At 34.3% G+C, this 109217-nt stretch overlaps 1 protein-coding gene and 2 long non-coding RNA genes across 4 annotated transcripts; 1 reads left to right on the forward strand and 2 right to left on the reverse strand.

Annotated features, from left to right (window-relative positions):
* Positions 1-4410: 4410 nt before the first annotated feature.
* LOC137398840 (uncharacterized) lies at positions 4411-82645 on the forward strand. Of its 2 annotated transcripts, XR_010979022.1 has the most exons (4): positions 4411-4567; positions 4724-4861; positions 5422-6165; positions 78599-79760. It is a non-coding gene; the product is annotated as an uncharacterized lncRNA (long non-coding RNA). The 2 variants fall into 2 exon arrangements; XR_010979023.1 differs by lacking the exons at positions 5422-6165; positions 78599-79760 and adding an exon at positions 82067-82645.
* On the reverse strand, positions 52308-58129 carry LOC137398778 (tetratricopeptide repeat protein 28-like). Its single transcript, XM_068084958.1, has 3 exons — positions 58043-58129; positions 55554-57320; positions 52308-53919 (listed from the first exon to the last, which is right to left on the reverse strand). The coding sequence occupies exons 1-3, from the start codon at positions 58127-58129 to the stop codon at positions 52645-52647; spliced, it is 3129 nt and encodes a 1042-aa protein (XP_067941059.1). The 3' UTR covers positions 52308-52644.
* On the reverse strand, positions 67832-72280 carry LOC137398884 (uncharacterized). Its single transcript, XR_010979038.1, has 3 exons — positions 72031-72280; positions 71749-71893; positions 67832-67912 (listed from the first exon to the last, which is right to left on the reverse strand). It is a non-coding gene; the product is annotated as an uncharacterized lncRNA (long non-coding RNA).
* Positions 82646-109217: the final 26572 nt, after the last annotated feature.

Consider the following 109217-nt stretch of genomic DNA (forward strand, 5'->3'; position numbering starts at 1 on the left):
ACTATTTTTGCATCTTCTGCAAACTTTGCAATTGAGAAATAGTAATCGTGAAACGAAATTTCAGTACGAAGTTACTATTAATGAATGTTGAAGATAAAACTATGCTTGAGTTACTCAAGTTTGATGACCTTTGTGTACCTGTTGAGAAGGTTAATACCGCTGAGACAGTCACGGTTTAAGTAGCTCAAAGTGAAGTGCTTAGTGTTGAAATTGTTGTTTTTAAAAAACTGTCAATACTGAAGCCCTTCTAACCAACACGCTTGAGGTGGCCAAACCACTTCATGTAGTTTCAAGCCATGAGAGCAACATAGAGCTTGAGGAGACATTGGAATTTGATATATTTCATAGTGAGAAGTTGACAATTGTGTGCATACATTAACAGATGAGTATGTTGCTATACCAATGTGCACTGAGGATTCATTTTCCCTTTATCCTCTGAGCAATTAATTATTCATCATAAATCATTCACACGTATCAAGCTAGTTCAGTGAAAAACCCTTTGCTAGCTCACTTAACTGGCACACTTTGCTGTATAGATTTTGCCAGTGCACAAGCACCGATGGTCTGCAAAACAGGCCATACGTTTCCATTGCCATCATTGCCACCATGCATACTACCTGATACCACTGCAGTGCAGAAGCCATATGGTCTCACAATTTCACTTTAAAAACTCCAATTGGTACCGTATAGAGTATAGCATACCACTGTCGGATCTTTCTAACAAAAATCACCAAACATCCTGGTTTTTTGGGTGAAAGTCAGACAAGAAAAGCCAACTGCATTGATCAAATCAGGGCTAAAAATATATGCTACGGTATAATGAAATAACGCTCAAGGAAAGTTCACTTCTGTTAATTCATTGTTTTAAGCAGATAACATAGCTGACCTTGTGTATCATATCAATTTCAAACATTGCACTGATTACGAATTCATTGTTTACAATTCGTGCTTATATGAGACTACGGTATTTAAGAGGCCTGGTGATACTGATCAAATAGAAAGTACAATTGGTGTAATGAGTCATTGTACTTACCTTTTGGGCTTCTGCACCCTGAGAGACAGTTCTGATCTATTATATGAGCTTGATGCAAAAGAGGAGTGCAAGTACCTGCTACACCAGACTTTCAATAAGAATTTCCAAAACAGATGTTAGATGGCTGACCGCTGTGAGTTAGCTCTAAGTTTTGATAGATAAAAAGTAGTTAAAAAAAATAGTGAGTGGGAAGTGTAGAGTGGTCAGGTTAGAGTTGCTAACAATTCGAGAGGTACCCGTAGTACATATTGAATGCTAGAGAGAATGGTAACCAATTCAGAAGTGAATGCAAAAAAATTGCAATCGCTTGAGTTGAGAATTAACGAAAAATTACAGTCATTTGTTCAGAATTTCAGTTCACAGTAGCTGTTAATCAGTGCAATCTCTAACACAGCTAACTAAAACCTTGTTAGAATGAAAACCTACGCTGGTAGTACGACACTTATTGAATGACGATTTTGTTTGCCTACATGCCAAAATTGACTCATAACTTATTGTTGGTACACCCTTGCACAACTATTAAAAACTATTCAGTGATAGCTACAGATCAATGATCAGTGGAGTGCCTTCAATTGAAAATATCACAGGAAACCAATCCATCAGTTTTAAATCAAAGGCATGTTTTTGAACATCTAGATGTTTCTTCAGGTTTCTCTACTAACACATGCAGCTGAGCTGACTAATTGACTAAAAATATAGTGCATGAACTAAATGACGTTTAGCCTAGATACAGAATTTTTAGCTTTAAACAAATTTGGATATTTCTTTGTTGCATAATAGTTATTTGCGCAGTGTTCTGGAAGTGTTTGCTGATGTGCACTAGGGTTCGCAACGTTTTAAACGACATGCAACATGGAATAAAAATATATTTTCTTAGTAATGGTAAAAAAAGTCAATATGAAATAAGGATGAAAACACAAACATTTCTAGTGCTCCAAATCAGGTCTCTAACGTGACTAAAGCCTGGTTTCCATATGACAGCACAATGATTGCACGCGGCCCAGTGATGGTGCGCAATGCATTTCTTGAGCCACGAGGCAGTGTTTCCATATCGCTCGTAAGCTCTATGCTTTAGACAGGGTGGATATTTTTCTTACTTTTTCGTAGGAGAGACATATTTATTCGGAAAAACAGACCTCCATTGCGAAATTACGCTGTCATATAAAAATCAGGCTAATAAGGCTCGTTACTCTTTCGTACAGGGACCGATTTCTTCGGAACAAAGCCTTTCGCTGGAATTGTGGGATAGGTTGAAAAGGTCTAGCGGTGTATTGTGGGATACATAATCGCACGCACCCATCGCAAAGATCCATTCTGTTGAATACTTGCGATCAGCGTACGCACGTCGCGCGACTGTCGTGCGTTGACGTTTCCATATCACAACTGGCCTACGCACAACGTCGTGTGCCTTGTCACGCGCCTTGCACTGTCATATGGAAACCAGGCTTTATACTACTCACCCTGAACCAATGATTGAGAACATGTATGAAAAGCATGTAGAGAAGCAAACTGGTAAACCTCAGTTATCTGATCCATTTCTAATTCATTCCACTGAAATCGAAAAAGCCCAGAGCTTTGCAATCAGCATCACAAAGTCATGCAGGTAGACAACGCAGGCAAAGAGCAATAAGCCAAACAAACCCTATATTTCTAAATAATACACACAGGCCATTGGGCTCACTTGTAGGAATGGTTGCAGGAAGTAGTCGCCAGAGTTGTTCTGCTTAACCTTCTCAATCAAAACAGCTAACATTGCGTGATGTGTGTATATGAATCAACGGTGAGCGCCATGGTAGCTTGTGTGAAACAATATGTTTTTACTGCTTGTCACGCTCAAATTACCGCTAGTCAAGCTCAAATTCGCAGCTGTTGTAAAATTCATTTGCGATGTTTTTGGGTTAGTGTGTAAAATAAAAAGAACAGTTTGAGCTATTATGTCAGTAAGTGGAGATCTGGTCAATATTATAGGAGAAGTTTACACACCAGTGCAGTTCTATCAAAAAAATTAGAGCCAAGCTATTGGTTATGCCGGAATGCCACTACCCTTTGATACTATAAATGGACAATTTGAGACGCATGGAAACACTTTGCTTAGACTACTCAACTGATAAATTGCATTTATTACTTTTGTCAAAAATGAATGCCAGCACACCTACAATAGCTGAAGAGGAGCCGACTTCCTACTTGTTTTACCTGTCCTAACAGACATACTTGTTTTGACCCGCCTACGCCGGTCATGAAGAAAAAGCTATCCTAAAAAAATTTCTGTTGTCTAATTCTGAACAAATGACTGTAATTTTTCGTTAATTCTCAACTCAAGCGATTGCAATTTGGCATTCACTTCTGAATTGGTTACCGTTCCCTCTAGCATTTAATATGTACTATGGATAACTCTCGAATTGTTAGCAACTCTAACCTGACAACTCTACACTTTCCAATCACTATTCTGTTTAACTACTTTATATCTATCAAAACTCAGAGCTAACGCACAGCGGTCAGCCATCTAACATCTGTTTTGGAATTTCTTATTGAAAGTCTGGTGTGGCAGGTACTTGCACTCCTCTTTTGCATCAAGCTTTATAATAGATCAGAACTGTTTCTCAGGGTGCAGAAGCCCAAAAAGTAAGTACAATGACCCATTACACCAATTGTACTTTCTATTTGATCAGTATCACCAGGCTCCTTGAGTACCGTAGTCTCATATAAGTACGAATTGTAAACAATGAATTCGTAATCAGTGCAATGTTTGAAATTGGTATGATACACAGGGTCAGCTATGTTATCTGCTTAAAACAATGAATTAACAGAAGGGAAATTTCCTAGCGTTATTTCATTATACCGTAGCATATTTTTTAGCCCCGATTTGATCAATGCAGTTGGCTTTTCTTGTCTGACTTTCACCCAAAAACCAGGATGTTTGGTGATTTTTGTTAGAAAGATCCGACAGTGGTATGCTATACTCTATACTGTATTAATTGGAGTTTCTAAAGTGAAATTGTGAGACCATATGGCTTCTGCACTGCAGTGGTATTAGGTAGTATGCATGGTGGCAATGATGGCAATGGAAACTTCTGGCCTGTTTTGCAGACCATCGGTGCTTATGCACTGACAAATTCTATCCTGCAAAGTGTGCCAGTTAAGTGAGCGAGCAAAGGGTTTTTCACTGAACTAGCTTGATACGTGTGAATGATTTATGATGAATAATTAATTGCTCAGAGGATAAAGGAAAAATGAATCCTCAGTGCACATTGGTATAGCAACATACTCATCAGTTAAAGTATGCACCCGGTTGTCAACTTCTCATTATGAAATATATCAAATTCCAATGTCTCCTCAAGCTCTATGTTGCTCTCATGGCTTGAAACTACATGAAGTGGTTTGGCCACCTCAAGCGTGTTGGTTAGAAGGGCTTCAGTATTGACAGTTGTTTTAAGAACAACAATCTCAACACTAAGAACTTCACTTTAAGCTACTTTAACCATGACTGTCTTAGCTGTATTAACCTTCTCAACAGTTTTACAAAGGTCATCAAAGGTGGGTAACTCAAGCATAGTTTTATCTTTAGCATTCAATAATAGTAACTTTGTACTGAAATTCTGATTCATCATTACTATTTCTCAAATGCAAAGTTTGCAGAAGATGCAAAAATAGTACAATTATCAACTGGTTTGGTTTTACATGTATTTGTAGCAGAAACCTCATCCTGATTATTACTGCTTAAAGCAACAGAAAATACTTAGTTAGTGGCTGGAAATGTGCCAGGTGCCCTTACCACCACGAAAATGTCATCTATTGGTATCTGTTGCTTCTGTGGCTCTCGAGATTGAGGTAAGTAGTTATTAGATTTGAAAACGTATCATTGTAGGCTTTTTCTCATTTCAAAAACTTCTAGTTCCATTCAAACAATTTTTTGTATTTAGTTCTCAAATAAGGCATTAAAAAGAAATTTGGTTTTCATGTTAAAATTCAAAACATCGTTTCTTTGTTTTCCAATGCTTCTCCTAGCAATTGTTCTGGGGTGGGAAGTTGTTTAATCCTCTGTAGCTACCAAAACTTGAATTGTAGTTGACAACAACATCAGTTTTGTTAATGTCACTCATAAGCCCAGTTTCTACTCTAGTAGTGGCTTGCAAAAGCTTGAACAGAAATTTTTCGAAATAGCTACACTGAATGAAGACTTTTAACCACCAACATACGACTCAGGTAAGTGACAGTGATACGAAAACATGTTCTGCCTCTGAATCTCGCAAACGTACTCACATATACAACATTCAAACCAAATGATAGTTTTACTCTTAACAAAACTAACTATTTTAACTGCATTTTTGAGCATTGAAAATAGTAATTCGAGCCTATTTCTCGTTTTTGATTTGTGTAGCATTTTGTAGTGGCAGCTAGCTAGGGACCAACACCGAATGGTTTGCTGGCCGGTCACAAGTAGTGGCATTGTGAAACAGCCAGCTGGCTAACAGAATCAAGTTATCATAAACAGAATTAGTCAGCTCAGCTAGCCTGGCTGTGTACATTATCATTTGGATACGAGACCGAGTCATGTACACAAGTTGCATCACAACGGAAGATGGAGGAAACGATGAGCAGGAGGCAGACGCTATCATTAAAAGAAGCATAGAATAGGAGCCAGTCTAGATCATACCAGCAGAGTCATAGTGCACACGCTCTCTGCATGCATGCTTATTTTTATGGCATTGAAATTCATGACATTCCTATATCTATATAGATTGTACAAATGCATATAAATATTGGTGGCTAACTCTTGGTGTGTTCGCCACTTGACTGCCTTGTGGAGAGTAAAGAAAACTGAGTAAAGGGAGTAAATACTGTTTCTTTACAATATCTTTTTTTGCTTCATTAAAAAAAAGAATTAAACAATTAAAATCAACAAATTTTATTCAGTTGGTAAATGTTCAAAATGGGTATTTAAAACAGAAACCCGTAAAAATGTAAGCTTTGGTGTCTTCCTTCACCTTTTCTTGTGGCGTTGATAACAAGCTTGATGTTGTGTGTGTATAGAGTAGTTTTTATGTATCCGTAGTAGTCCTTGGATAGTGGCAAATGTTGACAGCGGAAACAAATGCACACGTCACTATTTTAAAGAATGTGACTAACTGTAAGTCGTCAGTACTGTACATCACTTCAATTAAGTTGTAATGTGTCATCAGCAATGTGTCATCGACAACATATTTAGTATATGGACGCATCAACATGTTGTGATATTCGTTAGACACGCGGACACTAAACCGGATGTTAATACACAAAATGGATCAGACATCACATGAGCTAGAAAGACATTACAGAAGTGAGCACATACACTATCAATATTTCTTTTTTCCTTTTCTCTTCATCTTGAAACAGCATTCTCGGCGTTTAACCACATTTGACCATTTCCCTGTGACTCATGCTCCATAAACCTTCTCAAAGAGGGAAGGTGTAATTTATTAACATATTTCAAGAGAGAAGAGGGATTTATTCCACATGATTCATCAGTGATGACCTGAATATGTCAGTCCTAGCGATTGTCACAACTCCACCTTTATTTAGACTATTTTTTTCTTTTGTTTTCCTTTTTACTTCAACTCCATGGGTCTAGCGATTCAAAGATTTACTAACTCAAATAGAAGGTTATTGACCTTCCAAAATGGCTAAATCATGTAATTTATGTACCATACTAGCTAAGTGTCTGGCATTTCTTGTGTAATAAAAAAGGGTTTTGCATAGAAAAGTTTCTAAAGGTTGGGGTAAAACTTTTATACCCAATGAATTTGAGTAACTAGTAAATGCTAGTATATTTACTATCATAAGGGCTCTACTATGTCTTAACTATATATATTTACCTAATCTTTACTATAATAAGAGTTGTTATTATAAACTAGGCCAGCATTTGGTAAAAAACTGCTATGAGCTCTTATGAATTCGCTATCTCTCATTGTGAAATGGTGATAGCAAGGCGTGAAGCTATCAAACATTGGCAGGTGTATAAGTATCTGTATAATTATTTATTGTTCATTAAACGTCTGTCTGCAGACTTGGAGAATCCGAAGTCAAGTCCAGTGTTAGGTGAATTTTTTGTTCCAAAAACTTTGTCACTCAGACACATGTCAGGCAGACCAACAGACAAACAACAATCCCTGAGATTTAATAATAGCCGACACATGTGGATATACACGGTGCCACTACACATGTGGATATACACGGTGCCACTACACATGTGGATATACACGGTGCCACTACACATGTGGATATACACGGTGCCACTACTCATGTGGGTATACACGGTGCCACTATTCATGTGGGTATACACGGTGCCACTACACATGTGGATAGATGTGGCACCACTACACATGTGGATATACACGGTGCCACTGCACATGTGGATATACACGGTGCCACTACACATGTGGATATACACGGTGCCACTACACATGTGGGTATACACGGTGCCACATACACATGTGGATATATGTGGTGCCACTACACATGTGGATATACACGGTTCCACTACACATGTGGACATACACGGTGCCACTACACATGTGGATATACACTGTGCCACTACTCATGTGGGTATACACGGTGCCACTACTCATGTGAGTATACACGGTGCCACTACACATGTGGATATATGTGGTGCCACTACACATGTGGATATACACGGTGCCACTACACATGTGGATATACACGGTGCCACTACACATGTGGATATACACGGTGCCACTACTCATGTGGGTATACACGGTGCCACTACTCATGTGGGTATACACGGTGCCACTGCGCATGTGGATATACACGGTTCCACTACACATGTGGATATACACGGTGCCACTACGCATGTGGATATACACGGTGCCACTACACATGTGGACATACACGGTGCCACTACACATGTGGATATACACGGTGCCACTACTCATGTGGGTATACACGGTGCCACTACTCATGTGGGTATACACGGTGCCACTACACATGTGGATAGATGTGGCACCACTACACATGTGGATATACACGGTGCCACTGCACATGTAGATATACACGGTGCCACTACACATGTGGATATACTCGGTGCCACTACACATGTGGATATACACGGTGCCACTACACATGTGGGTATACACGGTGCCACATACACATGTGGATATATGTGGTGCCACTACACATGTGGATATACACGGTTCCACTACACATGTGGACATACACGGTGCCACTACACATGTGGATATACACGGTGCCACTACTCATGTGGGTATACACGGTGCCACTACTCATGTGAGTATACACGGTGCCACTACACATGTGGATATATGTGGTGCCACTACACATGTGGATATACACGGTGCCACTACACATGTGGATATACACGGTGCCACTACACATGTGGATATACACGGTGCCACTACTCATGTGGGTATACACGGTGCCACTACTCATGTGGGTATACACGGTGCCACTACGCATGTGGATATACACGGTTCCACTACACATGTGGATATACACGGTGCCACTACGCATGTGGATATACACGGTGCCACTACACATGTGGACATACACGGTGCCACTACACATGTGGATATACACGGTGCCACTACTCATGTGGGTATACACGGTGCCACTACTCATGTGGGTATACACGGTGCCACTACACATGTGGATAGATGTGGCACCACTACACATGTGGATATACACGGTGCCACTGCACATGTAGATATACACGGTGCCACTACACATGTGGATATACACGGTGCCACTACACATGTGGGTATACACGGTGCCACATACACATGTGGATATATGTGGTGCCACTACACATGTGGATATACATGGTTCCACTACACATGTGGACATACACGGTTCCACTACTCATGTGGGTATACACGGTGCCACTACTCATGTGGGTATACACGGTGCCACTACACATGTGGATATATGTGGTGCCACTACACATGTGGATATACACGGTGCCACTACACATGTGGATATACACGGTGCCACTGCACATGTGGATATACACGGTGCCACTACACATGTGGATATACACGGTGCCAATTCTTGATGACTGACAGTACTGCCGGTCTTGGTTACCTTTTGTTTAGATCAGTCGTTCCCAACTACCTTTGAGCCATGGACCCCCTGAGCTCCTTATTTAAAAGTCACGAACCCTTTTATAAACATCATAATATATGGTGTTTATAACAATGCATTGTAAGTCGAAATGTTTTATTTTCCATGGATCTTAGTATATCGTTGAAATTGAAGAGGGAGAGAATTACGTGTATGCTGGTTACAGGTTTTGTTGTTTTGTACTACTAGCTGGAAATCAGGTACTATCCAGCAATTGATGCACATAAGGTGATAAAAGTCTAGACCCAAAAACCCAACAAGACAGCATGACCACCCCGCGGGAATTGCAGAAGCCCCGAAACCCAGGCTAGCACAATTCCAACAGAGCTCGATCATTAAACCCTGCCCATATGACAGACATGGCCTATCATTTTAGGGTTTTATATCATTGATCCAACCACTATAAGACAGAAATAGCTGTAAATAACTAGCTAGAAAAATCAATACCGGCACCAGCCTGTGGACCCCCTCAAAACTTCTTGTGGACCCCCTAGGGGTGGACCCCTTAGGGGTCCATGAACCATCAGTTGGGAACCACTGGTCTAGATGTCTATAGCTGACTTAGTGATATATGATTCCTCCTGCTGTAAACATTGAAGGGTTCAGAACTTCAGTAATCAATCAGTGACTCTTTTTAAGCACCTGCGCATAGTGTCAAGACAAATAGTTGGGATGTAGGCAAAGGTTTATAACATAGTAAAATGTTATAATCTTTGCTATTTACACGTTTCATATGTTAGAGTAATAGACTTATTTTCGAATCTTTACTAATACAAAAAGAAAACCTCAACCTACTCTCTACGTGATAAGTATTTCCATTTGCTTCACTGTTTTGGAGTTATAGCCTCGCTAAATATGAATATATAGCTATTTTGTTACTATCTTACAGCTATTTAATAAAAAGCTATAATAAACAAAAGGTAGTACATGAATTATAAAAAAAATATTATTGTATCGTTATCACTACCAGTACCCCAACAATCTAGTATGTTATGAGTGATTGTCAAGTGTAACAATAAAGTACAGAGGATAACTATTTGCATAATTATTAAATACAGTTATGTACTTTAAGGTGGTTGATTTGGGAAGATGTTAGAATGGAAGGCCACCAAGCATATTGTCACATGTTAAAAACCATACAAAGCAACATTTTATTCTAAGCTCTAACCTTGACTTTAGGCATACGCATATTTTATTATAGTAACGATTTGTGGCAGATAATTAGTGACAAATGTTATTATTTTAGCTTTTAAAGACATGGCTTTAAAGTACAAAAAACTTACATCTCACAATAAAAACACATTTCACAATTTTCCAGTCGATACTACTGTCTTCCCAAAATAAACCAGTACGGTCTAGCTGGTAGAAATCATTCGAAGAATCTACTCTGACATATTTTACAAAAGCCATGAAGAACATACAGTAGGTTGAGTACTATCAGTACAGATGGCTCTGGTTATGAGCTTGAGTCATAACATGGTGACAAGTAAGAACTATTTAATACTCTCCAGTCTCTCCTTGTATACAAAAAAGCTGTTGATGAGTTGCTGGAAATAGACTGAGTGTCTAATGAATACATTTTTAGGAATTACGAAGAAGTTGTTGGTGTTGTTGTTGTTGTTGTTGTTGTTGTTGTTGTTGTTGTTGTTGTCCTATAAAATACATTCAGGAAATTTACATTGAAATTGCTGTTCTCAGTAAACAACCATGAGTAGTGATTGGAGAACCATGAAAGACAATATACTTAAATGTCTGCACTTCCAGAAGTAACCAAGTCAAAATATCCAATTTTCACCAAATAAAGAAAATGATAAACCATAATAAACTCAATATAAATAATAAATTTCTATCAAGATATTCCATGGAGTGATTCAGTGAGCTACTACTGAGACCTACAAAATGAAATCAGCAGAACATTGTTGACATTACCATACTCAACCAACCTTGCATGTGTTTTTAACATATTTGTTATGGGGAGTTAGAGACAATCAGAATGGGCACCTGAGAAGCACTTGTGAGATTTTCTATAAACATAGATATATAAACTCTGAATCATCAAGTGTCGACACAAACAAATTCTCTTTCCCACTTCAACTGAGATTTTTGATATCAAGTCGTAACCTACACAAGAAAAATTTGTAATGACTCATGAGTCTGTAACAATCTTTCTGATGGTTCTCTATGCAAACAGTGTGTAACACTATTGACCTGGTAATAATTGAAATATGATAATCAGTCCAGCGTCATGTGCACCAACTAGTTTGCTGTTGCTGCAAAATGTCAGCAAGAGGTACTCGATGACATCAATTGATGTACTTAAAACTAATCTGATCAAATCAAGTATTTCTCTTTTAGTTTCATCACATTCTGTTTACAATCATTCTACTGAGAATATAAACATAGATATTTGCTGTTTATTTAACAGTTGATGTTGACATTGTACTTCATAAGTCTGTGTTTGCTCATATCACAACTTGAAGCTTGCATCGCGAGTTTTTTGTCGCCAAACTGGTTCTGTGTTCTTCTAGTATCAAAATAACTGCTGAAAAGTAAAATATGAACAAATTTATTTAAACATATGAAACTTTGAAATGCTAAACATTAAGAAGGTTCAAGATAATAAATCAAATAAGATAAATTAAGAGAAATGCTAAAAGAAACACACAACCCTGAGTTCCTCTGTCAGACATGACCATTATAACATGAGTTAGCCAGTACCTCTGATCAGTAGATCTTTATGGTGTATTTAAAACAATGTTTACTCAAAAATTTCAAAATCCCAAATTCACTCCAAATCCCTACATTTAGACTATAGCTTGAGCACCTAAACATTTTCAATATGGACCAGAAAAGACATATATATATAAAACATCAGTTCTAATAACTCTCACGCTTTCTTTTGACTGTCAAGACTTTCAGGTGTATGAAACTGGGCATGGACCGCTGTTGTGTGTAAGGGTGTAAGTTTCATTTGCTATTTTAATCCTTTGTCACTACCGTCATTGTTTTATAAGTTTGTTAGTTTGTATATTCAATTGTTAGTTTGCATATATATATTTTTTATATATATATATATATATATATATATATGCTGGACTTTTAAAAATAAAGGTGAGTTTTTACACAAAAATTGGTATTATTTTAATTTAGTCCTAACACTTTTAGTAATGTTTGAATCAATACTAATCAAATGGTTCACACCACCTAAAAAAACATATAAGCCAAAAATAAATGAAAATATAATAAATTGACAAGGCTGATTTAACATTGAAATATTCTTGGATGCAAAAGAACTGTGCATAGTATCATTCTTTCTCAAAACATCCATGCTGGTAAGTGTATACAGGCAATGTGCCAATATCGCGGCAGGCCGGCACCTTCTGGATCCGCCGGCTTTTTACTTAGCAAAACCATTTATTTGTGTTTACTACTGTCAACACTTCACAAGCATGACGTATCAATCAACATATTTGGTTAATCCTGTCCTTGTATTTGTGAGCAATCGTGTGTTGCCATCTAATAAAATGTTATATATGCGAGCTACAATAGTGCTTCCATACATAGCGTAATATTCTCGCAGCTGAGCAGGCTGGCAAATCTACATATGCTTACTTTCAACATAAACATGAGTCATGCCCGTCAAAGCACTTCAGGCTATGAGCCTTCAACATACAGTTCTTAAGCTTGTATCAGGCTGCATACCGTCACTGTACGCATAGAGAAGCCTCAGGCTAAAGTCATGGCAAATAGGTAGTTTCATTGGAGCTTAACACGATTGTTATGAATGTGTGGACCAGGGTGGCGGCAGAGCTAACCCCATACGGCATGTTGATTGATATGCCAAGCATGCAAACAGTTGAGTATTCACACTAACAAACACGGGTGAATGTTTTTTTTAAATGAAAGGCTAGCAGATCCAAAAGATTCAGACCTGCTGTACAACTGCCTCTCTACTGTTATATGTGCAATTTTGCAAGATTGATCTTATTCACATTTTGGGACTCTTTTTAGCTTTTTTCACAATCTTCTTAGTACTGGAAGATTGAAGCATACATTGCACATTGTAACATATGAACTAAGTAATACAGAGTAATTTAAAAGTTATAGTGTACACAATTTTAGTTGAAGTATGCACAATGTATACATATTGTATACATAAGTAATGTACATGAGTGTTGAATTTGCCATATCAATTTCTTCCATTTTTTATTATGTTTAGTTTGTGTGTTTTTTATATTGTGTGAACTAATTGATTAGTATTGGTTCAGGCACCAATTAATGTGTCAGATCTAAGTTATATGTATTACTGAAGTAAAATCAGGGTGACCCCCAAACTGGGCCAAACAGGAACTTATGCTTGGTTATAGTAGCCAAGGCACCTCTTATAATTAATAACACATTGACACTACCAATGTAAGAACCATTAAAAAAACTTGCCATATTACAGCTGATAGCAGACTGGATATACCAGCAGAATCTCATCAAGAGCTGATAATACAGACTCTATATATCGCAGCCAATAGCCGACTGCATATGCTGGTGCAACTCCAGCAAAAGCGACAAGTCAGACTCTACATCACAGCTGATACCAGACTATATATACGCAACCTTTTGATCCAAGCTGTCGAATTACAGAAGAAGATGTGTTATACTTGAATAAATATATTATAGTATCATCGTGTGTCTCACCAAGCTAACTAAATCCTGACAACCTCTCCAATGCAGAAACAACTGTTTATATAAGTGAACAGAAACAAACAACATATAATTGGTGGTTATGAGTAGTGGAATTTGTAGGCCAAAACGGCAGTTATTTTTTAAAAGAACAAAAGCTATGTACAAATAAATATAAAATGTAAAACATGGGCTACACTTTTTAATACGCTAATCAGGACAAGAAGAAAGTTAATAAAAAAACTAAAAACCACAAATACTCCTTCTCTGTTTTAGAGGATTTTCTGCTCGTAAGTAAAAGGTGGCGGGTGTCTTATAACTTTTTAACGGGTGCATTTTAGTATTTATTGATTTCAGCAAGCGCCTTAATTTCTGTTAGCTATTAAAACATGTCATAATCTGAATCTTATAGTTCAGTAAATGAGCCCTAATTGATCTGCTAGTATAGTTTTAGCCTTTGATCCTATCTTCTCTTAGGCCCTTCTCAAGGCCACCAACATCCAATAAGGAGTGGGTTTTTTTGCTTTAGTAGTGAAAAGCCTATTTCTATATAATTTTTTATGCAAATTTACTACAATAATACTAGCTACATAATTCACATTAATCTTCATATTCATATTTTAATCTGGCGTCGCACTATTTAAATTATTCAATAATTAATTATATAATTCATATTAAGTTAATTATATAATTATTGCATAATTTAAATAGTGCGACGCCAGATTAAAATATTTCCTTGGCTCAGATTCAAACTGCCGTTAGTAAATAATTATTGTATATTAAAAAATAAAATATGCAATATTTATTTTACACAAAATATTTATTTTATATAAAACACTTAAATTTGTAAAATAAAACTATAAAATATTTACTATTAGTGTTTCAAATGTTAGTTATCAACAATTTAACTCACAAAAAAGCTACAAATTTTTACTTGGTAGAATTGTTAAAAAACAAAATTTAAATATAATTCATTAAATATAGATGGCTTTATTAACTGCAGCATCTGTATATTGATGCAATTTTATTTGAACTCTATTTTCATTTAACAACGTATATGGTGTTAAATTCTATGCATCAACTAAACAATAGTGTTGTATATAGATTGATTCAGGAATAAGGTACGATAATAGCTATGTAGGCTACCTGGTATAATACACTACTGATGCTACTAACATTTTCCATTTAAAATAGGCTTTTAAAAAAATGCCTTCTAAATTGAATGAGGGCAAAAATTACAAAAAACCTGGCAAAAACGTTGAGAATAAGCCAAAAACAACAGTGATTGATGTCATAATTATTATTACAATATTAATTAATAATAATATTATGTAATTAATTTTAATTATTATTATTACAAAATTAAAGGAAAAAAGAAAAACTGAGAGACGAAGTGAACAAAACATAAAAACAATGTACCATATTCCTGCAATCCAGTAAACAAAGGTTGTCACACCATCTTGTGCTAACAAGTTCATCAGTATCTAATAACTATTATGTTGCCCTTTTGTCACATGCATCCTGATGAGATGTCACAAAATTGTGTAACAAATCAATAAGCCGATTTTCAAAACTTACAAAATTTTAGAAATAAGGGTGTAAAATGGACATACTAAATTTGAGAATGTGTACATTATTTAGAAAAAATCTACCAAATTTCAAACATATTACATACATGCTAACAAAATGAGACATAACTATTGTTTTAATCCAATGTTTAGATTGACTTTTAAAAGATACATAAGTTGAAAGTAAGATTTGTTTCAACTTTAGTTGGAGAGGGCAACTCCAAATGTTTAATATTTGCACCATTTTGTCATGCAAGCAATTCCAATTTTGATTAGGCTTATTAAAAGGTATAATCATGATCAAGGTTTTGCCAAATACAGTCAGCCTGTCACCAACCTAAAAAGAGTTTCAAGGCACCGGTTTATTTTTCTCTATATAAACAATTTTTAAATATTTACTATACAGTAGATACTTCTACAGGATAACTTATGAATCTTAAAATCTAAATTCCAGACCACATAAAAATTTAATTCAAAGTTTTACTTCATACTACATAAAAAAATTCATATTTCGTAAAATGTCGAGTAGGGCCAACTTCCAAAATTCGACTTAAATGGTAACATACCTTGCTGCACTTGTGAGAGTGGACAAAGAGCATACGTATAATGTTGCAAGTACATATATTATATACATGTATATATTACACATATATATACAACTTTCGTGACATTTTAGGTCATTTTGATAGATCGTCAGGTGTGTCGACAAAACGGGGAATCTCCAAAAGTTATCTTTTATCCTAACCTTGACCTTTGGATATAGGTAGACGATAAACAGGTAGATACTGGTCTTTTTATAATAAAAATGTTTTTTTTTATTGTAGACAAAGAAAAAAAATTTTTGTTATTAGTTTTGCTACTCAGAATTATAGACTGTGCTGTCTAGCAAAAAAACTAACAGATATATGTCAAATATGTGCGTTCCCATCAACCTATTGTAAAATTACCACAATCACAGCCTGTAAAACCAGAGAAATTGATCAAAGAAAGCCACAAGTTGTCAATGCAAACTAATAATATTACAGTTGTGATACAGCCAATCAAGTTAATTCTAGTTTTTTTTAGTATGGCCAAAGTGGTAAGTGTGGAAAGATCTTGGAATGGATTAGGCACTTTATATGTATTGTACTGTTCATATAACGTAACATCTCTATAACGTAAACGCTTCTGGAACACATTATTTGCGTTGTAGGAGCTTACTACGGTACTTAAACATATTTCATACTAATGTTCTTGCATGATCCACTGTCTCCATTCTACAGCTTTATTTTACCATGTCTCTAATTTTTTTTTAACTCGTACATGTCGAGTAGCTAAGAAAAAGTGACAGAGACTGTTCAAGGATATGTGGTGCATTCCCACAATTCCTAAAACATAGCCTCAGCTCTAGCCACTTAAATACTCAAGTGATCATTAATCATCATACTATACAGTTGAAATATGTCATTATTCTATAAAATCATTTGAACATTGTTAATCAATAAACGCTATCATGATTATGATTACCTTTACTATTATTTTAAATAGTGAAAAATATTAATCACCTTTACTATAATAAAAGCCATGTCCGTCTGAAGCATCACTTGGAGTTTGTGAAAAAAGATTGCAACAAATGGGGATCGAACCCATGACATTCAGCTTCAGCACCTAGAACTATAGGAGCTGTGTCCATCCGTATGTTTGTCTGTCTAAAGTGACTGTTACAGTGTAAGGGAAAAGAGGATAAACCAAGTGGGAATTAAACAACGATATTAAAATTTCATCCAAGCACGCTACAATCTGCTCCACATTTACAGTGTAAAAATAGTTGCGCGCATAGTTATTACATATGACAGTCTGTCACTACCCCTGGGACGAACAGTCTTTAGTATAATAGGGTTTGTCTGTCCTAAATTATGGTTAAAGGTTGAGGAAAAAGTTTCCATCATACAGGATGTCAACCTACGTTATCCAAGCTACCACCTGTACCAAACATGCGCTTTCCAGAATTTTAGAATTATTGCGCGTATACTTATTATTTGTACTTCATTAACACTCCTGATGATCTCTCACTACACTGAAGACTGTCAGGGTCCTAGTTAGGATAATGAGTGGTAAAATAATTACCTGTGTTATTCACCCCACAAATTATTGAACTACAACAAAGTTCCAGCTACCAAACTTTGTTGAAAGTGTATTTATTACATCATTCATTTTATCCGCTGCTAAAAATGACTCGATAGCAGTTGTCTTTTGCAGCTAATTTTATTATTTTTATTTCCAACTTTATTCGTTTTTCAGTATGCTATATGGTTTGCTAACTCACTGTGTCAGGTTACATTATTTCTTTTTGCCCTGACACTAAAATAGGGCTAGCTCTAAATGCAATATGTTAAAGGGAGTTTTCCCTGAACACCCCTTCCTTGAAGAACTAAAATCAATTAATTATTTTTCTTTAGAACTATGTACCTACTAACTTTCATTAACCATGGCAAAATACACTGACTGAACATGAACAGATTCTAGTATAAAAACATTTACTTGAATATGCTACATCTTATCTGAAACCATTTACAGCCATGCAGCTTTTGAGTCATAATGTTAACCATAATGCATTGCAACTCGTGAAGAACATGAAACAATATATTACATAGTATGTGTCTCTTTTGTTAGATTTTATTTATCTTTCATCTTGTATCGTGGTATTATAATAAAATTAATAGTGTAAAACTTTTAAATCCAGGTAAGCGGTTAAATCAACATGATGCTTTCTTTTTCATAAATAGTGGACACGGTTCATTTTCCTTTGAAGTTGTACTTGTACAACAATTATGCCTTTTGCATGTGAGATGATCATTAGTGAACATAAATAGAGAGTATATATATGGTAACTTACGCTTGGTAAGAAATTCAACAATAGTTAGTTCAAGAGAAATGAATGAGCAGACAACTTCCAAGTTTTACTCTGTCTCAATAAGTGTGGTCAACACAATCCTGTCTGTCACCATGTAGGGATCAAAGTTACTTGAAATGTGCCTGTCTTCTAAGTAACCCTTGCCTCCACCAGCTACCTGCCAAGTAGAATAGGATTCCATTCAAGATCTGCAACTGAAAATGTTGCAGCTCTGCCGCCTCACCAAACACCTACTTGTGTGTTGACTATAAATATATTCCCACGACCAAACACGAGTGAAGCGATTGATTGGGAGATTTATGATAAATGCACATGTGCACACAACTCCCAAGAATTATTCATCAACAATGAGACGAACCCTTGTCTCTAAATTTCATCAACAAATTTAACCATCGTTTTGTAGAGTCATTAAAGTTTAATAATGATACAAAACACATACAAACCTATTTAAATATGTTACCAAGTCTTTGTAAACCATCGGCATTATCTTAAAACTTACCCATCTGATCGGATTATACATAAATAGACAGATTTATTTAGACGAAACTCGTTATTAAAACTTGCTAAGCCTCACTTTTATCAAAGTTAAGACTCGAAATTGAAACACTGAGCGACAGAGAATAGAACGATTAAGTCATGCGCATTTCACGAAAAAATAACGTGCACATTTCACCAGTCTATAGCATTGTCGAATTGCCGAAAGTTTCTGTAATTAACGTAGGAGTACAGAAATCGTTTCATTTTTTCTGATTTCAAAGTAACTGACATTTTAGACACATTTGAGTACTTTGGTATTCTAACTGATGTCCAACGCAGTGTAAGTAAAGGAAATGACGATGATTTTTTTTAACGATTCGTATGAGATTATTACGAAATTTAATTATAAGTTTGGATATTCTTCTTGATACTTCTTGATATTGTTAGCTATGACATTTTGAAATGTAAACAAAATTGTGCATTGGTTTTCTATTATTACTGTAATACTATATTAATAATATTGGTTATTCTAATAATATCAGTACATTTTACTTTTAATATTGCATTTCTCCTATTGCAGTGGGAGAGATATAAACATATAATCTTTTCCTTTCATTATTGCTGTTTGTCATGACCAAACACTTTTTTACATAGATTTTCTAAAAATCTATATAAATATCACTTCTTGATATTGTTAGCTATGACGTTTTGAAATGTAAACAAAATTGTAAATTGGTTGTATATTATTACTATATTAATAATATTGGTTCTTCCAATATCAGTGCATTTTACTTCTAATATTGGCCAATATTGCATTTCTCCTATTGCAGGGAGAGAAATATAAACATATAATCTTTTCCTTTCATTATTGCTGTTTGTTGTATATAATAACACCCACACCCAGTACATTACAGCTACCATTGCAGTTATCCTATTGCACTGCAGTGCCATTTGACCGCTAATATTGCATTTCTCAACCATCAGTACCCTTTTTTTCAATATCACTTTGGTCGTGGGCTGTATGACAGGGGAATTTCTAATATAATAATATGATGACCAGTATAACCTGGTCAAAAGAAACTAAAACTACAGAATGATGCAATACAAAATGCTGATGCAATGTATTGTCAGCCTAAAGTATTTGGCAGTTGTCCAAATCAGTTCTCATCAAGAACCATAAATGGTTTAGTAAATTAAGTGCAGCCAGAATACGGCACAATAGAACTGAGGACTTTTGAAATAGCTCAAGCGCTGTTTGAAATGAAATGACAAATCAGCGTATTAAAGAGTGATAAAAAACCAGTTGAAAACCGCTGCATTAGATAAAATAATATCATTAAAGGCACCCTTTGTTTGACTACATGCTGTCAATGGGTGGGGTGTAGTGCAAATGGTAGAGCGCATGCTCAGCATGAGAGACGTACCATGCAGGGTCAATACCCAGCACCTCCATAGATTTTCTGTTTTAGTAGCCCAAATATTGATCATGTCAGAATGTGGATGTTTTTATGTAGTTGTGAAGGCTAACAAAAGTGGCAATGTTTCAGCAACAGGAAAGAGCTGACCACACAAACATATAGAATATTACTTATTAGTATTATCACTCATTTAAAGGGATAATTTCCTGTTTAATAATTCACTTACATGACAGGTATTACTATTATTGCTGCTATTATTTCTAATAGAGTTAGCCAGTAACAATAATAATGCAATAATAATTTTATTAACACGATTATTATTATCAACTATAAACGGTTAAAAGAATTTAATGTAACATATTTACAAACAATTATTGTGAGAAAAATAAACTAAACTGTATCAGACTGTTGATAAAGCTAAGAAAAGAATGTTTTCTAGTAGGAGTTGTCTATCCATGTTCTTCTATTCCCGCTTCCTTTATATTCGTGTGCTATTTATTCTTTTTGTTTTATCAGCATACCTGATGATCTTTTACTGCAGACTAAACTGTGAAGGGCTAGTTTATATAATAGAGGGACCCTCCAGGCCATTTTTACTCACAAAGGTAGCAAGGGAGAACACAAAATTTTCAAGGTTGACTAGTCCATTCTTATAATTCAAAATCAAATTTGATGTGTGACGCTTTAAGCTATAAGAACATTTATACATCATATAAAGCAAAAACTTTATATGAATTGTTTAACTTGAGTAGAATTTATGTTATAGACAGTTTACACTATAGATATATGCTGTAGTTACATTCCTACACATTTGTAGTTACATTCGGCACAGTTTACACATTTGGCAAAATATTTTAATCTAAAACCTCTGATGAATGGCATGAATGTAAAACAAGCAAACATGGTGAATCATACCTCTAAAAGGAATCTTTTGAAAACCTTAATAATACCTCCAACATTGAACATAGATTTTCAAAAAACAGCCCAAAGCTGCCAAAAACCAGCTGGGTTTTTCAAAAACACTTTGGAATAACCAAAGTGCAAACTACAACTTTTAGTATGTATTTATAATTCCGAGTTGTCCGTAAAATATTTACATTGGCTTTGGACAGGTGGCAGCTTTTGCACGCATATCTGTTTAAAGATCTGTTTAAAGATCTACGACAAGTTGGAGGTAAGTTAACAAATATCTTGCATCCAAAAGGATTAATGTCACACCTCCCGAAGGAAGGCACAAAAATATGGACAACAATGGATTTGCCCATGAAAGGGTTAAATTTATCTTGTAAACATTCTGACGAGGCATTTGAAAATCACAACGTTACTCTTTATTTGAGCGTCACTTTTAAAATAACGCCACTCTAAGGAAAGGGTTTAAAAGTTGACTTGCAACAAAATTCACATTACAGCTATTTGGTATCAAAAGATTCACCATATCTTACTCTGTTGTGTTGTAGGTGCCAAATATGTGGAAATGTGATTACAAGCTCTTAAACCTTAAAATTGAACAGTTAATCGCAGCCACCAAAACCGCCGTAGTTTGGATTATCTTTTCAAAACGGCTCAAATGTGATGTAGTTGTGGTAGATGGTTTCTGTTTACACTTTCATGCAAACTTGTTCATCGAAATATTTTCACAAACATACTTCCCGCTTTCAATAAAACCATATCTATTGTTCTTATGCGTCTATTTTATCATCATTGTAATGCTAACTTTTAGCAGTGACTTTTAGCAGTGATATCCTATAACTTACCGTAAAAATTAATTTAATTTTTAAACCTTACCTCGAATAAGTACATATCATTGTCTTGTACAAGTCATTGTACAAACTCTTAAAAGCTCAAAAACGAAAAGCGGCCGTAATTGGAATCCGCTCATTTCTCTGACGTATTCATTACAGGTTGGTTATTGTTTTGTCACAAGATGTTCTCACTTTTTATAACGGTTTTTTTTCACATTCTCAGCTTTTACGAGCTTGTAATCTCATTTCCACATATTTGGCACCTACAACACAACAGATTAAGACATGGTAAATCTTTTGATACCAAATAACTGTAATGTGAATTTTGTTGAAAGTCAACCTTTAACATTTTGATGTTTAATCGCCATGGCGTTCAGATGAAGGTTTTACGGTACCTTACTTGAAAACGCAATAGAACAAACAAATTCTTTCAAAAGCTCGATTGCTTTATCGCGCATGGCTAGTCTACGTACACCAATTTACATTCCGAAAAATGGATAATCCAATGCAAACGATATACCTTCCCAATAGCAGATATATATGTTCACTTTCCAGTGAGTCTTATAGGCTATACAATAAATTACCGGCTATTTGTTACTTTGAAATATCTTATAACTCACGACTCATAGCGAGCAATTTGATTGACTCACCGCATATGTGGACTGACATGAGATGAGATGAAACAACTTCTTTCAATTCCAATTGCCGACTGGACATCTAGTCATGAAAGCGTATCTCAGTATCTGCAAAGAGAAAAATGTGAAAATCAATTTGAAAAACAAATTTTAAATTGATGTGGTTGTGATCCGCAAAATGTTATTATAATCGCTTACCTCTAAAAGGTCATAAAATATACACCCGCAATTGCTTCCAAATGGCTCCTTTTGATGACTAGCCACTCACGGGTGAGAGCATTCCATCCTTTCTTCCCTATAAATCGAGCAGACAGGTTTGAGATTAGAAGACGTTGTGAAAGGTCTTGAACTGCTGAAAAAATATAAAATAGTTCCGAATTGAACTAACAATCAGAACGCAACTAGCCGAGCAAACGATGCTCCTTTTTTGTTTTGAGAATGTTAATACTTGTTTCAAAATGATAATTTTTGATGCCCATTATATTAAAAATATGGTTTATATCACTCGATCTTGAATATATATTTATTTGTTTAATTTGTTAAACTATTATTATTATATAACTATATCATAAACATTACTATATTACCAACTCACAGGTCTATACCATATTATTTCATAGCATCATTGTAGGTATATAAACTGATCTATACTATGTATCGATGCTAATAATAACTCCTTTTGATTGTGCATAAAAAGCCAGTTTTTGCTGGAAACTGTGGTGAATATATAAGAGAGAGCAAGAAGTTTCAATGCAACACTGTTAAACATGGTTCTATACTTAAAATAGGCTTCCTAATCTAGAATGAAATATAAAATGAATGGTTTCAGCAAATTTCAACTCAGGCTGTAAGATCATCGTACATAGGTTAATTGCAATAGTAAGCGACTGTTAGAGATATTTCTCAACTTTTAAAATCGTTTAGTTTGTATTTGGTTTCTACGTGTACAGTCTTATGACCATTGTTTGTTAAAGTCTCTAGTTTTTAAAATATCTTCTTTCAACAGACTATTGTTACTATTATACAACTTGTATGTTTTCAAAATTGCAGCATAACATTTGACAATGCCTTGGCCATTACGTTTGGTTTCACTATAAACAGTGTTTAGGCTCTCATATCGACTAGTGAGTGACGTGAGAAAAGACTTTAGATCAGAAGACGATGCACTCTGTATTGAAAAGCCAAAAAAGCAGTATTAAAGCAAAAGATGTAAGGCAAAAGTCAGATCGCAACTGAGAGTTGTGGAAGGGTTTGGATTGATAGCTGACCAATAAGCCCACAGAAATAATAATTATGGAATCATGTAATAATGCCGAAAGACATTGCAGGAAGCATCGCGATACCTCAACAAGCAAATATTAAAATTTAGGGCAATTTCTATGCGACTAGAAATATCAAGTGTGCGAGTTTCCAAACCATCAGAGCTGGTGTGAATATATCAGACATCAGTCGGATTGGGAGCTGTCTGACCTATATAATGAAAAACTTATGAATGATAAACCGCATGAAATTGTTACTAAATCATGTTTATTATTTTTCAACACTACTTAATATGAAAGAGACTAACTGGTTACAACAATTACCAACATATACTCAGCAATGCTAACAACTCTACAGAATGCCAGGCACGAGCAGCGGTATATCGCCAATATTACAGGAGCCAGCCAAATTTAGGACTCGTTGCAGCATTGTAGCAGTCAGCATACACCAGATCAGCAACTAGTCATCAGTGAGACAAACATTTACAACACTTTATTTAGTATACTAAAATATAGCTGATGACATAATTTTGTTTTGGATAATGTTGTATTGTTAGCATTAGAAAAAATATAGCATAATTGTTCATGAGCTCAAATATTATATTTTATGTAAAAAGATTGACGAAATGGCTGTGAAAAGAATGGCATAAAATGATAATATTTTTTGTGTCATATACGTTAGCGAGAAGGGGTGACCACACACAGCAGGCAAGACCAACAGAAGGCCATGATAGCCAAAAATCCTACAACCAACTGCTTGCTGAAAATTGACACATATAATATGAAATACACAGCACACACGATTCACCCAAAGGTGTCAAGCCAGGAAGCCATAAAGCCCTGAGAGAAGAGAATTTATACTGCTAATAGAAAGAGCTATCACTACATGCTCTAGACACGCACTCATTAAACCTAGCAAGGTCGTAGCAAATAGGGCTAAGTATACAAGCATATTGTTTTTTTTGCTTGGCCAAATGAATATTAACAAAACAATTTTGATTTTGATTTTTTAAAGAAAATAGAGTTTACAGACACTTGGAATAAAACCACTTGTGTGTTTTTGTCGATTAGACAATAGTTACCTTTAGACAGTTGCAAACCTCACAATCCTAACACTACTTGTGTGAGCAGTAATACTTGGCCTCATTATTGGCAACAGTGCAATACTGTAAAAAAAATTTCAAGGAAAGTTGTAGTAGTGCCCATTTCATTGAGTGATTTGTTGACTGAATTTTGCTTTATAGCAACTGTTGGATTTTTGTGAGGCAGAAGTTCCACTGTGTTTTCAATCAGTCAAAATTTTTTTTGGGAGAAAGTGAATTCAAGGTTCAGAGGCTAATCAATACACATAGATCAATTTAGTATTTTCACCAAAAAAAGAAAACACAAAAACAATACATTCCATATAAATGTGACAAACATCAAAAAATAAGGTTAATGTTCTCCCTTGACAGAAGGCTTCACATGATTGTTCATGAATGCATAAACCAGGATAATGGTAGGGCTAATGACAGATGTGCATTGATGCTCCATACTTTAAATCGGTGTGTGTTGACACCAGTTGACACAGATGACTGGTATTGCTAAATGAAAAATTAGGAGGTTCAGACCTGTTGTGAAATTGTCCCTATACTTTGATGTGTGCTTTTAGAAGAAGAATATGTTGAAAATGATAATACTGATGTAACATTCAATGATGCATCAGGGTGGAATCTTTCTATTTATTTTAGTTTCAATTATGTTCAGTTTATATGTTTTTCTGTCATGTACTTTAGTCTCATGCAGCTAGGAGCTTTAACAGTTAAAAGAAAGAGTCAGCTGACCTGTTGGTTTTATAGATGTCTCTGTTAAACTGTGTGATGATGTTGATAGTGAGCAATGAGTGCTCAAGCTATATTCTCAAGGCTGTTGGGGTTAGTGTCTGAAGTTTAATTAGCAGCATTTCAAAGTTTCATGTATTTATACCAATGTATTCATATCTAATTTTTCAGCAATGATTTTGATATCAAAACAACAAAAACCAGTTTTGGCGACAGAAATTCTTGGGATGCAAGCTGCACGCTGTGACATGAACCAACACAGACTTATGAATTACGGATGTTAATACCAATTGCTCAACCAACAGCAATTATCAATATCTATGTGTTTAGTTTGCTGATAGTAAATAGCACATGATAAGACCCCAAAAATATATACCTACATGCAATTTGATCAGGTGAGTTTTTAGTACACCAGTTGAAGCTAATGAGTACATCTTTCTGATATTTTGTAGGAAGGTTGTTAAAAACTCAGGAGTTGTCATACATAGTTCTTTTGTTGGTAAAGACTCAATGTCAAAGATGCTCAGTTGAAGTGGGGAGGGGAACTTGTTCTTGTCGACACTTGATGATTCAGAGTTTATATATTTCAGTTTATGGATGTGCTCACAGGTGCTTCTCAGGTGCCCATTCTGCTTGTCTCTATACTCCCAATAGCAAATACGTCACAAACAAGGTTGGTTGAATGTGGTAGATGTCTGTTATTTTCTGCTGATTGTATTATGTAGATGTCAGTATTGCTAGTAATACTAACTCTTTAACTCACTCTATGAAATATCTTGATAGAAACTTAATACATTTATATCAAATTTAACATGGTTTATCATATTCTTTATTTGTTGAAAGTTGGATATCATTACTTGGCTACCTCTGGAAGTTTAGAAATCTTAATAGATTATCTTTTGTGACTATCCAGTCACTATTCATGGGAGTTTATTGACAACAAAAAACTTCCGTGTAATTCCTAAAAATGTATTATTTAAGCACTCAGTTTATTTTAGCTAGCCAGAAACATCATGTTTGTACGCAAAGAAAACTGGAGGGTACTAAAGAGTTCATACTAGTCATCATGTGCTGCCTCAGGCACATAGTCATAGCCAAACTTCCTGATAGAACTCAACCGATGTTCTCCATGGCTTTTATAAAGTGGGTCAGGGTAGATTAATTTGATGATGTCTACAAGCTAGACCTGTCTGTGATGTATTTTGGTGAACAAGCAGTCTGAACTGGAAAATACTAAAATGTGTTTTATTTACACTAGTAGCTTTGCAGTCTAGGAGGCTGTGAGAGTTTGTCAGGCGTGCAAATAAAGCAACAAAACGAGTGTGTCCACAAGAATTCTACAATGCTGGAAGGAGGTTGGTTAGGGCAGTCGTTAGAATGTGTGGTTGCTAAGCTGAATGTCATAAGTGTGAATGCAGCCTGAAGCAATCTTTTAACCAGACCTCTAACCCTAACATATACACTCCTATTATAGCAAAGGTTAGTCCCTTAGCCGTCTAATGTGATGTGAAAAGCTGATAAGAGTTCCAAATAAAAGGGCAGAGAGTAAGGGCATGCACAATAATTTCAACGTGTTTAGGTGAAATGGTGTATGCAGGAATTGGCCGCATGGTCTGACAAGATGACAGTCATGGGTTCAAATTTCTTATAATGCATTCTTTTTTCTCAATGTCCAACCATGGTTTTAGACAAACGAACACTGCTTTAATTAGTAAAAATATATAGTAAAAATTATTACTAATATGTTCAGGGCAATCCCCAACATTTGAGTGTTTCTTTTGTTTTTGACAGGCCCTGCAGGTCATCCGCAAGGATATACTGTTTGTAATTTAGTAGCCTTGTCACCACCAACCACTGCTTGTCTAATAACTGATCATCTCATGAGCATGCTTCCAAGCACCTGCCAACATCTGTCTTCATTATTTAAACAACATGAAATTTGGGCATTTGCTAGTAAACCATCAGAGAGGTTTACTAGCAAGGTGAGTAGTTTATCTCCATTCCTTTTGCATCACTCTTATTCACGCCCATCACATTTTTTTGTGAGTTTTACGAGTATTTTCAAGTCAAGACATGTCTTCTTAATGGAGAAAATATTTAACAGGGAAGGTAGTTTGTGTACTTTCATGCCATGACTTGACAGCTGGTATAATATAATTTATCACCAATGATTTGCTGCAAGTTACTACTATAATAAGAGATGTATCTATTTGTATGTCAGTGCGTCTAAAGCCAAGATTAGAACTTGGAAAAAAAGATTGTTTTGTACAGGTTTGAACACTAGACATTAAGCTTGGCAGCTCGACATTTCAACATGTGCCCAAATCAAACCGCCTTAAAGAATATTGGAATAATTGCGCAAATAGCTATCCTATGTGCTTTATTGTCCCACTTGACAATCACTCACAATATACTAGACTGTCAGGGTACTGGTAGTGATAAATATATAATAATATTTTCTTTATTCATGCACTGGCTTTTATTTATTGGGGTGGTTTATTGAAGGCTTTCAAGATAGTAACTAAACAGCTACATTTTCATATTTACTGAGGCTACAAATCCAAAATATTGATACAAATAGAAATAATCGTTCATGTACAAAGTGGGTTGAGCTTTTGTATTGGTAATGGTCAGAGGTTGAATTTTTTACTCTATCAGGTGAAACAGAAAAATAGCAAAACTTATAGCCTTCTACTCAAGCATAAACACATGCCTACACTTTAATGGCTAGTTTAGACACTCTGTGCAGGTGCTTGAGAAGGATTGACAGCCAAATTCTTGAGCCTTCCCATTTTCACAGCAGGATATATCATTTATTGCTAAGTCAACTATAGACCTTTAGATAAAAGTGCAGAGAAATAATAACTTTTAGGAACTTCTAAGAAATAAACAGATTTTAATTCATAACCGACAATCTGCCATAGAAGCCAGCACCTGTTAATACTTGTCAACACTTAGTTATAGCTTGAGAGACACCAGAGATGGTGAGTTGCAAGTTTAAATTTCTTCATGCGTTTCTTAGGGTACTTTCCAAATCGATACACCTACCCCAGGTCTCGCAATCAGTAGAAGTATGTTGACCCCTACCTTCAGTGAGATTTTAGTATCCTGTAGGTGTGCCTGCTACCCAATGCTCATTGTATAGGAATTATTTCAAAGCAAGTAGATTTTTTAAGCAAAAATAAACAGCAAACAATAACAAAGCAAATACTTATCAACCAAAGTATATAATAGAGGTGAGTGCTTACAATATGGGCTGTGCTTGCTACTGAACAAGGGTTTCTAAATTAATGAAGTACCATAAAAATTTTCAACCGCAAGTTGGCTGATGAGTACTACTAGTAATATTTACTTTATTTACTTTACTAGTAGTACTTGCAACTATGCTTTATACTGTGGACCCAAAAGAGATAAACAGCCTAAATTGGTGGAAGCTGTTGTTATCAAAGTATTTGGCAACAGAACAGTCAATGTTAGAATACTACCCAGAGGACCAATCTGGAAGAGACATCTGGAACAGCTTTGTCCTAGATGTGCTTCACCAGAAGGCGCCGAACCACCTGCGAAAATACCAACCACTCCAAGCAGTCTTCCAAAATCACACCATTTTCAAGGTATTGATTAATTTTGGAAACCTTGTCAACAAATGTTGCGTATGAGGTTCATAATTAGTCACTTAGACTCAGGAAGATACAACACCAACAAGCTGGTTACCTTAATAATAACTAGTGCTCTGACAGTCTAGAAAGCTATGAAAGATCATAATGTGTGTCAATAAAGCACAGATAATTACTGTACCATCTGCACAATAATTTTAAACTAGTGGAAGGTGAACAAGTACGACGAAGAAGTGTGACAAAGAAGTGTGACGAATAAGTGTGATGAAGAAGTGTGACGAAGAAGTGTGACGAAGAAGTGTATTGTGACAAAGAAGGGTATTGGAAGTTCAAATCCTGAGTCGTGAAATCTTTTTTCAAACCTAAATCCATGCTTTCATAAAAAAGGACATAGCTCTTATTATAGTAAATATTACTAGTAATAAGAGCTATGTCCTTTTTTATGAAAGCATGGATTTAGGTTTGAAAAAAGATTTCACGACTCAAGATTTGAGCTTCCAATACCCTTCTTTGTCACAATACACTTCTTCGTCACACTTCTTCGTCACACTTCTTCATCACACTTATTCGTCACACTTCTTTGTCACACTTCTTCGTCGTACTTGTTCACCTTCCACTAGTTTAAAATTATTGTGCAGATGGTACAGTAATTATCTGTGCTTTATTGACACACATTATGATCTTTCATAGCTTTCTAGACTGTCAGAGCACTAGTTCTTATTAAGGTAACCAGCTTGTTGGTGTTGTCTCTTCCTGAGTCTAAGTGACTAATTATGAACCTCATACGCAACATTTGTTGACAAGGTTTCCAAAATTAATCAATACCTTGAAAATGGTGTGATTTTGGAAGACTGCTTGGAGTGGTTGGTATTTTCGCAGGTGGTTCGGCGCCTTCTGGTGAAGCACATCTAGGACAAAGCTGTTCCAGATGTCTCTTCCAGATTGGTCCTCTGGGTAGTATTCTAACATTGACTGTTCTGTTGCCAAATACTTTGATAACAACAGCTTCCACCAATTTAGGCTGTTTATCTCTTTTGGGTTTACAGTATAAAGCATAGCATGGTGTTCTCACTGTGCAATTATGAACTGTTTTAGTTGATCGGTTATCCTGCATCTGTTTGCTTTGAGCTAAATGAGCTGGTAATGACAGTAATGTATCAATATTTATTCTGAGTTGTCTCCCATTCAGCGGTTTACTGAATGAGTAACCATAAAACAGTGGCGTTCTCCTATACATTATCAAGAATTCTTGCAAAGCAGATTGGAGGAGAGATCTAACTTTTGAGTACTTGTTTGAAGGATTGAACTAGTCTTTTTGCAGCTCCATTGGTGGCTGGTTGGTATGGTGCTCATGTCAGGTGAATGACTCTCTGGTTTTTGCGCCATTCTCGAAATTTTTTGGAAGTAAATGTAGTTCCATTATCAGACACTATGGTGTATGGATATCCAAAGTGAACAAAGTCCTTTGCGAGTAAATCTGGAGTAGCTTTGGTTGATACTGAAGTGGTAGCATGTATACATGGATACTTTATGTAGGCATCCACTAACACCAACCAGTTGGTTCTCATGAAGTTAATTGCATGATCATTATGTACTCTGCTTCATGGTTTTTTTGGCATCATCTAAGGGTGATTTGGTAGAAGAACCCGCTTGTTTTGATGCTCATTGCATGAAGTACATTGGTGTGCAGTATCTGTGATGTCTTGATCCATCCTGGGCCAGTAAAAAGCAGTTCTAGCAAGTTGATTCATTCTCTGCGTGCCAAAGTGTCCAAGATGCAAAAGTTGAAGAACTTGTCTTTGTAGAGATAGGGGAATGACAACTTTGGTTCTATACATCAAGCATCCGCTGTCAGCTGACAATGACATCTCCAGTTTCCTAAAGTCTTTTACAGAACAGCCTCCAGTCATGGTTCCGGCTTGGTTGCCGTCATGCTCTTTAGAGCATCCATCCTTCAAATATCTCATCACTGTGCTGAGTAAAGGATCCTTAGCAGTCTCTTTTTTCAGAATACCAGGATCTGTTGGATTCAGCTGACTTCCAATGTGTTTGATTGTGCAGACTGTTTCAATATCTTTGCTTTCTTTCTCCCCATCAAACTTGTCATCATGTCCAAAGGGTAAGCAACTGAGTGCATCTGCGTTTCCATGTTCAGACGTTTACTTATATTCAATGGTATAGTCATATAGGTTGAGAGTAAAAGCCCATCTTGCCAGTCTGTTTGCTGCCATAGCCGGTGTTGCTTTAGTTGGTCCAAACAGCAGTAGTAAAGATTCGTGATCTGTAACCAAGATGAACTCCCTAATTAGATTAACTGGTGAAACTTGTTTAGTGCATAGATGATAGATAGAGCTTCCTTTTGAACTTGATTGCATCTTCTCTGAGTATCGGTCAGTGTCTTGCTAAGATGAGAAATTTGACTTTCACTGCCATCTTTGTATTGATGAAAGAGTACCGCTTCTAGCCCAACATATTATGCTTCACAAGAACTTCCGATGTCCAGAGAAAGGTCAAGTATTCCAACACCGTGTTGTTGCCTAGCATATCCTTCAGCTTCAAATATGCAGTCTACGGCTCCGCATTCTACTGCCATTGTTCTCCTTTCCTGAGTAACTTCTGGAGAGGTACTGTAATTGTAGATATATCTGGTAGAAATTTGTCGTGAAACTGAATCGATCCCAGGAAAGATTTGAGAGTAGCGACATTGGTAGGTGCTGGCATCTTTTTTACAGCTTCTACTCCAGCTCCCTTTGCTATTTTCTGGTTAGAAAGTTGATTGCCCAGGTATTCCACAGTTTCTTTTGCAAATGTGCATTTATCCAGTCTACATAGTAGTCCACTGTCTTGATGTCTTTGTAGAATTCTACGAAGGTTCCTCGGGTGATCTGCAGCTGTGTCTCCGCTTACTAGAGTGTCATCAAGATAAAAAGCAACTTTTGGAAGATCCTGAGTTAGTTGTTCCATGATTTGTTGAAAGTATCTTGGAGCAAAGCTAATCCAAAATGGTAATCTCTCCTGTAGTAGAACTCCTCTGTGCATGCTAAGAGTTAATCTCCTTTGACTTTCAGGTGTCAGAGTAATCTAATTATACGCATCAGCCCAGTCAAGTTTAGTGAAACCATGTCCTCCTCCAAGTTTTGTCATCAGATTTTGTGGTAGTGGAATAGGTTGTCTGTGTATCTCCAACTGATGATTCACTGTTACAGATTAGTCTCTACATAATTAGAGTTTTCTTTTAGTTTGTCCAGGCAGCAATGCTTTTCTAATTGGTACCACTGGTGTCCCATAAGAGTTGAATTGAAATGGTTCCCATAATCCTTTTGCAATTTCTAGGCTTGAGCTAGATTTTCTTGAATGGCAAAAAGTATTGTCTGGCTTTGCAGAATATGGGTTGTGCATCTTCTTTGAAGCATATATCCAATTCAAAATCCTTCAGGTATCCCAATTTTTTCTTGAAAAGATCAGGAAACTCCGAAGTAAGTGTTTCACATGCCGCTCATAGAATTCCATCAGATTTGATTTCCTTAATCTCCTGCAATTGACATTGGTTGATCAATCCATTAACATAGATTCGAATATTGTCGAATATCATTTTTTCCTAGAAGGTTGACATTTGTTATTTTGCTTACGACAAATTGTAATTGCTTCTCATGTTGATGTGAATCTAGGTTTGTTTTGACGAGAGAGACTCCTAGTATGTCGATCTTGTCATTTAATGCGGACTCATAATGAACTTCTGAAGTTTTGAGTGTAGGGCTTCCCATTTTCCTCTAGTTGTCCAGGGATGTAAAGCTGTTTCCCACTTTAGTGTCCACTTCCAAGGTCATTGTGTGCCCTTGTAAATCAAGGTTGACATGTAGCTGTGGATTAGTGTGGACAGTTTTGATGGCCTTCACCAAGTTCAGAGGCTTAGCACCTTTCTGCTTTTTACGGCAGACCACTTCTAGATGGCCTGTATGTTTACAGTAATTGAAGGTAAATTTCTTATATCTGCATTTGGTAGATTTGTGGTTAGATTTTTCACACTGGTACCATATCTGTTGATCTGCAGATGATGACAGTTTTAAAATTGTCGTTTTCTTGTTTACTACCTTGACATGATTTGCTGCACCATAGACTGTCTCCTTTGCCACTTTTGCTTCTTCCTCCATTTCCATAGCAATTTTGATAGCTTGGACATAAGTAAGGTCTTCATCTTTCAATTTTAATAGTGCTTTAAGTATTGCTTCATTCTCGACTGAGCAGATGAATCTTTTACGCAAAGCTTTGTCTTGTGCATTGGTAATTCTTGCAAAGTCACAAGTTGTAGCATCATATCTTGTTCTTGCTGCTAACTCTTGAATTGTGTCTCATGGATTTTTTTTCATTTTGCTTCAGCAACAATGTATTTCTCTAATGATGAAAGTTCTAGGGTTATATTGTGTCATCATGTAGTCCTCAAGATCTTCCATTATCAGTTTGTTGACTTGTTTCTTAGGAGTTTGTTTACCTGACCAATCAGTTTATTGCTTGTAAATAACTTTTGATTGTGTGGCTAGAAATATCTGTGGAACTCTGTCTTCAGTAATAGAATTGGCTCTTATGAATGTCCTGAAGCGCTGTAAATAGTTGTTCATAGCTCTGTATTTGTGTCATAAAGCAGTAAAATCAGTGGAGTAGTTCTTCCTGCTTTTATTTTGGTCTTCTGTTAAAAGTTCGATCAGTCATCTATTTTCTTCTTTCTGTTGCTCCGACTGCTCTCTCTGCTGTTTTCTCTGCTCCTTCCGCTGCTCCTTCCGCTGCTCCTTCCGCTGCTCCTTCCGCTGTTCCTTCTGCCGCTCCATTTGTTCTCTTTGAATAGTCATCTGTTGAGTCAGCAGTTGAATCAGTTGATCAGTTTGAGTAGACATTGTAGGGAAAGTCTAGAGTAGAGTTGAAGTGTAGAATGTCCAGCTGAATAGTGTCCTTGTCTCCAATTATATGTTGTGTTCTCACTGTAATGTTCTTTATTCCAGTACCTACTTAGTTTATAATGAATTGGTAAAAGACATCTCAAGTATATATGTATAGAGAGCTGTTATAGCAAATGTATTATCCTTGAATTATACATTAAGCAAGTAAATTTAATATGGAAATAATCCATAAATAACCAGCTATGTACAATACTATAATGACATAGTCAATTTCATTCACAATGTAATGCATTGATTGTCCATCGTACTGTTTGTGATCATCTACGAACCCACTAATTGTGATATTTTTTGCTGCCAGAGTTTTTTACTTAGTAACTAAATATTATACCATCTCAAGTTATATTTTGTTTTGTTATACTTTCTGCATATTTTACATTGCTTTATAACATAATTTATATATACACGTATATATAAATGTTTTATTATTTTCTTGAACAAAAATGTAAGTTATTTTACTTATATTTTATTGCATATTTATTACAAATGTGTATGGCATGTAAAATTATATTTGTTTATTAAGTGTATGTGTGTATGTGTACTATGGTATAAATGTATTTGTATGGTATATTCTAATTTCTGAGTCAATAACATTGAATATTTTACAAAAAATATTTCCATATTCATTATTTATACCTTTGACTATCTAGTTATGTGTGTATATATATAAAGGTCACTACTATGAAATAATTCATGTTGTATTAATAGGTACATTACTGAGTATTAGACTTGAGGCTGGTTCACTATGGTGAAAGTAGGAGACAATTACAATTATATGTTGTTGGGAGTTATGCTCACTTTGCTTGTTTTCTCTTAACGGGTTTGTTTAAGCACTAACCTTGACCTATAACAGTATCAATGTTGCCTATGAAATGTTTCAGAATTTAATACATTTCCTTTGCAGCCAGAACTTTTATCTACCCAAGGCAGATTGAGAGTGCTACTTTTCTGACAGCGCCCACAGCTGGACAGGCAGCGCAATTTAAGTACCCAACTGTAAAACTCAATAAAATAGGTAAACTCAGGATATTTGTATTTATATCAATTTGTTGTTCAGAATGAACAATATCCAAATGCAGGACATATGACAGACATAGGCCTATTATGATATTGTTTACACTCAAGAGCTATCAGTTTCCTGTTGGTATTGTGTTTAAAAAGTGTTTATTGTCAACCCTGTTTTGTAAAAAAGTCAGCGGGCACAAGTTACTTAGCCAGATGTCTGATTTTGGCAGTTGTCTAGTTCAAACTTTGATCACAATCAATAGCGTTGTGTAAATCAAGCCTTTAATAGTATTCTAAGAAACCAGTTATAAGTGAATAACAGTGACACTTATCCCACAACTAAACACGAGCAAAGTGATTGTTTGGGAGATTTATGATAAATGCATATGTGTACACAACTCAAGAAAATTATTCATCAACACCATTGTAAACCCTTGTACCAAAATTTCATCAACAAATTCAACCATTTTTCAATGAAGTCATTCAAGTATAATAACAATACAAAACACATATAAACCTATTTAAATATGTTACCAAGTCTTTATTATTTGTAGACAATATCCAAAACCTTACCAATCTGATTGAATTATACACAAATAGACAGATTAATTCGGCCTAAAATTGCAATAAAACACTTGAAAAGCTTTTTTAAACCATAATTAAAACCAACCAACGATACGCCAATAAAGTCATGCGACAGATAGTAGAACTATTTGGCAGCGTGCATTTTACGAGAAAAACGTCCTCATTTCACCAGTCTATGGCATTGTTTAATTGCCGAAGGTTTCTAATATTTTTCTGTTTTTAATATCTTGCAAAATTATTTAATTATAAGAATAATTATTCGATTTTTTAAAATTATTTTAAGATTTGATTACAAAAATAATTATTCCAATTTATCTGAAGGTTTCTGTAGTAAACATAGACCGTTTGAGGCGTAGATCGATTTACAGGTACGAATATGTGGTACACCGTTTATCAGCCTAGGTTTTAACTTTGTCCAATTACCGAAGGTTTCATTAAATTATTTAAAACGTTAGCCAAAATTCTTTACATCTTATGTACAAGCTAAGGCTAAACTACAATGCCTTTTTATGACGAGAACATTTTTTTGCTCCAGTTTGCAGAAAACTTCCAGGCATGTGAACGCTAATACTTGCTTTCTGTTATAGATCGCTATCAAAACAATTCTAAATTCAACACAACCAACTTTCAAACTGTGTATATTCACTGCAGCTTGCCATTTTACTTCTAATGTTGCATTTCAGAGTTATAATAAACATATTTCGTTATTGCTGTTGTTAAATTATATACATTACAATAGGTTAGGCCTACAGCTTTAATTAATATTTATTTTGTTGTTCTAAAACATAGGTTTGAGATAGTAGTAGAATAGGTGTGATTTTTTTACAACCCTTTGGTTTTGCATAATTGAATTTTTGAATTTAATTTCAAAACGACTTGACAACTACCATGGACATACAACTTCCCAGACTGCGTCGTGGCCGACGCAGTGGCCGTCCACGCATTTTTCAATTATTACAGTTCAATAGGATGATAAATAGAAGGTCCTCAAAGCAACCATCAACATCAAATGCTAATGTTCAACAACACGCTACTCAAATTAATAACAACAACTCATCTGATTCAGAGAATTCTTTAGTAGATGTTAAAGGCGATGTAAATGACATGGACTTGGCAGCCCTTTTGTTTCCAGATGATGATCATGTTTTTATGGACATCATTGACCATGAAAATATTGCACAAAACAATATTGCTCCTCCTAGTGCTGCCTTCCTTCATCACATTCCTCATTTTCAATCTTTAGATTGTCCTGATTTTCAAGAACTGCGAACAACTTTGTAGGCAAACTTGACAACAACATATCACAGCTCACATGTACTGGATGAGAAACATTTCATTACAGACAATGCTCAAATACAACTATGTCATAAGTGCCAACAAGTTAGACCTGACACTGTTAATAAATTCAGTGCAGCCAACAATATGGACCCAGGTCCTTCTGTTGAATTGTTATCTTTTCTTACACTTATAGAGCAGTTACTCATTGGTCAGGTTAATCCTACAATGTCAATTTTCGGTCTTCTGCGTCGTGGCCAATTTGGATTCAGAGGTCATTTCAAGGCGTGGGCTGTATGACAGGAGAATTTCTAGTTAAGTTTATGCTTTATAATTACACACTTTATGTTAATTTGTGTGTGTGTGTGTGTGGGTGCGTGCGAACTTGTAAATGCATGCAATTGGGGACTCACACCAGAATTTAACAGACAAATTGGGGATGTTCGGAAATTGGGGACGTCCCCAATCTTTTAAACCCTTTTTTCTTATAAAAAACTAAAAAATATATAGTTTAATCCAACTCTCGACAAAATCTGAGCACTGTCCCCAATTGCCTGCATTTGTACGAGAACATCTGTGAGTGTGGGTGTGTGAAAAAATATGTAAGTCCCCATAAAGTTTGTTAAATTCTCACACACATTTGACCTGTTTCCATTTGTTAGTAGGCAAATATTTTCGGAGTTTTCTTCTCATAGAAACTTTTTACCTAACAATTGGGGACATTATATCTTATTGGGGAGCTAATTTCTACCTTGTAAAAACTCACAATATTTGCGAGTTTCTACAAGAATGAAATTACAAGAGATGAAAACTCACAATATTTGTGAGTGAAAAGTCACAATATTTGTGAGTTTTTTTTAAATGTAGCTTCGGAAGCAAATTGAGCGTTTACACTATTTTTGACCTTATGTTTAGCTAAAGGCTATATTTGCTCCTCTGCATTACAAATGTATTTCGTAGTTTAGCATTTGCAAAGTTTTTTTTTACAATATAATGTATTTGGTCAGCAGTTATACACGCTCAGCAGACATTTGAAAGTGTGTCTCGTTTGCTTCCTTCAATTATTATAGTTCAGGCCTTTTAATAATCCTTGAGAGCTCTTGTACTTTTTCAAATATTCTCACATATGCATCCTTCTTTACTTACTAGCTTTTATTTTTAGTATGGTTGTAGTTTATACGCAATTAAAATTGTGCTTTATTATTCAAAAGATTTGTTTGAATTCATTACGTACATTTCTTACATAAGTTATAGTCACATAAAATCTCAGGTTAATTTCACATAGTCTTAAGCATAAGATCTCTGTACATGTACTTTATTGACTTCAAATCTTGATCCATTGTATGTCTTTGCAAGAACTTTACTACATCATCCTTCCTTGATATTTTTAGACTGAATAAAATATTAAAATAAAACATGTAGCCTCCAATGCTTTCTCTAACTCGTTTACATTTTTCCTATATCTATGAAAAATAATGGTCAAAATTCTGATTTAAAATATATTTTGAAAGTTAACTTGAATGTCTGATAATTTTGGTTCAAAACATTTAAAACAAACATTATTAAACCAATTTCAAGTGTCTCTGCAAATTTGTAATCTGAGATCTGTATATTGTTAGAATTCAATCAAATCTTCTATTTTTTCTTTCTCAGACCAATGGTCCATCATTGAACTTTTTTACTATGTAGTATTCTTTCATCAGCTCCACTAAAAAACTTTCGTTGCTACTAAAAGATCAGAGTCAATTACAAAGATTGACAAGGTAGTATATCTTTAGAGAATGAAATAGCTAGATGGAAAATTCTGCCATACATTTATCGCTCTTCATTGAAAATACTTATAGTTGTTTTAGAAAATATATATATTTCATCAAGTTTATATTGAGTACGTTGACAATACCAATCTTTTTATCTAAAGCTTGATTGTAATTTAACTCCTATGTCCCTATGCTTGCTTTTCATGTATGGCTTGAAAATAATGGAATTATACAAGTTTCAAGTTTAATCAATTGCGGTTATCAATGTGTAAAACTAAGCAGCAGTGTCAACATTTAATGAATATATTTAATTCTTTTTGGCTTTTGGATTTTTGAAAAAGTGCTTGTCATCACCTCACTTGTTCTTTTTACTTTTGTTTATAATAGTTAACTCATGCTGACGCAATGTAAATATGTTGATGACTGGCATTGCTAGCAGTATAAAACGAGATACGGCAACAAAATTAATTCAGTAACGTAATTAAATTTGTTGTCTGTTTATGCCAATCGCTAATGGCCTAACGCTGAGTGATCCTTTGTACATCATACATGTGTAGAATTAATAGTTCCTAAAAGTAAATTTAAAAAGTATCATAATATGTATATTTATTACTCAACAAAGATTTCATAGACAACTATAGAACTTTTGAACTGAGTTTGAAGTAGAAATGAAGTCATGCATAACTTTTAATAGCATAATTATGAAAGTGTGCACATGAGATTGCACATGAAATTGTCCACCGAGCACATGAAATTGGCAAAAAATTAAGTATACAAAAAAGCAAAGTGTTTTTGCATACTCGCAAACAATAAAAAGATTTTTTGATGTGTTAAATGGGTGTGAAATACTGAACGCAAATAATCGTCAACATGAATGATTTTTTTAATGTTTATTACTACTTTGTTCATGGGAATGCAAAAGATTAAATTTTTTTAATTTTATTGTAGTATTCATCATATAGAATTTTAGCTGGATTTCAGTAATGTATATATGTAACAGCCTAATACGGTTCAGTGAATGCATGAAACTTTGTTTGTTATACGATACAAAGCCAAATGCGCTTAGCTAACGTCTCAGCAAATAAGCAATGCATACTGAAAATCTATATATAAATATCAGTGTCTTTTTGTCTTTTATTGTATGTTCATTTATAACAAGTATGCATTGTTTTAACATAACAATGCATAACTTACATGACTCTCGCATAAGCTTGATTGATATGCTAAGCAAGAATATTGCAATCAGTAGAGAGCTGTAGTAGGACTGAAACAGGCGCAGTATGAATTACACAAATATATAAACAGTACACAGAAATAAATGCAGTACGCAGAAATAAAAAAAAACCTTCATTTAAAACTGTCATTTTTATTACCCGTGCAAAATTGGGCAATCTGCTTGTTTTATATAAAGCAAGAGAGGCTGCTACCTATTTGTAAAAATTCACAACAATAAAAAATTTAAAGAAGTTAGACCAGTATAAAGAAAAACATTTTTTATAATTAAAACACAAAATGAAACCAAAACTTCTGTTGATCACCAGAAAATACCAAATAGTAGATCCCTGGTCAAAGATTTTCAAAATCCAACTGGCAAAACTGCTAGCAATTTCTTGTTAACTGTTTTTTTAATTATTCTTGACAAAGTTATTACTTGCGCTGTTTTAATTAAAAAAGTTCACAGGTAAACGTTTATTTTATTGCTATTTTTAATTTTGTTCCAAAAACTTTGCAATTATTTTTTATAGATTGCATTGTAACTAACTAATTTTAGATATCAATAGCGATAGAGCAATAATTTAATTATGGTGCTATTGTTATTGTGATTCTTAATTTGAAGTAAACAGTTTTATGAGAATTATTCTATAGCTGGCCATTGACTACTTCTGTTGGAAAGCTTACCTACATTTTAATGTTTGAAAAACCGACTTTTTAACTTTTTGTTGGTCATAGTTGCTTGTTTTTTTAATAGTTACTTTAAAAAACTCTCACAGCATTGGTAAAATTTTCGTGCTATCTGAGATTTGTTTGAGCCAACGTGGTATCGCTTCTCAACCTTTGCCTGTCATACATTTTCGCCTGTAGCGTCTCGCTTATGATTATGTAACATCGCAGAACCACAAGTTAAATATAGAGAACAAAGAAACTTATTCAGTACTGCTGGTCATCTGTAATAACAAGATTATAACATTGGATGCTTTACACACCAAATCAAAGACAAATAAGATGTTTACTTCCATAAAATTTGTGCTCAATAGCATATACAATTTACAAATATTCAATGGGTTTATTATTTTCCATTTACTCCATTCTATAATATTCTATTGGCACAAGGCTTTATTGTTAATTAAAAACCAAGCAGATGCAGTGAGTGAGACATGTTTTTAATAAAATAGTAGCTTGTAAATTTCACAGACACTGCAAATAATTTGTCAATAATTTACCTAGGCGCGAGATTTTGAACTTCATTTGCAATATCACCCAGTTAGCCTCAAACAGAACAAATTGTATTTGTTTTGTATTAATGATACTCATGTTCACGTTCACTTTAAATCATATTGTTTTTACTATGCCAATCTTTTTAAGAAAATGCGTACTTATTTGCCAATATAAATAGCTTTCAAAATGCATCAAATTACTGCTCAGGAGCCAAAGAGTAATGTTATATGTTTTAAATAGAGAAAATAAAGTGAACCACCTGTAATAATCAAGCCGGATCATATTTTCAAAATATTACATCTGAATTGATGTTGCACACAAAGATCACTGTTATCATAAACTATACAGACATAGATCAATGTTGTCAAATATTTCACATGGAAACATCCCATTTGACATTCGCAAGAATTTTTTATAGATTGCAGTGTAGCAAACTAATTTTAGATATCAATAGTGCAATAATTTACTTATTGTTCTATTGTTATTGTGATTGCTAATTTGAACTAATCAGTTTTATGAGAATTATTTTATAACTGGTCCATTGACAACTTCGGTTGTAAATTTTATCTACAGTTTCAATGTTTGGAAAACCCATCTAATTGTACTTTGTGTTACTGATAGTTGCTCTTTTTTCCATAATTACTTTGAAAAAGTCTCACGGCATTAGTGAAATTTTGATGCTGTTTGCGATTTGTCTGACCCAACATGTTATCGCTTCTCAATCTTTGCTTGTCATACCTTGAGCCTGTAGTGTCTTGCTTATGATTATGTAATATCGAAGAAGCAGGAGTTAAATCTGGAGAACAAAGAAACTTATTCAGTACTGCTGGTCATATACAATAACAAGATTATAACATTTGATGCTTTATACACCAATCAAAGACAAATCAAATGTTTACTCTCATAAAGTTTGCTCTTGCTAGCATATACAATTTACAAATATTCGATGAATTTAGTATTTTCTGTCTACTTTGCTCTACAGTATTCTATTCTGCGCAAAGCTTTATGGTTAGCTAAAATGCAAGCAGACTTAGCAAGTGAGACATGTTGTAAACGTTATGGTGGCTTCAATATCCCCAGACACTGCAAATAGTTTTTAAGAATCTACCCAGGTGCCAGGTTTTAAACTTTATTTGCAACATCACCTAGCTAGCCTCAAACAGGAAATATTACATTTGTTTTGGATTAATGATAGTCATGCTCACGTTCATTTCAGATCACATGATTTTCACTAAGCCCATTTTTTAAGGAAATGCGTACATATTTGCCTATCTAAACAGCTTTCGCAGTGCATCAAACCACTGCATAGTTTCCAAAGAGTTATCACATGCATCTTAAATAGAAAAAATAAAATGACCAAAAGCTAACAATCAAGACAAATCATATTTTTAAAATGTTTCATCTAAATTGATGTTTTTCCCATAGACTACTATTATCATACGCTATACTGACATAGGGCAATATTGTCAAATGATTTATTTGATAACATTATGAAAAACAAAACGTAATATGGAACACAAATTAATTCTTTAATTGGACTATCGAATTTACAAAGAGTTGAACAGTTATATTTTAAAACAAATATGAAGGGTATTTCTTATGAAACCTTTTTTAATTTCTCAAGAGAAATTTAGTATTTTGACAACTTATATGCAATTTAACCATGAGTAACTTATACCAGAAGAAAATTATGATAGACAATAGAATTATATCACCCCAACTATAGAAGGTTTGAAGTCATGTATTTACTGATTTGCTTTAGTTTTTGATTTAAATTGCAATTGGAAAAATCTTTTAAACCCAAAATGCATGATTCTCAAAGTTGATTGTTTGAATATCACACTCACAAAATTTTTTTTCTTTTGTATCACATTAGATAGTTCGGTTGATGTACCGGCTTGCACAGCAAGAACTCTAATAGTGAGTGATTATTGCAAAGTTGTTTTCTAGTGCCGTTGTTTTTGTAATAATTTTTGTTTAATATTCGTCGTTTTGGTATACTTTCAGTGTTGGTAGAGAATCTCCTGAACAAAGTAAATATTATTACTTTCTACTTATTTTCTGATAAACATTAAGCAGCAAGGGTCCAGGTAATCATGATGCAACATCAAACAGCAACAAGATCTATTAATAGAACAAAGGAAATTATGCAATACGGTTACTTGCAGGCAATAATAAGATCATATGGTTTGCGACTTTTACACAGTCTGTCATCTAAAGAAGAAATTTTTTCTTTAAAGATAAGTTCTCCATAACATACTACACTTAAAAATATTTAACGGTTTTAATTACAATGCTAATTTTATATGAAGCAAGAAAGGCTGATAATTGCTTATAAAATTCACAATAATAAAAAGTCTGCAAAAATGATACCAATTTGCAAAAATATTTCTGATAATTTAGACACGAAGTTAAACAAAAACTTGTGTTGAGCACCAATAATTACCAACTGGTAGATCCCTTGTTGAAAATTCGCAACAGCACACTTGCAAAATTGCCTGAAGATCCTTGTCAACTGTTTTTTATTACTGCTGACAAAGTTATTACTTTTGGTCTTTTACTCAAGAAAGGTCACGAGCCAAAACTCCTCTGTTTTGTCAATTTGTAATTTTGTTTGAAAAACTACACAAGTCTTTTTAGAAATTGCATTGTAACAAAATAATTTTAGATATCAATAGCAATAGTGCAATAACCTACTTATTGTTCTATTGTGATTGCTAATTTAAACTAAACATTTTTTTTTAGAATTATTCTATAGCTGGCCATTGACTACCTTTGTTGGAAAGCTTACCTATAGTTTTAAAGATTGGAAAACTCATCTCACTTTACTTTGCGTAGCTCATACATGTATATAGCCACCCCTTTTTATTAATAATTGCTTTGAAAAAGTCTCACAGCATTGATAAACTTTCTGCTCTGTTTGAGAGTTTTCTGAGCCAACATGTTTATCACTGTTGAAATTTTGCCTGTCATACATTGAACATGTCTTGTTCTGCTTATGATTATGTAATATTGAAGAAGGATCAATTAAACTTAGGGAACAAAGAGACTTATTCAATACTGCAATCAGTAAAATTCAGCGCTGCTCATGCACAATGACAAAATTATAACATTTTCTGCTTGTACACTAAATCAAAGACAAATAAGATCCTAAACTCTTATAAAGTTTGTGCTCAATAGCATATACGCTATACAAATATTAAATGAACTTAACATTTTCTGTCTACGCAGTTCTATAATATTCTATTCTGTGCGCGGCTTTATGGTTAGCTAAAAACCAAGCAGATTCAGTGAGTGAGACATGTTGTTAATGAAATGGTAGCTTGTAAATCTCACAGACACTGCAAATAATTTGTCGAAAATCTACCTAGGCACAAGATTTTAAACTTTATTTGCAACATCAGATAGTCATGCTCACTTTTATTTTATATCACATGGTTTCCACTATGCCCATTTTTTTAAAGACATGCGTACATATTTGCCAATCTAAACAGCTTTCACAATCCATCAACTTACTGCACAGTTGCCAAAGAGTTATGCCATGCGTTTTGAATCGAAAAAGTAAAGTGAACAACAGTTAACGGTAAAGACAAATCACCTTTTCAAAATATTTCATATTATTGGATCTTGCTCACATAGATGATTATTATCATAAACGATACTGACTTAGTAAAATATTGCCGAAGGTTTCACGTTGAAATGCTATACTTAAAATTTTATTAAATACTTAAAGAATTTAATAGTTACTGTCTATTTTTATTTTTAAAAACTTCAATATGAATTAAAAGCCAAACAGGCATAGCAAGTGAAATGTGTTTGAAAGGTCGTATTCTGTTTCACAGATTCTGAAGATAATCTGGCAAATACCTACTTAGCGGACAGCAAATCACCTTTAGTTGCAATATTGTCTTTTAGCTGTACACAAATTATATTATATTTGTATTGCATTAGTGTTGTTGTCTTGTGTATGTGTGCCAATTATAGGCTCAATAGTTTCTATCATGCAAATATTTGAAAGAAAATAAATATATTTTAATACACCTAATAATTTTTGTACAAGAATTGGTAAAAATCCCAAACTAATAGGTTAAATGTCATACACACCAATGATAATAATTCCAAAACCGAAATGAGGATAGATTATCGCAATGCTATTTCTATTATTTGATTAAACTAATGTTTGCAAAATTAATCGTTGAAACAACAAACACACCTCCGATTTCTCAATGTTCCATGAATTTTTTTATGGATGAAAGTATACTTAATTAATTCATTAATATTCTAAAAGTAATGGTTGTATTTCAATTAACGGTTTTGATAATATTCGTAGTTATTGAAACAGCATTGAGAAATTTTATGACTGTATGTACAGTTGTGATATTTGCTTTATGTTTTCAAACCAATGGCCATACAAGCAAATGTTCATGCACTGATATTTTTACCATCAATTTGGGAACATCTTAATACAAATGTTTTGAGATTGGTGGCGACTAATTGTGCTCTTATAATCATTGTGTAATGTTCCAAACTAATGGTAGTAATATAATAAGTATTTGTTGTGGTATTCATCTTTCCAAATTAGATATATTTTATTCTTTGTCATCAAATGTAACAACAAACTGAAGGAAACTTTTTGTAACATCCTTGATATGAATTAATACTATGTATGCACCAGTAAATTTTGACAATTATTTCAAACCAATGGTTAAAAGATCATGCAAACTCGTGGTTATATTTGAAGCCTCAAATTAGCAACAACATAGCACAATGGCGTTGAGATGCTATATCACTCAAACTGCTTTTGTAATAATTGCTCAATATCCCCGAGCAAATGGTTAAAAAATCATACAAGCTTTGTGGAGCTAATGAAGCGAGCATTAGGGACATTTTATTACAGATACTTTGAGCTGTTGTACAACTGTGAGCGGAGTTGCATATTGGCCAACTTCCCAGAATAGTTACATAATTATAAACACTGGTGATGGTATTTTAGCATCTATTTGGGGACATCTTGTCACAATAGTTATGAGATGCTTGATCACTGCGTGTAGATTGGTAATAATTGATCAATGTTTCAAACTAATGGAAGCAATATCATTCACAGTTGCAATAGTAGTTTTACCACAAAATTGGTGAAGTCTTCTCACACATTCGCTTTAAGATGGTTAGCGAATAAGTGTGCACTTACAATTATAGATCAATTTTTTCAAGCTAATGGTTTAACTATAACTAAAACTTGCTGTGATATTTGTGCCATTAAATTAGAGAGATTTTCCCACAGCCCAGATGCTTTGAAATGATTAGTGACTGTAAGTGAACTTACAAAAATGTGTAAAGTCATATGCATATGTGATAATAGTTCTGCGATCAAATTGAGACATCTTGGCATGATGAATTTACATGGCTTAAAACTGCACATTATTTTATCATAATTGGTTAATGCGACCATACAAATGTTTAAAATAGCGTAAACATGTCTGAGATATTTGGCTGTCAAATAACGACCATCTTACAGCAACGGTTTTTAGATTGTTCATGACTGTGAGTTCAGACATAATAATTGTTCTATGTCCCCAAATCAATGGTTAAAATATCATACACACCTGTGAGAATAATTTTACCATCAAATTGGGGACATATTGTTGCAATGGTGTTGACATTGTCTATGACTGACTGTGTTCTTTTGTTCTAATTGGTCAATGTGCTCAGAAAACTGCTTAAAAAGCATATTCATTGGAGTTGGTATTTTGGCATTAAATTTGGAACATATTGCAGCAATGGTATTAAGAATGATCATAACTGTTATCTCAAATAAAATAATCAGTCAATGTCCCCAAATCAATGGTTAAAATATCATACACACCTGTGAGAATAATTTTACCATCAAATTGGGGACATATGGTTGCAATGGTGTTGACATATTCTATGACTGACTGTGTTCTTTTGTTATAATTGATCAATGTGCTCAGGAAACTGCTTAAAAAGCATAATTATTGGGATTGATGTTTTGGCATTAGATTTGGAACATCGAGCAGCAATGGTATAAGTAATGATGATGACTGTGATTTCAAATAAAACAATCAGTCAATGTCCCCAAATCAATGGTTAAAATATCATACACACCTGTGAGAATAATTTTACCATCAAATTGGGGACATATTGTTGCAATGGTGTTGACATATTCTATGACTGACTGAGTTATTTTGTTGTAATTGGTCAATGTGCTCAGGAAACTGTTTAAGAAGCATATTTATTGGGATTGATATTTTGGCATTAAATTTGGAACATCTAGCAGCAATGGTATTAGGAATATTCATGACTGTGATATCAAATAAGATAATCAGTCAATGTCCCCAAATCAATGGTAAAAATATCATACACACCTGTGAGAATAATTTTACCATCAAATTGGGGACATATTGTTGCAATGGTGTTGACATTGTCTATGACTGACTGTGTTCTTTTGTTCTAATTGGTCAATGTGCTCAGAAAACTGCTTAAAAAGCATATTCATTGGAGTTGGTATTTTGGCATTAAATTTGGAACATATTGCAGCAATGGTATTAGGAATGATCATGACTGTTATCTCAAATAAAATAATCAGTCAATGTCCCCAAATCAATGGTTAAAATATCATACACACCTGTGAGAATAATTTTACAATCAAGTTGGCGACATATTGTTGCAATGGTGTTGACATATTCTATGAATGACTTTGCTCTTTTGTTATAATTGGTCAATGTGCTCAGGAAACTGCTTAAGAAGTATATTCATTAGGGTTAATATTTTGGCATTAAATTTGGAACATCGAGCAGCAATGGTATTAGGAATGATGATGACTGTGATATCAAATAAAATAATCAGTCAGTGTCCCCAAGTCAATGGTAAAAATATCATACACACCTGCGATAACTTTTCTACAACCAATATGGGGATATCTTTTCTTGATAATATTTCTACTAATTTGTTAAACTAATGGTTACAAACTTGCTGATTAAAATACTAAACATTCCCTGTGTTCATATTGCCCTCTAAATAGTTGATGGTGAAAAGTACAGACTCCCTATTAGACTAGCATTGAGCGAATTTATGATGTCGTGTGCACTTGTAATAGTTTGTCAATTGTACCTAAACAACGAATATACTTGTATACTAATACAAACACACTTTTCTTTTATGTTTACATCATACATCAGAAAAATTGTATGACAACATATTTGAGACTATTTTTGACGGTTTGCAGTTACAATAACTGGTCAATTACTTCAAAAAACATTGACTGTAGTATCATACATAATTTGGATGACGTACACGCCTTCAAATGGAACAAAGTTTATTTCAATAGTACCGAGATAGCTCAAATCAGTGTGTGCAGTGATAGTATTTATTTAACACTCCCAAGCTAATGGTTAAAATATTTTGCATACTTTTGGTCATATCTGCACTAAAAATTGAGTCAATCTTGTTATTAAACATTTGAATAGATTACAATTAAATGTATGGTTTTTGCAAAGATGGGCAACTCAATATATTTTTAAGAAAATGTAATAGAAGGCAAATTTTTGGTACGGATAACACGTTTTATTAAACATAATGATATTTTTATAAGGTAAAAGTTAATGGGCTTACATTAGGTATATTGGAGATACCAATGCTTCATTTCCAAAGCTTGATTCTAATAAGTCTCCGCCTATGCTTGGCTTTTCATGCATGGCTTACAAACAAAGGAATTGCGCAAAAGTTTAATTTAAAAGTGGTAATCACCGTGTGCAACCAAACAGAAAAGTACAACTAAAATTAATTGTATCCAAATTTATTTGGTTTCCTGATTTAAAAAAAATTACTCACATTTGCTTGCCTGGTTATTTTTACTTTTGTTTAAAAAAGTTAACTCATGATCGCGCAATGTAAATTTTCTGATGGCTGCTCTTGGTAGTGATAAAATGAGATGTAGCAAAATACTTTACCGATTATAGTAATTAAATTTATTGCCTATTCAGGGCTTAAGAGTTCTATGAAAACTATGTTAAAATGTTTACCTTGAACATACTCGCGTTAAATGTTGAATAGTCTTAAATCTAGATAGACATCAGCCTGCAACCCAGGCCTGGCTGTTTGCAATTCAAAACCTTAACTGGAACAGATCACCGTAAATTCTGTGAAGCAATTGATTACACTGAATTTATTACTAAACATAAAAGTCTAAGGTCGATTCAACCTTTGCGCACCATACATGTGTAGAATTAGTACTTTAAATAGGTTTAATAAAGAACTATTAAACTTCTAAGTTGACATTTGGGGAAAAATTAAGTGATGGATAACTTTTACAAGCACATTTACGAAAGTGTGGGAAAAGTATCACATACCGACAACTCCAAAATGGTTGAAAAAAACAAAAATAAGCCAGAGTTATCTTCTCTACGCAAAAATCCCCGTTTATTAGATAAAAAAATCATACATGTGTGTAATGTGATGTCCCCAAAGTTAGTGTTAAATTCTTATGAGCTATAACTGAAAAACGGATAAGATGACAGCTCCAAAAATCAGTGCATTTGTAAACCCAACAAAAAATGTTTTAATATGTTATTTTTTAAAGCTCTTAATGATAGAGGAAAATTGTCCTCAAAGTGATGGTAAAAATATCGCGTCCCCAATTGCATGTGTTTACAAGACTGCGTGTATTTGCGTGTGTGCGTGTGTGCGTGCGCGTGCGTGTGTGTGTGTGTGTGCGTGCGTGTGTGTGTGTATTTCATTTCATCAAGTAGTAGAAATGTAACATTAAGCAAAAATAAAGATATGGTTATAATATTGATTAAGCTAAACAAAATAAATGAAATCTTAGTTCCTACTCGTTAAGGCATGATGAGGCCCACATGTGCAGTAACACTGCAGCTAGTTAAGGTGCTGGGCCCACAAGAATTGGCTAACTCAAACAGAAGGTCTGAAATAATCTAGGCGTAACACATGGCTTTTAACATAAGCTCAAAAATTAGTAAATGCAGAGGTTTTGGGTAATTCTATTGGAAGACTGTTCCATTGTGATGGTATTCTGTATTCAATTGCTTTCTGACATGAAGCAGTCTAAAATAATGGTAAAAGTAGATTGGTTTCTAAAAATCTCGTGTTATAGCGTGAATGGCTTTGTTTCGTTCCCTTGGTTTCATTATCACTTGAATACAAGTTTGAAAAGCTATCAAGAGAACTCTATACTGATAAATTTTATCAACAGGCAACACAGACAACTAAAATTAGTGGTGGTTTTCAAATATTATGCGTATTAGACGTTTTGTGATATTAGTATTTTTTTAAATAACAAAATGGAGCATTTTCCCATGACTCCAGACAGTAACTAATTTTTGAGTTAATAAACGCAATATATATTAGTTTCATAATATTTTTGGGTAAAAATTTAGCATATCTACTACTCAGGTGTGATATAGATTCTATCGCTTTATTCAGCTTATTGTTGTATGCATCACATATCAGGTGACTGTCCAAATGAATTCCTAAGAATTTGATTAAAGATGTCTCTTTTAACTCTGAATCAAATAATTTTAATGTTTTATTAATTTAATTTTCTCTTGATGATTTTTTATTACAATGCACATTGTTTTGTTCTTTTTTACAGTTAATTTATTTGTATTACACCATTGTTCAATTATTTCAAGTTTATTATTGACTATATCAATGTCATTATTCAAATTGTTAAACTCGAAAAATAAATTTGTTTCATCAGCATGTAGAATAGGTTTTAAATGATTAGCAGAAAACACAAGATAATTAATATATGTTAAGAATAAGGTTAGACCCAGGATAGAACTTCAAAGAACTTATACTTAAAACTAGGAATTTATACTTAAAAAGCTAGATTTATAATTTTCTATAAAAGTTACCTGTTTTCTATTTTCTAAATAGTTTTTTATCCAGTGAGTGGAAGACGATGAAAAGTGCATAGATTTTATATTGTGAATAAGTATATTGTGGTCAATAGTTTCAAAAGCCTTACTATAATCAAGAAATATCCCTAATACTGCTTTGACACGGTTCATTGTTGATAAAACTTTATTTGTGATCTCAAATAATGCTTGGCTAGTGTTTCGGCTTTTTCTGAAACCGAATTGTTGTGTCGTAAGAATGCAAGAATGTAAGTATGTGTGTAGTAAGCTAAATTTATTTGAAATCAAAGTTTATGTTATACATCGGTCTTGAAGATAAAAACTCCCTATGGTTTGTACTGCTGCTACTTCACATATACATAGTACATTGTAAAGTTTCATTTTATGGCATATCATACTCACTAAATACCCAAAGTTACTGTCGGAAACTTAGCTACTAGGCTAACATATACTACAAGGCTAACATACTGTTTTATTGCTAATTTTTAATATGTTCAGCACTTATATAAAGCTTTGTGGATTATACTAGGGCATGTTGGCATTATATGATCACTATGGTTTCTATACCCCTACATACAACTCTTCACCATATGATGCCAAAACTGAAACAAATCAAATGTGCACCCTCAGTGTATCCTGAGGGTGCACTGTAATAAAATCTGCATGCTCTAACGTTTATTTTTATAACCAGGAAGTATTTGCCTTTGTTACTGAACTACATACAAAAGACTGTGTAGGTTATAGATGCTGCTAGTTTGTGACCTCTACCACTTGTTATCTGTCTATATTTAGCTCTGGACTCTTAAGCTGAGGTCACACATCAACTGAACCAGACGTTCCAAAGCGTGCATAGCTCAATCATGACAATCAAGATTTTGGACAGTGCAGGCAGATCGATCACAACTGAGCCAACAAGTTCTGATTTGGTGTGCTAATATTTTCTGAATGGTTAAGCTCCTTTTTATATGCATACTCTGCATGCATTTTGAATCCAGTGTAAGAACTATCAGGGAGTTATCAGGAAGATATTTCTACCAAACATTTGATATCAAACAAATTGTACAGAAACGATGAGAGAGTTCAAAGTTCAACACTGATTTATTAATATATCACTTAATACTGAAATTTATGATGAATATAAAGCAGTGAGTAGTACTATCATTATTTAAAAAATGTAAACAACAAAATTTTACGTTTATTCTAGTTTTATCTAATTATAACCCAACAGGCTGGTGCCAGTGTTATCTAAAAGCATATTAATTATGAGTGCTATATAAACTGTTATCCTTAGTTTTTATCATTAAATTCTGGTTTCAGAATATGATTAATAAAAAATTCAATGTCTGAATTTAACAGACAATTAAAAATACCATAAAATAGATATATCTTGCTATAGGTGTTGCATGTTACAACTTTTACAACTGTCTATATATAGTTATATGAATGTACTCGATCTGTAATGTCGATCTGACCTAGATATTTTGTGGCAAGCTTTCGATATCTCTCTTGACTTGTTGTATGTAACAATGAGCGGAATTCTCTCTATACACAACTTTCATCATATCCAAAGACTTGGTATAAAAATCTAATGCTGAACTATATTCCCCAAGTGAGTGATATGCTTTACCGACAATATGGTAGCTGTGAGCAATATCAGGATGAAATGCAGTTTCTCCATACACGGCCTTCATCATCTCTAAAGATTGGGTGTGATATTCTAATGCTGCTCTATAGTCACCCAGTGAGTGATTTACTTTACCAATGCAATTGTAGCTGTCAGCAATATCAGCATGAGTTGCAGTTTCTCCATAGACAGCTTTCCTCATATCCAAAGATTTAGTGTAATATTCTAATGCTGTTGTATAGTCACTCAGATAGAAATATGCATTACCAGTATTGTAGTAGCTGCCAGCAATATCAGAATGACTAGCAGTTTCTCCATGCACAGCTTTCATCATATTCAAAGACTTGGTGTGATATTCTAATGCTGCTCTATAGACCCCCAGTGAGTGATATACAGTACCAATGGAATTGTAGCTGTAAGCAATATTAGAGTGAGTAGCAGTTTCTCCATGCACAGCTATCCACATATCCAAAGACTTGGTAAAATACAATAATGCCTCTTCATAGTTGCCCAGGGAGTGATTTGCAGTACCAATGCCTAGGTAGCTGCTAGCAATATGAGAATGAGTAGCAGTTTCTCCATACACTGCTTTCCACATATCCAAAGACTTGGTGTAATATTCTAATGCTTTTTTATAGTTACCCAGATATTGATTTACATTGCCAATGCCTGTGTAGCTGCAAGCAATATCAGAATGAAGAGCAGTTTCTCCATACACAGCTTCCTTCATATCTAATGACTTTGTGAAGTATTTTAATGCTTCTCTATAGTTGCCAAGCGATTGGTATGCAATACCAACATTATGGTAGCTGGTAGCAATACCAGAATGAGTAGCAGTTTCTCCATACACAGCTTTCCACATATCCAAAGACTTGGTGTAATACTCCAATTCTGTTTTATAGTCACCCAGAAAGTGATGTGCATTACCAATGCCTAGGTAGCTGCGAGCAATATCAGAATGAATAGCAGTTTCTCCGTGCACAGATCTCTGCTTATTCAAGGCCATACTCAGAAATTCTAAGGCTGAGCTATGCTCACCTAATGATAAATACGTCTGTCCAATGTTGAAGTATGCTGTAGATATATCTCTGTGATCAGCTAATGCAGTGATATCCTTTTTGTCCTAAAATATTACTCAATCATATTAAGGTTTAAATAAGTTATCATCTATACTGTTGTCTACCAGCTTTTACCACCCACATAGTTAGTATGTAACGGTCTATTATGTTCAGCTTATCGCATGCATTTGACATTATATACCGTAATAACATAAGTCTGAAACTTGACCAGAGAAAATTGCTTTTTCAGCTGTAAATTGTATTAGTAGTTTGGTAGTATGATCCATGTGCAGCTTCAATAGCAGTGGTTTAGAATGGTAGGAATTCAAGCTATATGTTAGGAAATCCTTTTACAATACTTTAGTATAACTTGATGAAATAATAAAACTAAACTTAAATATTGTGCAAGCAATGAGCACAAATTTATTTTAACAATTATAAAGTAATAAAGTGAAAACAATTGAGTGACAGCAAGTAATATTAATTCCTTTTATCACACTTATTTATAATATGTAATATCAGTTCTAGTTTAATATCCTCGTTGGACACACAGATAATTTGTTCACTGTAAATTAGTATGCACATTCTTAGCGAGTTGATCCATTCAGTACCAATTTTTAAATAAATCTAACTAACTTCAGCGTAATTCTGTGTAATAAATTTTCCACCTAGCTGAAATTACTGTTAATTTACCTTTTACTCTTGTTTTTCATCAGATTGTCTTAACTTTAAGATTATAGAGTGATTAGATTAACAGCAATAATTAAACTTGTTAATTAAAAATGAATTAAAAATAGTTTCATCTATAAATTTAACTAACTTTTGTTTTGTTTTGTGTTGTTTTGTACAAGTTGTTACTATTAATATACCTTTTGCTGTTGTTTTGCAACATTGAAAAGCATCTCAACTTTAATATTGTAAAGTGATTAGATCAAAGTGCCAGTAATAACTTGAAGATGAAATTGCGCAAACGTTTTTAGTTAATTTTTTCAAAAAGTGTTGGTATTTCTTTATCATTTGTGATTGCTTTTAATGTTTGAAGTCATCTGATTGCTGACATGTTTGAAGATTAAAATCAATATAACCTGATAACATTTATAATACAAAGAGGTCAACAGACTCGGGACACGTAATACTTCAACTTGAATTCAATGTCCAATAGTAACTGTAGCAACAATGACATCTAGTGAAGCCATGTTACATTGTTGTTTCTTTTGAGCATTTTAATTGTGATCAAGTTTTGTCGATTTTAATCTTGAAACATACAAGCAATCAGATCAGCTCAAACATCAAAAACAACTGCAAATTATCCAAAGTACCTGATAACTAGTACTTACTGATAAAATTTACTACATTTTTGCACAAGTTGATCTTTAGTTGAAAATTTATTTCAGAAAACATTATAACACTGAATTGGGTTTACCTATTCGGAGTGTCAATAGCGTAATTAAGTGTTCAACAGTAAGTGTCAGCGTACAACGGAGTCCCAAGTTTTGATAGCCTAGACAACGAATCATTTGACACAACCTGTAGTCTAGTAAACATTTTGAGGTATCTGATACCAATTACATTCTATTTAAATTTGTTGTTATTGTACAGTAATTTTCTCTAGCAAATTTTCAAGGCATCAATGTAAGATCCACCATGATATAGAAACCAAAAACATAATTCACTTTTAGCAGAAACAGTTGATACTCACCTTTGGCAGCATCTTTTTAGCATCTTTCCAGTTACCAATCTCTTTGTAGCAGTGCGCCGCTAGAAATCTGAATAACTCAGTAGATGCTTGATTGCTGTCAATGAGGTGCATGAAATACTGTAGAGCACGGCAGTAATTCCCAGTATAGTACAGTACGTATGCGCAAAGCTCAGTATTCTTGCGCACAAAGGATTTGCCATCAGGCATACTCGCTGCGTGTTCCTTTACTTTATTGAAGAAGAAGTCAAGCCCAGAAGATTCTAGAGATTTACTGATAGCATTTCCTAGCTCCTCTTTAGCCTCAGAGTATTTGCCCATAAAGTATAAAACCTCAGATTTTACCCAATGGTCATTTTTTGTTACAGAAACTTCTGCGCATATCGACGAGATGGCAGTGTTGCCAAGGCATTCAAATGAGTCAGCGGCTTCCGATACGCTCGCTTTTACAGACTGTTTGATTGGAGCGAGCAAGCATCCCATGGTTAGGATTAACTGTGGGGGAGCAATGTAGGTCTCATTCTGTGCTACAGTTTGTTCATCAGCAACATGAATAAACTCGGCCTGAGCTTTCAGTTTGAGGTAAGCAGATGTACGTATGTAGATAGATGAAGCTAACAGAATGTTTAAGTAGTCATGATTGTCATGTGACAACAGGCCCTTTTCTCTCATAGTTGAGAAAACTTTCCAGCAATGCACGGCATCAAACTGCAAACACATTTTCAAATTGTTTGCTAGCAAAGTTGGATATCGGAATAACTTCTCCTTAACTTTTACACTCCGGTTTTCTGGCGGTTGAAATTTTGTGAACTCAGGAAGAAATGAGTACTTGTTCATGTCCTGTTGAAATGATTGCAAACGTTTTTGCAAAACATTCTTTTTTTCTGGCACTGAATTCTCATAAACTCTTTTAGCTGACTGAAACAATCGATATGGTTCACAAGGGTCAGATATTGACTCGTTTGCTAAAATAACAGCAGTTGATGAGAGCATGTCAGACTTGTCTGCAGCGTAACTATCAAATGGTTTTTCAGCTTCCTTTTGGTAGAGCGTCATGAGTTCGTCGACAGTGAATGTCAACTTATAACCTCCTTTTCCATTTCCTGTTGGTATGTTACCTGATCTTTGTGTAATTCCATCAATTCTGTAGCCAACAAACATATTATCAGTAGAGATCTGATGGTCCAAGTAGTCATTCTCAATCAGTTCCTGGATATCAAAAGCTTTCAGTGGTGTCTCTTTGAGATTCCCTATACGGAAGTAGCTGTCTACGGCTAATCTTTCAAAGTAGTTAGAATTATTTTCAACTATAATTCCATATTCTAGGTCAGAATACGGAGTCGCCTCCCCCTTTGCAATTGACCCAAGAGCTATGACCACAAACTTATCATCACATTCTTCATTTAATCTTTTTAGAACTGTGACACTTGTTTCTAAAATTCTTCTAGAAACTTTGATTAGACCCTCTGTGCATTTCTCACTTGTTTCAAACACGTTTTTACAAAATATTCTAGATTTTTGTTTGCTGTTTTCACTAAAGATGTTATCAGTTTCTAATTCTTTAACTGAGCCAATTAAAAGTTCAAAATCTTCATTTGTCTTCTCTCGGTACTCATGTAGAAGTTTTTCATGGCTTCTAATCAGTTCCTGATGCTCATCATAACTGAGTGGATGGTTACCTTTGTACCAACTCTCTTCTATCTCATAGACTAACTTATGTCTCTCAGGTAGTGGATCCTCTGCTACACAGAAGTTAGCTAAACCATGAGCCTGTAAATTGTATAGAAAGGTAGTAGATAAAGTAGAGTTTATATGAAGAATTATCAGATAGTACAAATAAGTAGCATTCATTAGTCAAAGAAAACTAAGATGACTCAAGAGAAGCCTGATTTCCAAGGTTCCTTATTGTTACTATTTCTCAGTTTTGATAAATAAGTTAAGCTAGTTAATAATATGCTCAGTTTTTCAACAGGTACACAGGCTGCAGTAGTTTCATAGCTAAAGTTATAGTTGTCATTGATATGCAGAAAAGACAATTACTAAACTTAAATGTATTTACACAGTTTGTCACCATAGGGTTACATGGCCTGTTACTAATGTAGCGGATACAATCATTTCAAAAATATAGCAGCATATTTTTGTTTGATATAAAGTTTAAGTGAATACTACATTATTACCTATCAAGTTAGAGTTATCATATCACTATGGAATGTATGTTTTCAGTTTTTGTTTGTTTCTGAACATGCGTTTATTGCATGTGTACCATGGTTGTAACTTTATATTAATGTTCATTAATATATTTATTAACTCCAGTAAGGTATAGCTTAGCTACAAGAAAGCCACAACATAATTATTCCACAACGCATACAAGCTATTACGATAATAATACCTATAATATATTATATATAATATATGTCAGCTTAAACTCATCGATAGTGCCACTACATAAAACTAAACTGTACTATGTTCATCTGTTAATCAAGTTGAGTTACCTGAACATAGTCTCTCCAGGAGCCAGACTCTTCACCTTTAGATTTATAGTTTCTTGCTAGCCATTCTACATATGGAAACTCTGACATTATGTAGTCCACATGTTGATGAGTCTACCCTGCAACATATATTGAATAACCATCTACTAAGCTACTTACTCCTGCAGACAGGAATAATAGTACAATAAGGTGTTAATATGATATAGATAGACACTAACTATACTTAACCCTTGGAACAGCAGAACCTACATCAAAATAATACACATTAATGTCAAATACTTTCTCTATGTCTTGAAAGGTATTATGTTATTATTTCCAAATAGGTTTTAGCTAACATTTTGCTGCTAGTATGTTGAGGAACAATAAGTCGGCATACTTACTAATGCCGAAGCAATAAATATTTTAAAGTTTATGAAAAACTTTCGTCTAACAAAAACAGGCCCAGCTAGACACTTGATAAAAATCTGAATGCCTGTCAGCATGTCAAGTTTCACTTTCTTGTTTGGTCAGTTTTAATACCAAAAATACATTAGCTAATAGCCACCTAGCAAGCAATAATTATACATGTATACTTTTGATTTTCTGCATTTTCATGTGTGAAATAGTCACAGTAATTTTTATATCCAAGATAATATAAAACTTTTGATGGTTCTACCAAGGTGATGTTGATCTTCTTGCAAACTTAGAGTTGTCCTAACAAACTTTCACAAAAGCAGACAAGTTCTAAAAGAGCAAATAGTGTAACAACCAAATCAGACTATTAAAAACGATTAGTTACTATTAATATTATTAATTATATAGCCCGTTAAGGTCCTGTTTTAGTGTGTCATAAATTTTCTGGCATCTTCCCGTTTTATTAGTGCCCTGTGATGACGTTTGACAGCACCTTCCTTACTATACTCTTACTTGTGGGTAATACTGTTTTCAGTATTTTTCCCTGTGTCATATGTACAGTATGTACTATTTTCTCACATACTGTACATTAATACCTTACCAAAGAAATGATGCCTGATGTTGTCAAGGTTTACATTAACCAAGTTTGATATGAAAATTAATGAAGCTAAATATTCCAACACCATCTAATGGTTGATGTACAGCTGTCGGCCCATTGTTTACATTCGTGTTTTTTCTGTTTTATATTTTATTTACATTCAAACAACTATCTCTATGAACCAGACTTTGTTACTTTTTTAGCTGGTCCATCATATGCTGGACACTTTTTACACTTTCTCATATACATTTTACTTGCCTTTTATACGCTTGGGTTGTGCTTTCACATCTTCTGTTAGAGTAGGGTTGAGGATTCAGTGTATAGCTGAGTGAAGTCAAAAGATGCTGAGTTGTAGTTGAAAAACTAATAATATCACAAATGACGAAATTGTAGCAGGCAGGCTGACACTTACTATTCCTACAGCAGTTGTTTTTTCCTTGATGAGTGAGTATAACTCCAATAGCTGTAAGAATAAAACTAGTTTATTTTATTTTACAAAGGAAGAGTAGATGACCTTTGTGATAATGCCAAGCAACATCACCTGTAAAAGTAAAGTGCACCACAAAACCATTACTGTATTAAATACATGAAAATATTTGATAGCTCATGCAAAACCAGCTAAATGAGGGGAATCGAGTCTTGACAATAATAACCTATGCACTAATAATCAAGGTGCAGGCCAGTATAATAAAGTAGAATGGGAAAGCCATCACAAATGGACATGACAACTCCCAAGCTGCTGATCAGGTATAAAGCACTCTGGCTGAAGTCTGATACTGATGGGTTATATTTTAGTCAAAGAAATAAAGACAGAGGCTCAAAGGTGTGTGAGTGATGATGAAAGAAGAACAGAGCACACAAGCCAATGCAGTCTTAATGGTCACCTTCGAGAAGCTACTTAATGAATTCCATTCGTTTGCTGAGACAATATAACTACAAAATAGTGATGAGGAACCTGACTGGCACACCAAACCTCTATATGAAGCTTTCCACTCGCAAATATCTGAAGTTGGTGATCTCTATTTGGCATACCATAAAACCTTCATTTAAACATCATGATACTCTATTTTACAGCTTTTGTAGTAGCGTTTTATTACGGGCACCAGTCAAATAGAGAGTGGTGCTGTATTTTTTTACTAACTCGCCAGAATGTTGAGAAGATAATTTTAACTGTTTTACAAATGAAGTGAAGCTAATATCACCTATATTTCGCACTCTCCTTTAGAAAGACCAACATAAATGCCATCAGCCTCAACATTTTGTGAAACTTTCCTCATACATGGCAAAGAATCAGATTGACTTAAGCAAAGAACTGGCGTTAAATGTGCAGCATCGCATAACGCAGTTGTTCATTCAAACACTTTTCTACATGGTATTTCAACTTGCGCACAACTCCTAATGTGCATCACGTGAGTCGTGGAAACATAGTTATAGCGTATAGATGTCTATAAAATGGGCACTGCTTCTAAAACTACAACATCGGTAGGAAGATCAAAAGAAAGTCAGTGAGAATGAGGTGCTAAGCTCCTCTGGCACTTTTACATACAGAATACAAAAGCATGTTCAGGAGAACAGTCCAGTATCATGGTGGTGGACAAAGTGGACAAGAGGGATACCATGACAGATATGGCAGTACATATTGACTGCAACATACTCAGGAAGAAAAATAGAATAGGAAGAAATATCTCCCGCTCATTAAAGATGTGATTGCGTCAAATTTTAGTTGATTTTAAAAGAAAGTACATTTTTGTCTATCAGTTGATAGGTTGTTTGTTGTGGTAGGCGACCTCATTGTCAAGATATTTTAAGATTAAAATCAACATAAAATGTTCGCGGTAAAAGCGCTAAAAAAGACATGTCAAGACTTGCCCAAAATGATGTATCGAGTGATACACCCTGTTTCTATCTTTTGTATTTACGTCGGCTATTGCGATAAAAGTCTAGTCTTATGCGGCTTTATTGGCATATATTTTATTTGGTGTTTGCTAATGCTGGCTCGAATAAATTTTTAATCCAGCTACAGATGCATTATTATAAATGTCTCAAACGCTTCATATAAAAGAAAATAGAAATGTTTCATATTAGCTTCCTCTAAATGCTGTGTAAAAATCTGAGTGCCGACTACCAATTCTATTGGTCTACGGTAATTAAGTCAAGCAATAAGGTCTTTGTATAGGCGCAGTTCTATCGCTACCTACGCCGGAAACTAGTTACTAAGTAAAATAAGCCAGCTACAGGTTTGAAAAGAATATGTTCGATTATACGGCGAAACAAACTGTATTCTAAAAAGTCATATATAGTCAAAGTTATCGAGTCATTATTGGTATAAATTTTTAGAAAGAAAATTAGTGGTCACACTCGATTAGTTGATTGAAGTACTAAACAAATGGTTTAATAAGTTGAACAAAATAGTGAACACAGAGCGTCCATTTCTTTGAAATGAATCAACTCACGGATTTTGGCTAAGGGTTAATAAAGCCACTTTTGCATCTGATTGGCAGTTTGTGGACTCACCTGTTTTTGCTTAGAAGTGTAAAGCATAACAATTTTTGTGCTTTTTTATTTGGTCCATTAAAATCGAGTTGAGTTATGCAAAAGTACTTGTCAATACAGCTCTGATTATACTTCATAAATTCATCTATTAAACAAGATTTTAGCAGAGGTGGCAACAGAGCTACAATGTATTCAATGTTCTGCAAATCATGTTTTACATTATCTTCAACAATATTGTTTTATTATATAATTATTACAAGCCAAAAATATTTCATCTTGGCATAAAGCTTTTATTAAAAACATGCATCGAAGTCATGGCCACCCACATAGTTTCAGCTCATATAATAGGACCAATTGATCTACTGCAGCACACTCAAACAAAGCATACCATGGTTTATGCAGCACACATTCATGTCTCTCTTTCCATTTATGGCAGTTTCCATGCTGACAAAGCTGCTTGGAATACATAAACATCCCGTAATTAATAAAGTAAATGCAATAAGTATATGTCATTCATAGATATATTGTTCTAACGCATATCTACTAAAAGCTTTCAAATTGGGAGTTAGATTGCGAGTGTAATTTTAAAAATGAATTAATGTCTAAAAAGCATAAGTACGCCAAGCCAACATTTTGAAGTTTTGTTTCTGGGAGTTAAAAAAATCATTGATCAATCAATTTTCCTCACTTTTCTCAAGTAAAAAGTAAACATAAAGTCTAATCATTAATTTAATTTACTGGCTAAAACTGCAATAGAAAAATTGAAGCAAATATTTTAGCTAGGTGAAACAATAAAAAAATTTATGAAACAATGATTGGTGATACCAAAGTTATAATTCTATTAAATAGTAAATGTTTTCATGAGTACTATAATAATTGCTTTTAGTATATTCAACACTTGTTCATAAATCTAAGCCATCGTATTGCTAGATGCTATAGATTAAAAAGAAGCTGTCAAGAAATCACTGTGCATCAGTATCAAGCGCACTTGCTCAGGCAATTACATTATAGTTTCAAACAGGGAAATATTATCTGAAGTGAAACACAACAGTATATCTATAGAAAACTCAAAATAAAAGATAAGTGTACCTCCATTCCCCTATCTTCCTCTGCGGCATAACGTCTGTCAGCTCTAGCTATAAGCTGTCTGTCTCAGACTTGGTAACGGTGCATCTTAGGTCGGTAAAACATGCATACAACGCACGCACAAGGCACTAACAACGCTCATACAAAACAAGTGGATACAACGCCAATACAAGTAATTAATAACGCATTAACAACAAAATGGTTATAATTATAGTCTGTTAGTAAAATAGGTCTAAAACATTACATAAAGTATTCTATTTATCATCTGTTTTAAAACGGGTCTAAAAAATTAAAACTCTTTTGTTTATGGCAACCCTGAGCTCTTTAGTGCGTTTTTTGTTGTTGCAATGCTTGTGTACGCGTGTTGTATCCGCAATGTTTGTGCGTTGCTAGAGCCTTGTATATGTGCTTTTCTAATGCCATGTATGTGCATTGCGGCATGAGTTGTTTGCATGTTGTGTGCATGTTTTACCGACCTAAGATGCACCGTTACCCCAGACTTTAATAACCTGATGCTCAAAAAAATTACTGAGTCGCTATCGCAGTAACTACAAGCACCATTACACTTTTGTTGTTCGTCAATAAAATGTGTCGAGCGAGTTATTAAATAAATTACCTATGTTTATTAATTTAGTAAATATTGATGCCAATGCGTTTTAATAATAGAGTAAAACTCCTAAATTTGAGATCACAGACACCGTGTTGTACGAGTGATAACATTTATTTTGACCTACATAAAAAATTTGTGCGGATGATTGGCTAAAGAAGAAATCTTATATTTTTTGCTGATATATATATAACCGTCCTTTCGCGTGAACCACTTGTTGCGTCAGGAATGAAGCACCCATCCGAATTTGAGCATTTTAAAAGATGGCCGCATTCAAACGATTCTATCGCTGGACAAGGTTAGTCTACAAAGACAAAAATGACATCAACTTGTAGCTGATGTTTTAGCCTTTTATTGACCTTAATTTCGATTGATCGTCCTTTTTCACACATTCACATCTTCAAAGAGATTGAAAAAAGCATGTTAGAGCAACTGTAATTCAGGTTGTCATTGGAGCATTAAAAGTAATTTCAATCATATTACATTGAAGTATGCAACATGTTTCCATCAATGTGATAAGTTCTAGTGAAAAAAAAACTCATCACAAAAAAATATTTTTATTACTAAACTATTTTTTCTCAGGAAGTTCAAAGCTTACAAGATTTTCCAAACAACCAGCTTTCTCTCAACTATTTTAAATTTTAGACATACTAATGTTAGTCATAAAGAGAAGACATGCCTCTCTCGTCTATAGCTCTACAGTAAGAAGTTTGAACTAAAAAATAACTTAATAATTCAACTGTGCTAACAACATACATATGGCAGTTTATCATGACAGCTCAAAGTGCCTTTGAAATCAGCTATATCATATATAGGTTATTTCATACAAACAGAACCACATGTATAAGTGAAACAATCATGACGGTCATAGTAGTAGCTTGTATCTCAAATATAAAACCATTAAGGTTTATTGGATGAATATTGTTTATATCCAGTACATACCTTGAGACACGATGTTGCTGATGCAGATATGGTGCAGATGAATTTGAGTTCTGGCTTATGATGTCAGCACTAAATACAGACTGTTCAGCACCTGCAAGAAAAATAAGGTTAAATGAACATTGTTTAGGACTTAACGTATTCCCAATCTGCTATAATTATAATATACAGAGCACCTTCAAGAAAAGACAACTCTCATGTAAAAGTGGTTGTAATATAAAATACAGTGCACCCTCAGAATACGATTACTCTGGTATACAATTTTTTCATCTTACAAAGTTGATTATTGTGAGATTTTTACCTCAGCATACAAATTACATTTCACCATACAAATTCAAGAATATTTTTGCCTGAGTTCCAATTTGGGAGTCGGTGTGCTTGTTACAAAAAGTCGAAACAACAAAGACACCGAAATGTGGTTTGCCGAAAATATTTTCACAACGCTTAGAAAAGACATGATGACTGATATCCCTCAGATCAGCATTCCGCGTGGAAAATGTGATTAAAAGACACAAGCGAAAACAAATATTCATCCTGAGCGTAATATTTCTTTTTACTATAACCCTTTATTTTGCATACGCAAATAACTACAAGTATCTATATGTAATTTGTTAGCTATGGAATCTGAGACCGATACAAATGTTAGAAGACGAAGGAAAAATGATTTCCAAGACAACCTATTTGGAGAGCATAAACAAATGGGTAGAAGGCACCTGTATTCTTAATATTGCCAAGGAATATGGTCGTAACCAATTGATATTATTATTGAAACAAGAAATCCATTAAATAATCGCAATCTTGAAACAATCTTGAAAGTAAAAACCTTTTACCGTACATACTGAATTCGGTACACAAATTATAATGTTGCATTTTATTGCAGATCTTAACCAGTACAAAACACTAAATACACTACAGTAACTGTTACTGTGGGTAAATATAGTTACTAAAGTTAAAATACTATTTTGTTACTAATTTTTAATATGTACACATTTTTATAAAAGTTTGACGGTTTTTACCTGGAGATGTTTGCATTGTATATCTACAATGGTCTCTATACCCTGATATGAATTGTTTACTATACAATGCCCTGCACCGGATCAACAAGTAAGACACTTGTAGAAGAACATGTGTTTAGATACATGAAAGAATATATTTTGAAAGTAGTTAAAGTTTTTTGAATCATTAAAATTGTTGCTCATACTCACCCCTATTGCAGGTAGGTTTTTGAGCCAATTCAGCTTCCTTTCTGATAAAAAAAATTTATTAAAATTTGCAGTTTCAAATCTGATTATTCATGTTGATTAAGTTTTCAATTTATATAGACATGTTTTAATGCAGATACATATATTTTTAGAAATAAAGACATGCAAGTGCCAATTTTAGTAATTAGTAATAATTCTTTCAGAAGCATTCTCTCCTGCAGAGTTTTATACCACCATGAGAACACCAGGTTGAGATTCTGCTTTTCTTTTATCCTATTTACTACTAACTGCACACATTTTTCTTTCTCAGTTGGGTATATTTTAGCACTGAAAATAATTGTATTAAAACTTGATGCCAGATGGCCGATCTGTTTGAAAGATGTAAAAGTTAGTCAGATGTACACAAAGGTAAGCAGATAAATCGAGCATTTAACGCAATGATACACTTCAATATATTATTTTTTCAAATGCTATGATATTGAAATTTTCATTTGGATAAAAGTGCAAACTAACACATGCTGTAACGCAATAGTATTTATCATTCCCAAAAAGATGTCCTTACTAACAACTAAATGGTTGCTATGCCCACTGTGTGTAGTTGCATAAAGTGACTATAACATTTTTCTGTCTGTAAAATGGTTACAAAGAGATAATTGAGAAAATAAAATGTTTCTATAATACAACCTAATAAATTAGGAAGGAGTACTGTAGTTCCATACTTTAATATCATACTTCTGTTGTTCAATAACCATTTTGAAAATAAAACTGGTTGATTTAAATTAGTTAAATATGCCAACATTGTTATATACACAGAGTTTTTTTGAATATTGTGGACTAGTAAGAAAAATACTGAAGGTCTAGAGAATGTGAAAAACACCAGAATACTAACACATCAAGACTTGCCACTGTTACTGTGTACTTAGTAACTAGCTAACTAGTTATCAATAGAGGTTCAAGCGTTATAGCCTTTATCTCAACTGGTATGGCATAAGCATTTGAGCCTCTACATAAATGTGCTGACTTATCTTTGACCCGAAGTCAAACTAGTTTCGAGAGCTCATCAAATTACTACTACCATCTTGACTTGTTTGATAAAGCCTACAACTATTCAGCTACTAAAGCAATTAGACAGCCTCTAAGATAACTAATAAAAGTATGATTAACATTCATTGTTTTTGCTACCCAGGCAGTTTCATGTGCCATGAAGGATCGGCAGGAGCCCCATAGTACATGAAGAGTAAGAAGGAGCCAAACTGTTCTAATTTTACAAAAGGTGTATGATTAGCCCAGCTGTCGGAGCCACATGCTAGAATGTTTAATGTCATGAGTTCAGGCTTTGTTTATTGCAACCATGTTAACCTCTACCCTCTAACCACACTCCTGACCTCTAACTGCGAATTTAGGCAGATTGATGTAGTTTTTAACATAGTTAAGATTTCTGTAGATTTTACTTTGAACCAACAAATGAAGCTGTTGAATGTCTTCATTCAGGGTTTTAGTTTGACTTTCTGATAATCAGAATAAAAAGTACATGGTAGTCTGTCACAATAGAAGGATTTACTTGGTATATTAAAAAATCCTAAATTTTTCAGTTTTAATAAGAAATAGTTTATGGCATGAAACAATTTCTGACTAAAAGTAATTTACAAATAGATTTTACTAGCGGTTCAACACTGGCTCTTAGTTGTTTTAGCTGTTTTTAGTTGTTTAGTACCTTGAATTAAGAAGTATGGAAGAATCAGAAGTTAGCATTGCTGACTCATGACTCATTAACAGATGACTGCAAAAAAGAACAGTAAATGTCAAAAAAATAGTTAAAGTAATCTTTATGGTCTATACTTTTATCAGCCAAGCAGTAAAGAAGAAAAACATGTAGACTCGAACATAGAAGTAGAATTCATCTAGTCAGACAGCAGCGTTATTTCACAGACAGCAATAAAACAAGTAACTCATGAATGGCTAATTAGAAGAAAACACTTGAAGCTGTCAGTGAAAGCTTCTCCTACATTGCGTGACACGAGTTCTTCATATCCATGTATAAATTCATATATCTTGAAGAAAAGTAGGTGCATCTATTGGTAGATACCTGCTGTAACTAATATTAGTAGTTATTCATTGAAACTCCAAACAGAATTGTCAGAACAACTTGATGTACAACAGAAGATAGTTAAAGTATTTCTAAAGCCAGGTGAATACCTTGAAATGAGTCCTATTTCATACAAAAGCAGAGCGGTTAAGATAGAAAGAAAACGTTGTGCTGTAAATCTATGAATGATCTATGAATGTAAAAATGATCTATGAAAAGGTGGCAATTAAAGTTAGTACGATCAAGAACTTGTCAATTAAGGCATATATAATTCCGCTAGGCTAAGAGCTTTGCCTTTCTGATTGACTGTCATGCTTGACTGTGTTTAATTGTCATTGGTAATTATGAATTGTTATTGGTAATTGTCATTGGCAATTACGTGTAATTGCTTATTCCTTAGCATCAAGCCGACAACCACCGTAGAATTTGGATTATAGTAGCAATTACATCTGAAGAAAATCTCTGCATTCTAAAAATATCCAAGACTGATGAAGACTGGTGAAAACAGATAAATTACTGTCAGGTCCATTTTAAGAGCATCAGATGATAATATTTTTACATGGTTAGTGACTGTGGCATCAACACCAATCCAAGCTAACTTCATTCTTGATTCACCTCCGACATTGTTCTCGTTTTGGCTTATCACCAGTAGTTATTAAGAGTTATAGAAAGCATATAAAGGTCTCTGTAACACTAACTTTGAGTGAAACCCAGTCAGCTGCTGTATTTGAACAGAGAAGCATACTAGTGTTTACATGTTTAGTAAAGCTGTGTAGAAAAGATCTGTTTTATCAAAGCCAGAAACAGATATGATAGTTTTAAAACAAAGTCTGTATTTGTTTAATTGAATGCCTATACGTTTTTCTCAATATCTCACTTATTTATGGAAAAAAAGTAACTTAGACCTACATAATCCTACTCAAATAAACAAATAATTTAACTTTCTAGTGTATTTGTTTTCCGATAACTATTATTGAGATTAAAATCAGTCTAACCAAGAAAAAGCGCTAACATATTTCTAATGATAGTTGTATCACTTGTTTAGTGAATGAGATTGTGGTATGAATGTAAAAATGATTAACTTCTGGGAGTTGAGGGAGCAAACCAATCTAAAGAAGTTTCAGTTTTTAGGTTTCTTCAAAATTACTCCTTAAAAAGAACACGGGTTCATGATGTCAACAAGCTGGACACTAGCAGCAAATCAATAGCTCCTAAACTTTTAGAGCCAGGCAATAAGTTCTACTCTACGAGGTGAATTATATTTCATAAAAATAATAGTTCTGCTCATGTTTTGCTACTTAAAATACTGATGACAGTTAATTAATTGTCTAGGCTAGAGGACAAATTAATGAAAGAAACAATTTAATCGTGAAAAATTTAATCGTGAACTTAATCAGACTTGGGAGAACAGTTACAGTAGATTAGAAACACAGAGTCTTAACCACCCCCATGCCCATGCCATGACTCATCTTAATATATGTTTAAGAAAAAAGAATCTATAGGCCTACATATATTTTTGTAGCTCAAAAAGGTAAATTGGAATTCATACCTGCATCCGTATAATAAATATTTAACAGAAACATTTTGTAGAGCCATAGGTTACTTCGACTAAGACTGAGAAAAAAATGACTAAAAACTGGTTTCGTCTCTACTGTATTTAGTTAAAAGAGACCATCTACTCAGACAGAGACCAAAAGAATCAAGAGACACAAGGCCATGGAAGACAGACAGCGGACCTTTACTAGCAATCATACATCTCATGCACTTGCTCCACCTTCAACTAACTGCTTTCCTTGCTTGTCTTGCTTTCCTTCAGCTAACAGTGTTTGTAGTTTATTAGTTTGGTGAGTCTTGGTGCTCTTTTAATCGTATTTTATTTTTCATAATCTCATATTGACTAGTTCACTGTCATGTTCTGTATATTCTTTACAGACAGCCAATTCAACAAACTGGTATGTATAGCTAAAGAGTGGCCTACAGTATAAGCATAGTAATGGAATTGTATGTGATTAATCTGTGTTTGTAATAGATGGTTACTACCATAGCTATTACCACTAGTATGTGTTGTACTTCACAGCAACATGAAATGCATGGTATGACTAACATAATTATGTAGTATCAAATATTTAACATGTTTTCTTCTACACAGCTGGGTAATGATGGCTAACAAAAATACTTACAACTGGAAATTTTGTCATTAAAAGTTTAAATTCTCAAACATCAATTACTTTTTCTGTTCATAGCCTGGTAAACACATGACAAAGTATGCGGTCTTTCCATAGTTTTTACAGCCCAAGATCATACATTTAGGCACATTAACTTAGTGTTTAGAGTATAAGTTTTTATTTCAGATATGGGATGTATGAATGGCCATCATTTTGTGTAAGATATCAAAATATCTCAAAGAAGAAAACTGATTTATTCTGAACGATTCATCGCTGTTGATCTGATTATGTCAGTCCTAGTGATTGCAACTATCGTACAATTATTTGACAGCCTTTATCTCGTTATAGCAGCATTGTGATTGAGTTTCCAAGAAGACCATTCATTTACACAAGTTATACAATGTTTAGGGATTTATTTATATTGGTAGTCATTGCTGACATGCATTACTATGAACTATGTCTAAAATGAATGATCACATCTTGTGTCTGCCTTCAAGGTTTATTCTCAAAACCAAAGTTGCGATTAAGCTTCCTGCAAACTATGGGTCATGTCAATTGTGTCTAAAGCTAAAACGTACACTTTGGCGAATGTTGCATGTCACCAAATTGTGTTTAGCAGTCTTTAGGTTTTGACGTCAAACATTTTATTATAAAGTTTCTACAAAAAAATATTTTTTAGCTCTATAAAGTCAGTATTCTACATGTGATTGCTATATGTGCAGCGTACATTACTCCAATATATTATGTTACTTGAAGTTTAAAGCGAATGTTGTATTTGCACGCGACTTTACGCCAAAACCATAAGTGTGAGGTCAACACCCACTCACATTCTGGTGCCAGAGGCTATGGAAAGAATTTGAGGGAACACTGCTTGTTGTCATGAAAGACAAAATGAGAAAGCCTGGCAGACCATGACCCGCTAGGAGCTAAAGAGATCCATGAGCTCGGTACAGAAACCATGATGACACTGAGTGAGGGGGAAAATGAGAAATTAAAAGAAATACATGAATATGTTCGCTTGCATGCAGATAAGACCTATAGGGTGATTGCAGACCATGCAGATTGCCAATTAGATGAGCAGACCATACACTTGGAGAGCATATTAGAGTTCTGACAATTAGTCAACACTAACAATATGGACAGGAGAGAGCCAGCTCTAGTACTGTAAGCTCTCTGCTTCGTGGAGTTTAGAACAATTTTGAAAACAAGAAGGAGCCATATGTAATAAGACTTAATAAGCTTCCTTCTATTTAGGTTCAAAGATAGTTATAAGGACAAGAGGGATCCAGCCAACATAAGCTCTTCTTTTTGTAAGATCCAATAAACTAAAGATAATTATAACCATATTACAATGCCTGCTAGTAATAAAAGAAAATGTGTAAAATTTGGCTTGTCTTTCACAGTCAAATCAGTAGACAAAGGTTTTGAAATGTCTATCGAAAAATTTGGAAGGTGTCGTGTACTAAATAAAGGATGTACCCAAAGTTGAGCGCATCGTAATTTTGATAATTTATCTAAAGGATTTGGCTGCTACAAATTGCTTAAAATTATAAGAGATAAAGGCAAATATGTTAGATGTAGTACCTTGAAAAGTTTGTTGAAAGTGGGCAAAGTGGGCAAAGATCAAGTGACTGTAGAAATTGTTTCATTTAAGTAGAGTAAGAGAAAACCAGTAAAACAGCATTACAAATGATTCAGAAAAGTCAAAATCTAGAGTGAAGAGTCAGAGGAAAGCCAACTCGTGTTATTTTACTTCAAAAAAATCAAAAAAATAAAATCCAAAAAAGCGTAATATATTTCGGAGGAAAATGTATGTTCAAACTTTTGCAAGCCAGCACTAGCGTAGAAAACGGGCTTATGAGGGACATTAATGTGACATGAGTGACAGCTGATGTTGCTGTCAACTACAGTTCAGGTTTTAGTAGCTACAGAGGGTTAAAGAAATTCCCACCCAAGAACAATCGCTTAGAGAAGCATAGAGAGACAAAGAGACAATGTTTAGAATGTGGACATGAAAACCAATTTTCTTTTCAATGCCCTAATTGAGGGCTACATACAAAAAATTGTTTCAATGGAAATAGAAATTTTTGCAATGAGGAAAACCTACAAAGATGTGCTTTCCAATCTAATAGCTACTCACCTCAATCTTGAGAGCCACTAAAGCAACAGCCGCAAAAGTCTGGATGCCACCTCCGTGGTGGTAAGGACAACTGCCTGCAAAGTTTCCAGCCACTAACCAAGTCTTTTCTGTTGCTTCCAGCAGTAATATCAAGACGAGGTTTCTGCTTAAAATAAAACCAAACCAGTTGATTTTTGCATTCTCTGCAAACGTTGTGATTGAGAAATAGCAATGGTGAAACAAAAGTTCAGTACGAAATAACATGTTTTGTGAATGCTGAAGATAAACCTATGCTGAAGTTACCCAAGTTTGATGACCTTTGTAAAACTGTTGAGAAGGCTAATACTACTGAGACAGTCACATTTTAAGTAGCTCAAAGCAAAGTGTTGAGATTATTATTCATAAAAAACTGTCAATACTGAAGCCCCTTTAAGCAACACGCTTGAGGTAACCAAATCACTTCCTGTAGTTTTAAGCCATGAGAGCAATGTAAAGCTTGCGAAGACAGTAAGGTTTGATATTTTTATAGTGAATAACTGGCAACCGTGTGCATACTTTAACAGACGAGTTGCTATACCAATGTGCACTGGAGCATTCCTTTTGCTCTTATTCCATAAGCAATTAATTAGTCATCATAAATCATTCATGCGTATCAAGCTAGTTCAATGAAAAACTTACTTGGCACACTTTGCTGTATAGAACCTGTGAGTGCTCAAGCACCGATGGTCTGCAAAACAAGCTGTAAGATTGCCAAGTTTCTGTTGCCGTCACTGCCATCATGAACACTAGCTCATATCACTGCAGTGCATAAGCCATCTGCTATTGCACTCAGACCTTACAACCCCTAATTGTTACAGTATGAAGTACAACATACCACTGCCAGATCTTTTAAATGAAAATCACCAAACATTCTGATTTCCTAGGTAAAAGTCAGACAAGAAAATGCGATTTCATTGATCAAATCGTGTCTAAAGATATATGCTACGGTATGATGAAATGGCATGCGACACTGCACGGAAAGCTCACTTCTGTTAGTTTATTGTTTTAAACAGATAACATAGCTGACCCTGTGTACCATACTAGTTTCAAATGTTGCACTGATTACAAATTCACTGCTTACAATTCTTTCATGTATGAGACTACGGTATTTAAGAGGGATTGTGATACTAATAAGGTAGAAAGTACCATTGGTGTAATGGGTTATTGTACTTACCTTTTAAGCTTCTGCACCCTGTGAGACAGTTCTGATCTATTATAAGAGCTCTATGCAAAGGACGACTGCAAGTACCTGCCACACCAGACTTTTAATGAGAAATTCCAAAACAGTTGTTAGATGGCTGACCGGTGTGAGTTTAATAGATAAAAAGTAGTTAAACAGAATAGTGAGTGGGAAGTGTAGAGTTGTCAGGAAACGCATGCTAAAGTTGCTAACAGTTCGAGACGTACCCGTAGTACATATCGAATGCTAAGGGAATGGTCACCAATTCAAAAGTGAATGGCAAATTGCAAGCGCTTGAGTTGAGAATTCACAAAAAATTACAATCATTCATTCCGAAATTCATTTCGCAGTAGCTGTCAATCTGTGCGACCACTAACACAGCTAGCAAAAACCTCGTTAGAATGACAACCTACGCTAGTAGGTATGACACTTATTGAATCACGATTACATTTGCTTTCATGCCAACTTGACTCATAAATTATTGTTGGTACAACCTTGCACAGCTATTAAAAACTATTCAGCGATAGCTACAGATCAATGATCAGTGGAGTGCCTTCAATTGCAAATATCACCGGCACTAATCAATCAGTTTTTAAATGAAGGGATGTTTTTAAACATGTAGGAAGGTGGGAATGTGGGAAGGTAGGGCTAGTTGAGACAAAAATCAGTTTTTTTGCAATAACTTTTAGGTCATTGTGAATAAATATTATTAGATATGTGCAAAATAACATGCCACATGTTGCTCAAATTGTTCATTGGTCAATTTGGTATATGATCAAAAAATTCAATTTCTGTGGGCATTTTAGTGGAGGACTACTAGCTGTCTCAACTTGCCCCGGAGTGGGGTAAGTTGAGACAGACACTGGGGCAAGTTGAGACAATATAAAGTACTATGAAGAAAACAATTAAATTTGACCATATATTTGGAACTAGAATATTACAACCGATATATTATTTATATTACACTCAAATAATATACAAATGCAATGTTGCAATGTCACATCTCTGTGCGTGATACATATAAACAGTCTACTTCTTAACCATGTCCAGATCTACTTCAAAGAGAAGTTTGTCTCGAGAACGAGAAGTACCCGGGCAAGGTCGGGGGGGGGGGGGGGGGTGACAATATGAGCTTAATGGCACTAATGTCCATGACATCGATGTCCTGCTCTTTTGGCCATACGAATCCTACACCTAGTCTTTTGAGAAAAGTGACTTCAGACACATCTTCGGGGGTAGAAGTGCTTAGTATCTTTCCAACATCGTATTTTTTCACTTTTCTGTTCAGATATCCTGCAACCACATAAGCCCCCTCTGTTATCGAGTTTTTTTCTACCTGCATTTCCTCAGCTTCAGAAGCACATGATGAAGAGTCATCGAGAAAGACTTGCTCGTCATCTGATGATTCGGAACTGCTTACAGCCACTCTTTGTCACTTTTTTATTAGCGTGACTGTTTGACGCTTTTTCTCCTTAGCCAAACTCTCTTGTTGGATTCTCTCTTATTTCGGTGTATTTGTCAGCACCGACGTCTCACCTCTTCTCCTTTCTCTTTGCTTGATGCTACCTTGGAGTAAGGCCTTATCATTTCAGGTGTTACTTTAGATATTGGCAGTGGCTGATCCGAAGTAAGTAGTAAAGTGGAAAAACTACACTTTTACTGGCAGGTGTAAAGGTGCAAGCCTCATACACAACTAGAGCTGGACGATAGGTGACAGTGGCTGGCATCAAATCAGCCTCTGTGAATTTATCGGGGTCATAAAGAAAGATTCCTGTCGCTCTAAATCCAGAGATAGTGTTTTTAGGTGTCTGGGATCGGTGTAGAGCTTTGTCAGCAAAGCCAGTTATTTGGTATAGGCTGATTGTCTTTCTGGCATTGTCCAATATCCAACCATTGCGGGCGGAAAGGTAATACCTACAATTAAGACAACATTGTGTCTAAAATGCATCATAACTGAATCTGATAGCGTCAAGAAATATTGGCTCTATAATATAGTTATATACTTTAGTTTCAATAGACCTGCTTTTTTAAAGGTCCATAGACAGATTCGTCTAATGGTTGAAGATGGTTGGTCACATGCGGCGGAAATATGAGAAGCACCACGTTGTTTTCTTTCGTCATTTCAATTGCTTCATAGGACAAATGGCTTTGGTGGTTATCCAAAATTAACAACACTGGTGACTCCTTAAATCGTTTGCTGAAGCTGATGGAATGTGCCATCCACTTATGGAAGTTTGAAGCTGTCATCCCAGCCACTCTCATGAACTAGCCCTAGACTGCCTGGTGGAGAACTGGTTTTATATGACTCCAGATTACGCTCAGTTTTGCGTGGCCAGATATTGTAGGTGGAATTGAATTTCCATCAGTGCTTATGCAACAAGGGAGACTAAGATGCCTCTTTCTCCAGAAGTAACCTGACCTACTTGCTTCATAGCTCTAAGGGCAATAACCTTTGGCGGTACATGAACTGCAGTTAATCCAGTTTTGTCCATTTTGTAGATACTGTTAGCAGGGAAATTGTTCTTGCCATGGATTTCGTTGAGATTTTCAAAAAGCTTGCCAACTGTATGTTTGTTAAATGCTGTAGATCTGGCAAGGTTAGTTGCCTCCGGTTTCCTGAGAGATAATGCCGGATTCCGTTCCATAAACTTCAAAAACCAATCTTTTTCTACAATTTTCTTTTCATTCCTAGACTGTGGGACACTGATATTTTTAGCAGATACAAATGAATATGAAAGGCGCCTTGCTTCTTCCATCGTCAATCCATGATTCATGTGAGCAGACGTTATCAAATATTCGACAAGCTTTGCCTCTGACGCAGCGTCAAAAACCTGGTGTGGAGCAACGTAGCCTATATTTTTGTTCTTTTATGAAATCTAGACGAAGCGGATTTGTTAACACCTGCATTTTTTGCTGCCTCTCTCAAGCTAAAATTGTCTGCAGTCATTAAGTGAATAGCATACTGAAGCTTCTCATTCGAATTTTCGTTACCTCTGTCGGTCTTCCTCTTGTAGCTTCTCACCATGTTTTCTGCCGATCTGCAATGAACATGTTTGACATCTACATGTAGGCCTACCTACATAACATTTACATTACAGTAAAGAGATAATACTACATGGAACATGATTATAGTCAAATGGTGCACTACACTAACAAGTTAATTATACATGGTACTGCATTAGGGGCAAGTTGAGACAGTGTCTCAACTTGCCCCACCGACGCTGTCTAAACTAGCCCCCTCACTTCTTTTGATGACTAAATTGCTCCAATTTAAAAATGCTTTTTCATTTAAATCTATAAATTTGGTGATTTATGGTGAACATCCAGAACTAAAATGTTGAACTAAACTCAGAATTCAACAATATCTGTTAATGGAAATATTTAGAAAAATTGCTCAAAATTTGAAAATTTATTCTTACCTGAAGTAGAGTTATCCAATATCTCCGTATCCAACATAGATAACACCAACAGGAAGTGCCTTTTATTGAGTAAAAAAGGCAACTCTCGAATATGAAGCAAACTAGAAATTATGGGACTGTCTCAACTTGCCCCTTGTCTCAACTAGCCCCACCTTCCCCTAGATGTTTCTCCAGGTTTCTCTACTAACACGGGCAGCTGAGCTTACCAATTGGCTAATAATATAGTGAATGAAGTAAATGACTTCTTGCCTAGATACGGCAATTTTCACTTTAAACAAAATTGGATATTTTTTGTTGCATAATAGCTATTTGCACAGTGTTCCGGAAGTGTTTGCCAATGTGCACAAGTGGGTTTGCAACGTTTTAAACGAAATGCATCATAGAATAAAAAAAATTTTTCAGATAATGGTGAAAAAATTCAATGTGAAATGATTATGAAAACACAAAGATTTCTATCGCTCTAAATCAGGCCTTTAACATGACTAAAACTACTCACCATGAACCAGTGATTGAGAACAATGAGGAAAAGCGTGTAGAGAAGCAAACTGTTGACTCTCAGTTATCTGATCCATTTCTAATTCGTTCCCCTGAAATCGAAAAAACCCAGAACTTTGCAATCAGCCTCACAAAGTCATGCAGGTAGACACCACAGGCAAAGAGCAGTAAGTCAAACAAACCCAATATTTCTAAATAATACAGACAGGCCATCGGGCTCACATGTGGAATGGTTGAAGGAAGTAGTTGTCAGAGTTGTTCTGCTTAACCTTCTCAATCAAAACAGCTAGCTTTGCGTGATGTGTGTATATGAATCAACGATAAGCGCCGAGGTAGCCTGTGTGAAACAATATGTTTTTACCGCTAGTGGAGCTCAAATTTCAGCTGTTGTGAAATCCCATTGTGATGTTTTTGGGTTACTGCATGTGTAAAATGAAAGGAAGTTTGAGCCATTAGGTCAGTAGTATAGGAGAAGTTTACATACAAGTATTAGTGCTATCAAAAAAATTAGAGCCAAGCTATTGGTTATACTGGAATGCCACTATCCTTTGATACTAGAAATAGACCATTTGAGACACATAGAAACACTTTGCTTAGACTACTCAACAAGTAAATCGCATTTAATATCATTGTCAAAAAAGAATGCCAGCTCACCTACAATAGCTGAAGAGGAGCCGATTTCCTTGCTTGTCCTACCTGTTCCAACAAACATACTTTTTTGGCATGCTTACACCAGTCATGAAGAACAAGTCCCACTGACTGAAGACTTTCAACCACCGACTTACGACTCAGTTAAGTGATGGTGATACCAAAACATCTTCTGCTTCTGAATCTCGCAAACATACTCACAGATACAACATACAAACCAAACAATATTTTTCCTCCCAATAAAACTAAATATTTTCACTGCATTGGGAGCATTGAAAATAGTAATGCGAGCCCATTTCTTTTTTTTTATTTGTGTAGCATTTTGTAGTGGCAGCCAGCTAGGAACCAACACCAAGCGGTTTGCTGGCCGGTCATAAGTAGTGGCATTGTACAACAGCCAACTGGCTAACGGAATCAAGTTGTAATAAACAAAATTGTTAAGCTCAGTTACCCTGGCGGTACATTATCATTTAGATACGAGAGAGCGAGTCACGTACACAAGTTGCATCACAAAGGAAGATGGAGGAAACGATGAGCAGGAGGTGGAGGCTACCATTAAGAGAAGCATAAAAAAGGAGCCAGCCTAGATCATTCCAGCAGAGTCATAGTGCACACACACTCTCTGCATGCATGCTTATTTTTATGGCATTGACATTCATGTATATCTATAAATATTGTACAAATTCATATAAATATTGGTAGTTAACACTTAGCGTGTTCGCTGCTTGACTGTCCTGTGAAGAGTAAAATGAACTGTGTAAAGGGAGTATAAATACTGTTCTTTAACAATATTTTTCTTTGCTTTATTAAAAAGAAGGAAACAATTAAAATCAACAAATTTTATTCATTTGGTAAATATTCAAAATTGATATTTAAAAACAGCGGCCTGTAAACTGTAAACTTTGGTTTCTTTCCCCCCACCTTTTCTTGTGGCATTGATAACAAGCTTGATGTTGTGTGTGAATGGAGTAGTTTTCATGTATCTATGGTAGTGTGCTGAAAGCGGCAAATGTTGACAGTGGAAGCGCAAATGTTGACATGCGCGCTTCACTCTTTTAGATAGTAGAAAGAGTGACTTATCTTACCGTAGGTCGTCAGTACTGTACAACACTTCAGTTAAGTTGCTTATGTTTTTCTACAGCTGCATGTGTTACATCATTGATTGGACATACGCAGCAGCCTCATTTTAAACAGCAGTTGGGTGCTGCAAGTTTAGTTTACATTGGCTTAACCTGACCCTATTCCAGTCTAAAATAGTAATATTCATTAATAAGTTATCGATTTTCCACTTGAAAAAATATAGAAGGAGACTGTTATATCTTAGACAAAACAGAAATACTTTTTTTCATATTGTAGTAGGAATAATCGGAAACCTGAACGGTATAGTAAGGTTTCATTTAGTTAAGAGCTATCCACTTTTATGGTTACATATCTCAGAGGATTACTGTGCATGACCTTTTCAAAGAGCTCAAGGACATCACATAAGAGCATCACAAGCAATGTGTCATCGGCAACATATTTAGTATATGGACGCATCAACATGTTGTGATATTCATTAGACACGCAGACACTAAACCTGATATTAATACACAAAATGTATAAGACATCACATGAGCTAGAAAGACCTTATAGGTGAGAGCACCTACACTATCAATATTTCTTGTTTTCGTTTCTCCTCATCTTGAAACAGCATTCTCGGCGTTTATCCACATTTGACCATTTCCCTGTGACTCATGCCTTCTCAAAGAGGGAAGGTGTAATTTATCAACATATTTCAAGAGAGAAAAGTGATTTATTCCACATGATTCATCAGTGTTGACCTGAATATGTCAGTTCTAGCAATTGTCACAACTCCACCTTTATTTGACAATAAATGTTTCATCATTGCAATAAAATTTCAGGGGAAAGCCAGTATTTCACAAAAGCTATGCAATGTTTATGGATTTATTATATTGGCAGTCATTGCTGCCACGAAATGCTATGAACTATTTCTAAAATAAATAATATCATCCTGCGCCTGCCGTCAAAGTACATTGTTGAAATCAAGTTCATTTAAGTTGCATTCAAGTTAGAAAGAAAAAATATATTTTTTGGACTTATGTTTTGTGTCTCATATGCCAAGTCATGCTAGGAAATGCTTATGTTTTGACATCAATTATGCAAATCTAGCTTTTATATAAAAGTAGCATTTTTAGCTGTATATAGTCAGTTTTTTACATGTGATTGTTATATGCGCAGTGTACATCACTCAAATATATTATTTTACTTGAAGTTCGAAGCCAAAGTCTTATTTGCACAAAATTCTTTGTGGCGTCCATGAGTGTGAGGTCAGCACAGCCTCACATTGTTGTGACAGTTCAAAGAATAAAACTCGGAGCAAAAGCTGAGGATTTGAATATTTTAGGTCGCTATTACGAAGGTTAATATTTAAGCTATTTCTTTCTTTTGTTTTCCTTTCTAATTCTACTCCATGGGTCCAGCGATTCGGAGATTTACCAACTCAAGTAGAAGGTTATTGACCTTACAATATGGCTAAATTATGTAATTTATGTACCATACTAGCTAAGTGTCTGGCATTCTTTGGGTAATTAAGAAGGTTCTGCATAGAAAGGTTTCTAAAGGTTGGGGTAAAATATTAATACTCAATGAATTTGAGTAACTATTAAATTCTAGTATCTTTACTATCATAAGGGCTTTATTATGTCTTAACTATATATGTCTACTTAATGTTTTCCATAACACGAGCTATTATTATAAACTAGGCCAGCATTTGGTAAAAGCAGCTATGAGCACTCATGAATTCGCTATCTCTGAGTGTGAAATGGTGATAGCAAAGCGTGAAGCTATTAAATATTGACAGGTGTATAAGTATCTGCATAATCATTTATTGTTCATTCAGCACCAGTCTGCAAATCCTGAGAATCCAAAGTTAAGTCCAGTTTTAGGGGAACTTTTTCTTCCAAAAACTTTGTCACTCAGACACATGTCAGGCAGACCAACAGACAAATGACAAACACATAGATTTAATATTGTAGGCTACACATATGGATATATACGGTTTTAATTCTTGATGACTGACAGTCCTGCCAGTTGTGGTACAATTTATACACTTAGTGGCAGTTTTGCTCATATAATCCTTCATATAGATCCGTAACGTTTATCTGAAAGATTTTCAAATGAAAGGGATGATTGCACTTTTTTGATGATAGTAATTGTTGTACAAATAAAAAATCAGAAAGTGCATGTCCGAAAGACACGACTGAAAAAATAATAAAAGACATGACCGAATGTAAACTTGTGGACTCATCATCTCTGGTTTCTCTCAACCTTTAACTAAATATCGACAAACATTAACAGGTGCTGGCTTCTATGGCAGTTTGGCAATTACAAATAAAAGTCTGTTTATTTCTTAGAAGCTACCAAAATTTTTCATCTTTTCCTTTGCTCTTCTGGCTAGATGTCCATTGCTGACTTATCAATATATAATTTCTCCTGCTGTAAACATTGAAGGGCTCAGAACTTCAGTTTTCAATCAGTGACTCCTTTTGAAGCACCTGCGCAGAGTGTCAAGGAAAGTTGTTAGGATGTAGGCAAAGGTTTATGATATAGAAGGCTATAAGCGTTGCTATTTATGGTTTCACCTATTAGAGTAATAGACTTAACTTCAAATCATTACTAATACAAAAAAAACCTCAATTCACTTTCTACGCAGAAATTATTTCCATTTGCTTCACTATTTTGGAGTTATAGCCTCGCTAAATATGAATATATAGTTGTTTTTTACTATCTTGCAATTATTTAATAAAAAAGCATGATAAATAAGAGACAGTGCATAAATAAAAAAGAGGTTATTATATCACTATCACTACTAGTACCCTGACAGTCTAGTATATTGTGAGAGATTGTCAAGTGTAACAATAAAGTACGGAGGATAGCTGCTATTGGATCAATTATTTAATGTGCTTTGAGTGGTTGCTTGGGGCAGATGTTAGAATGGAAGGGCGCCAACGTTAATACCTCATGTAGAAAACCCATACAAAGCAATATGTTATACTAAGCCCTATTATAACTTATATTAATAATTTGGCAGATAATTAGTAATAAATGATACTATATCAGGTCTTAAAGTCGTGACCTGAAACTACATTAAACTTACATCTCAGCTAAATTTTTTTCATATATCAAAATATGTCTGGACTTAAAAATCCTTACAAGACTTGCAGTGACTCAGTAAATGTGATGGTAGTAAATTAAAGTGATGCACAGACGTAAATATAAGCTTCACACTTTGCTATCAAACATCTCTGGTGGTCCAACCATAATGTCAACGAGCTGAAAAACATCAATCTTAAAATCAGATATGTGCAGGTGCTTGAAGGCAAGCACATGAGTTGAGTAGTTAGTGAGACAAGCAGTTGTTGGCGGAGCAGAAGGCCTCTATATTAGAATCAGTATATCTTGGTACATGACCAGCAGAGCCTGTCGAATTACAAGAGAAGCACTCACTTGTGATAGACTACACTGAGCGTGTCAATAATAATTTTTGCTATAATTACAGCAGTGTCAGCTTGCCAAAAGCCATAGTTGAATGTTGATAGAAAAGAATGCATCATGAAGGAACCTGAGACTGCCAGCCTGCAAGACCAACCCCAATTACTGGCAAACCAGTTGCTTCCCATGTGTTAGAATTATTGTGCATATGCTTATTCACTTCCATTTTATTTTACACTCTTGTCAACTTTTCACAACACACTAGACTGCCAGGGTACTAGCCTTTGCTACAATGAAAGTGTGTATGTCCATCTGGCTGAAGTTACAGCTAGAAGTTGGGATAAAATATTGCTTCATATTAGGTTCATGCTCGTCCCATTCAACTTAGCAACTGATCAATCTAACAACTGCGCTTTTCAACAACTTTCAAACATTTTAGAATAATTGTAGACATACTTATTCTCAGTGTTCAATTTTGTCAACTTCTCAAACTGAAGTAGACTGCCAGGGTACTAGTCTTTGCTATAATGAAAGTGTGTATGTCCATCTATCTGAAGTTACAGTTAAAGGTTGGGGTAAAGCATTGCTTCATACTAAGTTGACGTGTCGTTCAGCCTAGCAACTGATCAATCTGATAGCTGCCCTTTTCAACCGCTTTCAAGCATTTTAGAATAATTGTAGACATATTTATTCTCAGGGTTCTACTGGCTCGCCTAACGAACTCTCACAGCACGCTAGACTGCCAAACTACTAGTGCTAATAAAAACACATTTCACCATTTTTTTGGCTCAGACTCTTTCCTCATCGAAATAAACAACAGTCAGGTCTAGCTGGTAGACATCATTAAAATTAATCTACCCTGACATACTTTATGAAAGCCATGAAGAACATAGGTTGAGTTCAATCAGTAAGGTTGGCCATGGCTATGGGCCTGAGTCAGCACATGATGACTAGTATGAACTCTCTAATACTCTACAGTCTCTCCTTGTGTACAAACATGATGTTTCAAGCTAGCTGAAAATAGACTGAGTGCCTAAGGAATATTATAAAAGATATAAAATTATAAAAGATATACGAGGTGACTACACATGCACAGTGTTTTGTCTGATATCAGCCATGTACAGATAGACCTAAAGAAGATAGCAAGTTACATCACCATACAGCTAACATAAGATATTCCCAGAATTATGACATCTACAAATCCCATCTTTGGGATTATCACCATTACATGAGAGCCCACTCATTCCTCTACTAAAACAGTTAAAAACATAGCATAGGATGGTTCCAGTTAATTATTAAAAGCTAGTAGTTAGGACTCAGATTAAACTCCTAAAACAGTGCCTCACACTCGATCAGCAACAACATCTAGACGATAAATAACAAACTGTGTCATGCGATGTTTGAAGGTCCGCATCTGGTACCAATCTACCCCACACCAAATATTAAAAGTAAAGGTTAAATATTATGAAACCTTTACTGACGGAAGAACATCAGGACGTAGCCAAGAACCCCCAATATTACAAGACTCAGGTACGACACATATAGTTTCACTCCTGGACACCAAGGCTAACTCTTAACCAATATAAAATGATGCATATTCACTTATACGCTTAACTTTTATAGCATGGTTTCATCTTGGCAGGTAGGCTTGTCAGCGGATTAAGTGGAGGAGTCACTTCCCAAAAGAACAAGAGGGTGACTATACTTTAAGTCTCTAAAAATTACATCTGTTCTTTTAACTTAGCCTAGAGTGTAACTTATTATATCATTTTCTGTTCTTAAACAAACATAAGGTTTTGAGAAAAACTAACATAGTTTTATATTCCATACCTTAGGAACTCCCTTTCTCAGAGTATAGTTCTAGATTGTTGCATTTATTATGATTGTTGCAGATTATTGCAGTTGTAAAATCTCGATCACATTAATCAACGTACGTTGGTTGAACAGACAATAATTATGAATGCTCCTTATCTGAGAAGTTAGTACTAACACTCAAGCAGTGCATCTGCGTTCGATAATAAACTTGAGCTACTCCCTAAAAGTAGTAATATTAATTGGTAGGATAATCTAATACTACGAATAATAGACAAAAAATTATAACAGATGTGTAATGGTAACAGATGCCGAATTTAGAACAAATTTTTTAGAACAACTTTTTAGCAAAGCGTTTACGGATCCTTGATAGATAATTTGAATCTGTGGTAAAGCTTCTCTGTAAAGCTTCTTTTTGAAGACGGAAAAGGACACATGTCATTATTATTGCAACTGATTGACAGTTATTGAAATTTATTTCTGCCCTTCCCCCTCCCCCTCCCGCTATTTATTGAAACAACAAATTTTGAATTAATTATTTGGCAGAAGATAGCTCCCTGGAAGAGTTCATAGTGATTGAGCTCTCTACGCGTAACACCGCACATGAATAAGTGCACTAGTAGATTTAATTAGTATTTTGTTAAAATGAACAGTTACAATCCTACCCATCCGTATGACCTATATTGACCAGCAGGTAGATTAGGTCACTTTTAGTTGTAGTAAACAAATTGACTTAGACTCCCATATACATTTAAAGATACTATAGTTGTATTGAACAATTCATTTGCACATAATTACTTTTCATCCTAACAGGACTGAATCTTGAGCTCATATTCGTGAGCTTATAGATAAGAAGCTGACACTTAACAAGAAAAAAGCCACAAACATTTTAGTATAAGTAAAGCAACTGTCAAACTTATAACTAATATTCTAATTATTTTAGATGTTTTATATTATTATATTTTAAATATTTCATTAAGGTATTATTGTGCAGAATTTTTGAGACAACAAAAGAAAGAATTATTTTCATTTCTATATAGTTGGTTGAGCACCACGCATAATGCTTATCGCTCACTAAACGGTAATCTCTCGTACCATTGCTACTATAGCATAAAAAATCCATACCCTTGAGTAAACAGCAGACTTAGTCAATTTCTGCTACAGCTTGGTAAAATGAATACCATAGAATAACCCTAATAGTATCTTAACCTAGTGACAAGTCATTAAAATTCAATCACAAAAATTAATATTGTGAAGAGTGTATCATTCACTAATTCGTATACATTTATTTAGTTTTTCTTGGCAATAACTAGGGAACCTACTATGTTAGCATTACTACTTAGCGCGCCTAACAATATATAACTGTTGGAGGTATAGTAAAAATGCTACCCACAGTCTTACGATAATCTATCAAGATGAACCATCTGTATACTATTTGGTTACTCCAAACCTTTTTACTATGTCCAGCAGATTAAATATCTAAAAGAAAAATATGTTCAACAAAACAAGTTCTAGAATATAGCCTTTAATTCTAGCAAACTTCAATAACTGAGTTTATCAAAATTAATTAAGTCTTACACCCAAAACTAAATGAAATAAATTTATAAGCCTTCTTTGCAATTTAATGAAATCTCATTGAAATTAAACTTGGTAAAATATCTACCAATAATACATTGTGTGCTAGCAACCACTTGTATGCTGTGTAAAGTTTATCATAATTCAGGCTGTCTATCTCGCCTACTGGGCAGACTGATAATACCTAATTGTCAGTTATGGGCAGATTTTATCCTGCTATGCTAGCTGAGGCTTGATGACAGTTTTCTATTTATTTATAAATAGAGAGGGAGTATATATCTCTGTTACATTTATTTATAAATAAAGGGAGAGGCTCTTATAAGAGCCTCCCTATCTATGAAAGGTTTGATATTTAATATAGTTAAATAAGTTTAATTAACTAATATTGTGACAATATATAAAAATTGATTAGTTTGAAACAATGCAGAATGACAGACCCTTAACAGAATGTACATTACTCACATGTTCAACCCACAAGCTTTTGATGATCTCTGAACAATAGCGAGCATACAACGAACTGCGCAAAGCAATAATAACAATAATACCATGTCAGATTAATAACAAAACAGTCATTTCTAAGCTTGTTTCAGCTAGATTTTGAGAGCATCCTCATACAAAGCTATGCGGAACTTGGCTTCTACAAAAGTTGAGCACCTTACTTGGTTGCATTCATTTAGCTCATGAGTACTAAAGAACTATGCAATTCAGAGACTCAAAAAGTCTTGTCACCCTTACATGCGTCTTATGTTGATCAGAAAAATTAATTACTGTCGTTTCATGCATCAACCTAAAAATTAATTAGCTCTGCTACCCAGCACGGCCAACTGGGAACTACAGAGCTGATAAAACTGCATTTAATTCATTATGTAATTAATAATGGTAACAAATGGTTGTATTCAGTGTCCAGTAAACATATATCTGTTAGACACAGAATGATGTTTCTACTATACTTCTATTTTGAATGACATATTATTGTGCAATCATCGATATGTACATGTAAGCGAGATAACGCTGAATGCCTGTTTCAAAAGGATGTGTTCCTCTTGTCACTCTAAACGGAACTAGCTGTTTTCATCCTTGGCAAGACTCAGGTAAATTGTGCCTAAAATTCAGATTGGTCTAAAACCGAGTTTGTAATATTTTTTCAATAATATAAGAATCCTAAAAATGTGGCAATTAAAAAAACTGAAGTTCAAGTTTGAAATAAAGTTTTAAGTAATTTTTAGTTCAGTTGATAAAGCAAGAAATTTAGTGTATGTTTACTTTAATTCCAACAACTACCTTTGTTAATTTTTGGTAATCAAAGATGGTAAACAAGACACTCCTAATACAAATTCATTTAAAACAAAATTCATTATTAAATTGCATATAGATGAGTCAAATATGTTGAAAATAAGTAAGGTGAAACAATAATTCTCTTGAACATTTTTGTTAGCTTCGGGTCATGCTCGGCTTGTTGTGACAATTCACTTAATCCGGATGGTTGGTCTGCCATGCCGTCGCTGTTAGCTTGATTTCAGTTTTTAATAGATAACTGATAACTAACATACTGCATGCTAAGTCTAAAATACTGCATAAAGCTTTAACTTATAACTCTGTGAAACCATAAATAAAGATTTGTTACTCAGTTGAGGTTAAAAAAAGGAATTCTTTTAAAAAGAGTTTTTGTTTCCAATTGAGTATTGTATATTATATAAATCTTGTTGCTATCTTTCAGTTTTTTAATTAATTTTAAATCGTGAAGCATAGCAGTTTTACTTGGCGTAAAAGTTATTTGCCCAGAAAGTCAGTTTACATGAGACTGTTTTAACTTAATACTAAATAATACTTTTTCAAAGGATTGCGAGCCAGCTCTATGCAACTTTTGTAACTATATGGCTGTCATAAAACAGAGTCATCACTGTTTTGACTATTAATCATCTCAATGTTTCGCTTTTAATTGACAGCAAATGACAGGTGTTACACCTTCTTAATTGTTTTAATTCTACTGCATTTTGATTTTTAACAAAAAAATACTTTGATTTTTTGATTTAAAAAAAAAGTTTTTCTTTTAACTGTTCAGACAATAAAACAAAATTTTTAATCATTTAAATTTGGCTAAAGGTAAAAATCGTTAATCTTTCATGTACAATAATAGCAAATCATAAAAATCATTAACTATGGAGAAACTTTCAAACAGAAAATATTATTTTGGTAAAGAATTTTTAGAAAAAAAAAACTTTGAAATATATGGGCGTCCTACTACACAAAGTTGTCGTCAGAGTAGTCACTTTTGAAATTCTTTTCGTCACTTTTAAAATCACTGTAGTCACAATCCTCAACTTTTTTCCTTGACCTACTTACACAATCATCGGCATCTACGTCATCGTCATCGTCAACGTTATCTACAATGGTCGTCTCGTCTTTCACTTTTCAATTATTCCTGTCACCAGGTCATAAAAATTGTTATAAAACAAAGTAGTACCACTAATATAAATAACTTTTGAATGAAACATTTAAATTGCAGTTGGATGTGTTTTCAAAATTGAAAAAACAATCAAGTATTTCTTTGAAAACAATGAAGCCGTAACCAAATATTTTTCAGTCAAACTCAGCACAGTGCAAAAAATTCTGTACTATTATTTGAAACTTTCAGAATCACGAATAATTAAAAACCAATCAATTAAAGAACTAACATTAATATCATGGATAATTTAAACCCAGTCATAAATTATTAGGCTGCCAACTACTACTACAGTTTAATAAAACTTTTGAAAATAGTTTGAACTGAGTTTTTAGAAAGTAATATAGGATTGATAGAATCATCTCAAATGTATGGCAAAGGAAACTCTCTAGACTAAAAGAAAAATGAACTACAGTGTAACTACTCATACAAACAAAATGATTAATAATTTGTAGTGAACAGAATAACACTATAATAAATACATTTATGCTTAAGAGAACAGATTAATATACGCGTGTATGAGAGAGAATGTATATCCATGTGTGAAAGTATGCAAAGCAGTGTATGTAAGTGATTGCATGGAGTGAATGATGAATTATAAAGGTTTCAGTGAGCGCACTGAACGATAAGCCTAGTGGCCTTGAACTAAAGTTATTAATCAGGCTTAGGCATAATCTTAACCCAGTCTAACAATTGCTTTCTATATGCTGTGAGTGTGCGGCTATGCAACAGTGATTAATCATGAGTGACAGTTTTGAGGGAATAAATCAGAATGAGTCAGTTTTACTCAAAACAAGCTAGTATCATTTACTCCATTAACTAGTATGTATGTGTGTGTAGATTGATTGTGTGTATACATGTTAGTGCTATATAGGTCTAACTGTTGAAATACACCTCTCCTGTATTTTACAGTAAATATGCTTAAAACCTTTAAACTTCCTAATGATTTTATTACTTGCTTTCCATGATTTGCTTTTCTACATAGCTTTTCACAAATTAAACTTTCAAGCTCAATAACTTAAAACATTAATTAAAATAACTTACCACTGCTACAGAAACCTTTTGACCTAATTCTTGTAGAATCCAAAAATAATTATGCTACTATCAAACATGAATGCAATCTTTTGATAATTTTTACTAATATTATGACTTGCCTTCTTAATTTTATTAAAAGATTCCGAGATGAAAACTCCAAAAACCTAATCCAATTTTTGACTGACATTCACATGCAGTTCAATTAAAATGGAAAGACACTACTTTATAACGTTTTTAAATCCTAAAAAAACATCTCAATGGTACTTTAAATACCTATGGCTATTGCTAGGTATTTAACTGATGACTATGACTTACTGCTAACATAATCCAACCAGATATGGAAGGTACCATAAAATATTTGCATGTGCTTTATTAACCAGTTACCAACCTAACATTCCTTATGACTGATCAACTTGCTTTATTGCTAAGGTTACTTCACATGCTATACATTAATTTGCTAGACTTTTTAATCTAACGCTACTTATGAACAACCTTGACTTATACTTCCATACATTTCTATGTCTATTGACTTGTCTCACAGGCTCACCTGACTCTTAACTGACTCCCATCTGACTCTCACCTGACTCTCACCTGACTCTCACCTGACTCTCACCTGAATCTCACCTGACTCTCACCTGACTCTCACCTGACTCTCACCTGACTCTCACCTGACTCTCACCTGACTCTCACCTGACTCTCACCTGACTCTCACCTGACTCTCAACAATACTTCACTATTAAGCTGAATCTTTGTTATCCACTTTTTGCTCAATACTATCATAATTAATTTGCACAGAATTTTCTTATAGCAAAAATTGATAGTGTGCCTCACTCTGATGCTATAAAAATTCAGTTTCCAAGTTTTTAGGATAGATCCTTTGTTGTAAGTAGATTGACACATAGCAAAGAAATGATCACTTCATTATGACCTTTTTTTATTTTACTTTCCAAACTTTTAGGTCAAGTTAGGCTAGTTAAAACATTTATGTGTGTATTTAAATAAAGTATTTATTTAAATAAAGTATTTATTTAAATAAAGTATTTATTTGAATAAAGTATTAGGTAGCACCACACCAACAAACTTGTGGAATAAATATTTCATTTAATAGTTACTGTTGATATTTTAGCAATAACCATTTTTTCAGAGGCACGCCAATTGATGTTTGAAATGTATGAAGTTTCTATTTCAAGATTTAGCTTTATTTTGTAAACTATTAGACCAACCATCACAGCCCACTGACCAAGGAAGGTACAATACAAACTGTAAGGTAGTAACAATTGACTTTGAAATGATAATTGACCTTTGCCTAAACCGCGTGGCAAACTATTTTTTGTTATTAAGAAACTATATGTTTTTCGTTGCTTATCACTCCTATGGTTAGCTTTTTTAATGTTGTGAGGCAAATAAGATCGCTTTGCCCTATCACCGACATTACTCATACTGTAGATGGTAGGGCACACTTCTTACCCACAGGAGGGGAGTAACAGTATTTTAGAAACACCGGCAAAACAACATGTATGCATAGGATGAATGTCTCATGACAACTGTAGGTACTTTTCGCACTCGCCTCACAATGAACCGCCTCGCACTTGCCTAGCAAGTGCGACCTATAAGCAACTTGCCTAGCAAGTGCGAGCTGATTGAATGATTGAGAGCTCATTTTTACGGTTTTGACATTCAAGTATATTTATATAAATTGTACAAATGCATATAAATATTGGTGGCTAACACTTGGTGTGTTCACTTCTTGACTGTCTTGTGGAGAGTAAAGGGAGCTGAGTAAAGGGAGTAAATATTGTTCCTTAGCAATATTTTTTTTGCTTTATTTAAAAAAAAGTAAGCAACTAAAATCAACAATTTTATTCATTTGGTAAATATTCAAAATTGAAATTTAAAAACAGCAACCTGTAAACTGTAAGCTCTGGTTCGCCCCTCCCCTCCCCTTTTTTTTTTTCTTGAAACGTTGATAATAGGCTTGATGTTGTGTGTGGATAAATTAGTTTTCACGCATCCATGGTAGTCTGCTGATAGTGGCAAATGTTGACAGTGGAAGCTAATGCACACTTCACTGTTCTAAAGAGTAGAGAGTACGACTTACCTTACTGTCAATGATTGCAACTGTACAGCACTTCAGTTAAGTTGCTTATTTTCTTTACAGCCGTGTGTGTTACTTTTTTGCTTGGACACAAACAGCAGCCTTAATTTAAACAGCAGATGGGTGCTGCAAGTTTTGTTTACATTGGCTTACCCTGACCCTCTTCTAGTCTGTCATATTAATATTAATTGATGAGTTATTGATTTTCCACTTGAAAAAAATTCTAGATGAATCTGACTGCTATATCTCGGACAAAACAAAGTTACCCTTTTTCATATTGCAGTAGGTAATAATTGAAAACCTGAACAGTGGATTTATGTTTCATCTAGTTAGGAGCTACTCACTCTTATGTTTACTTAATTACAAGGATTACTGCGCATTATTTTAACTTAAAAAAGCTCAAAAACATCACATACAAGCACCACAAGCAATGTGTCACCGCAATGTGTCATCCATATACTAAACATGGTGTCACATGAATAGTATATGTACGCACCAACTTGTTGCAATATTCATTAAACACGCAGACAGTAAACAAGATGTTATTACACAAAATGCACCAGACATAACATGAGCTAGAAAGACATTACAGGAGCACCTGTAACACTTATAACATTTCTTTCTTCCTTTTCTTCTTATTTCGAAGGATTATCGCCATTTAACCATATTCAACCATCTCCCTGTGACTCATCCGCTCATACTTTTTTCAGAGAGGGAAGGTGTAATTTATCAAGATGTCTCAAGGAAAAAGAGCAATTTATTCCAAAGGATTCATTGGTGTTTAACTGAATATATCAGTTCTAGTGATTGTCACAATCCAGTCTTTAATTGACAATAAATATTTCTGAATTGCAATGACATTTCCAGGAAAGTCACTCATTTACACAAGTTATACAATGTTTAGGGAGTTATTTATATTGGCAGTAATTGCTGACATACTTTGCTAAAAGCTATGTCTAAAATGAACTATCTCATCCTGCGTCTGCCGTCAAAGTCTATTATTAAAATCAATGTTATGACACAATCTGTCTGTGAACTGCATGCGAGTACACAGACAGACACGGTTTTTACCTGTGATTGTTATATGCACATTGTACATTACTCAAATACATTATTTTTCTGGAACTTTAGCACTATAAGCTTCAAATGAGACTTATTTCCACAAAGTTTTGCTTGCACAAAACTTTTTGCTAAACCCATGAGTCTAAGGCTAGCACTACCTTGAAAATGTTGTGTGTCGGTTACCATCAAAAAAGGAGAAATACAGTACTTAAGGCAAAAGCTGAGGAATTGAATATTTTTGGTCATTATTATGAAAGTTAATATTTAAGTTATTCCTTTTTTTGTTTCCTTTTTAGTTCTAGTCCATGGGCTCAGCGATTCGGAGATTTACCAACTAAAATAAAGGATTTGTGACCTTTCAATAGGACCAAATCGTGCAATTGTTTTACCATACTAGGTATAGGTGCCTGACATTTTTCGGGAAATAAAAAAGGTTTTGCATAGAAATGTTTCTAAAGGTCTAATTTATCCAATGAATTGGAATAACTTAAGCTAGTATCTTTACTATCATAGAAGCTTTACTGTATCCTAACTGCATGCATATATCTTTACTTAATCTTTACTATAATAAGAACCATTATTATAAATTAGGCCAGCATTTGGTAAAAGCAGCTATGAGCACTCATGAATTTGCTATCTCTGAGTGTGAAATGGTGATAGCAAGGTGTGAAGCTATTAAATACTGACAGGTGTATAAGTATCTGCATAATTATTTATTGTTCATTCAGCACCAGTCTGCAGATCTTGAGAATCCAATGTTACATGTAAGTCCAATTTTAGGTGAATTTTTTGTTCCAAAAACTTTGTCACTCAGACACATGTCAGGCAGACCAACAGACAAATGACAAACATTGAGATTTAATAATAGCCTACACATGTGGATATATGTGGTGCCACTACACATGTGGATATATGTGGTGCCACTACACATGTGGATATACACGGTGCCACTACACATGTGGATATACACGGTGCCACTACACATGTGGATATACACGGTGCCACTACTCATGTGGGTATACACGGTGCCACTACACATGTGGATATATGTGGCACCACTACACATGTGGATATACACGGTGCCACTACTCATGTGGGTATACACGGTGCCACTACTCATGTGGGTATACACGGTGCCACTACACATGTGGATATATGTGGTGCCACTACACATGTGGATATACACGGTGTCACTAAACATGTGGATATACACAGTGCCACTACACATGTAGATATACACGGTGCCAATTCTTGATGACTGACAGTACTGTCGGTCTTGGTTACCTTTTGTCTAGATCAGTCGTTCCCAACTACTTTTGAGCCATGGACCCCCTGAGCTCTTTATTTAAAAGTCATGGACCCTTTTATAAACATCATAATATATGGTGTTTATAACAATGCATTGTAAGTCGAAATGTTTTATTTTCCATGGATCTTAGTATATCGTTGAAATTGAAGAGGGAGAGAATTACGTGTATGCTGGTTACAGGTTTTGTTGTTTTGTACTACTAGCCGGAAATCAGGTACTATCCAGCAATTGATGCACATAGGTGATAAAAGTCTAGACCCAAAAACCCAACAAGACAGCGTGACCACCCCGCGGGAATCGCAGAAGTCCCGAAACCCAGGCTAGCACAATTCCAACAGAGCTCGATCATTAAACCCTGCCCATATGACAGACATGGCCTATCATTTTAGGGTTTTATATCATTGATCCAACCACTATAAGACAGAAATAGCTGTAAATAACTAGCTAGAAAAATCAATACCGGCACCAGCCTGTGGACCCCCTCAACACTTCTTGTGGACCCCCTAGGGGTCCATGAACCACCAGTTGGGAACCACTGGTCTAGATGTCTATAGCTGACTTAGTGATATATGATTCCTCCTGCTGTAAACATTGAAGGGTTCAGAACTTCAGTAATCAATCAGTGACTCTTTTTAAGCATCTGCTCATAGTGTCAAGACAAGTAGTTGGGATGTAGGCAAAGGTTTATAATATAGTATAATGTTATAATCTTTGCTATTTACACGTTTCATATGTTAGAGTAATAGACTTAACTTCGAATCATTACTAATAAAAAAAGAAAACCTCAGCCTACTCTCTACGTGATATGTAATTCCATTTGCTTCACTGTTTTGGAGTTATAGCCTCACTAAATATAAATATATAGCTATTTTGTTACTATCTTACAGCTATTTAATAAAAAGTCATAATAAACAAAAGGCAGTACATGAATTATAAAGAAAATATTATTATATCGTTATCACTACCAATACCCCAACAATCTAGTATGTTATGACTGATTGTCAAGTGTAACAATAAAGTACAGCGGATAACTATTTGCATAATTGTTGAATACAGTTGTGTACTTTAAGGTGGTTGATTTGGGAAGATGTTAGAATGGAAGGCCACCAAGCATATTGTCTCATGTTAAAACCGTACAAAGCAACATTTTAATCTAAGCTCTAACCTTGACTTTAGGCGGATGCATAATTTATTATAGTAACGATTTGTAGCAGATAATTAATGACAAATGTTATTATTTTAGCTTTCAAAGACATGGCCTTAAAGTACAAAAAACTTCATCTCACAATAAAAACACATTTCACAATTTTCCAGTTGATAATACTGTCTTCCCAAAATAAACCAGTACGGTCTAGCTAGTGGAAATCATTCGAAGAATCTACTCTGACATATTTTATAAAAGCCATGAAGAACATACAGTAGGTTGAGTACTATCAGTACAGATGGCTCTGGTTATGAGCCTGAGTCATAACATGGTGACAAGTAAGAACTATTTAGTACTCTCCAGTCTCTCCTTGTATACAAAAAAGCTGTTGCTGACTTGCTGGAAATAGACTGAGTGTCTAATGAATACATTTTAGGAAGTTGTTGTTGTTGTTGTTGTTGTTGTTGTTGTTGTTGTTGTTGTTGTCCTATACAATACATTCTTGAAAATTACATTGAAATTGCTGTTCTCAGTAAACAACCATGAGTAGTGATTGGAGAACCATGAAAGACAATATACTTAAATGTCTGCACTTCCAGAAGTAACCAAGTCAAAATATCCAATTTTCACCAAATAAAGAAAATGATAAACCATAATAAACTCAATATAAATAATAAATTTCTATCAAAATATTCCATGGAGTGATTCAGTGAGCTACTACTGAGGCCTACAAAATGAAATCAGCAGAACATTATTGACATTACCATACTCAACCAACCTTGCATGTGTTTTTGACCGATTTGTTATAGGGAGTTAGAGACAATCAGAATGGGCACCTGAGAAGCACTTGTGAGATTTTCTATAAACATAGATATATAAACTCTGAATCATCAAGTGTCGACACAAACAAATTCTCTTTCCCACTTCAACTGAGATTTTTGATATCAAGTCGTAACCTTAACAAGAAAAATTTGTAATGACTAATGAGTCTGTAACCATCTTTCTGATGGTTCTCTATGCAAACAGTGTGTAACACTATTGACTTGGTAATAATTGAAATATGATAATCAGTTTAGCGTCATGTGCACCAACTAGTTTGTTGTTGCTTCAAAATGTCAGCAAGAGGTACTCAATGACATCAATTGATGTACTTAAAACTAATCTGATCAAATCAAGTATTTCTCTTTTGGTTTCATCACATTCTGTTTACAATCATTCTACTGAGAATATAAACATAGATATTTGCTGTTTATTTAACAGTTGATGTTGACATTGTACTTCATAAGTCTGTGTTTGCTCATATCACAACTTGAAGCTTGCATCGCGGGTTTTTTGTTACCAAACTGGTTCTGTGTTCTTCTAGTATCAAAATAACTGCTGAAAAGTAAAATATGAACAAATTTATTTAAACATATGAAACTTTGAAATGCTAAACATTAAGAAGGTTCAAGATAATAAATCAAATAAGATAAATTAAAAGAAATGCTAAAAGAAACACACAACCCTGAGTTCCTCCGTCAAACATGACCATTATAACATGAGTTAGCCAGTACCTCTGATCAGTAGATTTTTATGGTGTATTTAAGACAATGTTTACTCAAAAATCTCAAAATCCCAAATTCACTCCAAATCCCTACATTTAGACTATAGCCTGAGCACCTAAACATTTTCAATATGGACCAGAAATGACATATATATAAAACATCAGCTCTAATGACTCTCACGCTTTCTTTTGACTGTCAAGACTTTCAGGTGTATGAAACTGAGTATGGACCGCTGTTGTGTGTAAGGGTGTAAGTTTCATTTGCTATTTTAATCCTTTGTGACTATTGTTATTGTTTTATAAGTTTGTTAGTTTGTATATTCAATATGCTGGACTTGTAATAATAAAGGTGAGTTTTTACACAAAACTTGGTATTATTTTAATTTAGTCCTAACACTTTCACCAATGTCTGAATCATTACTAATTAAATGGTTCACACCACCTAAAAATATATAAGCCAAAAATAAATGAAAATATAATAAATTGACAAGGCTGATTTAACATTGAAATATTCTTGGATGCAAAAGAACTGTGCATCGCATCATTCTTTTTCAAAACATACATGCTGGTGAGTGTATAGAGGCAATGTGCCAATATCCCGGCAGGCCTGCACCTTGTGGATCCGTCGGCTTTTCACTTGGCAAAACCATTTATTTGGGTTTATTACTGTCAACACTTCACAAGCATGACGTATCAATCAACATATTTGGTTAATCCCGTCTTTGCATTTGCGAGCATTCGTGTGTTGCCATCTAATAAAATGTTATATATGCGAGCTACAATAGTGCTTTCATACGTAGCGTAATATTCTCGCAGCTGAGCAGGCTGGCAAATCTACATATGCTTACTTTCAACATAAACATGAGTCATGCACGTCAAAGCACTTCAGGCTATGAGCCTTCAACATACAGTTCTTAAGCTTGTATCGGGCTGCATACCGTCACTGTACGCATAGAGAAGCCTGAGGCTAAAGTCATGGCAAATCGGTAGTTTCATTGGAGCTTAACACGATTGTTATGAATGTGTGGACCAGGGTGGCGGCAGAGCTAACCCCATACGGTATGTTGATTGATACGCCAAGCATGCAAACAGTTGAGTATTCACACTAGCAAACACGGGTGAATGGTTTTTTTAAATGAAAGGCTAGCAGATCCAAAAGATTCAGACCTGCTGTACAACTGTCTCTCTACTGTTATATGTGCGATTTTGCAAGATTGACCTTATTCACATTTTTGGGACTTTTTTTAGCTTCTTTCCCAATCTTCTTAGTACTGGAAGATTGAAGCATACATTGCACATTGTAACATATGAACTAAGTAATACAGAGTAATTTAAAAGTTATAGTGTACACAATTTTAGTTGAAGTATGCACAATGTATACATAGTGCATACATAAGTAATGTACATGAGTGTTGAATTTGCCGTATTAATTTCTTCCATTTTTTATTATGTTTAGTTTGTGTGTTTTCCTTATATTGTGTGAACTAATTGATTAGTATTGGTTCAGGCACCAATTAATGTGTCAGATCTAAGTTATATGTATTACTGAAGTAAAATCAGGGTGACCCCCAAACTGGGCCAAACAGGAACTTATGCTTGGTTATACTAGCCAAGGCACCTCTAATAATTTATACCACATTGACACTACCAATGTAAGAACCATTAAAAAAAACTTGCCATATCACAGCTGATAGCAGACTGGATATACCAGCGAAATTTCATCAAGAGTTGATAATACAGACTCTATATACTGCAGCCAATAGCCGACTGCATATGCTGGTGCAACTCCAGCAAAAGCGACAAGTCCTACTCTACATCACAGCTGATACCAGACTATATATACGCAACCTTTTGATCCAAGCTGTCGAATTACAAAAAAAGATGTGTTATACTTGAATAAGTATATTATAGTATCATCGTGTGTCTCACCAAGCTAACTAAATCCTGACAACCTCTCAAATGCAAAAACAACTGTTTATATAAGTGAGCAGAAACAAACACAACATATAATTGGTGGTTATGAGTAATGGAAATTTGTAGGTCAAAACGACAGTTATTTTTTAAAAGAACAAAAGCTATTTACAAGTAAATATAAAATTTAAAACATGGGCTACACTTTTTAATACGCTAATCAGAACAAGAAGAAAGTTAATAACAAAACTAAAAACCACAAATACTCCTCTGTTTTAGAGGATTTTCTGCTCGTAAGTAAAAGGTAGCGGGTGTCTTATAACTTTTTAATGGGTGCATTTTAGTATTTATTGATTTCAGCAAGCGTCTTAATCTCTGTTAGCTATTGAAACATGTCATAATCTGAATCCTGAAGTTCAGTAAATAAGCCCTAATTGATCTGCTAGTATAGTTTTAGCCTTTGCTCCTTTCTTCTCTTAGACCTTTCTCAAGGCTACCAACATTCAATAAGGAGTGGTTTTGTTGATTTAGTAGTGAACAGCCACTTTTTATATAATTTTTTATGCAAATTTACTACAATAATACTAGCTACATAATTCACATTAATCTTCATATTCATATTTTAATCTGGCGTCACACTATTTAAATTATTCAATAACTATATAATTCATATTAAGTTAATTATATAATTATTGCATAATTTAAATAGTGCGACGCCAGATTAAAATATTTCCTTGGCTCAGATTTAAACTGTCGTTAGTAAATAATTATTGTATATTATAAAATAAAATATGCAATATTTATTTTATACAAAATATTTATTTTATCTAAAATACTTAAATTTGTAAAATAAAACTATAAAATATTTACTATTAGTGTTTCAAATGTTAGTTATCAACAATTTAACTCACAAAAAGAGCTACACGTTTTTACTTGGTAGAATTGTTAAAAAACAAAATATAAATATAATTCATTAAATATAGATGGCTTTATTAACTGCAGCATCTGTATATTGATGCAATTTTATTTGAACTATATTTTCATTTAACAACGTATATGGTGTAAAATTCTACGCACCAACTAAACAATAGTGTTGTAATTAGATTGATTCAAGAAAAAGGTATTATAATAGCTATGTAGGTTACCTGGTATAATACACTACTGGTGCTACTAACATTTTCCATTTAAAATAGGCTTGTAGAGTCTTCTAGATTGAATGAGGGCAAAAATTACAAAAAACCTGTGAAAAACGGTGAGAATAAGCCAAAAACAACAGTGATTGATGTCATAATTATTATTACAATGTTAATTAATAATAATATTATGTAATTAATTTTAATTATCATTATTACAAAATTGAAGGAAAAAAGAAAAACTTAGAGACGAAGTGTACAAAACATAAAAACAATGCACTATATTCCTGCAATCCAGTTAGCAAAGGTTGTCACACCACCTTGTGCTAACAAGTTCATCAGTATCTAATAACTATTATGTTGCCCTTTTGTCACATGCATCCTGATGAGATGTCACAAAATTGTGTAAGAAATCAATCAGCCGATTTTCAAAATTTTAGAAATAAGGGTGTAAAATGGACATACTAAATGTGAGAATGTGTACATTATTTAGAAAAAAATCCACCAAATTTCAAACATCCCAACTAACAATTTTACGTTCCCAGAATGTTCTAGGGATGTTCCGAAAAGTCCCAGGGATGTTCCGAAAAGTCCCAGAAACGTTTCATCGTAACGTTGTCACAAGATTATTTGTAGACACATTTTCAACGTTCCAGCAACGTTGTTGGAAAAAACATTGCTGGAACGTAACTCTCAAAACATTCAATCAATGTTGTGGGAAATACTTTGCTGGAACGTATTTCCCATAATGTCCCTACAACATTGCGTTATTCAACTGGTAGATAGACTATTACCATCCATCTTTCTCAAAATGTATATGTGGCGACCTGGTCAGTTGCGATGCGTTCACACTGCAGCATTTTATTCTGACCCGTTTAACGGATAGACAGAGCCTAATGGACCCTAGTCATTTTTGCGATATGTCTAATGAAGTGCGAAAATTGAAATTTGTAGTGACTTTTCATTTCATTTACATAAATCATTCAAATTTATCTTTTTTTTTCATTATTTTGTTTGTTTTTATATCTGTAATGAAAAGTCTATAACATTTTTAATTTGCTTCATTTTAAATAATTTTTTGTTATGAAAGGGGGACAACTTCTAAAAATTACATCATGCGTTTTTGTACCATTCTAGCTAGAACGTTAGAGGAAAAGGTTTGCTAACGTTATTATAACGTTGTTACAAAACATTGTTATCGAATGTCCCAGCAATGTTACAGGATTGCTACTTTGAAATGTTTGGGTATAAACATTCACATAATATTGTCTTCTAATATATTCGAAACAGTATGGCATTTCACCATTATGGAACATTCAGCAGATGATCTGCTGCAAAATTCCTGCGACATGGGGAGAATGTTACAGAATATTTTACAAGCATGCCTTTCATGATGTTGCCTCAAAGATATTAGCTAACATCCCAGGAACGTTTTCGTGCAGAACATTAGTGGGGTGTAACTGTGTAGACAATTTCTAACATTTTGATGTTTCACAGAATGTTCCTCTAATGAATTGCATACAATGTTACTATAAAGAACCGAGCATAACCGTCGACAATATTTTTTCCTTAAGCTATACAACATTCCACCAACATTACGTCTCCGAAGCAACCTAATTTTTTTATAATGTACCATGCTTAACCTTCACACAACATCTCTTCTCAAGGCTGACGGACATTCAACAAATATTGCACCTTAGATATATACGAAGACTATTACTAGATTATTCTTAAAATAATCTTTGTGAGCATCTCAATAGTTAGGGCATGGTTCCGAAGCTGTATATTTTGGTACAAACAGTTGCATAATATAATAACAAAAAATAATATGAAACACAATAAAAATATTGCTATGACTAAACTCTATATATATTGTCATCATCAAAACATGGCAGAAAAATACCACAACCTTTACACCAGAATAAATTATATATCAATGATACACAGAGACAAACAAGCAAAGCTATGATCATATTTGTGAATAATGCTACAGTCCTCCAAATGCTTTACCACATTAGACTAAAGTTTTTCCAACTCGTCCGTCCTTGGATTGTGGTGGCGAAGGCTGTTCTTTCATCCAACAATTCAGATTACAGTACAATCCTTTAAGGCCTGAAATGTGAAGAAGCATTTATATTAGCAGATGAGAACTGCTAAAAAGTACAGAATACAAACAAAGCAAATATGAGTATAAACTAAATATGGCAGCAACCTGTAATTAGTAATTACCTGCAACCAAAGTAATTATGAACATCGAGGTTGATCTGCCACATCACAGTGTCACTTGCTAGATACATGAAATAGTACCAGCAATACTTTTCTTTTCACTATTTATGGGCACTCTATAATAAGGCAATATTGTCCACTCATTCAAGTTTTTGGAATCGCGATTCCTCATAACAGGCACAGCGGGATACAAGAGTGCACAACCACCATATTTTCAAAAATCATCCTAATCAGCTTTTTATTTAATGGCTTCATAACTGAGCTTCCTATAAGGCTGCAAATTCATATTAGCATATTATGAAAAATGCACAAGCATATCATATTTAGGGTTGCACTAATAGTAAGTTTCTTCAGAAGCAACTAATGTCTTAGTTGCATTGTTCTTATGCTGAATTATCATTTTAATGATTTGAAATTTAAAAAAGAGTTGTTGTAGAATAGCAATGCAGTAAATTAATTAGTAAATCTCATGTAGCCAAAAGCACGAACTTGGACATATCCATTAAAAAATAATAACAAACTGTAAGCTAACAACTCCGCATTAGTCGAGTTATTCACTTGGAGTAAACCTTTCTGATGAGACGCTATATGTGCAAACAGCTATATACGCAGGTAAATGAGAAGCACTGCTAATGCTATTGCAGATTGTTCCAAAGCTTTAAGAAACGCCGTGCAGATATTTAATGAAAAATTAAACGATAAGATTTTGTAAGTTTTAGTTGATCTAGAAGTATGCGAGCGGCCTGTCTTTTCAATTTCCTTTATAAGCTTGTTTGAATTAGCGCGTACACTCTTTTGAAAATACATAGTCAATCGGCTATTATTGCCTCTTACATATTGTCAAATTCTTCAATCATACCTATCTTATATCACAATCAAATAGCTGAAAATCATGTCATAAAAAGAGAAAAAGAAATTACATCGCACTACTAGCTCTAAGTTGACGTTTTGGTAAAAGGCAGCACGATTCTCAACCTATCATGCTTATCACAAGTTATACATAATCTAACACAGTGCAAACTTTCAAGAGTTGCTTTCTTAATTATGTACATGTGCACACAACTCTTAGATTTCCACATTTTCTCTGCTTAAAATTCTGATGTGCTAGGTATATCTTACATACGTGCTAACAAAATGAGACATAACTATTGTCTTAATCCAATGTTTAGATTGACTTTTAAAAAATACATGAATTGAAAGTAAGAGTTGTTTCAACTTTAGTTGGAGAGGGCAACTCCAAATGTTTAATATTTGCACCATTTTGTCATGCAAGCAATTCTAATTTTGATTAGGCTTATTAAAAGGTATAATCATGATCAAGGTTTCGCCAAATACAGTCAGTCTGTCACCAACCTAAAAAGAGTTTCAGGGCACCGGTTTATTTTTCTCTATATAAACAATTTGTAAATATTTACTATACAGTAGATACTTCTACAGGATAACTTATGAATCTTAAAACCTAAATTCCAGACCACGTAAAAATTTAATTAAAAGTTTTACTTCATACTACATAAAAAAATTCATATTTCGTAAAATGTCGAGTAGGGGCAACTTCCAAAATTCAACTTAAATGGTAACATACCTCGCTGCACTTGTGAGAGTGGACAAAGGGCGTACGTATAATGTTGCAAGTACATATATTATATACATGTATATATTACACATATATATACAACTTTCGTGACATTTTAGGTCATTTTGATAGACCGTCAGGTGTGTCGACAAAACGGAGAATCTCCAAAAGTTATCTTGTATCCTAACCTTGACCCTTGGATATAGATAGACGATAAACAGGTAGATACTGGTCTTTTTATAATAAAACTTTTTTTTTATTGTAAACAAAGAAAAAAAAATTTTGTTATTAGTTTTGCTACTCAGAATTATAGACTGTGCTGTTTAGCAAAAAACTAACAAATATATGTCAAATATGTGCGTTCGCATCAACCTATTGTAAAATTACCACAATCATAGCCTGTAAAACCAGAGAAATTGATCAAAGAAAGCCACAAGTTGTCAATGCAAACTAATAATATTACAGTTGTGATACAGCCAATCAAGTTAATTCTAGTTTTTTTAGTATGGCCAAAGTGGTAAGTGTGGAAAGATCTTGGAATGAATTAGGCGCTTTATATGTATTGTACTGTTCATATAACGTAACATCTCTATAACGTAAACGCTTCTAGAACACATTGCGTTGTAGGAGCTTACTACGGTACTTAAACATATTTCATATTAATGCTTTTGCAAGATCCACTTCCTCCATTCTACAGCTTTATTTTACCATGTCTCTGGTTTTGTTTAAACTTGTACATGTCGAGTAGCTAAGAAAAAGTGACAGAGACTGTTCAAGGATATGTGGTGCATTCCCACAATTCCTAAAACATAGCCTCAGCTCTAGCCACTTAAATACTCAAGTGATCATTAATCGTCATACTATACAGTTGAAATATGTCATTATTCTATAAAATCATTTGAACATTGTTAATCAATAAACACTATCATTATTTATGATTACCTTTACTATTATTTTAAATAGTGAAAAATATTAATCACCTTTACTATAATAAAAGCCATGTCCGTCTGAAGCATCACTTGAAGTTTGTGAAAAAAGATTGCAACAAATGGGGATTGAGCCCATGAAATTCAGCTTCAGCACCTAGGACTACAGGAGCTGTGTCCATCCGTATGTTTGTCTGTCTAAAGTGACTGTTACAGTGTAAGGGAAAAGAGGATAAACCAAGTGGGAATTAAACAACGATATTAAAATTTCATCCAAGCGCACTACAATATGCTCCACATTTACAGTGTAAAAATATTTGCGCGCATAGTTATTACATATGACAGTCTGTCACTACCCCTGGGACGAACAGTCTTTAGTATAATAGGGTTTGTCTGTCCTAAATTATGGTTAAAGGTTGAGGAAAAAGTTTACATTATACAGGATGTCAACCTACGTTATCCAAGCTACCACCTGTACCAAACATGCGCTTTCCAGAATTTTAGAATTATTGCGCGTATACTTATTATTTGTACTTTATTGACACTCCTGATGATCTCTCACTACACTGGAGACTGACAGGGTCCTAGTTAGGATAATGAGTGGTAAAATAATTAACTGTGTTATTCACCCCACATATTATTGAACTACAACAAAGTTCCAGCTACCAAACTTTGTTGAAAGTGTATTTATTACATCATTCATTTTATCCGCTGCTAAAATGACTCGATAGCAGTAGTCTTTTGCAGCTAATTTTATCATTTTTATTTCCAATTTCATTTGTCTTTCAGTACGCTATATAGTTGGTTGACTCACTGTGCCAGGTTACATTATTCCATTTTTGCCCTGACAATAAAATAGGGCTAGTTCTAAATGCAATATGTTAAAGTGAGTTTTCCCTTAACACCTCTTCCTTGATAAACTAAAATCAACCAAATATTTTTCTTTAGAACTATGTACCTACTAACTTTCATTAACCATGGCAAAATACACTGACTGAACATGAACAGATTCTACATGTAGTATAAAAGCATTTACTTGAATATGCTACATATTATCTGAAACCATTTACAGCCATGCAGCTTTTGAGTCATAATTTTAACCATAATGCATTGCAACTCGTGAAGAACATGAAACAATATATTACATAGTATGTGTCTCTTTTGTTAGATTTTATTTATCTTTCATCTTGTATCGTGGTATTATAATAAAATTAATAGTGTAAAACTTTTAAATCCAGGTAAGCGGTTAAATCAACATGATGCTTTCTTTTTCATAAAAAGTGGACACGGTTTATTTTCCTTTGAAATTGTACTTGTACAACAATTATGCCTTTTGCATGTGAGACGATCATTAGTGAACATAAATAGAGAGTATATATATGGTAACTTACGCTTGGTAAGAAATTCAACAATAGTTAGTTCAAGAGAAATGAATGAGCAGACAACTTCCAAGTTTTACTCTGTCTCAATAAGTGTGGTCAACACAATCCTGTCTGTCACCATGTAGGGATCAAAGTTACTTGAAAGATGTCTGTCTTCTAAGTAACCCTTGCCTTCACCAGCCACCTGTCAAGTAGAATAGGATTCCATTCAAGATCTGCAACTGAAAATGTTGCAGCTCTGCCACCTTACCAAACACCTACTTGTGTGTTGACTATAAATATATTCCCACAACCAAACACGAGTGAAGCGATTGGTTGGGAGATTTATGATAAATGCACATGTGCACACAACTCCCAAGAATTATTCATCAACAATGAGACGAACCCTTGTCTCTAAATTTCATCAACAAATTTAACCATCGTTTTGTAGAGTCGTTAAAGTTTAATAATGATACAAAACACATATAAGCCTATTTAAATATGTTACCGAGTCTTTGTAAACCGTCGTTATTATCTTAAAACTTACCCATCTGATTGGATTATACACAAATAGACAGATTTATTTGGACGAAACTCGTTATTAAAACATGCTAAGCCTCACTTTTATCAAAGTTAAGACTCGAAATTGAAACACTGAGCGACAGAGAATAGAACGATTAAGTCATGCGCATTTCACGAAAAAATAACGTGCACATTTCACCAGTCTATAGCATTGTCGAATTGCCGAAAGTTTCTGTAATTAACGTAGGATTACAGAAATCGCTTCATTTTTGCTGATTTCAAAGTAACTGACATTTTAGACACATTTGAGTACTTTGGTATTCTAACTGATGTCCAACGCAGTGTAAGTAAAGGAAATGACGATGATTTTTTTTAACGATTCGTATGAGATTATTACGAAATTTAATTATAAGTTTGGATATTCTTCTTGATACTTCTTGATATTGTTAGCTATGACGTTTTGAAATGTAAACGAAATTGTTCATTGGTTTTCTATTATTACTGTATTACTATATTAATAATATTGGTTATTCTAATAATATCAGTGCATTTTACTTCTAATATTGCATTTCTCCTATTGCACGGGGAGAGATATAAAAATATAATCTTTTCCTTTCATTATTGCTGTTTGTCATGACCAAACACTTTTTTAAATAGATTTTATAAAAATCAATATAAATATCACTTCTTGATATCGTTAGCTATGACGTTTTGAAATGTAAACAAAATTGTGCATTGGTTTTCTATTATTACTGTATTACTATATTAATAATATTGGTTATTCTAATAATATCAGTGCATTTTACTTCTAATATTGCATTTCTCTTATTGCAGGGGGAGAGATATAAACATATAATCTTTTCCTTTCATTATTGCTGTTTGTCATGACCAAACACTTTTTTAAATAGATTTTCTAAAAATCTATATAAATATCACTTCTTGATATTGTTAGCTATGACGTTTTGAAATATAAACAAAATTGTAAATTGGTTGTATATTTTTACTATATTAATAATATTGGTTCTTCCAATATCAGTGCATTTTACTTCTAATATTGGCCAATATTGCATTTCTCCTGTTGCAGGGAGAGAAATATAAACATATAATCTTTTCATTTCATTATTGCTGTTTGTCATGACCAAACACTTTTTAAATAAACTTTCTAAAAATCTATATAAATACCACAACTTCTCGATATTGTTAGCTATGACGTTTTGAAATGTAAACAAAAATTGTGCATTGGTTTTCTATTATTACAATATTAATAATATTGATTATTCTAATAATATCCGTGCATTTTACTTCTAATATTGGCCAATATTGCATTTCTCTTATTGCAAGGGAGAGATATAAACATATAATATTTTCCTTTCATTATTTCTGTTTGTTGTATATAATAACACCCACACCCAGTACATTACAGCTACCATTGCAGTTATCCTATTGCACTGCATTGCCATTTGACTGCTAATATTGCATTTCTCAACCATCAGTACCCTTTTTTTTCAATATCACTTTGGTCGTGTGCTGTATGACAGGGAAATTTTTAGTATAATAATATGATGACCAGTATAACCTGGTCAAAAGAAACTAAAACTACAGAATGATGCAATACAAAATGCTGATGCAATGTATTGTCATCCTAAAGTATTTGGCAGTTATCCAAATCAGTTCTCATCAAGAACCATAAATGGTTTAGTAAATTAAGTGCAGCCAGAATACGGCACAATAGAACTGAGGACTTTTGAAATAGCTCAAGCGCTGTTTGAAATAAAATGACAAATCAGCGTATTAAAGAGTGATAAAAAAACCAGTTGAAAACCGCTGCATTAGATAAAATAATATCATTAAGGGCACCCTTTGTCTGACTACATGCTGTCAATGGGTGGGGTGTAGTGCAATTGGTAGAGCGCATGCTCAGCATGGGAGACATACCATGCAGGCTCAATACCCAGCACCTCCATATATTTTCTGTTTTAGTAGCCCAAATATTGATCATGTCAGAATGTGGATGTTTTTAGTTGTGAGTATACTAACAAAAGCGGCAATGTTTCAGCAACAGGAAAGAGCTGACCACACAAACATATAGAATATTACTTATTAGTATTATCACTCATTTAAAGGAATAATTTCCTGTTTAATAATTCACTTACACGACAGGTATTATTATTATTGCTGCTATTATTTCTAATAGAGTTAGCCAGTAACAATAGTAATGCAATAATAATTTTAATAACACGATTATTATTACCAACTATAAACGGTTAAAAAAATTTAATGTAAAATACTTACAAACAATTATTGTGAGAAAAATAAACTAAACTATATCAGACTGTTGATAAAGCTAAGAAAAAGATGTTTTTTAGTAGGAGTTGTCTATCCATGTTCTTCTATTCCCGCTTCCTTTATATTCGTGTGCTATTTATTCTCTTTGTTTTATCAGCATACCTGATGATCTTTTACTGCAGACTAAACTGTGAAGAGCTAGTTTATATAATAGAGGGACCCTCCAGGCCATTTTTTCTCACAAGGGTAGCAAGGGAGAACACAAAATTTTCAAGGTTGACTAGTACATTCTTATAATTCAAAATCAAATTTGATGTGTGAAGCTTTAAGCTATAAGAACATTTATACATCATATAAAGCAACAACTTTATTTATTTATATTTATGTTATAGACAGTTTACACTATAGATATATGCTGTAGTTACATTCCTACACATTTGTAGTTACATTCGGCACAGTTTACACATTTGGCAAAATATTTTAATCTAAAACCTCTGATGAATGGCATGAATGTAAAACAAGCAAACATGGTGAATCATACCTCTAAAAGGAATCTTTTGAAAACCTTAATAATACCTCCAACATTGAACATAGATTTTCAAAAAACAGCCCAAAGCTGCCAAAACCAGCTGGGTTTTTCAAAAACACTTTGGAATAAACAAAGTGCAAACTACAAGTTTTAGTATGTATTTATAATTTCCGAGTTTTCCGTAAAATATTTACATTGGCTTTGGACAGGTGGCAGCTTTTGCGTGCATATTTGTTTAAAGATCTACGACAAGTTGAAGGTAAGTTAAGAAATTTCTTGCATCCAAAAAGATTGTCACACCCCCCGAAGAAAAGTACAAAAATATGGACAACAATGGATTTGCCCATGAAAGGGTTAAATTTATCTTGTAAACATTCTGACGAGGCATTTGAAAAACACAACGTTACTTTTTATTTGAGCGTCACTTTTAAAATAACGCCACTCTAAGGAAAGGGTTTAAAGGTTGACATGCAACAAAATTTACACTACAGTTATTTGGTATCAAAAGATTCACCATATCTTACTCTGTTGCGTTGTAGGCGCCAAATATGTAGAAATGTGATTACAAGCTCTTAAACCTCAAAAATGAACAGTTAATCGCAGCCACCAAGACCGCCGTAGTTTGGATTATCTTTCCAAAACGGCTCAAATGTGATGTAGTTGTGAGAGATGGTTTCCGTTTACACTTTCATGCAAACTTATTCATCGAAATATTTTCACAAACATACTTCCC

The sequence above is a fragment of the Watersipora subatra genome, chromosome 6 (genome assembly GCF_963576615.1).
Source record: "Watersipora subatra chromosome 6, tzWatSuba1.1, whole genome shotgun sequence".
In the NCBI taxonomy this organism is placed as follows: domain Eukaryota; kingdom Metazoa; phylum Bryozoa; class Gymnolaemata; order Cheilostomatida; family Watersiporidae; genus Watersipora; species Watersipora subatra.

Coding starts and splice junctions, on each gene's coding strand:
- LOC137398778 (XM_068084958.1), bottom strand. CDS start 58,129: ATGTCAGAGTTTCCATATGTAGAATGGCTAGCAAGAAACTATAAATCT. Junction 57,321..58,042: donor CCTGGAGAGACTATGTTCAG/GTAACTCAACTT, acceptor TACAATTTACAG/GCTCATGGTTTAGCTAACTT. Junction 53,920..55,553: donor CTAAAAAGATGCTGCCAAAG/GTGAGTATCAAC, acceptor GTAATATTTTAG/GACAAAAAGGATATCACTGC.